The sequence below is a fragment of the Anopheles coustani genome, chromosome 3, assembly GCF_943734705.1.
Source record: "Anopheles coustani chromosome 3, idAnoCousDA_361_x.2, whole genome shotgun sequence".
Lineage (NCBI taxonomy): Eukaryota > Metazoa > Arthropoda > Insecta > Diptera > Culicidae > Anopheles > Anopheles coustani.
The window spans coordinates 31523423-31667601 of NC_071288.1; the positions used below are offsets into that span (position 1 = coordinate 31523423).

Below are 144179 nucleotides of genomic sequence, written 5' to 3' on the forward strand. Positions count from 1 at the left end.
CCGACGCTCATTTCGGCCTTGTTAGGACAACTTTCATTTGAGTATTGTCTTGTGTCAGTTGGGTTCGCAACTCTTACTTTGGAATCATTTTCATTTTGTGTTTCTTTTTCGAGAAAATAACAAGGCATCCAGCTAACCATCGCCAGTTCATATACGGATGTGACGTGTTCTGTCTTGTTCACAATGAGTATTTAGTCGAGCCCCCGGACCCATCTCAAAGGAAAAGTCGAAAAGTTGCCAAATGACGAGGGATTTTCCTGACCTCTTTAGGGACCATCCAAGCGAGTTTGCCGCTTCTGTTGGATCTTGAGTATGTTCAATCATTCATTCTTTCTCCACCGTTGTCACGGTGGACTAAGTGGATTCCTTTGAAGGTGAGCTACATTGCGAAGCAGGTCCTGTTGAACATCAGCTGCAAACAGCAAGGTAAAGAACGGTCGAATCAGCTACACACTCTTGTTGATGACATAACATTCACATGGAGATGTCAGTTTTTGTTTGTCGTATTAAATTGTTCAATGTAGTCAGCCTTTTGGTTCCGTCGGCGTCTGTTCGTAAAACCTCTATTGAAATTTAATTTGTTTCAAACCCTCCAAAGTGGTACAGTGCTAGGGACAGATGTGATTAAATAGAATAGATAGAAATAATCTCATTCTTATTTTTTTACCATGGGTGTTCTTATAAATTTCAAAAACACGAGTCTCGTTTCAACAAAATAGACTCGCATATTCCAAGGCTATTGCTGGGGAATATAGTAGACTTTAACAACAATCAAACAATTGTTTAACAAAATAAACAATGATTTTCCGTTTGAAAAATGGGCATCATCCACTCAAGTGGAAAATAAATTTGTCTTCCGTTTGACGTTCATCAAACACCTTGCGCTATGCTTGTTTTAAACTTAATCTTATTAGATGTCTGCCCGGGTGAACTATAAGAATAGCTATAAAAATACACATCTAGCCTTGTCATAGGAAAATGTACTCGATCCATATTTATAATATTTGGCACTTGGAGAACCAATTGAGATGGAACACTTTTGAACACTTCGTTCATGCAGAAAACGAGATCGGTTTTGGGAATAATTTTGCTTAGCAAAAAATGAAGGAAAGTCTGTAAATAATCTGTGACAAATAACCGTTTTTCATGGTAGTATGATACTTTTGCTCATTATTGCCTCCCATGTTACTTTATTTCTCATGATTTTTCTTTAAATTTGTAAATTATTTAACAACAAATAACGATAAGACTAATTAATTTAAATGACTATTTTATTCTAAATTTCAAACAGTCATTTGTTCATAGAAGTACCGGTGCCCCATTGGTTCTACCAATCATGGCGAGGAAGGTTGTCATTTGTGAATTAGTTTTGCATCGTTGTAAATACAACAGCAATTGCCGGCCAACCGTGTCATTAACGATTCATTGTGTTTACCATTAACGAAGTGCCCAAGACACAACAACCATTGCGATGCGATGAGTTGAGTCGAAACAATCATTAGCATTGATTAGTTTATTTGAAATCCAGTTTGCCGTGGGGAAAAGGTTTAAGTCTCATCGGTTGGCTTGTTGATTACAGCTGTTTGAGATTGGATCAGTTTTTGGAAACTGACTTCACTGGCATTTGTATTGTGGATGCATATAGGTAAAACTATCAAACAAGTGATCATTACCGAGTTTAAATGGTAGTTAGAAAAAAAAATCATGCAAGAAATATATAGTCATTTTGATATAGTCCTTTTGATTGAATAGAATTTGAATAGTGTATAATGATTCATAAGACTTACCACATTTTAAAGCAAAATACCCTTATACCTTAAATACCTTAAGTTATTATAAGTTTTATTTTTCTTTCGCGTTGAATGTTGTTTTGAAGCATAAGCTTAATTCATTTATAAAGTACTGAATTTGATAAAAAAAATGACATTTGATTTTCACTCAAGTTTATTGTTTCCATTTGTTGACATTTGTATCGGTTTATCGATAATTTGGATTTCGAGTTGTTTTTGTTACGAAAACCTTTCGTTGAATTTATTTCAGGTTGCAATTTAAAGGTATTGAATTTTTCCATAATTTTAATTTTCTTTTTAAGAACAATTACTGCCAGTGAATCCATGACTCACATTTGACGATTCCATCGAATTTGTACATTTAGTAGTTATGTATTGAAAAATATTCGTTTAAATATTCATAATGTAAATATATGCATTTTATTCGCATTTTCTGTCCTTTCAGTGTACTTTATTCCGGTTGTGGCATGGGAACTTGATGTACTGTTTTCAATTGTTTTGTATCTACTTTTTCACTCATCACATTACAGTTCTCACAAATTACCATTTTATTCAACCAATTCGTTAAAAAACTTGTTTTCATTTGTTTTTGTTTGATTAAAATCCATCACCCATTTCGTACTAGTTTTCTTCTGTCGAAACCGATACGGTAACACGTCTTTTTCACTACCGGATATTGCCTTGCTGCGTTTTGCTGCATTCCTCGCAACCTGCCATCAGGTGCAGTAGTTGAAAGTGTCTTTGAAGAAGCATAAAATAGACGATTACCCTGCGACGGCGGCGTCCACATCTGCGTGCGTTCAACGCTTGCTTGTGTACTCCACGTGTCCCGCAGTGCGATCGATCCATCCGTCATCTGGATGGTGAAGCAGGTGGTTCCGATCAGCACAAGCAGAAGAAGTGACTAGTACGGGAAACGGACGACCATCGTCGAAGCATGCACTACCGTGGAGGTCATCATCGCCAGCCGCCCGTGTCGAGGCTTCGTGTTAACCCGCACTCCATCGAGGAGTCGAGCTCGTGCGGGGTCGGGTCGGAGTAGAACGAGGGTCGCGATAGCATCAGCGAGTGTTCGTCAGCCAGCATAGCGAACTCGCTGTAGCTGGGTTGGCAAACACCCTTCCCGCTACCTCCTCCCGGCCAGTAGCTCGTTCGAGAGTGGTGCTGAAAAAAGGGGGATATCTGTTAGGACCGTGGGAGGCTTCAAATCGGTTTGCTAATTTGAGTGAGCTCATTCCAGCACAGTGGCAATAAAGTGAAATCGAAGGCTGAGGCAAAGCCGCAAGCAAACAGAGGATTTGATAATATTTTCCCTAGCATTTCGAGTATTTCGGAAGGCCACAAAATCACATGAACTCATATACATAAACGTTACGGACGTGTATGCGCGGATGGAAATTCAGACTGTTTTTGGTAAATCCGGCTATGACCGCAAACACTTCACGCGTGACCTGCAATCGGAATTCAGGTTTGAAAAATTATCCCCAACCAAATGTGAGAGAGTTTTTAAGCGGTACTGTGCTCTGTTGCAAAAAGTTATGAACATTTCAACTAATTCATGTGAAACAGTCACGACGAGTCACATATTTGTGTTTCTCGATAGTATATGACAATAACATGACATGTTTTTAGACGTTTTTTCATATTCACCAACTTGAATTATTAATTATTTTCTTCATAGCGTAATGTATATTCATATTTAGTACACTTCAACTGGGATTTTAAAAAGATTTATCAGAATGCTTTAACTATTAACTAATGTAGTTGTCCGCATCTCAAGAAATATTATTACCATATGCACCTGAGAGAGAATGTTTTGCCTGTTTCACAATATTTTTTTCCTCCGAATGATAGTACAAACAAATAGTTCTATAGCTCCAAAAGCACAGTCATCCCAGAAACGAAAAACCCGCAAAAAGGATATCAGCTCAGGCACTTTTGGAGCATAATTAGTTTTCCTCAAAAAAGGGTTTGAGGGTTGTGAACGCGCGCTTGGGTTGGTCAAAATTTCATCCGCTATGTCGGAACAGCCATTTTGATTACCATGTGATTATCTACGTGATATGTATTCGTTGGGACGAGTGGTGGAAAAAAAAATCGGCAACTCTGTTATTCACGTACGAGCCTATGGCGGTCACCCGAAAATTGGCAATCAAATAACTTTCATCCGAACTATTTGGACGTTACGGTTGTAGATGGAACGGCAACCGTACTTATCCTACGGGTTCATGCTGAATCCCACGCCCCCGTCTGCTGACGGCAGAATACATAAAAGTGCGGTAAATTGCGAATGCGAATCAGCACGAAGTACGTATTAGCCCAATCAATTAATGTCAGCGGAAGAAGTTCACGCTGATACTCTGAAACGTTAGTGCAGGTTTTCGGTTACCTTCTCACCCCCGCCCTTCCGGTGGGCGCCAGATGTCGCTGGTTTGGTGCCTCCGCAGATGAGCCGGGCCGTATTGGTGTGATAATTACTGCCGTTGGTGATGCCGTTGCTGAAGCGGTTGCAGAATCGAGTCGTCGCTGTGGTCGTCCCTACTATAGTGCCACTCGCACCCGCTCCGGTAGTCAATCCTACGCCACCAGTCGATCGCAACTGGGAAGCTATGGTAGAACAGAAGCGTGAAGCGTCAACTACACAATATTTAACATATTTTTAAAATTATGGTCGAAACACCATTCTTCTGAAAGCCTCTATTGTCACCGTACAACATAAAAAATACACGAAAAAAAAACGTTTATTTCTTGGCAAAGACTTGATATATTTCTACTGTAATTTATTTTTGATCCATATTTCAAAAAGAACGACAAAATTAGTCATAGACTAATCTATTGTCTTGGTTATAGACCAATGCATTTAGCATTGATTGGCTAAAATCTGAATGCAATCATGACATTCATTATAAATTCTCATGAAATTCAGCATATTTGCATAGCCTATTTGAAAAACATTTGTATTGGAGCCTATATATGCCCGTATGGGAAGATATACCTTTCGATTACTCCGTAGAAGATCAAAGAACATTTCATACTATGAGAAATAACGCTATATTTCACTACAATCACTATGTTACCAACACTATAGGATCATTGAGCCTATAGGAACTCAGTAAATTTCAAACAAGAAATAAGAAACAAAAATATTGTGCAACATTGGGATAAGTATAGCCACAGGTTTTAGTGGGATTGCAGTTGGCTTGGCTTTAAAACACACAAACCTCTTTAGTCTTGATTGGTGCATTAATGTTGTCTTGTTCATTTCGAACTAATGATATTTTTCGATCAAAACTTGCGTAAACTTCTGAAAAAACTCCAGCTTGTTTCTTTACGCATTGCATAATAAAATTACGACTGATTCATTGAACAGCTAATACAAAGGAAGTGAATGTTTTAAACCTGGTGATGTAATTAACGATGGCCAAAAGGCAGAAAACTGGATAAATACAAGGGGCGCCGATTGAGCTTGTAATGTTAATTACAAAACAGGAAACCGTATACCAGTTAGTAGTATGTGCGAGTGTGTAATTTTTTATCGTTTAACTGTTAAGTCTGCAAATATCATATTATGCAGAGTGTAAAATAGGAAACCTTGCGGTTGGACAAGAGGTTTAATTAAGCCAGCAAAAAAAAACATTTTGATTGTGTAATTGCTGAAGAAATATGATAGGTTTGCCTATAATTAAAACTTATATAAATGTCTACAGGATTTCAAAAGAGAATTTCTACAGTCAATTATAGCATTTTCGCCGTTGAGGGCCAGCATTCGAACAAGCAACTAACAAGTCACAGGTTTCGGCTAACAGTTCGCATAATGGCAATAAAGCTCCATCTATGGCGTGGCAACATTCGCGCTCTACACAGTCACGTTCAATAAACAAATATGAAATATCTTGGAAGATTTTTGGAAAATTAATATATGTATACCTAGTCGAGGACAAACATAAAAATAAATGTGGAGTGCTTATGTTATGAAGAGTTTTATAATGTTAATATCATTATTCTTTAATATAGCATTGAAGTGAATTCTGTGTTCAGAAAAGTATTCTCTAAATATGATCTATTGTTTCCTGTTTTTGAGTAGCAGGAAAGAAATTTTCAATCCATACATATAAATATTTCCCTCATGGATTAAATGATACTATATGAAGTCGCCAAATCTGTTAGGGCTAGTGCAATCTCAACACGTCACTCCATAACTTGTAAGGGGTGTGTCGGTTTTAGGTAATGGTCGCGTAGCATGGGCTACCGGGCGCCTCCATCGTGTTTGCTTACGATGGAGACGCCCGGTGGTTGACATAATTCTGGATCGGCTTTCGGTTTCGCAGTACCTGCCGATTGGAGTAGTGCGATTCCCCCGTTCTGCGAGAGATGATTCATCGTAATGCTGCGTTGGTCTGCAACCAGTAGCTCGTCCTTATTATCCCGTCCGGTCAGCCGGTCTGAGTGTGGTCCAATAATGCCGGAAACCGCGTCTGGAATTAGAACGTGCGTTGCATGGGTTGGTTTGATGGTTCTGGTTCAGTGCTAGCCTATGTGAGTCAGCTCTGCGCACTATTGCTAGACGTTCCAGGTATTCAAAGCTATCATGCAGTCATGCAGAGGTTTGATGAAAACATTATTTTGAAAGCTAAATACCACTATGTACCAGAATGTATTTGGATGGAGGTATTGGATACATTTTAATGTATACCACATCGTAGCTAAATTTGTGGCTTAGTATATAAAACAAACACAACAAGAACAAAAGCAAAAATTTGATTGCAAAACTGTAAAACTTTTCTTTACATCAATATAACATATGAATATTATGGTGGGGGGTAGTGCCGGTTAGAAAATTGGCACATGATCGTCGGGGCTCACCACCTCGACGGCGTGGGTTCGATTCCCAACCGAGACCGGCCCTCCCCTGTACGACAGGACTGACTATCCACGTACAACAGGGAAACAAGTATCGTAAGCCCTTAACGGGACAGGCATGACCAAGAGGTCGTTACCCCAAGAAAAAGGGAAGAATATTATGGTATTTGATAAAATTCAAACTGTATTTAAGTTTTTATCACGTGTTTTTTAAAAAGTTAATGTAAGTAAGATTTTTCGAGTTAAAACCTAAAATTACATTATTGTAGCTGATTAATGCGTCATAGGAAGAATCCTATATGCGAAATACAGTCACTTGTCTCATTTTTGTTTATTTCGTCATATCATTTTTATTAAAGAGGTCTACAAATTGGAATGCTTGTGTTCGGTTTTTATTTCCATTACTATCATTCATGTCGATAAACATTGCTGTCCGTCACTTTTCCTCCAACTCAAACTATTACAGATGAATGGAATATTGTGTAGGTAACAGAAATCTACTTTAAAAAACTTGTTTACAGAAAACAAAATTATAGAGAGTGAGAAATGTGCTACGGAGAAGAAATAAATAAATCGGATCCAAAATCTAAGGTAAACAGTTTTCTATTACTTCGAAAACGGGCGCTAAATTGCAACTACATAATTTTCACACGAACACCTCTACTTGCGCACACATACCAGTGGATCGTCGTTGAGCCGCGTTCGGGGTTTGGACACCTCCGGGCGAGTTCCGGCGCCGGCAGGGCAATCGACATTTCATCGCGTACGAACCGTAAACGAGTGGATTCATGCAGGAGTTGGAGACGGCCATCAGGAACAGACCATCCTGCACGGCCACATCCACCTTCGAAGCACTTTCCCGGTCGAACATGTACCTAAGCAACAAGGAAGGGTTAATGATGTTTTTACAATGTTGACTGGACATGTTTCAAGTCAAGTGGAATGGTTGCGTGATGAGTTGTCGCAGCACTTGTTGTGTTCAATCTGTCGTGTTGTTCGTCGATGAAGGCAGCATCGGAAACTTCGCGCATTATTGTGTTTAGGTTTCCTGCTCCTGACAACGTTGCAGACTACCTACCAGAGTGTCATGACGACGTACGGCGTCCAGCACCAGACGAAGACTACCACGATGGTGATGGTAAGGCGCAACGTGCGCTGACGGGCTCGCTCGATGTGGGTCAGATCGTTGCATCGCAGGCGCAACGTTCCGGTGGTGTTGGAATCGCTTGTTTCTAGAAGTTAATGAAAAAGAAAAAAAAAACAACAAATTGCAAATTAGGATTCCAACGGTACCAAGACCACTGGCACATTTCCCAGATGACAGGACAGTTCTCGAACAAAATAACATGACGTTTCCGAGAATTTTGCTACATTTATTCATAGTTAAGCATTTTACAACAAGCAGCTCTCCTTTTTTTAAACTATTTTGAATTAACAAAAAATTTACTCATCAACCTAAGGATCAGCTTAGAAGCAAGACAATGATAGAAAGAAAATTAAATATTTGTTAAAGCAGTTTAACATTTCGTACAATTTGAAATGTTTTATTACATATAATTCGACTGGGATTTTTTCAAACTTCTCAATAGTTACTACTTTAGCATTTTGCTTTGACAGTAAAGATAAATTATCAGTTTATTTTCTTAACTCTTCATACTACTTAAATTAAGAGCAGCGTGTTTTCAACCGCCGTTAAATTTACGGTCACTGAAATATTGCTCATCATCTTTAGTTTTTACGAGCTCAACCCCAAATTAATTAAATTACGCGAACCAACAAATTATTTGCTTAAGTCCGGAGGAAAATGTTTTTTACTAGAGTTTTACTTTCGTCACACCCGTTTCCTCCCCCACACAGTTATTTTCCTTACTAAACAATCGTTTCGTTCGGTATTTTTGTGTTGTCTAAACAAATGCAGCATCGCTATGTAGCAGGAAAAAGAAGCTTGAAGAGCTGGTAGAGTCACGGCAATAATCAAACTCGCTAAAAGGTAAACACCTCTCCCTGCTCCTCTCGCTTCTAGTCCACAGCTTCGTTTTACCTACCTGTTCCTCGCGCAACAATGAAACAAACAAAATAAACCACGCACAATGAAATAGGCCCTCCCGGCTTACCTTTTTCTCTGGAGCGGTTGGAGATTTCGCACAGGATCACAGTGTACGCACCGCTGATGATCATCAGCGGCAGGAAGTACATCGCTATCACGCAGAACAGGTTGTACGCCGTTTCGAGGCCGGGCGTAGGGAAGAAGCCGAAGGTGACGCACTGCGTAAAGTTGGGCACCTGCGGATGCTGCTGGACGCGGAAAATGATGCTCTGGTGGAAGAATGCGAGAAAAGTAGAATAGCGGAAAGAGAGCAAACAAACATCAAATGAGAAAACGTAGGCGTCCACCGTAATACCGGACGGAAAGTAAAATTGATTTTCCTGGTCCAGTCCAGGGACTGGGTTTGGATGTCGCTGTTGCTATGGGCAAGCGGAACGGCCTGTGAGGCGAATCAAATTCAGCATAACAAGAGCACATCAGGCATGCCTTAATAAAAGAAATAATTTCTATCACGTCAAGGACCGCAGCTGGTTCCCCCCGGAGGGACGGAAAGAGACCCAGAAATAAACAGGTGCTGATGCGGAGCTTTCTGACGCGGAACGTGGAATGTTCGCTGATGGTGAATGGACCCGGCATACGGAATACAGGCGGAACATCACGTATGCACGTACACCAACCAGCTTGGAAAAAGCCGATGCTCGTTGGCGATGGAGTGCCATTTTCCGGTTTGACCGAAGGCAGAATTCCACCTCTTGCTTCTTCTTCGCATGCCAAACTCATGGAGAGGAAACGGAAAATAGACTCCTTCCGTCAGAGATGACTGATGGCAAACGGAAACCTCAGCGGACTCCATTATTTACCGGCGTGTGGAGGCAACCCAAAGCCGAAGCGAAATAACTCTGTCTACCGCAGCAGTCACCAGGGAGGAGAGGAGGCCTACAACTACCAGACACTGGGTGCTGAAAGGCGATGCGTAAAATCCGAATATGAAAATGGAAACAGTTTCGCCAGTCGTGGTCTGACAGCGTCGTTTTCCACCAATGTCACCGGCATAACAAGGATAAAATACGACTACAGAAAGGTCTAAGGAAATTGAACGAGGGAGCGTAAGGCGTAAACAGAATCTTTCGCTGCAGATACTCGTCCGTCACATAGCAACTTTCTTTGATTAAACATGCGGCATCTTCTTTGATGAATCCAAAACGCTCATGCTTTTATATCACCTCACGTTCTGATAAAACAATCGTCTCGAGAGTGCAGGGCTCATCTGTAATCATTAAAAACTTTGTGATGATAAAAAATAATTGAGATAATGAGCAACGCAAATTGTTATGGTTAAAGTTTTTTAATTGGTTTTGGTGAAAATCAGTTTACTCGCTCCAATGTTTGTGGCTTTCCGTTGGGTTCCAAATATATAGTAAAAGTTAAATTAAATCCTTAGCTTGTTATCGCATGCTTCGATACTGTGTACATCATTTCAATGTGGTAAGAGAACAAGCAAACATCCCAAAAAGTGAGTTTATAAACTCCCAACTTCGTCCGTGACAAAATACGCAATCGGAGAAAAATCATCGACAATCGAGTGGGAAATTGTTTTCCTTGATTTGCTTCCTGATTGATAGGATGAAGAATTTATCTTTCACAGATATTTCACACCTCTGCCTTGTACCCCCCTTCCGTGGGCCGAAAGGTTTAAAAATAGTAACTGTCGTGTACTGGAATGACAGGTTGATTGTACACAACCGACTTGACGACTTCGCTTATAAGAACTGATAAAGAAAATCATCCGTAGTGATGGCGATGGGGTGGACATTATTTGCAAACCGCTTTCATGGTTGTTGCAGGAAATGCACCACCTGCTGCATTACTCACAAGCAGGAGAGCTTGTTTACAAATCGTGTACGCCTGAATGGACCTGTTATAAACAGGTGAGCAAATGGCGTAGAAGTGATGGCCATTAATAGAGAAATAGCAACCAAAGGTAAAAGTAGCTTTGTTGAAGCAAGGAATGCTGTCAAGCAGCTGTGGTTTATAATAAAGCTTATGGATTAAATGTGACAATCTTTAAGCGAATAATAACAATGAGTATCACGATCAGAAACCATCGATTTTATTATGAAAGTTCCATTATTTTTCTAACTGAATCAACACAGGTAAACTGAATTTAAGCGACATTCCTGTATTCTGCACGCTTCATGAAGTTGTGAAGATGAATAAGGAAAGCAAAAAAATATCCAAATCCTTCTTCAAAAACGTTTTTCTGTTAGACACATACTGACTATGTTGAGTGTTACAGTAACGGACAAGTTTTTCATTTCGATATGAAAATAACAATAGTTATCTAAGAAGATGATATTAATTAGTGAAATTCGTCTGACATCCTATCATATCTCTTTTGACAGAAGCACCAGGAACTGAGAAATGTGTTTTTGTTATGTACGAAAACGTTACGTAATGCCCAACATGACTTGGGAAGGATTTGGTAACCATGACAGACGGTCAATTCGTCACTCACCTGCGGCATGGCGTTGACGAAGGCAATGAACCAGGCTCCACCGAGCATGATCTTGCCCCGTTTGCGTGCGGCCGACACACGTAAAGGATATATCACAGCAAAGCAACGATCGAGCGATACGCACACCAGCACATTGGAGCTAAGGTAGAGGCAGAAGGCTCGCATGAATAGAAACACCTTGCAAGCCACGTTTCCGGCGTGCCACTGCACCGTGATGCGCCAGCCGACCTGAAAATAGAACAAGCGATGAAAACTTTCAGAAATGGAGAGCAAAATTGGCGAACCTTGAGTTGATTATTGAGCATAAAAAATGAAACAAAATAAAATGCTGCATTTGTTTCATGTTTCAGGATAACCTTAAATATTCATGCTTTAATTTAGTTATCTAACTATTGAACACATACAATTTTTTTCGTTTTTTTCTCTCGATTTTTCAATTATTTGTTATAGTCGCTAGTGTTCAAATACGAAACTTTTGAATTCAATTATCATTGACATCTCTTCTTCCTACGCACCATCGTGAAACGCGAGTGGAAAAGTGTCTACAAAGCCGTCAAGCACATAGGAATTGGGACGGCAAACTCATTTAAGTTCTATTGTGTCGGGCCAAATGATCATTCAATGATGTTAGGTTTTTTCCTGTCTGTTTTAAGGAAAAAAGTTTGCAACTTGTGAGAAGCTAGAAAAAGAGACGGTCCGTAAATGGATTGCAACGGCATGAACAAGTTTCCTTCATACATTATTAATTCGCTCCATTCGTCGGCGAATCAATTCAAGAGAGTCCCGAAATCGAATGAATTCCGCCGTGAAAGCTGACATATAATGGATTGATGATGGCGGTGCCGACGACAAACTGCGAGCAAATGTAGCGATATGCAAACGGCTGCAGGCTACGCGATGGCAGCCGTTCAATCGCAGCAATGGAAGGATATAATCATTCCATTTCGTCGCTCTCGATTTTGCTACTTACGATTTTGCCGACATCTCTTAGTCTTCAGGTGCATACCGTCCCACACATGAACGTTTCCTAAGGCTATTATTTTGTAAAGTGCTCCGAACAGCGCAATGCGATTTTAACATTAGCAGCAGCAGTGGATGGCTAAGGGAAGCCGATTTTAATTGGATTCAACCTATCAATCATATCAAGCTCTCAGTTATGTGATGCGAAGTGCTTTATTTCTGCGCCGTTGAGAAAGTCATGTCAAATGATCGTTAAATTTCCCTTGATACAAATTTGTTTTTCTTTATTTAAATGACGGGTTCACAACTTAAAGCACTATTTAAATCTTTAGAAACTGAATCACTTCAGAGATGAATCACAACTCCAAGGAAATATTTCAAGGGGACATGATAAGTGATTTTCGTCGAAAGCCTTTGAATCATAGATGTACACTATTTGAACAAGCTTATTGTTGAACAGATGATGCTTCTGTCGGAAACAGATAACATGCTGTTATCTCCCCCGGTACGGAACATAGCACGAATGACTGTTCTGTTTAAGGAGAGCACAATGATTCTTCAAACCATCATTTCGACATAGAGAATGGTGTTGCAAGCAGCAAGAGCTTTTGCTTCGGTAAATACATTTTGGCCTGTTGAATAAAGTATTAATCCGCTACAGCTCATGAGAAACAAATGTGTTTAGGTTGTTTGTAAGCCCGTGCTGTGGTTGTTTTCCACACGTACTACACGGAAAGTGCAACGGCTTCATCGCGTTTGCAGAATGTATGCAGGAAATATCACTTCACTTACCTCCAGCGGTATCATGATGAACGCTACCATCAGGTCGGCCACCGCCAAATGGCAGATCATGAGGCTGACGCGCGAACGACGATGTCGCCGGGAGCGGAAGAGCGTTATAACAACGGACAGGTTGCCACCGGCCGCTATCACAAACAGGACGCAGTACACGATGATGACGGCCACGGTGGAGTCGGTGTGTCCTGCCGATGCCCGTACGGTGCGATGAGAGAAAAAGGATAGAAAGAGGAAGGAAAGTGCATTTCAATACATAAGGTTGTTGCATAATGTATGTGTTCTTCCCGGTATTAGATTTCTGCTTATTCGTTGATAAAATCATGATACCAGCAAAGGATAATGGCTATGCCAACTAATACCTCATGAGATTGGTAGGATTCTGAGAAATCCAACAATGACTAGAAGTAAAACCTTACCACTTTTCTGCTACCCTCTATAGAATGTGTGGCGGCTACGTCACGCGGGAATTCAATCCATAGGTATAAACTCCCAAGCATAATTATAACATAATTAGAAGGCACCTTGTAAGTGCCAGGCAATAAAGTCGCTCTCTTCCACTCGAACCAGCAAAGGAGTAAGTTCATAGAAAACATCCGAAACTCTATCCGAACCGCGAAGCGACATCCCCACACTGGTGACCCCGACGAAGAAAATTAATACAATGCCCCTCGATAGTGAATGCGAATCGAAAGCAGAAGTAGCCGTTGGCCGCGAATCAAAGGAAGTAGAACCCGTCGTAGTGGCAAAAATTAATCTCCCTACCTTTGACGAAGACGACATCGAAACATGGTTTCTATGCCTTGAAGCATTATTCTGCGTGAATCTTGTCAACTCCGACAAACAAAGGTACAATGCGGTCGTCGTAGCACTGGGTCCACGGGCAAAACATTTTCACGAAGCGATCTCGCGGTGCAACACAACAGAATCAAGTGATCGGTACATTTACATGCGAAAAGCAGTGATCGAATATTTCCAACCATCGGAAAACGAGCGCCTGACCAGCCTCCTATCTGGCGTTTCCTTAGGGGATAGGAAACCAAGCGCCCTTTTGCGTGAGATGCGTAGGATGGGAGGCGACGGATGTTCGGAGGCAGTATTGTCCAACTTATGGCTGCGCGCATTGCCAACCACGGCGCGTTCCATCCTAGCGGCAATGCCAAGCTCAAAATTAGACGAACAGGCACGGGTTGCGGACAAAATCCTAGAAGCACCGCGAAATGAAGTTGCATCCATTGAGAAACAAGAATGCAACAACAGTCGCCTAGAACAGCGCATTGAAGAGCTGGCAGATAAAATTGAAACTATTTTATCAATCGATCGCGACTCGAGGCAGAGTCGATTTGCATCGCACCAGCAAACGCATGAGAGACCAGCACGGGACCGCAAATGGTCATCGAACCGACGCACCGCGACTCCATCGCGATCGAGCAACCACGCACCACGTTGGATATGTTGGTTTCATTACCGCTACGGTGCACAAGCACAAAAATGCGAGAAGGAGAAAATCGGCGATTCCACAACTCAATGTATTTTTTTCGAAGAACGCCTCCCGATACACAAACGAAACAAATAACAAAACTCGATGCAAATAATCACATACCACCCACCAGCGCCAAGCTGAACATTCATCCCAGCGACAAGCTGAAACACACATACATTCACCGAATACACATCCAAGACGATAAATCCGATAACCGCTACATGATCGACACTGGAGCAGACGTTTCCGTAATCCCGCCGTCCACGCGCGAACGAAACCGCCCAAAAAGCAGATCACTATATGCCGCAAACGGAAGCACCATCCGCACGTATGGAACAAAACGCCTCGTCCTGGACCTTGGCCTCCGAAGGACATTCACGTGGAATTTTATAATTGCTGACGTTAGCACTCCCATCATTGGTGCAGATTTCCTGCAAAATTTCGATCTGTTGGTCGATGTAAAGCGCGGAAAGTTAATAGACAATACAACAAGATTCGAGCTGAACAACATAAATGTATCAACTGAGCCAAGCATCACCACTTTTCACATCCAAGCCCCTTTCACTGAAATCGTCGAACAATACAAAGACATCACAACGTTAAACACCAAACACAAAACAAGCAAAACAGTTTCACATCAAATAGTCACCACAGGCCCACCGGTATTTTGTCGTCCAAGAAGGCTCACCATTGATAAATTAAACGAAGCGAAAGCCGAATTCCGCTATCTGATGGAACAAGGTATTTGCCAGCCGTCTAAAAGCTGCTGGGCAAGCCCACTGCATATGGCGAAGAAACCGAATGGAGCATGGCGCCCTTGTGGCGATTACCGAAATCTCAACGCCGTTACCATTCCCGATCGCTACCCTGTCCCACACATACAGGACGTTTGTACCATCCTTCACGGCACTACAATATTCTCGTGCATCGACCTCCAGCGTGCTTATCACCAGATTCCCGTAGCGAAAGAGGATATCCCGAAAACAGCGATAACGACACCGTTCGGGTTATTTGAGTTCAACTACATGACCTTTGGACTTCGGAACGCCGGCCAAACACTCCAGCGGCACTTACACGCAATTTTCGGAGATCTGCCATATGTTTTCGTATACATCGACGATCTATGTATTGCCTCCACGGACGTTGAACTGCACAAGCAACACCTGAAAACAGTATTTGACCGATTAAGGGAGCACGGTTTAGCAATAAATGCTGATAAATGCCAAATTGGAAAGTCGTCTGCAATTTTTCTGGGCCATCTAATTACACCTGAAGGAATTCAACCAAACCCAGAAAAAGTTAAAAAAATCTTAAATTTTCCAAGGCCTAAGGTTGCCATGCAAATAAAGAGGTTCCTCGGAACAATCAATTTCTACCGAAGATTCATACCACAAGCCGCTGAAAACCACCGAATTCTTCAGCAGATGGTAACGAAAAATGTAAAAAACGACAAGACGCCACTCATTTGGGACGAAACTACGAACGACGCGTTCGTGAAGTGCAAGGAGATGTTAGCAAAGGCCACGCTACTTGCCCATCCTTCACCAAACGCAAAACTCGCCCTGAACGTCGACGCATCGAACTTTGCCATAGGTGCAGCATTACACCAGATTGGCAAAAACGGTCCTGAGCCACTTGCCTTTTTCTCCAAAAAGCTCTGTAACTCGCTTACGAAGGCAAGCACCTACGATCGGGAGCTGTATGCAATATACGAGTCTGTAAAGCATTTCAAGGACCTTCTCGACGCACGTGAATTCTGCATTTATACCGATCACAAACCATTAGTCACCGCGTTCTTGCAACGACCAGAACGAGCAAACCCCACCCAGCAGCGCAGACTCAGTTTCATCAGCGAATATTCGACGGACATCCGACACGTGCCTGGAGAGCAGAACAAAGTCGCCGACATGCTAAGTCGTGTAGAATCAATCAGCACCGAACCCATAGATTTCGAACGCATGGCACTAGCACAAAGAACAGATAACGAAACACAACAATTCATAAAAAACCCACCAAAAGACACAACAATAGTTCTCAAAGAAATAACCTCGGCGTCAGCGAAGACTACCTTACACTGCGATGTGTCAACAAACATAATTCGACCATTTGTACCGTTAGATTTCCGCAAACCGATTATCGCAAAGTTACATAACACATCACACCCAGGGATACGAGCAACAACACACACGGTTTCACAACGATTCGTCTGGCCTTCAATCCGCAAGGATTGTAAACAGTTCGTTGCATCCTGCATGGCATGCCAACAAAATAAAGTCACCCGTCACAACAAAACACCCGTTACACGAATAGAAACACCAAACCAGCGGTTCGCTCATGTCCATATCGATCTCATCGGCCCCCTACCGCCGTCAGAGGGCAACCACTATTGTCTTACTATGATCGATAAGTTCACCCGTTGGCCAGAAGCGATCCCGCTGCCCAACATGACCGCTGAAACCGTGGCCAAAGCTTTAGTAGCGAACTGGATCGCGAGATTCGGCGTACCAGAAAAAATCACCACGGATCAAGGCAGGCAATTCGAGTCTGACCTGTTTAAAAAACTATCCGCACTACTAGGAATAAACCACCTGCGCACATCACCGTATCACCCGCAGGCTAACGGGCAGATCGAACGCGTTCATAGGCAACTAAAAACAGCACTGGTTTGCACGAACCAAAAGGCCTGGACTGAAGCACTGCCGATCGTCCTACTAGGTATCAGATCCTCTCTAAAGGAAGATATTGGTGCAACAGCAGCCGAACTCACATACGGGACTATTTTACGGTTACCCGGACAATTTTTCGATAACAATCAGCCTGCAACAATAGCTTCACCAGAGTACGTAACCAACTTAAAAACTATCATGAACCAGTTAAAACCAGCACCGACATCGAACCACGATACAAACAAACAACCGTACGTCCAGCCCAGCATGGCATCCTGCTCGCACGTGTTCGTACGCGTCGATAGCGTCAGGCCATCTCTCACGCCTCCGTACGATGGTCCATATAAAGTGTTGAAACGAAAGAACAAAACATTTGTAATAGACAAGAACGGAAAAAACTCGGAGATATCGATCGACCGCCTGAAAGCGTGTTTCTACGAAAATGTGGACAAACCACCAACACTCGCACTTACGCAGCCTGATACAGTACCTACCAAGAAAAATTACACGACGAGATTTGGTAGAGTCACAACAATACCATCCAGGTATTAAAAGAAAGGGGGGAGTGATGTGGCGGCTACGTCACGCGGGAATTCAATCCATAGGTATAAACTCCCAAGCATAATTATAACATAATTAGAAGGCACCTTGTAAGTGCCAGGCAATAAAGTCGCTCTCTTCCACTCGAACCAGCAAAGGAGTAAGTTCATAGAAAACATCCGAAACTCTATCCGAACCGCGAAGCGACATCCCCACAAATGTTTCATTTGTGGCGAAAACACCACTTCCTCTTTTCTTGTCAAACAAGAAAGCGGCACTTTGAAGGTTTAATATGTATTTTGTGTCGGGATAATGTATATCAACGAGGATGTGGTTCCCGGGAAAATTGTGCCATCGGTATGTTTTGCTGTTGCTACCATTGAAGCTTAATTTGGATCACTAGAAAAATAGATTTGGCTTATAATGGTTTACAAGCCGTTATTCTTAGGTGCACTGAGGAAAATGTATCCAGATTAAAGGAAAGCTGTAACGTAACACAGTAGCATACACGCACATTCAATTATTGCGTTCAACGTCTTTCCATTTCTTACTATCATCTACCATGGAACTTCGGTAATCCAGGTAGTTCAATAAATCCTTGTTGCTAGTGTCCCGTGGAAGAGATAATGCGAACAGATATGGCGTTCTACATCTTTGAGTTTCTTACTATTCTCTACCATGGCGCTTAGAAAATCCAGGAACTTTCATTAAATCCATTTCGCTAGTGGCCGGTAGAACAGATAATGCGAAAAATTTTCAACTACGATTATGCTAGTTTCGTTTTAAAGCTCTGAGATTGAAAATGATCAATTTTAATAATTTTTTATACTCGATAAGCAAACAGTAAAACACTAGTCAAGAAATAGTACCTAGTAATATTTATCTGCTCAATCTCGTTTTTTCCCATCTAGTTGCAAAACCAATATATATGGAGATACAAGCTAATTTTCCAACAATCAGTAAAATTTCAATGTCTTGGCTGTTGATTGAAACTCTGGATAATGCAATATCAAACTGGCACTGTTCAATCTCAACCGACAGATGTTCAATGGCCAATTCCAGTTTGGGCCTGATAAAGATACGTTTTCAGACAGGGGCTGGGCATGCAAAAAGACATAAGCACGTTTGCCTCCAGTAACCAAATTGTTCAGAAATAATTCCAAATAAATCCCTATTTGAATGGCGATTTTCGTTCTTGCACTCCAAGTACCGACGATTACGGTTACGATGCTTTGGTTCGATATCAACAAAAAGTGGTTGGTATCATCTGCCACTCACGTAGCCAGAAAACATCCAGTATTTTCCTTTCTGTACATCAAGCATGAGGGTAAGGGTTCAGAATCCATTTTACTATGTCGACGGTTATGTACCGTATTTAACGACGGAGTACGAAGGGAAATAAATGAACGTTGTTGTTGAGCCGGAAGCCATATGTGGAAAAAATGATCCCATGCACGACGTTTGAGTGAGTAGAAAATCGACGGATCGATCAAATCGAAAACGTCGCAAAATGGATACTTCGATCAATGATGCATTGATCTGACGCTGGTACGAATGTGTTTCGAAATGAATGCTGTGAAGTAAAAAGGCAGATACAATCCATGTAAGAATTCGAAAAATTGCACCAGTAGAAATGCTTGAACGCACTATATAACGCTCGGCTGTCGCGGACCCCGTTGTTTAACAACCCGGTTTGTTTAATTAGCAACTGTAATCTCATTAGTTTATGATCTTTACTTAATATTCGTTTTCAGCTCATGAATAAGCAAAGTTCATCATGAGTAAGAAACTGCCGTTGAATGTTATTACGATGTTTTAAATCAATCGCACTTCTCAATCTACAAGTGAGCAATATAAAAAAAGTTCACAAAAAACATTATGTTTTAGTCAGGAAATTATAAAATTCCAGGGGATTTAATATAGCATAGTGGGTAAGCTGGAGTATCCTTATTTAATTATTTACGATTTCCCTGCTCATTGAAACCGAAACAAGTTTCTAATCCTTAATGGACTACGTCCGGGAAAACGTAACCACAGCTTTTCCATGGAGTATTTCATAAATTGAGAAGTTTCCCATGAGAAACGCGATACACCAAGATGACCAGGCACTAGACAGAAGAAAAACGGAAGAAAATTGATGAATATCTTAACGTTCCTCGCAACACCCACGGCGTAATGGCCAAGTCATTGTGCATCAGTGTTATCGTCCTGCTACAGGGAATTACCTTTCTCCCAACCCACATGGTTTGACCTTCTCGGTCCGCCAACTTTAACCGAAGCTAAAACGAACGGATGTTTCCTTTGCGAAAAAATATACTTCTTTTAAGCGAAGAACGTCAAGAGAGTTTTCGTTCTGATGCTGTTGGGGATTTTACCAAAAATAATACGAATATTCATAAGATGTGCTTTTATATTTGTTACAAAGTAAATTGTTTTCTATGCAAAAATAAAGCTTCACTCTATGTTACGCGTATTCAAATGGAGCAAGCGTTTGAGCGCGTTCAGATGGAGTCCTGCTGGATATTAAATGTTGTTCCAGCGTGTTTTGCAAACATTGATAGTCCATACAAAAATAGGCTCATCCCCGCACTTTGCGAGCGTTCGTTGTCACGCAATAGACGCATTGACAGTTTATTTATAGCCTCAAACAACATCTGCGAGCTGGTTTGCTAGGTAATGAAAAATGTAGTTTGTGATAGGGAAAGTAGTTTTTTGCTTGCCTTCCACTGGAACATCTCGGGAAACAAGTGACGCGAAAAAAATTAAGTGGCTTCTTGACCAAGCATCTATTGACGTATCAATTCAATGTAGTTGATAGAAAAATAATTGTCCTTTTCCAAGCAGATAAAAATAGTACAAAGCAGCCTTGAGGGATAACTTTGCATTTGATGGTCTCTTTCCGAAAGGTATTACTTTCATAGCTGCGTAGGTTTTCTGATGAAACTACAGCGATTTGATGTTTTCTGACATAACACCAGCTGTTGGTAATCCTCTGGGAGAGAAACTTAATTATACTAATGTCTCTCAATTGAAGACTTCTTGCAAAACTTTCACCAAAAATAATCATCTGGAAATTGTTCACGTACTCGAACAACCAAGCTTATGTAAGAAATGTGTTAAATAAAAAAGTATAAAAGCACATCTATAAGGTTTCAACTTACTGTAAAGTTGTACATAAAAGTATTTGAAGTTTTTAAATGACTTTGTAGACTCTAACTCTTTTGAAAAAAAAAGTTGTAATTTGAACACCAGTGTTGTGAAAACAACGGTCCGATAGGTGCAAGTTCAAATTGAACCGGTTGGAGCCGTCAACAGATCGCAGTAGTTGTGGTGAAGGGCCGCGTCCGCTAGCTGGTCCAGATCCGTAGGGTCTATTGTCCGGAAGAAAGAGACGACCAGCTGACGGACGCGGCTGATAAAATGATAAAAGGGGCTCCAGCCGGGACAATTACTCGTCTTCGGTTCAGAATAGAGAAAGAAAACACGTGTAAATTTTTTAACATTGGCTCGAGATAAGAAAATAAACTAGGGACAACTGTTAAAAAACGTGTTGAATAGTGATAAATTGAAAGAAAGTAAGATTGGACCGAAAACCCGTTGCAGGACGCAACAACCAGATTAAAATCAAAGTGATGACGGCGATTGTTTAATGATATGGTTCTTTGATTTACGTGCAGAGAAATTATTCATCTGCATTATCGAATCGTAAAGCTGTTATTGGGGAAAGCAATTAGTTGCCAACTAGGCCATGCAAATGAGTCCGTGTTTGCCTCCGCAGTTGTTTCAACCGTTTCAGTGAATTGGTCAACAGTTGACTTTTCATCGCCTCTGTCCCTGAAGATATGCTGTACGCAAAGTGGAAAGCAAATGTCTACAGTTGAAAGAAAAGAGGAGATTTGAATAAATCAGGATTTCAGCAAGAGCAATCAACGAGTTCTATCAATTCTTCGCAACCATGGTAGTGTCGGGGGATAATTCAGCGTATAAATAAAGCTATCACTAAGCAAATACGATTAGTTTTCCCTCAACTACTCTCTAAGTAGCCCCTTTCCTTGTTAATCACAATTTTCACAGAAGTCTTCTTCCTTCCTTCTTCCAAGCTGCACAAGGTGAAAGTCGACAAACAAAAGCACATTCGAAGAAGCATATTAGATTAGAACAGTAAATCCGATTATTAGAAAAGCTCCACCCGAGTCAAAGAAGCAAGGTGTTCGGCTTATTAGCTAATGGCTTATTTTATTAGGATGATTTTTTATTTGGAAAACAATTTACAAAGCACAGTTCTTTCCAGAAGCTTACGGGAATGCGCTTGCAATTCTGTGATTGCCTACAAGTAATTAATTTAACAAATATTCTTCGTAAACCCACAAAAGTCTCTCGTTGTGTGGATATTATGATGTTGAGCAAGTATGAGAAAAAATTATTGAAATTTTCAGAAAAACAGAAAAGTTGTGACTTCGCAACATCGCATTTACAGACGCTTGATGGATGATGATTGTTTCAGCAACTTTCATTTCGCACACCGGTTGACGTACGGAAAGGCTAATGATTGATCTACACGAAGCGCAAAGCAACCTTTGCAAACGGTAAAATGCTGTGAGTTAGCGGTAAAATGCTGTCAGTTGGCCAGTCAACTGTCAAAGCAAGCGAAAATCTGTTTTTCGGTCGGCGAGTGAAAAATAGATTTGCGCACCTGGTATAGAGTGCCGGTGGATGGCAAATAGTTGTTTTTGATAATGTTCAGTGGTTGTTGATAAGATTGCAGTGTACACAATACTTCTGTGGTGTTTTTTTACAATAAAACAATCAAAACAACATTGAATGCGCTTACATCTGCATCGGCTCACGAATAGGAACGTCTACACGAAGCGAAAAAAAGTGACAGAAAAAATGATATTTTCGCCTGGATTTTCAGAGTTTTGCGCATCGTGTAAACTAAGCATAATAGAAAAATAAAGTGAAAACTTTACCCTACTGATCAACCGCAATATCCTTTCAGCAGAGAATCTGATACGGAATTATTGGGAAGTTTTTCAGTCAACCGAACGGATCATAATCCAATCGGTTCCCCATTTAACTTTGCTCTTGCGCGGCTGATATACGCGGGTAAACTCCGATAAAACTTTTATGTTTGCTTCCTCTTTGCGCCAAACATTAAATATCCAACGTGGGTCGCCATTTTAAACAAGGCGATAAGTGGAAAGTTTTAATTTTTGTTTAATTTACCTTTCATCGCATACGCTTTTCATGTTTTGGTGATGCTTTGCTACCAACATCAACGATCTATATTCATTTTCTCACGCCGAGCAAAACGCCGCTGTTGCAATGTTTTCTACATGCGGCCATGGGAAGGTAAGCAAGTATAGGAAAGGTTTTATAACAAAAACATTCAACCTTGCAAGAGGAAAATTCTGGACGGAAAAGTTCTGTTTGCTTGGTAACCGCCCCTACTCGTCCTTGGTGATCGATCCTAGGGCAAACTGAGGGTAACATTGCACAAGAATTATGTAAGTAGGAGTAATTAAATGCTATTCTGTCGCGTTGGTCTAATAATGCAATAGTAGTTTTTACTTGCACAAACATGTTTATTTATTTTATTTTGTTTTGAGAAATTTAAACATTCCATATTGAAAATAACCCGGGAATGTAAGACAAATACAAAAAGCTCCAATCAGAAAGGATTGCATTTTGTGAGCAAACAGCGTTTTTAATCCACTTTTAACCGATTATTTGGCATGAGTTGGAATTTATTATGGCATCAGCCAAATGCTTTCACCCATAACGGTGGAACAAATTTGTACCACAGCTTGGGCAATCCATTTTCATTCGACACTCGGTGCACCCATAAAAATGACCTGCCAAAGCCATTAAACCTACGAGTGCATAATCCATGGAGCGCTCGTTCGCATAATCGACGGTCCAACGCGCTGGAAGCTGCGCTTCTGGCAAACATGTACATGCGCTTCCTTAACTGGTGTCGCACGACTGAAGCAAATCGTTTTGCTCTGGTTAAATGTTTGGCACCTCACTAAACGCTCATTTGTCACACGCCCACGGTACGGTTTCGATAGTTTTCGCGACCTCGACGCTTTGTTCGCGTGCCAAAAGTTTCGAATTTATCGCCTTCTAGAACACACGATACACAACGGTCCACTAAATGTGTTGGATAGTTCGGACACGATGGGGTTCCACTAATTATGTATCGTAGCTAGGGGTCTCCGATCGGATCCCGTGGACGAGGACATATCTATCCTAAATGGTTCATTTTGGCGCAGGACGCACTGGTCAACCGGAATCGATTTACTCCCAGAAGAAAATTTTCCCTCTAGCGATAACAATAAGAACCGATTAACGACCAACGAGCAGGTTCTACAACGTTCGATGAGACAACAAATCGTTTAAACAAATAGACAGTTTTATAGTTATTTCTCGTAGTTTATGTCATACGCCACGTTGGTAAGTTTCTAATGATTTTAGACGAACAAAGTGTAGGAAATTACAACCGGATTGTCTTTTTGTAATCCTTACTCCTTGGATCTTGGATTCAGCCCAATCGATTGACTTGGATTCGACTGACACCGAGGTTTGCAAGGGCCAAGACATGGTTTTCTATACTAAAGTATGGAAATTATTACGCTTCAATTATTACCGCAATGTTGTTGGGAAGCAGCAGTTAATATGCGCGCTATCTCTCCTTGCCCATCAAATCTCGGAATTTCCCAACGGTTCTATGGACCGTTTCGGACCATGAAATTCTTGCGGTGCTTCGTTTCACCGGAATGGCAAGTATTTAATTAATGGCAACAACGAGTGAGCATCCGTGGTGGACATCCGGCGTACTGGCGACGAGCAGAATCAGCTCGGCCCAAAGGCACACTGTGCCACCTTTCAATGGACCCCTATAGCCTGGTTCGACTTAATTTGTTTGTCATTCAGATAATGAGACGGATGGGAGGACGATGGTGTGTGGAATAATAAAAGACGAGTCAATAGTGGTGCCTTCCAGTAGCTTTATTCTGTCGTTCGCCCTAATGTGGTGGAATTACGCGTCAGGTGCCAGATGCTATGTTGCGCCCAATTTAGTTCGTCGATTACTCAGGTCCACACGCAAAGGGGCAAGTAAAGCCACAGCCTGGAATTAAGGGGTTAATTGGAAATGGCAGGACAGATTTATCTCAGCGAGTACTAATTTCCTTCATTTTCCGTTTCATACCTCGATCGAATGGTGCAGGCAAAAACATCCAACTTCCAATTAACGCACTTCGAGACCGTTACGTGCGACGAGATTTGTGTTGGCAATGGCACTCAAATTAGTTGCTAATGGCAGCCGATGACGTTGGGTGGCTTTTTCACAAAAGCTGTCCATCTGAAAATCTGACACCGATAAAGTTTGAAGCCGTGTTGCCCTTTATCTATCCGAGTGTTTGGAACATCAGAGAGATCCTACAACCATCGTTACCGTGGCAAATCTCTTAATGGAAGTGTTCTCAATCACCAAACTTGTCGACAAAAATCTTCCTTTTAGAGATGTAGATTTTTTGTACATCCATTGAGCTCGAGTCACGTCATAGTCAATTGAAGTTTAATTAATGTTCATCGTTCTTTTAAATTAAAATTCAGCAAATAAATACATTTTTAAAAGATTCATAAACAAATCTTTTGAATAACTCTGCAAATGAATGTTTGCCTATCATCTTGCTGATGGCACTAATCGGTTGTCTCATGCTTCAGGCCCACTCTTGCGAGTATATAATTCAAATGCAGCGAGTGAAATGTGGCTCTCGAGACACACGCTGTTGGTTAATATTAAACGACAATAAATATGAATATACAATATAGCACACCGCCCCCTGTCAGGTATCAGCTCTTTGCATATTCAACATGGTTTTGATCAATTTCTAACGCGTTCCATCATCAATAAACATCCTACGCACAGTCGAGAAGGTTTATGCTCTTTCGCAATAACCTTTGGATGAACTATTCTCGAGTGCGTGTCTGCGAGTATTGATCATCTCTGAATTACGGCAATCGATTGAAAAAAGGATGGATTTGTAATTTAGCTCCAAGCTATTATCGTACAGTTTATTTCGCCTCTTGCTTTTGATCAAATCTCGTTCGTGTTTGCATGAGGCATAAATCTTTGATTTATGTGTATTTTTGCACAATTTCCAGGTACACTATGAACGTCATGTATGGTTGGCCGGTATATGTTTGTAAAAGAATTGCTCCGGTTTTTTTCCACACACAATCCTTGCCGACAAGAGCATTCGAAACTAGATTCAGTACTGATTCAATTGCAAACTAAGCTTCTGAGGAATCTGGTTGGCTTTGGAGAAACTAACACTTTAACGTGCCGGTGATCATGACCCTAGGGAATGGTGTATTCCGCTGAAACGTACCAGATAATTGCGGCCCTAGTAACTGTATTGTTGAAAGCAATTTTACCACTAGCATGCCAGAGTGCTTCTGTTTTGAGCGATTTCACAGATAGTTTCCCGCATCGTTGTTCTGCTGTAGCGTGCAGAACCGGCATGCTGGCCTCATCATACACAAAAAAAGTTGCCTAGAATCCATACATGCCTATGGTACGACGATCTGATTTCTCACCAGGCGCATATAGCTGGGTCATCTGAATCACGATGCCATTTACCCTTTTGATGCATAAAGGATAACTTTAAATTCGTTCCGCACCAGGAAGCAGTAGTGCGAAACGAGGTGAAGAGAATTCCTTAAACTTTTCCACGGGCGGCTCCTCTGCCACAACGATCCCGTTTACCGTTTGCTGGCATTTTTCTACCAAACGCTCGCCTAACTTTTCCACGAAATGGGTTTCTAAAACATATTTTCGTCCCTTTTAGCTCCTAAGAGGAGCCTTTTTGTACGTGTTTCCTTCTGTTTCCGTTGTTGTATGAAACGGCTTTTAGAAAGGTTCCATGGGAGGGAAAATTTCCTTTTTTTTTAATGTTGGCGAATTTAACATGGGCAGGTAGCGGCGCGCGAAAGAGGTGGGAGAGGGGGGGAGGGGAAGGGTTTGGTGTTTGTAAAAGTGTGGTTTTACCATGGAATCTGTTTCAGCATTTTACCGATGTATTCGCATATCACACGTGCTTTAAATCCTCAAACGATCGTGAACGATATCTCTGGCTTACGCTTTCAGCATTTCACATTTGAATTTCATGGATGTGCTTTCATGCCTTTACTAAAATAAAAAGATACCTTCTCTGTGGAAATTCAACTAGAACAGTCTAGCTTTGAAAAATGCAAAGAGCTACAACAATTACGTTACTAATAGCGATCGATATAGTTACCTGTTTGCCATTTATTGTGCCGATATGAAAAAGGTAGAATGCTTTGTTATGTCATGTATAAGATTATAACACGTATAGAGCACATCTTTCAAGGAAATGTCATTCCATGGTTCATTTTAACTTTTTCATTTCCAGTGAATGGTCTTATCATTCATCTTGATTTGTCTCATGCTCTAAAGGTTTGTGAAGCAATTCGTTTTCATAAAACTTTATCAACCTTATGCCATTTTAAAAATGACGGTGGGTTGTGGTACTTGGTTATGTTTTTCATACTGCCATTAATTTGAAACAATCTGTTTTCTACACCGCTTGACAATAAACCGGTTGTTTCTTTTCTTCCCCTGCAGCGGGGTCTCATTGCACTTAATCACAAGCGACAGTAAAAGATAATGTGACAACGGTTCCTCACAGCATAAAGTGAAGCAACTGCTTTTTTAATACCATTATAAATTTACACTTTTCCCGTTTGCTAGCTGGAAAGGTTGCGTGAATCGTGAAGGCAAGAGCACCGGTACGATGTCGGATTTTTCTTCTTGGTGTTTAGTTTTCCTTAAATTTCATTGTATGCTCGAGTGTCCTGCGCGAATGCGCGAAGTTGTTAATTGAACTTTCAATCAAAAAAGCCTTGTAATCAGTGAGTTTAATTCTAATGAATTACGCATTGCTATTGAATTAGTGTATAGAAACGGTTTAACGCGCTCGAGAGGAGAAAATATTTAAAACCGCTATTAAAACAAAACCACCAATCGTTAAATAATGATAAGTATTGGATAACTAAACAGCACTTTACTTGGCCGTATTTTCGCTCGATACCTCATTAGTGAAGCGGCATAAATAATTCATAATTATAATTAGGACCACTTCAATATTAAAACGGAGTATTGTTGATCGAGCCATACTGAAAAGAGTTACCGTTGCATAATGAGGCCAATGAGGGAGTGGAACATCATTTTGTTTATGATGGAAACCTTTTCTAACCGTTCGAGCACGCCTTATTGCACCGAGCATTAAACGGTCGGAATTATTAAGTAAAAAAGGAAAAAGGATACAGAAATAAGCAATAATGACGCACAGTACACGAAACTAAGATGCTGGTGGTGGGATGGCTAAGAAGAGCTATTGCATTTATAATTGCAATATCTTGAGAAAAGGGCGATAAGTATCAAGCTTGCTATCGATGCTCGCAAACTTCAGCTTCAGCTGAAGGAATGTTTGCGTAAACGATGTTTATCAGAGTCCTCAGTTGCCTATAGAGAACAATCTGGCATCGCGGGTGTTTTATGAGGTGTGATAGAAAATAGAAAAGCGAAATAGCTCTCTTCATTTTAATGCAGTCTATAAACATTTGGGACCCTTCGGTAGCGATAAGTAGCTGAAATTAATGGCAACGCATGACCAGGAAGACGAGGATAAAAGATTACTCTTGATAGCATTCCCGTTCCATGGAGGCCGTAAAAGATGTGATGCCAACAGAGAGCAACGATGGTCTCGTGAAACGTGTGGACCTCGGGTTCAGGGGTTAGATCGTAAAATATGTTCATTACATCCAATGTAAACCTCGTGGATATTATCTGTAGCTTTTCTTTATCCACCTAAAGCACAGTATAACTGCTTTAAGCTATACTTTGAGGTTTGTTAAACGGAGAAGACGTACCAGTACTTTACCTCTTGTCTGGATTGCCGGTGGAAAACATGGCGTCAAAATAGACAAAATAGTATACTTGCTTGAGATTCTACGCTCGTCCAAATAGCGCTATGATTTTATTGCCACGTGTCAGTGAAACTCTAATGCTAAAAACTATCATTTTACACACGCGGGAGTTCGTTTATTCAAAGTTTGAAGACATCTGATGATAATACAATAATGCCAATAATGTAATTTTCAGCTTAGCAATCAAACCTCCTTTTAATGTACCGATCACCAAATATTCAGGATAATTAATATTAATGACAAATATTACACCGAAATCCAATGCTTTGCTATGGATTGATGCCAAATTGAGGAAATGCTGGCATAAAGTTGACCGTTTTCGATGTGTGCCGGAGGTCGCTCAATTTTTTACTACTTCCGCATCCCGCAACAAGTTCCTATTTCCTACTTCGTGCCATACCAGTTCTACGAAATTATTGAGCTAAGATTATTACGCTTGTCGTTAATTTCCGACCAGCACTAAATTGCAAATGTCTGGCGGGGAAGAATTAATATTATCATGATTCATGACGCCGTCGATCACAATCGTTCGCGAAACGACCTTTTCAGATGGAACCACTTTGCTTGGTCTAGCCATCTTTAATGTTTGTGACACTTTGTATTCTTTGGGAGCTGGTGTTAAATCAAGACTTCCGAGAAAAGTTATGCTCTTTTGATTACATCCACCCACGCGCATTTCTCCACCCGTCATCCAAGTTGTCGGCAATCACGTTTTAATAACGCAATTGAGTTAATTCGTATCAGAATAAGATGTGGAAATATAACACCGCATGAACAGTAATCCTAATTAAAGCCATGCTTATTCGTAGATATTTACAGAAATCAGAGTTTGATACATTTAGTCATGGTTTATTAGAACCACAAAGTTTCAAAAAGATTAAGAATCATTATTCATACAGATCAGGAAGGTAATTGAAAATGAGCTGTTCGTAGAATTTGTCCATGAAATCTGTTACATTTTAATAAGGTTAATGAATGAAGCTAATCATTAACGTTATAGGTTTCGTATACAATGGATATTAAATTGCCTATCAATAGCTTATCAACACTAGAAGAAAAGAGGAAAAAGATTATTTTGTGAAACACTTTGTTTTACTTAAATCAATTACTAAATTGACACCTAAACAGCGATCCTACGTTAGTTCCATCCATTAAATTTACCACAATGGCTAAATATGCTGTATTCAATTAGTTTCGCTCTCGCTTTTGGACGGCTCACCCACATAGGCCAGCTTTAGAAACATAAATCTCCATCTCCCCTCCCCCCCTCCCCTCTCTCGAATGGGTGGTTATCCTATACAACGCATTGCAAATTGAATCTGGCGTGAGTGGGAAACGGGAAAGTTTACTATATTCACGTCGGGCGTGTGACAGCTTCTATTGCTTATATCTGATGGTACGTCGCAAGCAGAGCAGAATCAAGACCGAAGCAAAAAAGATAGCATAGAAAAGCATTTGCATTATGCTTACGTTATCAATAGCTCTAGATGGTTTGAACAATATTGAATACAAAGAGCATATCTGATGGGAAGGTTGGTTGATTTTTTTTAAATCTGTTGCTTATGAGAAACTCTAAGCAACTTATGGTCTAAATAAAATATACATTTGTAGCGTAGATGAGTGTGTTTTTTAATATTCTATTTAAAAAAAACACTTACAAATGAACATCTATGATGATAGACTCATAAGGCCTTCGTCCATAAGTTTCTTGCATTGCGGATATTATAGATAACATAACAGATAACTGTCAACTTTAAACTGAAAGTCTTCTTATAGGCCGGTATATGAATATCATATCATATAGATTGGTTATTCAAATAGAAATGATTACATACTAGATAGCAAACACTCAGTATGCTATTGATTATCATGCTGGATTCTTGTTATCGATAATGCATTGTGCATCGTTCACGTGTAACGCATGCATGCATCATTCACTCGAGCGGGAGCCATTATTCCAAGTATTTGTAAAAGTTAATCTGTACAAATAAAGAGCCTTATTAGTATGCGCAAGAGGTGTTGAAATAATGTTAGAATTTCAAACTTAATCACTTATCACTCATCAACGAACTGAGTTAATTTTTTTGTAGATTATCTCGTTTTCACGATTGCCTACTCAAACGCGTATAAGTATAAGGTATACTTGATTCAAATAATAATTAATTTTCATATCATGAGTATCAGATTTAATCTTGACAATCTTTGGTCTAATGAGTTATTTTCACCATTTGCGAAGAAAGAGCTACGCTTACATAGAATACACTGAAATCAAAATCCACATTAACAATATTAGTGCGGTGGGTAGTACTACTGCTCCACTAGTAGTTTTATGTTATGAGAATATGTATACATAGCACATAGTCATAAATCTGCGAATTTTTATTTCCAACTGGATACTAGCTTCATATCTTTTGTACAATACAACAATGCATGTAACATAGAATGACACCGAAAATTGAATCTGACATTAAAAGTAAATGACAAAGCTCCCACGTTGATGCACACATTGAATTCATTATGCGCCTGTGCCTGCGATACATGTTCCCACAGTGCCAAGCCGTTCCATGCAATGGCGTCCATCGTTTTTAGACACATGTTTCAAATTCGTTACGAAGCAAATTGACATCGGCTTGTAATTGACTCATGCATTGTATTGGATATAGGAACACAAAAGATGACTGAATACATGTTTGATACCGTAACAAATGATTTAAAATGAAGATTGACGTTCTAATGGAACAACAAAGAGGATTCACAACTAACTTCCGAACTACTGAACATAATCAATGGAAATTATATTGTGTGTTCTCTAGTAATAATACTTCCCATTTTATGTGTTTGAACATCGCTTTAAGCAGGACCAGAATAGAACTGCATTTAACTAGAACTGATTTATGCACAAAGTGTCCTGGTCGAACGCTTTATCGTGGCATAAAATTAACTGTTAACCACTTTTTACCACCATCGCTAATACGAGATACTGACACGAGCTGCTACAACGGGTTGCCACTAAAACATCCGATCTAGCCGCTCCAAAGGGCCATCAACTGCGGCCTGTGGAACGTCCGGAAACCGACGAGCCTATCTGAGCCGGTAATCCGTTCGCGAAGTTTATTTTTACTTCTTTGCCGCTGCCTGGCCGGAAGGAAACAATTTATGTACCGACTAGGAGCGACGATTTATACCACCGACCGGGGACGTCTTCCGAAGGTCCTAGTGAGCGTCCTTTGGTTGGTGAAATGGGCTGCAAACGATCACCATTGGGACCGGGGTGACCTTTGCCATGAAGACTATCATGGCTTTGAGAAAGCCGCAAACCGGAGACCTCGGGTAGGAAGCTCCCATGAAAGTCGGCTCGTATTGCGTTACATCAGTAGCAATCGACTTTGCCATCGGGCGGATTGAGTTACGGGGTTGAATTTAATGGTTCCCTGCAGTGGAACCTCAACTCCGCGACGACCATCCTAAATAGCCTAACTTTGCCGTAAGTGAAAAGCAACCATCAAAACTCCGGCCCAAATGAATGTCATTAATGACTTGTGACTCCCGCTTTCGGGGATCGTGAACAGTACCTGGGGCGGCTATGGTAACCTCCGAGCCGTTCGTGTCCGCCGCACCCTGCAACCCGCTCCCATTCGGTGGCAGGCCACCGAGCCCGTACGGAAGTGTGCCGGAGAAGTTGCCCAAACCGGCCGCACTCTGGTAGTACTCCTGCAGGTATTCATGCTGGAGCGTGATATCCATGATGTTGAGTAATCCGGCCGCCAGGTACATCCGCCAGGGGGTGGCTGCCTTCACTTAGGCAGCAGCTTTAGTCGCTCGAAACACGACCACACAGGTCATACGCACCGATCTTCTCCGAGAACTATCTGTTGGAAGCATCAAAATCACAATGCACTTCACTGGAGCAGTTTGAAGCTTACTTCAAGACGTACTCTTCCTGCGACCGTTATGAGGGATTATTTAGCCTACTTTACTTTGATAATTTTGCTCACAGAGCATTATAGCTAATCACCGTTGTACACGATTTGCACAAATGCACCGCCACGCGTATGCAAACTACTACTTTAGACGTTACGCCTCAAATGGTTTTGGTGGCATACAATGGAAGGTTTTCCAACTCAACCTTCGTAGCCCACTGTAATTGACTAACACTGCCAATGGCTGAACGGCAGAGCACTCAAGCACTGACGATAAGCTGATAAGCACAGACACCACTCTTTGATCCAAGCTCTTATAACCAAGCAAAGATAGCTCCACATTGAAAGGAATCACTCGCCGACTTCATTTTACATTACACATTCGATTGCATTCGATAGTGCTACGTAATGCCAACGACGACTGGCAAATCGCGGAAAGTCGGTCTGCATAGGGATATCGAGGAAACTCTTTTGTAAGAATCTTCGAGAATATTTCCAAATTTGCAAGATATCGAGCACTTCATATGGGGCTTAATCCCATCGGATTTACCGGAAAATGTAATGTAGCACGGCACATTTCAGTGACAGCTCGGTTGAAACTTCACACCATTACGCAAACCGTTACACGAGCGTTATGGCTGTGGCCTCGGCTCTTTCCGGAACACATAACCACGTTCCGGCCACGTTGTTCGGTCGTTGTCGAGTTTATGACTGCGCTTCGGTGGCGTTTCGTACCGCTGTGGCACACTGCAGACGAACTGAGATCCACCGTGGTCAGAAGGATAACTCAAAACCCAGACTGGAGAAATCCAAAACACGACTCCCCGACTGCAGGCACTCTTCTGCTGGAGCATGCGTGTTGATGCACCGATTCCCTTTAAAAATTCCCCAATGTTCAGGGAAAGATTCTAATGAGCACCGATGGGGAAAATAGGTTTATCGGTTTACATCTCCCCGTGGGGCTCACCCAAACATTGGGGATGTGTAACAGGCAGTGGATACAACCTGTTGCTGCCGGCAAAGCAAACCGCCAAGGGAGGCAGCTATCAGTTATGGGCTGTTCCCATCGTTATCGTTGGTTTATTGCGTACTCGGTTATGCTGTGGCCCGCCGTTCCGACCTGAAACATCGTTGAAACGAAAGTAGAAGCGGAAGACACACTCACTCGCTGAGGCGGATATTGATTGATGCTGACAGAAGCGTTTTATCCTGGCTTTCGGAAGTCTTTTCAAGCACCGCAGCAGGTGACGGCTTTTCAAATACGTATACACAAGTAAGAAGGCAAAACAGCAACATAAATCATAAGTCCCTTTCCCACGCGGATGTGGGAAGAGAATGGTCGAACATTTATTATACTTTCATGGGCAACTGCGAGCAAATCAAAACGCCAAGTCCTAATCCAGGCTTTTATTCCTCGTTCAACAGGGACGGATTGAGGAATGTAAAAAAGAATAGCCCGCATCAAACCATGGCAAAAGCATCCTCCCTGTGTGTGGCAATTTCACTCAGTTTTGTGTGCTCTTCATTGAAAGGATCGGGAAAGTAGTCCTTGCGCTTGTCCTTCCGCCGGAACCAGAGGGGGTATTGCTTATCGGATCGAAAGCACCCACGCAGCAAATGGGCAATAAATGGGGCCATCGAAGCCGGACAAGCTTGAAAATAAACTTCAAGTACTGATTGCGAGTGTGCGGTTGAATTCAATTGGACGCCACCTACTGTAACGACCGTCGATTCCTATTTATGTTACGGTCATCGTAGGATGGTCAGATTGACCTGCCAATCGCAATCCCCAATGAAAGGGACAGGGTGTTTTGTATCATGACACAAGCACATGCTCTGTCCTTTTTTAGATGATGCCGTTTGAGGTGAATGACCAATTGTGCTGGGATTAATGCAGTCTCATGAGGCCCGGATGCTGCTCATTAATCAGAATTAAATTTAAATTTACATATTCTACGAAACAATTAAAAAGACACGTCTTGGTAACATGATTGGTAGTGATTAGCAAATTAAAACTGTGCTACAAAAAGTGATATCGTCTTTTAGTCTCCATTTTAGGAGCTTGTTTAAACTGCTTTGAATAGTATTTCGGTTCGTAACAAATTGCCTCAATCATCACGCCACGGCAGCTGGAATGCCACGCATACAAAAGAGATGTAATTATCCCTAGCAAATGGATGGTATATGATACACCTACAATCTCTTAGGTGTGATTTAGAGCCGATTAAGTGGGAGTTTATAAAACATTGATCATGGAACAGGAAAATGGAATAACGAATAATAACTGTGACGAAGTTATCGTACAACTGGGGCTCCGATTCACATTCTTACCAATCGGTGGCTTCATGCGAAATCGATACCGAAAAGAGCTTTAATTTGGATTTATTTTTTATTTACACATTGTGTAGCAGTTTATGGGTTTTGCACATCGTTTAAGATCCACAAGATGTTTTATTGCATTCCGGTTGATTGGAAAATAGGAAACAGAGATCAAGCGCCACACTTCGTCTCTATTTTTCTCAGAGCACAGTTTCCGTACCACGCTTCAAGCTGAGATCTATGAAATTCAACATTCGCGGAGGGTGTTTGCGGTATGTTAATCTTTTTATTGTAGTTTGGTAAAATTATGATCCATACAAAAAATGAGCAAATTTTTCAGTTTGTTAACATAACTGCTGCATCCTTTTATCTGACTTTAGTATTAAAAATGTGCATAATACATCTATTCACGGCTAAAAATATGTTAATACCCGAAAAACTACAAATTTGTATAAGAAAAATCATGTAATAAAATGAATAAAAGATCTTACAACTTCAAAAGTAAAATAAAATGTGTGTCAAGATTAACCAGAGTCGGCGCCGCATGATTGTAAATCGGTGATAAAACAAAGAACACTTAGTAAGTGTTGGGCCAGTATGCCGTTCGTTGTTAAATTATAAAACAAAACCTTACATTCGCCTTTTTTTCCTACAACTGTGTGTCTACAGGTTGTGGTTTTGTATTACATAACTTGGTTCAAATCGAATAGGGCTCTTCACCAAAACGATACCTACTTTAGCAAATGATAAGCTATACATGAATGCACTTGAAGCACACAAACTTAATATGAAGTATTATGCCCATGTGGTTACTTACAAATCTGGCACTAGAAACACTCGACACTATAGGCACAGAATTATGGTTGGTGGTTTTTTAAGCAGGATTATGATTACGTTTAACGGTCACGTATTTTCACGTCCTAGTTGTTTAAACGGAAAAAAAATTTGGCAAGAGGGACTGGTTGACTGTTAGTTTTGCTTAAGAGTCTGTTGGATCTTTTCTACTATATATAATTATTTGCATTATTGTTATCGTCATTGACATTAAACTTTCTGCACTGAAACCATTGAAAACTTAGTTCTCATAGTTCTTACTGAGATAGTTTAAATCTTCAATACTATGCCTTTACTCTTGGGCTATGATACAAATTGTGGTTGAGAGAGGCAATACAAATTGAATTCATGCAAGTTCGTTGCATCCGCATTTCCTTCAGGCCAAGCCCTATACCACAGTCACAAGCTTCCTTCCAATGTTCACCACTACTGTCTCTGCTAGCTTTTATACGGGTGAATCACGTCAAGCGTTGGCGGAGCATCGAAGGGACGAAACCTAAGATTGAGATTGCTGTAGGTATTCCGAAGCAAAGATGACTCGCAAATATCGGAACCAAACGAACGTTGGCCGTTGAATCGAATCCAGAATGTCATTCTGGAATCATTTTCAATCGCTATCCGGCTTATACCCGTTCCATTTTGTCGATGGGTGGTGAGATAGTAGTTATGCTAATTTTAAAATGTGCATCCATCAGCCCAGTCTAGCTTTACCCGTTGGAGGAATAGTGATACCCGACAGCTTTCGAACGGTTCCTCGAATCGTTCCCAGCACGGCAACAAAGCGTGGCTCCATCGGCAACCTCCTGACCGTCTTGTCGGCTCCCAGGGACTGAGGGTTCGTCGAACGACAAGGGTTTTAATGAACAGTAATTAATGATTGCTACCTCCGAAGCAAACGCCTTGAGCCCAGCATCCGAGATTTGCTTCCCCATCTGTGGTCTTTATTTGAGGCTAAATACAGCTCTTAGTGCAGGTTTGCAATTCATTTCAAATTTGTTCGAACCGATACAATGAATCCTCTTACGAAATACCGATATTTTGGAAGAAGTTTGAACAATAAAATCTAGAAAGATAAATAGATTCAAGATTTAAGAGATTTATTTGTATTTCTTTGTATTTGATGTGTAGAAGAGGAAATCAATATATGCTTAGAAACGGACGAACAAACACCAACTCTACCGAACAGCACAAACTTTTCTTTAATTACCACCCTAGACACAGCATGGGGCATGCTCTAGTAAAATTAGGCTTTGGAATTGAAAGGAAAATAAATTCTCGATTCAGGGTTCCATGAATATATTCGCCGTTTCGGATGCGACGCAACCAACCAGAAATATATGGATCGCATTGTTCGTTGGTCCTTGCAGACGTCCAAGCTGAGCGTTTGCTGTCTGGGAGTGGATCGGCCTCCACTGCTTTGCATTGTTACCCGAGGTAGCATAGCGTACAGGGTTATAATAAATCTTTATGTGACCAAGTTCCACAAAAACCGATTCAATTAACACTACTCGCTGAAATCTTTCGACCAAACCTGTTGCTCTGTTACCTGCATCATGAAAACCGAAATAGATGGATATTGCTGAAACTTTGTCCATATCAAAACGGTCCAAAAAGGGAAGAATACTTTTCCGCAACCCTGCAAAAAAAACGCTAGTAACTAATGAACGGCTGAAAGTGTTACGTTATATCGAAACACAGAAAGCAGTTGAATTGAAGCTAAATTGATGTTGCTGCTAAATGGTAACGTATATTTTTTTCTGGATAATCTGTATAATCTGTAGAATAACAGTGCTTCACTCAAACTCAAACCATTATTGTGGTCAATGGGATTTAAAACAGTTTTCAATATTTTCGTTGAAAAACTTCAAGCATTCAATTGAGAGATTCGGTAAAATTAATTTTCGCAATTATCGGGATCGCATCGGCGGGATATTTTACCGAAGCAACTGGCTTTACGGCTTTAAGAACCAAACCAAGCATCGTGGGTGTCCGGAGGTTTCTGATTCGACAATTTCCAGAGCTTACATAAAGCCAATCGCTTGCAACAGCGTTATTTAACAGCGTGCTTATGACGGTGGTCAGCATCGTGTATTATATGCTACTTTTCCTGAAAACTTTCCGTCTTTTCGTGATTCGCTGTATTGTGTGTTTGTTACTGTGTTCATTCAACTGCGACCCACGCAGGAAGTTCCGTGCTACTCAGTGATGGTACTGGCATTCAAAAAAGAAAACTTTTGTACAATTTTCTGTCATTCATACCTTAAACCATGACTGCTATTATCCGAAGCTTGATATTTCTTCCTCCGACCTCCGCGTTTTTACTCTTTGTGGTGCAGCTCTCGTTTCGAATTGCACTAGAAATGTTATGAAACGCCGAGTCAGTTTTTGACTGCAACGGTTGACGGTGAAATATTCTTTATGATTAATTTATTGCGCTATATTTGCATCGAGTCATACAAAGGATTTATAACGCTATTACAGTTTCCATCAATTAATTGAAACTACGTGCTAGAAATATACAAAATAAACTAGCGCACCCAATATTTTATAGCCAATGGGCGGAAATTATTTTCTCTAACGCAAAAGTGAGTCAACAACAAAGCAAACCATTATCACCTAAAGTGTCTGGGGGCATTTAAGTTTATACCATTTAAGGCTTTTGAATTTGTAGTTCGTTTTTGTAGTTTTGGTTGACTGTGTACAGGGGGGAAATGATGCCATAGCGTTTTTATCTACACTTTGCGTCCTTCCGGTTTGCTTCACAAATGTACTTGATTCGTACAAACGGTTAAAAAGAAAACAAAATCGTGAAAGAAACGATAGAAATGCTACAAAAAGAAATATGTTTTTTTTGGAAACTCTGATGCAGCATTGTAATTTTTCCAATATCAATTAATTTGAAAAGATGATTTATTTTTTTCACTGGCTGGAATATTCATTCATAATTGCTTAATTCATTTGAGTCACATTAAATACTTTGAAACATTTTTTACCTATAATATTATACTTTTTTATTACAAGTTCTATTTTATCCCCATCAACTCTTTCCTTGTGACAGACAAACAAAAAAAATAGAGGTTGGGGTACTGGAGCACCAAAATAAGAAGCAGTTGTACAATAGTCCTTATTTAATATTGTGCCAAACAATCCAATGTTCGTAACTCTCTACGAGCTACCAGAAAAGGTTATAAAACTTAAATTTAATGAACCTAAACTTTTGCAAGGCACAATAGTTACCAAGAAGGATATTTCAATTTCGGTAGTCACGAGACCCAACGGCTGTTTTTCTTCCGGAAACACGGAAGTATGTACCTACTGCCATTTGCCGGTACGATAGCAACAAAGGCTGCATAGTTTATAAATAGTTAAAGGAAGAAATGTCCCCACAGATCTCTAAATTGCATGTTGCTGACATTCGAAAGCTGTTGATTTCTCTTGTGGGTGTTAGGAAATCTTTTGGACATTCGAATTATCGAAACCTTTTAATTTATTGCAAGCGAAGTATTTTAATCGTATTTCGCAAGGGAACATGATACTCCAGTTATGGAAATGTAACATTATTTTTGTGAATTTTAGCCTGTACCTTATGATGTGGAAATGAACAATTTATTGTCGCTCTATGAAAGATGGTTTTCTTTGATAAAATATTATTAGAGTATTAATTCAGAGTTTAACAATTCTTGGTAATCCTGATTACCGAATTGATTTTCCAACTAACTGGGGACAGTGAAGGTTTTAGATCCTTGATGTGTATACAGAAACCTTTCTGTTCTTTGACATTGAGGCTATGAATGGAATTAAATGGAAATTGTGAACATGTTTAAAAGAACAACAGAATGGTAAAATTCTGTTGATCATCAGTTTTTGAACCGCTTAACGGTCGGTTTAATCTGAAAGAAGAAAATTTACGTTAACTGTCCTACTGTATAAAAGTTGAAAACTGTTCTACGTAGAAGCCATTTGACATTCAAATCCCGCGCGAATCTGACACCAGAAGAGTTTATATCCGACATCTGCCTGCTATTATTTACCAGCTTTATCTGTTTTATATAGTTTTTCTCTTGTTGTAATCAAGTCAATTTAATTTGTTTCGGCTGTTCCGTTGTTCCGGCCGGAGTAGAATGCAAGCTTTTCTCAAAACTGGTCGTACAACCGGCGAAAGTTCGTCTGCCGGCAGCAGTAGTGAAGGCGGTCCATCATCCGCCAAGCGAGCTAAACATTCCGTACCATGGGTTGAGAAATAGTATGTATATCTATTTCCGTATTACTGTGAAGAGTTATTCATCCACTTGTTTAATCCGTTCTTACAGTCGCCCACGAAGCGTAGATGATGTAGTCGAACAGGCGGAAGTAGTTGCCGTGTTGCGTGAATCACTGTCCACCACCGATTTGCCAAATCTGCTGTTGTACGGACCTCCGGGTACGGGTAAAACGAGTACAATTCTGGCCGCAGCCAGACAGCTGTTTGGTGACATGTTTAAAGAACGAATTCTTGAGCTGAACGCTTCCGACGACCGAGGCATCGCTGTGATTCGCAACAAAGTGAAGACTTTCGCACAACTCACGGCGAGCGGAACGCGCACGGATGGTAAACCATGCCCGCCGTTCAAGATAGTGATTTTGGACGAGGCAGATGCAATGACTCATGCCGCCCAGGCCGCTCTGCGCAGGACGATGGAAAAGGAAACGAAAACCACTCGATTTTGTTTGGTTTGCAACTACGTTTCACGCATCATCGAACCGATCACGTCTCGGTGTACCAAGTTTCGGTTCAAGCCGTTGGGTGAGGAAAAGATCATCGAGCGTTTACGGTACATCTGTGGTCAGGAGAATGTCAACGTTGACGAGGGTGTTTATAAGGACATCGTGGACATATCCGGAGGCGATTTGCGTCGTGCAATCACCACCCTCCAGTCGTGCTATCGACTCAAGGGAGCACAAGCACGCATTGAACGACAGGATATTCTGGAAATGTCTGGCGTTGTGCCAGAGCGATACCTAACGGAATTTATAGCAGTCTGCAAGAGCTTTAATTACAGTAAGCTGGAGGAGTATGTTCAAAGTCTCTCATATGATGCATACAGCGTTGGTCAGCTGTTCGAACAGCTTACAGAATATATCGTATTCAACGATGGTCTCACGGAAAAGCAAAAAGCGATTATTTGCGAGAAACTTGGTGTACGTATTCAGTATAAATGATTGCGAAAGGCATTTTTTTTATTTCCTTTGTTTTCTCTTCTAGGAGTGTTGTTTCCGGTTGCATGGAGGAGGATCAGAATACATTCAAATCATGGATCTGGGATGCACCATTATTCAAGCCTTGAAAGATCAATAACCCTTAATAAAGGTCGGGTAATTTCGAAATTGTTTATGCTACCAATCAGTAAGTTAAGACAATCATATTATTTTTTATTATAAATTTAAATTTGAACACAATCGAGCGCAAGAAGCTTATTCTGTTGTTACTGTACGATTTCGAAATCATCTTCCTCGCGCTTTCGTTTGTTGCTTGACGTATCTCCGAACTGATCATCTTGTTCCATTTTTACTTCCACTCCGCCGGCCGTCGCGCCATTTCCACCGGATGTTCCATTAGTGCTTCCGAGTGCGTTGGACGTGACCGACGTTTTTACCGTTTTCGTTGCGGCCGGTGTTGTTTTCGCTGCGGTGCTAAACTTAAACGTGGGCTTCGGAATACTAACCACTTGCGTCTTGGGAGTGGACTGAACGGAAGGCCGCTTGACGCTTCCACCGGTACCCGAGCTGTCTGAGCCTCCGCCTGACGAAGCTTTACCCGTCTTCAGCGCTGAACGACCCTCAAGAGCGGATTTGTTCATGCGCTTTGGTTGCTGGGCGGCACGGAGCTTGTAATTGCAAGCCGATAGGCAGTAACGATCCGGTGGCAACCGCAAACCGCAATGTGTTTTTATCAGTGGCAACGGTGTGACATTACGGTTCCGGGCAATTTCCAGCAAAACGTCCCTCGGTGGAGGAGTGGTGAACGCTTTATCGAGAATCATTTGCGTTGCCAGCTTCACATCGTCCAGCTCGATCACTTTCTTGCGGGCATGATTGGCGTATATCTTGGCATCGTCGAGGATGCATGTTACGTATCCTGTTGACAAAGGGAATTCTTTCATTAGTAAAACGCGTTCCTGTTACTCGTTCACCGTGCCGTACGATAAGTAAACTCAAGCAGTTGATTTATAACTCTGGGCTCGTAGTCGTTCACTCCCAGCTCCTTCAGGATGGACATCACAACTTGTGCATCTTTCGGGATGTGCTTCACCTGGTTAGATATCTTCACTTTTTCACTCTTTTCACGCTCGGTATTCTGTAGCTGATGGGGCTGAATAGAAAGAAGCATGTAAGCAATCGTAAATAAGTTAATTTGGAAGAAAATGCTTACTTCCATCGCGTTGTTTTCCGCAAGATACAAGCGCCGCAGAAACTATCAACAAAACATTCCAAACACATCTCGGCTGTCATAATATAATAGAGTCGGGAGCACCATCCTGCACCCAGTAGGTTCATATTGGTGGAATAGTGAGCGGAGTTACGGCAACCGTGATGTAAAAATCTGTGAAATATTTTAATTTGGTTTCATTGACTTCGATTTGATTGATCAAAATATCTAGTACCAATATTTGATTCATATATATTCGCATAACGGTACTTGCTTTGTTAACATTCAATCAGCCCAGTGGATTGTTGTTGTTATTCGTGTGCGCCATGCTGGGCTTTTTGTTGTGGCAGTACACGAATGTCCTCGTGATTCGCGGGTCGACCGAAGCCGACGACTGCAGCAGCAGTCGTGAGCGTGACACGTTTCCGATAGGACGTGCGTAGAGCAGGAAAACGCGTAGCAGTTCCGTGTGGAAAAACAACACCACCTGCCCCCCTGGAGGGTTTAGCATCGACCGATGTAGATGTTTCTCAGAACCCGACCTGAACGCAGTAGAGCCCGGGCAAAAGTGTCCTTCCATAGGATTTAGGTTTGTTTTGGATACACGCAAAAACAAAAAAAAAATACTCAGACATCAAAGAAACGTGACGGAATGTTAGGCCACCGAACCGCAAAACGGTTGTAAATCTAAGCCCAAATTAGGCCGAGCAGTGTTGTGTAAAAGATTACGCCATTCGTACCAGTGCTCTTTTCGTGAACCCTACGTCTGCCTTGGAGGTCACAAAGAAGATTCGAAGTTCGTTTCGGCGGTGACGTTGAAGTGCGTGAGAACGTGGAGTGTTGTTGGTGCGTAGAACCTCTGTGGCAAACTGGAGGTGTTGGCACAGTGTGAATACAAGTGCTGTTGATTATTAATGCACCACAACTGCATCGTTTGAGCTGTGCAAGTGTTTTCGTGTGAAAAAGTGTGGGTAAGGGGGCAAGAGGGAGAGTGCATTTGTTACACCTGACCGACATTGGTGGAGCGCCCTTGGACCAGACTTGAACCATTAATTGACCAGCAACAACAGACCGTAATTGGGCGTCCTTGAAGGGCGCGGCTAAAGGAACCGGAAAGGAATAGGGGACCAAGTCCGACAACACCTACTGGTGACAGTTATTGCTTGAGGTGGGTCATTCTTCATTGCTTCATACACACGGGTTGCTTATCGCGTTCGCATCTTCCACATGGGTGATAACAAATTCACTGTAAATAAACGGTTTCAAGAGACTCCGGAGGCGGAATAATCAATTTGCATAGTTGGATTCTCCATTACCTTTTAGGGTAACTGTACCAATAGTGGTGCACTTAGTACTGTAAATACCAATTAGGTGTAATTTATGAGTGTTAAGAACACAATATTCTACATATTTGAATCAATTATGATCGAAACATGACTTTTCTTCTGAAAAACATCTATTTTCACCGTAAACTATACAAAATACACGAAAAAAAGCGTATTTTTCTTCCTAGTCGGTTGCTCCTATTATGGTGGTATGGTTCCTATAGTTGTGGTATCGTGTTCCTATAGTGGTGGTAGTACGAAAAACTTGAATATATTTTGCCTATAACTTATTTTTGAAGCATATTTCAAACAGAACGGTACAATACTCCTTGACCAATGCATTGTCATTGAAAAGACTGTATTGTTTTACCGAAATATGTCCAATTTTAATTCATAAAAAATGCTTTGAATATTACAGCTAATACCACAGTATATGCTTTATAGTGTATCCTTCGCCTGCTTTGTCTTTTCTTTCCTCTGCTCTTTCTGCTGAGCCTGTTTTCGCCGTCTAAGTCTTGCTTTTTCGATTCCCTCCAGTTCCGCTTTGTTTATTTTGTAGAAACGGAATAAAATCACTACATTTACCTGATTATATTGACCAAAAACGGAATAAAACTAAAATATACTCGTTCCTTTCTTTTGTGTGTTACTTGTGAAAAAATCTATGGCTACTATAGGAACAACTCTGGTTTTTGTGCCTATAGTGGCTCTATGGTGAAAACTATAAAAATATAATAAAATTATGCTAAAATGCACTAAGTTCATGTAAATCAATTATATTGGAGTATGTAAGTAGCGAAATCATATGGTTTTAATGATTTTGTAGTGATTTATAGCCTTAAGAAAACCATGATATTCGTTATAGATTCTTAAGGAATGTAGCATGTTGTGACAACCTGTTTAAAAAATATGAATTTTGGCGCTTCTGTATTACGGAATGGGATGGTTCATCTTTTGAACACTCCGCAGAAGATCAAAGAACATTTCATAGAAGAACAAATAACTTCATTGTATATATATCGGCGTAGAGCTAGGATTTTATTCCACTACAACCACTATTGGTACTAGCTCCACTATGGGTGCACTTACCCTAGAAGGATTGAATTTGTAAAGAAAAGTTTTATCTTCACGCATCAAGAAAGGGTCGAAAACCATTTTACGCTTATTAAATGATTTATTTTTTGTGAATTCCCGCTAACACGGTTTTAGGTACGGCTGCAAAAAAAAAATGAGAAAGCGTATACGTGAGCCCCCAAAACTATTAAACACGTCCACATGATGCAGTTGAATTATTCCACAACCCGAAAACCATTAGTTTGAATATTGATGGCGATCGAATTCAATTCACGCCCCTTCAAGTGGTTCGATCATATTTATGAAGTGGAATGCTATCACGAATAACAAACCTTCTATCCGTATATTTATTTAAACTATCAGCAACTTAAACGGTATAGCTTTTAAAATAGACCGTAGTTTACGTATGGATGGTTGGAGATAAGTTATCAAACTTCTTAGTACGATAAAAGGTGAAAGGCTTTAGTAAACTCCCGCTGCTCGATATGCCCGGCAGCTCAAGTGTCGGGAATGATTAGATAAGTTTTCTTCATGCGGGAAAGCACTGGAGCATTCCCTCAAAAAAGTTTGATTTTCGAACTGAAATAGAAATCGAATTCAAGGCAATAAAGAGAAATAAAAATTTCGCAAACACACCATATGACCTCTGCAATTGGAAGGACCGGTAGCATTCGCCTACTTTTCATTCTTTTTTGTGTAATCCATTGGCAAAGTCTTGAGTACTTCCGTGCAACCGGGTCGTTAGTCACTGTAACCTCCGAAAATGTTGTCAAAGAGCCGTTTTTCATCCCACTCACTTTACCGTCCTTCAAAGGATATATCCTGAGTGTGACCTCGCTTCATAGCAGCCAACCATTTGGCGAATAATTTCTGCTGGTGCTGCCGAATGATTTTTGTTTTAAGTGACCACCATGCAATATATTTCCGTTGTAGATAATTAATTGGCGGCTTAGGTAGAAGAATAGAGAACCTGAAGTGTAATTTTGCTAAATAATTTTCGATTTATTGATTTGATCTATACTCAATCTACTTATCGACGTAACTGTATTTGTGGTTCATCTAGTGAGCGACTAATTGAAGCAATTGAATATTGCAACCCAAACCAGGGCGAGCATAGGGCTATTCAATCATCGATAAAATCAAACATGTTCTAGGTTTTCTCTTGGGGCAACACGTTTTCACTTAAATTCCAAATCCCAAACTGGTCGTACGTGCACGGTATCGGATAGTATCTGTCCGGTACAAATTAATTAGCACTGACCAGAAGTTTCGTAATTGGGACCGGGGCAGCCAACCCACGCCAAGCTTTCGACCTTTCGTATAGCATCCGTGCCCCGTGGGGGCACAATGTGAATATTATGGGTCACAGATGTACGGCATCGCTCTTGCAGGTATCATCAAAATCGACGCCATCCCCTCGGTGGCCAATGATGTCGCATTTAGGAAGCAGGTTGTTCGACACTGGTGGACAGTTTGTTTGCCGAAGCAACTCAACCTACACCTGTCTGACTATTAAAGGGTTTTTAGGCGTGGGGCCGAAAGAAGGACGAGCCTTTGCCGCCGTAAGTATTGTGGTTAATGTGTCGGGAAATACTGGCGCCCCGGCATCAACAGCTTACCAGAACGATTATTCAAGTAGATTACTATCACAACCCGGCTACAAGGATGTAGCTAACATCCTTGACCTTTGTTAGCTCTGGGGATGTCGATGTCACTGTGCGAATCTGCTTGCGCTGCGTAGGTGGAGTAACATTTGACAAATAACCAACCGAAGCCGATGGCGTTTTGTTACGCGAATGCTTGTGCTTCTCCACACGCACGGTATAGGCTCAACCTGCTGCACGATCCATCATGGTATTTTGGGTTGTCCCATCAGCATCCCTTTCACCTGAGCTTCCGTGGCTCGGCCTTGTCCCGAAGGACTAATATACCATGATGCGGAGGGATAACTGGCCGCCCATTTTTCACCTGCCTGGTTTTACGGTGATGAAAGTTGCCCATCATCGTGTAGTACTTCACGCAACGGAACACCAACGTCACCGTGGCCAAAAGCACCATGCTATGTTTTCAAAGCGAAACAAAAATAAACAAAAACATGGGTAGCATAATTTGTTGAAAAGTTTTTTCGAATCGAGAAAAATATGTTATATCATGTTCTACTTTGCGTGCCATATCGCTTACCGTTTCAAGTGTGATTTAAATCATCACTCAGTCAATTGCAAATAGAAATCTCTTGCGGGCAAAGTATGGTCATGTTATTCATTCTTTATCCTTCAATACAATGATATGTTTCCCTAAGCAACTACCCCCTTTGGGGGCCAATTAGTCTTTCCCACCGGATCGAGACAGTTCGCGGAATAATTTTGCACACATTTTGACAGTCAACTCATGCCATGTTTCGTGTTCGTAATCCCTGGTTTTTGTTCGCAGCATCTTTTTTTTCAAAAGCCATTTTTATTTTTCCCCGAACCAATGGAATTTTCCATTGTTGGTGAGATGAAGCAATATGCTCCTCCTAAGCAAAAACATTGTATAAACAGTGGTCAATTCGAGAAATATATACCCCAACGCACTTGGTTTGCGCTTACAACGGTTTGTGAACTTGCAACGGAGGCAATTAATGAACTATCGCTTGTGATAGAGCTTTGATATTTTTCAAGTATGTATCTAAAATTGACACTCTAAACATATTTAATTAAATTTACCGCCAACTCCAAATGCACTTCTGTTTCATTATGAAATATTTGAAATTAATCATTTTTGAGTTACGGATACGCATTAGTACCCCGATGCGGGTCCCCCCACCTTAAATTAAAGGATTTAGGAAAGTGCCATATTGGATAAATTTGCAAACCTTGAGTGTTTAGTTTGCAAACCCTGAGTTTTTATCACCACAACGGGAGTGCAAAAAATATGAATCCAATTCTTTTCATTCTTCTAAATGACGTATTTGCAGGTGTGCTCGATGACGATATATCATTTTAACACCTGGTCAAACATAAAATATTATCAGTATTTCAAAGATTTTAGAGGACTTTAGTCAACACGCATAAATTGCCTGAATGGAACATTTTGATAAAAGCTAGTGCTGCAGAGACGCGAGACTTTTCTCGAGACGATGTTATCCAATCGCCGGAACACATGTCTTCGGGGACGTGGTTTTTCCTTAACGCATTTCGCGCAAGGCAGACATGATGACGATGTTGACATTGATTCGCTTCCCTTGCGACGACAGATCATCGCGAATTCATAGCACGGTGAAATTTAAATCCGGAAATTGCATTGTCTTACCCACCCGGCCGAAATTCTTAATCCTACATTTCAACCACCAGTCGTGAATTCTCGTACGAGTGTGGCATAACGTGAGCAATCCGAGGACGAGCAGTGAGGGAGACAATTCCATCGTTCCATCGTTTGAAATTCAACCCCCAAAAAAGAACAACCGACTCCAATTCCATCATCCGGCCAAGACTGGTTTTGATAATGGCCATTTATTTTCCTCGCTTTACCGTCATTTCTTTTCCGTTCGCTTCACCACGGTTAGATGCTTTAATTAAAACATAAAGGAAACGTTACAATATTAGATGTCCTTGGGCTTTGGGAAGAACAATTTTTCCAACGGCAGCTTAACGTGGTGTGTTTTATTTTCCGGTGGAAATGTCTTTCTCATTTTGTCCTGATGGAAGGAAAATCCTGACGGCCTGCCCGACCGGAACGAGCGGAATCATTGGCGAGTAAAGTGCCAGTGAAAATCGAAAGTGAACGAAGAGAGATGATGAAAAATTTCTTATACCTTCTTCAAATCGACCTTCCGAACGAAGCTGCTGTAGAAAAGCGCGGCTACCGCAATCAAGATGTTTTCCTTTTTTCTTCAGGATTTAGACCGTTTATTTATTCATTTATTTATTCTCCGCGCTTCGGGCCGAATTCCAAGGAGGAATTACATTTTTTCGTTAGTGCAGGCCACACCGGCAATCGTCATGATCATCGAAAGGTTGATTGGATCGTGTTTTATGCGTTCTGGACGCTGTGGATTCCGTCCCGCACAACGACACAGGTGCAGCCACGGTCACGACGATGACATCATCCGCTCGCCGGTGGTCATAAAAAAGAGCAGAAAAGACCAGTGTCTGACCTCATCGGCGACGTGTGTTTGTTTGATGCATTTTTCCCTTCCATCCATGGTATCGGCCGGTGGAAATAAGCGCCATTGATGATCGTACACAAACACACCGATGCGGGTAAAGGGAGGATGCACATTACAACATTCTTCTCCCACCCTTGTTCGGTGGGGTTGCTTGTTGATGCGACGCATTTTACCCCCCGTCGTTTACCAATACTTGGCCGGGCTGAAAGAAGGTCTGCTGCCAAACCCGGGCCAGATAGGGAACCGGCATAGACAAAGTTGGTCCAATCGATTCCCAATCGCGGAAACCAACTTCCAAGTCCTTGGAGCTTCATGGAGAGGCCGTACAAAATCAGAACCCAGGGTGTGTGTTTGTGTGTGAACGTTGACTGTTTTTGCGTGCGTGTTTTTACGACCCAGTCTATTTGGAACCGCGACCAACATAAAACGTGCTGACAACATTTGGGTGCGATTTTTTCGCGTCCCACAGTTAACGTTCACCGCTCCAGTTGGGTAAAGGTGTACACCGTCGTGGGTCTTCCGTCGGAGTTCAAGTTAGCAAGCAAGTTCCAAGGAAGTGGTTGACTGGTGGAAAAGTGTCCAGTGGTAGCGTTAAAATACGTGTTCGAACAGCTGCGAAAGAGGCCGCGAAACAATTCGTCGGAATTTGTCATGTTCGCAAAGTTTTGTGGAGATTGTCGCAGTTTCTGCCACATCTGGGTTCCGTAGCAGCTGATATGTATCTTCACACCGAGAAACCGCTACTCATAAAGTTCCTCCCCAAAAATTTTACCCGGACATCATACGCCTTTCGTTGGGTTGTATGAATTAGCATCTCGCCGAAGAACAGCGTTGTGTAATAATATTCCACGCCAGAGTCAGATCAAGAATAACAGCAGTAAGAGACACCACAAGGATGCGCCCGAGATGAGTAAATTTTGGGGCCACTAATGTATGCCATTTATGGCCGTTGTTGCACGTTGTTCGAAAAAACGAGATGGTCGACCGAAACGATCGTTCTACAGAATGGGGAGCTCGTTAAATTTGGATGTGATGGGGTGTGGTGAGGGATCAAAGATCGAAGGCCCACCAGCATTAATATCGACGTTTCGACAAGACAATTCCAATGTCAGTTAATGAAATTCGGAGAATGCCTTCGTGCTTCAGTGAGACGAAGGGGAGAACAACAATAACTTGTATAAGACACCAGTAACTGATTGATTTTTTTTTGTCCCAGTGGATAAGCGGCACCATTTATCAATGTTTACGACCAGCGGGGGTGGATTTTGCCAGTGGCCTCCTTGTCGGTAATGAACTTTTGATCTTCTTCCAAAGAGAAGTGTAATTGATGTTCGCGCCCGCCCTCCGTTGGTGTGACTAAGCGATCAATTTTTGTTTGAAAAATGCGTCAATTGTGATAAATTGGTAATGTTCCCCCAGAGGCAAAGTTATCGTTGCCATTTTATGATGTAATAAAATCAAATCTGGCACCAATTAAAAATGATCGAGCATTTTATATTGCACTTTTTATCGCTAGCTTTCCTTTGAAGGACAAGCGAAAAGTGCAATTGTTTATACCTGTTGTCTTTAAAATGTCTTTCAAAGTAAGAGTCAAGTTAGCCTCTTTTTGTGTAGAAACCCAGAGATTTATGTAAAAGTGGCCACTACACTGCGTTTGCCAACAACAATCGATCAATAGTAAATGTCTCCATCATGCTGGTATGGAACGAGCTCCACGCTCCACGTACGAAAACATCGGTTTTCCTCCCGGCCGTGGAAAATCGATTCCAAACCAGTCCTCGGCTAGACGGACGGCGCCAACGTGCCAGACAGAGGCAAAAAAAGACGGCAAAACAACAGATCAATCCGGAAGCAATAAAAGGAATGAGCCGGTGGAACTTTCAGCCCGAGAAAATCCTTTTGCCTCCCCACGAAAGTCTAAGTGTCCTCGTGATGATGCGCGGCGTTGGGTGTAAAGAAGGCTGGTTAAATATTATCAGGACAGACAGAAGTACACTTTACTACTTGCCATAACAGGATTAATTTACTAACCCGAATCATTTAGTGTTTCTTCTTTGCTTGTACGGGACGACGTTAAGCATCACAAATTATACTAACTGGATTGGTTATTGGTGTTCGTGCTAGTTCATGAGATACTAGTTTTCTCGAAGTTGTTTTTAGTTGTTTGTTATCTGAAGTAGAAAAATCATAAATGTTTGTTCAACCTCGACAGGTTACAACCACTTGGCACTTTTTCTAATTTTATTGTTGCATGTTAAGCATAAGACTATATTGAAGGAACAATATTGACATCAACGGAAATATTTCGTACGAGCAGATCTTGAAGCCAAGATTAAGTAAGTAAACAAGTGATTTCGCCCACGCACAGCCAAAGTCTTCCTACATCCTTTTCGACACGTACGTTATCCTCGAGAGAACGAACGTATTTTCCTTCAATTTTCCTTTGCTTCTTGCGGTTGCCAAATTCTCGGTACTTTATGCCTTCCTCAACATCTCGAGCAGATTGGAACACATACTCAGCGCTGACTGTACAGCGCCAGAGGCCGACAATAACGGGAGAAAAATGACACACCGGTGGAGCAGTGCCGACAATGCGATGAAGATGTTTCGACTTGCACGAAGCCTAACACGCCTATCGCTCCGAAGTTATGGGTTAAAACGGCAAGCAATGTAAAACACACAGGAAGCAGAGGGATGTAGAGTGGGTAGTAAACGTTCTTGTGTCATCATTTATTTTTAGCGAACGCACTCAATGCGAACGCCAATCGCAACGTGGTTGTGGATCGCGAAAATTGTGCACCATCGTTCTGCCGTTGGTTTCCTTCGCCCGAACTATAGATTGCAATAGAACGTGATCTATTCACTCTTACTAACGATAGTGCAATGAGTATAGGCTGTAATGTAAACAGGAGTGATAAGAACAAAATTAGTTAAACATTTCCGATGGAAACAAACATACGCCGGTAATAGTTCGACATTGCATTACCCTCTCTAAACCCTTGAAGGGCTTTAGGTAAAATTTTAAATTATTTTGCACAGGTTACGTATTCAAAATATTCCGAAGCAGTAATGAAACATTTTTTCGTAAAATAAATTTCCGTTATGTCCATTTAGAACCTGCTGACCAAATACCATTTTCAAGGTATTTGTATTTATTTGTGAGGAAACCAAGTTGCTCTGAGAGACATATGGATGGAACATAACCTAGAACGTAAAGAAGAACTAGTTTTTGATGAAATAATGTTAACGTTTACAAGTTTTCTACAAGTTGCAATAATAGACTTTAATCCATGTTAGCATCAAATTTCTTTGACGTAGCCAATGACGAAGCCAGATATTGAACATACACATTTGATTAGGACGAATGCAATGCTGGAGCTAATTCTATGAGTCTAAGCTCAAGTTTTCATGTTTGCAACATTGGCTTTTTCAAAACAACTAGACTGTTTATTTTTGAACAATTTATTTTACTTTTTACAATTTTATGATTAAATAAAACTACATTTTCCAAGCAATGTATTTAGATTTTAAATTATTTAACACTATTAAAAGACAGGTTATAGACGGGTTAACCTTGAATGGTTCTTCCCTACTTCTCAAATTAACAACACCGTTTCCACGAAGGGTTAAGATAGTTTCGGCGTAACCAGATGTGATAGTGTTATTCTGTTGTTTTCAAACTTTGGGTATCAATTTATCTGTCCCGGATGGGAACCGCTCGGTCAACCGTGTCGTGGGGTGGTGTTCGGGCCTCCATCTCCTCTTGGTGTGTTTGTGTGACGGTTTCATGGTTTGCTGCACACACGATCGTGTGTTTGTTTTCATTTATGAACCAACGACTAAGAACGCGCGGATCGCGAACGCGAGACCGAAACGCGATCATCATCTTCGCGAGAGACATTGTGTGCAGGTGTGCGTCAGATCCGCGCATCCATTGGCGGTGCTTCATCCCCAGTGGCCCCGCCAGAAACCCCCACATGAGGACTGGGGGCCAATATTATGGTGCCACTCCGTGGCAGGCCGAACAGTTTCGTGACCGCGTGTCAACGGTGAAGAACGCTCCTCTGCTCGACGGAGCGTTTTGTAGGTCTCGCGAAAGGTTATCGACGGAACGACGCATCTCGCAGGGTGGAATTTAATTTCGGAACACGATCAGCGCTTGGTTGGTGGTGGCAAAACAGATCGCCCTCCGAAATTCAGCACAGCATGAACAATTTTGGAACGATAAACATTCGACCTAACGATTTAACTCTCGATTTGGCTGTGTGCGTGTGAAGCTAATTTTTGCCCCGATTCCGGTTTTAGCAAGTTTAAGAATTGGAAACAAATTTTACCCCATCGCGAACGCTGATAAAAAGTTAAATAAATAAACGAATCGTGTGTAAAAACCATCGACTGGGAAAAAGAAGAGCTGACCAGACGTTCGTAGATAGTGCTTTCCGAGCTGCAGTTCCAACATGAGGTTTGTGTGATGGAAAGCGAGTAGTAAGATGCCAAGAAAATAAGTGTCAATTTGGGAAAAATAGGTTACCGTTCTGTGAGCCTGCGCCGTCGTCTTAGCAAGATGTTGAATTTCCAACGTATATCAACCCTTGATAGTTCAATCCGTGGTAAATCCTTGCTTCGTATGCAAGGATTCCTTAAAAATTCCCAAAAGTATCAGTACTTTCGAAACTTTATTGCTAACATATTGTTTAGTTTTTAGTGAAATCCTTTTTTCAAGAAATCATTCAAAATACGAATACTTAAGCGAAAATTTATTCAGAGTGCACCTATGTTTAATTTTTTAATAAACAATGATAATTGTGGCATTTTTGTAGAAATACTTTGAATTACAGAATCTTTCTGCAGATTTTTAGAAGTTTCTCAAAGATGCAACGAAATTTCAAGATATTTTGAAATAATATAATTGATTTCACATATAAGGCTCTTTGTTTTAAGAAAAAATAATAAATTACCTGCTTCCTGCCTTTGTAAATTAGTGTAGTAGAAGTGTAATTTTGATAAGAAGTGCATAAAAAGATTTCAACAGATGTAAATTTTCCTATGTACTTTGTGCATAGAAGGGTTATCATGGGCATCCTATTTTCATCTCATTTTACATGTGTAAATTTGTCATTGCCCAATCTATCATTCAGAAGTGACTCAGTATGGTGCAGGATTTTGGTTTTCGTAGTCCACGTAGTATCACTCGGTTTGGTTGCCGGTTGTGAAGTGATTCAATTATCGCTACCTTCAGGTGATGACAGCAGTGCGATGAGATCAGCGTGCAGCCAGTTCTCCAGCATCCAGCACCATCGGCTAATATCGGTTTCTTTCGTTCGTTCTCTTCCCCTAATTCCCGAGCAGTGACTCAACGGCCGGACAGGCACCACCCGTCGACTCAGCCTCCGAGGTCGACAGTCTGCTGTCGGCAGAATCGGCAGACGGTAACCGGGGCCCGGAAGCCGGCAGTCCCGAAACGATGGCCGGTGCCAGCAAGGAGCTGAGCCCCGAGCAGTCGCCCCCGGAGGCGTCGGAGGTGGCACGGACGAAGGACGACAGCGTGATGTCGCTGCTGTACTCGTTTGCCAAGAAGGTGGTCACCGTCGGCATCATCTACTTCGTCGGCTACATGGGCTGGTCGGTGGCGTGGCTCATCACGCCCGTGATCCTGTCGGTGGCGCGCGAGTCCTGGCGCAAGACGAACGACACGCGGCGCAGCGTGGCGAAGGCGTCGGCCGTGGCGAACGACAAGGACGTCATCCTGGCACGACTGCACGATTTGCCAGCCTGGGTAAGTGGATACACCGGTCGAAAATCGGTCGCTTGCGTAATGCGAGCTTCACGCAACGCTGCTTCCAAACCAGGTGGAACTCTTTTCTCCTCGTTGTGGTATTTCTATGCTTTTTACGTACTTCCATTTTAGCAACGAAATGGTTTCAGTGATAATTTAAATTTTGTATAGTTTGTTTTCACCTTGCTAGAAACAACTACCAGGAAATATCAGGAAAACAGCTTTAAAAGTTTATGGGGAAATGACAGGTAGACAATATACTGAGTTATCAAAACTTTGAGAAGTGATTTGTAATGTTACACATATTTTACAGCAGAAATAAGATACCTATTTGATCACAGAAATTTCTCATAGAATTCAAGTCATGTTCAGCTCTAATTGAAAAAATATTCCTCCTGTAAACATGACATATGAGTATGTTCTAGTACCACAGAAATAATCGAGATGAATCACATTTCCTGCCAACGTTAGAGATGTTAGGTCGGTCATTAAATTTTAATCTCTGATTAACTCTGTACAGTAAATTGTCGGTTTTATGTGAGCAAAACAAATGTACATCTTGCCATTTCATTCGTGAATCAAGTTGGCTCTCCGGTTACCTAGCGATTGCTTTATTCTTTCACAATTGTTTTACCACCCCCTTGACGTGTGTATTTACTTTTAAAAGCTAAACCTCAATGTAAACGGTTTGCGTTATTGTGGGAATCAGAAAACGGGTTTCCATTAATGGCACTCTTCTGGACTGGTGGAAAGCGGTTTGCATTATTGATGTCTGAGCTGTGCACAATTCCAAAGGTGCAGTTTGCGAGTGGAAAATTGCCACAGGTTTTCCCAGCCCTTTCGGTGGTTGTATCCCGTGTGCCGGCAGGACATCAAACATTCATGAACAGGTCGGAGGGAGGGAAAATCGTGAAAAACTATTATTTCGTGGTATTTTTTTACTCTTTAAACAGTGTGAACGACAGAAAGAAAAAGATTGTCGGCATTTATTTTCAAAACCATAAATGAGTAAAGCATTTTAATAGGAAACACGTATGATTAATATATATATCGACGCTGGTGCGCTCGGGATTGTCCTCGGTAATGCAGGGTTTATTTTTAACAAGACAATTAGGTCTTTCGGTTTGATAATACTGTCTTGGTGAAATGTCGCTCGCGCACTTGAACCCCGGCGTGTAACGACCATGCCGGTGTACGACCCGACCGGGACTCGAAGCAGATAACGAAACTAGCAAAACCGAAATGCGAAGGCGTTCACCGGGTGCAGGCACATCTTTACATTTTTAATGCTCGTAAACCACCTTCATTTGCGTCGCAAGATGCTGCATGGGGCGGTGGGATACTGCGAGGGTCGTCTGTACCTGCCTGTTTGGGAGGTGTCTTAATTATCGCAACCTAAAATATGTAAACAAATTTTACCTCCTCGACTGGTCCGCTTTTGCTGTTCCCGTATGCAAATACGTGCCGCTGTATGGGGTTTCCCTTTGGCCCGTTTTTGGAAGGACTTTGCGTAGGAAAAGGGGTCTCGTTGTTCAACCGGAGACACGTTATTCTGTTGTTGGCTTATGATTCATTTCATAATTAAGCAAGTTTACGAGACAAAAATTTAGATTTGAACTACAAAGCTCTCGTTGGTTGGAGATCGTTGTAGCGTAAAATGTTGAATACCTGGTTCAGAAGTTTCTTTCACTTTCCAAATAGACGAAAACATTTATTGTTGGCCGTCCTTTTGAGTAATTCTATTTCCCTTAGCTCGTTAAATGTAAAATGGCTTCCACCAGTTACGAGTTCCATTTTTTTTGTATCATAATTTCGTGAACCAAATTACGCTTGTTAACCTTAAGCGTTTCTCGAGGTGAGGTTTTAGTGTTTTGCGGAAAACGCTTCCAGAGGGTGTCACCCAAGGTAACGCCTTCAAATTAGGATCCCCAACAGCATACGAAGAACATGAGCTAAAGGTTTTCCTCGAACCTATAGGCGGATACCTATGCGGTGGATCGATCAGTGAACGATACGAAATGGAAAATGTGTAAAATGATTTCTACTTGCAAATGTAAACGATTCACCGCCCAGTCTTTCGGAAAGGGAAAACCGACCGACGGAGTACTTTGCGGGTTGGCAGGTACCAGTTTATCGCCATGCCTCGGGCAGATGGTGGACGGTGGGGCAGTTAAAAGCTGCAGTACAATTCTCTACAAGGAGCCCAGTTTTTCGTACGTACTTAAAAAAACGAAGAAAGAACCCCGCGTTGAACGACGGCAAAACGCGGGAAAAGCATGTAAAGTAAGGTAGCCAGTAATCGTTTTTCACTTCACTGGCGCCGGTAAGTGGTGTTATCCTGCCTTTGTGCAGGTCGTCGCCAGGCACCGCGTGTTCGTTGTTCCATTTTTTTTCATATACAAACTGTACTCTAGATCTGATCACCGTCGTTTATCGTTCGCGCTGTATTTTTCATATCTGGCGCCGAGGTCGAGGAAATGCTCTTCTCTACTGTAACACGAAGCTTCGGATGGTTTTGGATAAATAGTGAACCCCTAGAGTACGTGTGACCGCAAAAAAGGCTAGCGTGTAGCATGCGGCACTTCAGGGTGGTTCAAAGGATGTGTTACTTGAGCCGTGGTCTAATTGAGGCCGCCAGGTTATGCAAAGGATTTTCTTTCGCAAAGATATTGTACTTTTTTGCACCAGGAAGCAATAGGACAAAGTTAACCATTACTACATGTGGCGAATGGAAGAAAATTTTTTAAATTTTAGATGTAATCATTAAATTCATCGTTATAAAATGTGCAACTACATGTACACTTAACTTAAAATTTTGTAGGCACTTATTTCGTTTATATTCAAGTTAATTGAAATTGAAATTGATTTAAATTGTATGCTACTTTCATTACAGGTCTTCTTCCCAGATGTCGAGCGTTGCGAATGGCTGAACAGAGTAAGCAAAAAACGATCTATTTCCGTCTATTTAGTAACGCTCGTCTCATTTCTAAACGAGCTTGTTTTGCCTACAGAGTGAGGGAAAAATATCCAGACACTAACGTAATTCACTTTCGTTTCCAATCAATTTTTCAACCCGAAATTGCACACCAGATCCTGAAGCAAGTTTGGCCAAATGCCAATTTTTACGCGAAGAATCTCATCAAAGAATCGATCGAACCGAACATCCAGCAGGCAATGGCCGGCTACAAGCTGAATGGGTTCAAATTCGATCGAATGATCCTCGGAACGATCGTAAGTATCTTCATTTTTTACCTAATCTTTACTACTAACCTACCGGGTTGGGAAGTATTAATCACTTATCATTAAAATAAATGCAATGAAATCGCCGTATCCAGTAAAAAAGTTTATTGAACCTTCTTACATCGCATTTATTACGGGATGATGTTAATCTGAATAGTTGATTACATAAATCTTACATTTTACTTCATTCGGTTTTCCCTGTCTCCGTGAAAAAGCAACGTGTTCTGCAGGTCACGAGGACATGGGTTTATAAGTTCATTTTGTACAGAAATCCATTTTCGATTGGTGATAAAATATGAGAGAATAATAAAATGCACGGTGTAACCTAGAACGATCTCGAGATGAACACGAGATCTCTATTGTACTGTAGATCCGGCCGCCTGCCGAAGCAATACGTAGATTTTTTCCTTAATCCATTCCTTATTGTACGGTGCGTATGTATTCGTCGACTTTTGATATACGAGGCAACTGAGGTCGATCAGCTGAAAGAGAATTTGTTTGTGTAAAAATAAAGTCAAGGAACAGTCTTCGAAGGAATGCGAATAATTAGTAAATTCATACCTGATCCACAAAGTCAAAAAGCTGGCTGATGTCGTAGGTTATCGTCGGTGTATTCGGATTACGTCGCTTCAGTTGCTCCTCGTAGATTTTACATACTCCTTCCATACACTCGTTCACACTTTCGTAGTCACTGTAGGTTCGAGTTTCCGGATGTTCTCCCGGCTGCACCAGCAGTATTGTGTGGGACATTTTAATATCAAATTCCTGCCTGTGTTGTTTGCAATGGAAAATAAGAGCAATGAGCAATTTTGGAACTGCAGTAAATAACAACAAACACAACCGAAGCCAACACCATTTCTGCCTGACCAAATCGTTATAAAATGGTATTATAAGGAGTAGTTTTATCCCCAACACCACGAAGTGTATGTTGACAGCAGACTACACTGAGTTTAACAGCCAAAAATGATAATATTTGACTGTCCGTAGCATCTTTTCTGAAAAGGCCGGAAGATTCTCGAAAATGGAAGCGTAAACATAACCACACTTGTGCGTTCAAACTCAAGAACCACTTACCCTTCAGGTTACGACACCGAAGCAACTATTTAACAGTTTCTAGTTACGGTGGAATATTGATTGTATGATTTGAGGTAAACGATTTGATGAATACAAAACAATTCGCGAGTTTTTCCGAGCGCAATCGAAATAACGTCCTTACTTGGGAACTGCTGCTTTGACTCTGATGACAGCCGGGGTTTTGTGAGTAGTGTGGTGCACTTGGATTGGGAGTCACGAATCTGATCCGATCCGACAAAATCGTTGCATGGGTTCATAACATTAACCCTTCGATGCAGTTAGTTGACAGTAAATTAAATTTATCGTTACATTTTTATTTATTGTAGTTAATAAATATATTTTTAATCAAATGTTCTATCAATAATTATTGGTTTGGATTTTTCAATATCTGTTTCGCAGTCATAAGTCCTATTGATAGAGCGTTGGGGATTCGGGCCGTTTATTCTAAATTATCCGGCAATAATAAATTTATCGTAGTTTTAAACAAAATTCTACATTCAAACAGCCTTTGATACTAAATTATGTTATATTTACAATTTTCTTGGATAGCCTCCCCGCATCGGTGGTGTCAAGGTGTATGATAAAAATGTGTCCCGCAACGAAATCATTATGGATTTGGACCTTTTCTACGCCGGTGATTGCGATATCAGCTTCGCACTCAGCGGCCTTCGGGGTGGTATCAAAGATTTTCAGATTCATGGCACGGTTCGCGTGATTATGAAGCCACTGATTTCGCAGATGCCGCTGATCGGTGGACTGCAAATTTTCTTCCTCAACAATCCAAACATCGACTTCAATCTGGTCGGCGTCGTCGATCTTCTCGATATGCCCGGTCTGAGTGATATCCTGCGCAAGATTATCGTCGAGCAGGTTGCGGCCATTATGGTACTACCGAACAAGTTGCCCATCGTGCTGAGCGATGGAGTGCCGGCACTTTCCCTGAAAATGCCAGAACCAGAGGTAAGTGCAAAAGTGATGAAAATTTAAAATGGACAACTTTACACATTCATTCTAGTAAATTTGTGTTTCACTCAAGTTTATCATTCTCTCAAAGTAATCAAGAGGTAAATTGAATTTATGATTTCGTAAAGGCTAACCGAATTGCCATTTGGCTTCCACAGGGCGTACTCCGTATTCACGTGGTCGAGGCTAAGGACCTCATGAAGAAGGACATCAGCGTGCTCGGCAAGGGCAAGTCCGACCCGTACGCCATCATTTCCGTCGGCGCACAGCAGTTCCGCACGCAAACCATCGACAACACGGTCAACCCGAAGTGGGACTACTGGTGCGAGGTAAGAGCCCATTAAGCGCCCCCTGATTGATGGTACACAACCCGGCGTTGAGCAGGCAAATCCATGCAAGTCTGTCGGGAATTTCGTTCATAGCCCGAACGCTTGTTCATGTTTTTAAGATGAAACGTTTACGATGAAACGTGGGCGAAAAGCCTGGATTCGGCTCGTTAGAGCTCGGTGGATTTTCACGGTCATCAAAATGGCGTAGTAGAGACAACGTAGGTGGGCGTTATTTTTTTTGGGACCGTGCTTGGAAAATTTAGTTTTATTGAAGACTGATAGATGCTTGACGTAACCAAATGATTCCATTAGTTTGGTTCTGGTATACTTCTTCTATACGGGTATTATGGTAGGTTCGATTTTAATACGATTACGGCTGTTGGATTAAAGCAACAAAGGACTTCTGAGGACAACAGCCTCTGTGCCACGTCCTTAACTAACCTCCGACAACGAGAATAATGTTTACCCAGGTGTACAGTGCATGTGTTTTGTGAATTTCTATGTTCGTCCACATTCTGACGTTGATGGAATAGTTGTTTCTATGGCCAAACTGTCTACTACTTGTGTACACTAGAGGGATCATAGGTGTCAATTTTCTCTGGCGTAAGTGTGTTTGATGTGTGCATGATGATCCGCGTGTTCCTTTGTCTTTTCTTGTTATTGTGGTGTCATGGAATACACTTACTGTAATCAGGCAGAGGAACAATTAAATGAACTACATAAAAACACACATATCAGCCTTTATTTTACAGGAACCTATAAAAATGTTTAAGTTTCTCTGTTCCTGTTCAAGGGTTCTCGATACTTTAACGATCAACATATAACAAACATACAACAATACACTGAATTGCACAGAGTGCATCCTTTTCTATGCAATACAAGCACCAGTAGATAGAAGTAAACTTGCTAGGTAGGCGTTGAAAGCAATAAGATAATGATAAACAAATCATTCGCAAGTTGTAAATTTTCCTCACTTCATTTCACCAACCGCTCCGAGGCGCACGCTGTCAATACAGTGTATAATAAACTAACTGCAGCTACAGGATGTGGCCAAATGGAGAATGGAATGGCTTCCATTTGAGCTTTGCATTTTTTCACCTGCATAATATAGTACCGGCCGTGGCCATCATTAAGCAAACGAATTTGTTTGAACCTTCTTTGTCACTGCAGATTTCGGAGATTCAACAGAGATGTTTGTGCTTTTGCCTCCATTTTTCATGCTTGGCATCGGTTGCCCATTGCGCCAAGTGGCACGTCAAGCAAAAGCTTATCGCATGGACCGCAACTGCTCAACATACCGACAGGACAGGTGTTTTGTTTTTTTTTGCTATTTGTTTGACAAGTTCGCGTTTGTTTCGTTCGTTGCAAAAAGAGCAAAGGTGAAAAAACTATTTGGTCGTGCTAAAATATTCAAACCACGGTATGGTGGATCCCAACGAGGAGATTCTGCGATCCCTGGAGCATCGTTAGGTTGGCTCGGCCCGAATCATTGTTCTCTCTAGTCCTCAGGCAGGTGTTTGCTTAGGAGTAGGTGTATCTGGTTGAACTTTGTGGGAGCGAGCATTTTAATGGTCAGTTTTTTATGTGTTTATTAAAATTCATTACTGATTTGCTGTGCTCGGGTCCCACCCATAGTGCGGACGAGGCCATAAAACTTATCGCGTTATTTTAAGGAGTTTCATAACGGTTTGGTTCAGTTGTAATATTTACAACTTTGGCCAATACTTCTTTCCTTGTATTTTATTTAAAACCTTTTTGTTGATATAGTTTATTTAACTATTTAGAATGTATCCTGCTTTTTTATTGTCATATTTTCGAATACGAAATGAATTGGCTTCGAAAATGAATTGTTTTGCCACTATCTGAGGTAGTTTTTATTTCAAATTTTCGGAATTGGCTGTCTATACGGCTAGTAGTAGGGAGATTTGCATACCCCGTTCGCGTAGAAATTTTCCAAAGGGCAAATCGAATAATTCTGACCGCGACCGCAAACTTCGAATCAATTACTCGTTTTCACTGTGGACAAAAATCCACGCCCAACTGGTGCCAACAAAAAGCGAAATACCCAACCACGACCAACACCTTCCCCCTCCCCCTACTACCTGCAGGCTCTTATCCACGCGGAAAGTGGCCAAGCACTTCAGGCCGTAATCAACGATGAGGACGCCGGCGAGGACGAACTGTTGGGAAGGTGAGCTAATTCGTTATTTGTGTTCCGTTTTCTTCCCCTTTGAAATCCGGTGGTTTTGGTTAACTTTGAACTTAGTTAGACTCCTAGAATCTTTTTTTTGTTTTGTTTTTAATGGACCATTCGGTAACTACCTTTGCTGGGTTTTTCGTGTATTATTTATTGTTTTCCAATATCCCACTAACCGTACATTATTAATTATCGTTAGTTCAATCTTTATTGTTCAACCATTTTGGCTAACGTTGAGATGTGATCTGTATGAGTTTGATAAGTTTGTTTGCTAATTGTGTTTAACTTTATGTTATTCAACTTTCTAATCCCCGCTTATTTCTACTAATTTCTATTCCTTTCTTGTGTGTTGCATTTTGTGTTTGTTCGGTTTCATTTCAGAAAATTGCTAACTTTTGCTTTGCCATTTTTATTTATGTAACACCTATATTTTTGAGGCGTAAATCTGTCAAACAAAGTTTTTCATGTTACTATTGCGGAATGCTTTTCGGTAGTGTCCCGCCTCATTACTGTTCGCGTTCCTGGTGTTGTTCAATGTTCAGTTATTCGTTGGTTCGTTCAATGCTTTTCGGTACCATTGCAGCGTTCTGGCTGTCGTACACCGTTCTTTGTTCGTATCTGGCTGTCGTACACTTGTTCCATACATACATTTCCGGTCGTTCGTGCATTGCTGATTCTCCGTTGCTGTATTGCTTCACATTTTGCATTTTGCAATCATTGTATCGTCGACGAAGGATATCAAATGCAGTGGCATCTTGAGTAGGGTTGAACTTGCAGCATATAGGGATGGTAAAAGTTGCTCTCCATCGAATTTCTCTTGATTACGAGTTGTATCTATAATTCAAGTGCAGTTTCACCACTAAAAGGCACCATTGCGTGTGCTCAAAGTCTGCGGGATTAAAGGGAAGCGTGCATCAGCATAGGATATGGTTGATACTAATCGAAGTGTAATTTTCTCTAGGCCGAAGTCAATGCCATACTCGGGCAAGAGATTGAGCTCAACCTGTGGGATTGGGACCCGGGCTTCCCCGGGGTACAGAACGACGATTTTCTCGGCAGGTGGTGATGATGTTTCTCTCTGTAGTTTGCTTCTGTTTGATCATTATTTGTTTGTTTGTTTCCGTTTGTTTCGTTTGAAAATGTTTTAGTATTTGTTCATTACGTTTCCATTCATATTAGTGTGTTGAGTCATTCAAAATATCATTATTATTTATTTTTCCTTCTATTTACTCTCTACTTTTACATTTCCGGATCCGCTGCACTGGGTTCGAGTTTTGTTAACCTGTTCTGTAAAGAGTTTGTTGAAAGCTTGTGTTGAAAATCTGCCCGCGCCGATTCTGCAGCAAACCTAACGGTTGGGAAAGTGTGGACGTTAATTTTAAAATCAAACTTCAACGCCTCCTCTGTACAATCCATTGCTCAAAAGCATAGACAATGTTAGCAACCAGCTTATACCAACACCAGCGGGATCGTTTCCTGTCTTTTCACTGTTTTTTTTTATTTCTTTCAACTGTACACTTTGAAACCCATGTAAATAATTGCACAACCAGAAATGGTTCGGCACTCCTCGGAAAGCTTGCTTCAAACATTTTGGAAGGCGCACCTCAGACAAATGAAGCACAGTATATACTTTGGTATTTATGTTTCGTACACTGACACACAGTTCTTGTGAACGAAGTGTGCAAAACTGTGAACATAATTTTTTTAACTCATCTTGGGTGGAACACGCAAAAATCTCTGTACAGAAACCTGCACTATTGGCCTATACCGCTGCAAAGCAGTAGCTTGACAGACCCGCGTGTTATTGCATATTGCCTGTGATAACAATGAGCGGGGCTAGTGATAGACGCCATTTTCTTTCCTACTAACAAAACTAATAATAATAATATTCTTCTTTCTCTTCTCGTCCTTCTCTGTCTGTTTTTCCTCTGCTTCTCGTGCGTTTGTTGTGCTACGTTGCGTAAACTGTGCGTGACTTTCATACGTCCCAATTTCACATTGTGGTTCATTTTATCCACACGCTATCCCCATGATAACCCCCTGGTATTACCATGACCCTCCTGGTGTGTACTGACGTTTCAAAACGTTGGTTCTATTTATGCATTCCGGATGTTCCATTTCCGGTATATCCATTTATCCGATTTTTTCGTCCTTTCCTATACTCCTTTCTCGAACTCCTACGCTAACCTCTACCATCTTCGTATCATCATCGCAAACAACAACAAACCGTTAACAGGCCTGTGTTGACGTTACGCATCAAACGTTGATTGGCATAAAGTTATTCGACTGGGATCGAACCGGTGACCACGACCCACTAGGAAGGTTCGCAAGCAATCAAGCAAGCAAGCTTATATAATTTCTTATAACCCTATATAACTCTCTAACACCACCAATATGGGCCAATCTGTCGCTCCGTCTCTATCTCTATCTCTTAATACCTCTTTCTCTGACTGAATCTTTTGCTCACTAACCTGGTCCACATAACTTTGTCACTGTTTCTTTTGCTCCTACTTCGCTTCACTGCTTGAGCTTTAAGCGCTCTATCGTTTGTCCGTTCGTTTTTCGAATCGTTGTTTTTGGTGTTGCATCTTTTCATCGTTTAATTTACTTCCTTCTTACACTATTTATTACCTGTTTCTCATCGTTTTATTTTGCAAATTGAAGTTGCATATTTTGATGATTGTTTTTCGTTTCATTCGGTTACTTCTTTTTACAATGTTCTTTTTATTGGCATGCAATCTATTACATAGAAGATTTATTACATTGACATCAAGAATTATACTAGTATTTTTTGTTATTATTATTTATTGTATACACTAAATCCTCTATTGTCACTTTAAACTGTCTTATTCCACTAGTATTGTGCACTTCATTGGGGGTTCTATTCGATATTTCATATTACCATTTCTGTAAGAGGATATGTTTTTCATGCTCGGTTTTAACTGTTGGTTTACCTAATTTCATGTCCATCTTAATTTTTCAAAATAAAAACTCAACATTCGTTTGAGAATATACTTAATATTCATATTGAGAAAGCAGTCTTAAGTTATTGAAGTAGTTTCTATCTACATGTTTCTAATCTCTCTTGTACTTTGGCTGCGATGTTGAGGCCAATAGAGCTTGCTACGTTAACACTACTTTATATTTGCATTTTGTTACCCCACAGTAACTTAGACAATCTCGTATACTAAATCATTTATGTTACACTCTGCATGAAACTTGCGCCTCCATATGTAATGGTATATTTTCATACATAACATGGGTAAATACTAACGTATTCCTTTCGTCCAATCCCTTTGATGTCGTGCAATATGGTTGTTTTGAAATATTATTTCAAACCAACCCCAAATAGAGCGACTGTGGAAATCAGCAGCGTTACCAAGAATGGTGAAATCGATACGGTAAGTTTTGCTGGAAAATAAAATGAAAAAACGTTGCTTAATTTTGTAACTGTTTGCAAAATTGTAGTGGCTAACACTGGAGCAAGCGAAGCATGGTTTGGTGCACCTGCGGATGACCTGGTTTAGGCTGAGCTCCGAAAAGTCCGACCTGAAGGCAGCGCTGGAAGAAACGCAGCATCTCCGGGTGACCTCCATGAGTACCGCTCTGCTGACAGTCTTTATAGACTCGGCTAAGAACCTTCCGGTAAGACAGCATGAAGGAAACGGCTAGTCAAGAGTACCTTGAATAACTAGTGTGTCACTCTACGGAATTACAGCAAGCTCGCCAGCAGTCTCAGCCAGATCCGTATCTAGTACTGTCCGTTGGCAAGAAGAACGAGCAAACCTCGGTTCAGATGCGCACTGATGCCCCAGTCTGGGAGCAGGGCTTTACCTTCCTCGTTGGCAATCCGGATAACGACACGTTGCAGCTGAAGGTGATCGATCAGAAGACGGGTAACACGATCGGCTCGCTCACCTACATCCTTAGTGCGCTGATGGAGAAGAAAAATCTCGAGATCATGTCGCAGCCGTTCCAGCTGCAAAAGTCTGGCCCCGAGACAAAGCTTATCATGTCATTATCGCTGCGTATTTTGAAGCGCCATCGCGAGCAGGAAGTCTCGGTGGGATCACCGGACCGTGCGTCGGTTTCTGAGGCGGACAGTGTCCTATCACGTACCAGCTCTATCCGCACGTCGACCTCGTTGTCACAGTCGCAAGCCGGGCAGCAGCCTTCGGCAGACGCACACCCGACGCAGGGTGAATCGGGCACTGGGCTGGCCCATCAAGGAAGCGTCCGCAAGCAGGAGTCGCGTAAGTCGACCAATTCGGCCATTCTGGAGCAGATGTCAATCCAGGAGGAACCATTTGTAGTGTCCACGCTAAACACGGCCATGATGGGTACCCCGCCACGCAGCCCGAATCTCAGCGAGGGTGGCACGGAGCTGCTACGCCGAAGCCCCAGCACCACGTCTTCGGCCGGATCGGCTGGACTCGGACGTATCCAGCTTACGGTTGCATTTAGCGTGCAGCGACAGCGTCTGCTGGTGATCGTACACAAGATCAGCAATATTCCGCTGAAGGACCCGAGCAACATTCCCGATCCGTACGTGAAACTGTACCTGCTGCCGGGTCGGTCGAAGGAATCGAAGCGCAAGACGGCCGTGGTGAAAGATAACTGCGATCCAGTGTTTGATACGACGTTCGAGTACATCATCTCTAACGCGGAGCTGGTCAACTCGGAGCTCGAGGTGACCGTATGCACCCAGAAGGGTTTCTTCGGCAGCCCAGTCATTGGCATGGTAGGCAGCATACCACAACATTAGGCGCGGAAGTGTATGATCCTATTCATATTTCACTACTTTTCGTTTTAGCAAAAACTTATGCTCAACGATCCGGACATTTCCAGCGGGCAGGGCATCAAAGCGTGGTACGATCTGCTGCCGGAGTCAAAGTTTGAATAAATCCGGCCATTGTGAAGCAAAGTCCAACCGTGAACTGCAGTTTGAATCGTTTGAATGTGTTGCTTTCGTCGTTTATTGTTGCCGAACGCAGAGTCCAGTGAAAGCATCAAACAAATTGTGTTGAAAACACCAGCATTTTAAGTTGAAGGCGTATTTTTGAACGTTTATTGTGTGAAGCATTTGGCAAAGCTGCTCACTGCGCTACATAGCTGATTATGTTCGTTAAAATTTATAGTTATGTAAATGTTCTAAACTTATGTTCATGTTAGAAAAGCTAAGCGTAAAAGTTAACAACGTATTGCATATTTTTATCTCCAGGAAACACTCAAGGATAATGTGACATTCAGATGGTAGGACAACAGAAGTGTATTATTATAATATACATATATATAAAACGTCTCCGAATTGTGCCGTGAGACTTTAAACGTTTAACCAATCATGACTATAATTCAGTACACTCATTCATCCAACATAAAGCAGCTGAAAAGGGGTTTTACCAAATAACAAACATGTCTACATGTACATACGCTGATAGATGAATGATGATACGCATTTCAAAAAACCAAAACCATGTGGAGAGTTATTGTGTCACCTACCTTCGTAGTTGGTAGAATTATTCCAGTCTATTTTTTCCTCTAGTAAACTTGGATGAAGATGATCATCCAATCGGTAGCTCTTGAAGTAGACGATGCTTCTTTTATGCAACATTCTTCCTAGTACGGAAAGAGGTCAAACAAAGAAATCTTTGATCGGTATTCTGGTCGATTCCGCGCATCGCTTCGTGGGGATCGTACCGAGCACCGTACGAAAGTTGTCTCCAAAATGTGTCAATTATGAATTCCCTCTTCTCTGCCGCGGACCGGAGGGTTTCTTAGCAGAATGTAGTTAGCTGTTTGCCGAACGCCACGGAGTGAAGTGTCGATCGTGCACTGTATGCTGCTCGTTTAGTGATCGCGCTTTGCAAATATGATGTAGTCAGAGGGAAGGGCTTTCAGGGAAGGTGTTTAATCACCTGGATGGAACTCAATGGTTCGTTTTTACGTTAGCGAGCAGTTACAACTGGAAGAAAACGAATCTACGAACTGCCGTTTGTTTACCTACGCGTCAACGCGAAGGAAAATCGTGTTCAGTGTGTACATACTACTTTGCCTTGAGAACGTACAGCACGCCACATGCACATGCACGAGGGATTTCTTCGTTTTTTTTGCTATTACCTTAGCTGCACCCATGTTTTTCACCACAAGAGCATCAATTGAATAAGCATTGCGGACGAAATGGCTACGGCAAATAAATATTGTTACATTAAGCTATAGATAAAAAAGAGCAAAGAATCTACAGAGCTTACTTATACTTATAAATTTTCAGCCTAGCATAGCATAGCAGAGCTTAAGAATCACACAACAATCTATCGCGCTGGTACAAAACATGTAGGCCGCTTTTAAAATGTAGAACATCACAATCGTTTTCATACATAAATATTCAAAAACAACAATCAAATATAGATGAAACAAATGTTGATGCCAGGAAAAATGTGGAAATAACAATCCTCACTGGGGAACATGATTGGAAAGAGTGAGAATGTACGCCTTCGGTAAATTTTGCATAAAAGATCTTTAAAATTGAAACAGAAGCATAATAATGTAACATCCGCACATATAGATAAACAAAAATCAATAATACATCGTGATGCACGTGCTTGTATTTTCAAGAATATTCAAAAACAAAATGTTCACAAAACATTTACGGTGCACAAAAGCCTAAAATTCGTTGTGCTTCAAGTGATATATGACACTTTGTAGTTATTAAGTTGTAAAGGGTCGTCGTTTCGTAAATGATAATAAATCTATTTAATAGGGCATACCATGTTTTTTTGGCTATTTTGTTTTCAGTTTAACCGTTTTGCAGTAGATAATATGCATCGAACTCTAAAGTGTCACAGATCTCATGAAAAACGTTAACATCGGTTTTGAGCCCGTATGCTTCCCTTTCGATAAACCGTCCCTATTGGTTCGTCGAACGAAAAGTGCTCTGCTAAAATGCTCGAGTGCGGGAGAAGTTGTTCGTAACGTCTCAGGCAAATATTCAAATGGACTAATTTGTATGCATGTCACCGACTCCCATGAAACAACGAACCGTTACCATGGTAGTGTTGGAAGGGCTCATAGCGGTGATGTTCGTTTTAAGCAGTCACGAAATTATCGTCTTCATGCACTAAACACATTGTGCAAATTATAATCTTGCTCGCGTGGCAATGGTGGGCAAGAGACAGTGCTCCTTGATCTTCTTCTTCGGCTCCTTCTGATAGATTTCCAAATGCCGGAAAGAAAAAAAAACATGATCTTGTACGATATCGATTTTTTTACTACCCGGCCCTTTTGTTAGTAAACATACTGCAGCCAGATGTTGTACGGTCGCTTCGGAATGCCACGTGTTCCATCCGATTCGCGCTGCTGGGACACTTTTTTTCGACATGTCCATTCGATGTCAGAGAATTGGGAAAACCTCGGGAACAATGGATTGTACAATGACCTATTTTTTTTGCTAGAATTTGAAAATTTATTAACAGCGCGACCCACGCCCGACGGCATGCTTTGTTTTTGTTTACAAAGTAGGTTGTTCGCGCGCCGGCGTTTGGAATGCTTCAATCGTCTTCCCCGGGGCTGGCACGACGTGAAGCGCGCATGCGTTTGTTTTATGTAAAAGCCAGCGAGGTTTTTGAGCTTGGCGTTTTAGAATGGAAAGTTTCGGTGGGCGAGGGGAAACGCTTCGGTAACATTCCTTCCAGCAATTTCTGTCTTTTTCGTTCAGACGTGCGTTCTTTTTGCTCCGCCGTGGTCCGGCGAGATGGTGATTCAAAACACGCCAGGCGATTAAACAAGATGGTGGACCGCGGGTCGATATATCGATATAACCATGGTTACCCGCGTGTTTTCCTGTTTGATGTAGCACAATCATTTTTTTATTCGTAATGTTTTGATGCCGCGAACGCGATCGTTTGATAGTGTTGGAGAATTGCGCAAAGAGAAGGGGGATTTTACTTTCGATGTGTGTGGCGCGTGGACTAATGTTGTATGTATACAGGCGCTTGGAAGGTCCGCGATGCAGGCAGTTCGATCGAATCAGTCAAGCTGTGCGGACGCACCGCAAAGCGGTCGCATCCGAAAGTGATAACAAAAAAAAAAAAACAAACAAAACTCAAATTGAAAAGCAAAAACCAATTATTAATAAACGCTACGTTTATCACATATGCTTCGAAAGCATTGCCATTTAAAAACAGAAAAACCACTGTGACTTGAAAACTTTGTTACTTTGTGTAAGTTGTGAGCGTTGTCAAGTGTTGTTTGCTTGCTGCTTTCGAACCGCAGTGTTTTTGTTTTGTCTATCGATCCACGACCCGCCATCATCGACGCAAACGTCAAAATTGATACCGTGGCTCCTTTCTGCCTCGGGGGAATCGGCATTTCGCTGGTAGCGTTGTGAAATTCTTATCACTAGAGTGTAATCAAAAGTGCACCGACCGGCGAGGTGGTGTCGAGAGGTGTAAGAGTCCTTGTGTGCGGCCGCACATGCTTGGGACCGAGCAATAAACCGCCCAATCGATATAGTTCGTGTGCTGTTATGGGGTGTTGAGGCGCTGTGTAAAGGTCATTATGTAAGACAAAGAAAACGAAAACGGTAAAGGCAAAGGGAAACCCCAAAACAGTCACGCATGAAAAGAGCCTCAAAAAGAGTAGTAGGTGAAAATTAGAAAAGAACTTCTATTCGCAGAACGAAGAAACACTTCTTCCATCAAAACAAACCAGACTCCGTACGAGCGCTTTGTTTTGCTTCCGCGAAGGGTGTGCGTTTAGTTGCGTCAGCAAAGTGCGTGCAGGTGAGATAGGACTCGTTTTTTTGGCGTTAGAGAATTTGTCTTTGTTTTTCGACAATCGAACGATTCAAAACAAAACAAGAAACGCAAAGGGAAAGTGCCAAGTGGTGGAAACGCATGCTCGCGCGCACACACACATACAAACTTTGAAACATAAACCCAGCGCAACAAGGTGCCTGCGCAAACGGAGAGGAAAAGTGTTCCCTTTCTCGCTTGCCCCGCGTTTTGTGTATGTCAGTAGGTAGCGAGGCAGTCGCCATATTGGTTGTTTGGTCAGAATCAAAACAAAGGAAATCATCTGATTCCGCGGGACGCAGCGAAACGCCAGCTTACACACATCCAAGTACACTTTGCTGCAAAAGGCAGTGTTTGAGCGTTTCGAACGCGCGCGCCTACGTCATCGCAAAAGGTTTGTTTTGCTGTGTCGTGTTGTTTGCGCGGCTGCGGAAAGAACGTTAGGCAGGCGAAGAAACATTCGCCCGGAGGTATTTATTGCTGGCCGTACACTCCAGTAACTTCTGGGAGACAAGCACGTTCCGGTTCGTTCCTGTGCTGAATGCTGCACTTCCTTGCTTCCCTGGAGGAACAAGACAAGCAGAAGGGAAACTAGCGAACGAACGAGAATGATGATATAATTCAGCTGACGATTTTCATCATCAGCCCAGTTGGTGTTAGTGACCGTGGGAGCAGTTAATTTCGATAACTTTGGCGAGAAGTTTGAGGTGGAAGGTAAGTGAAACGTTTCCATATGTTATTTTCCTGGCTTTGGTATGTTAACGGTTCTGCCTTGTAATATTATGATGTAGTAATGAACTTAAATGCAAAACAATTAACAAATCGTCTGTCTTTCAGTGGGCTTAATTGACAATTTTTCATGTTCTTAATAGACACACTGTCTGAAAGCATCCCTCCCTTTTGAATGCAAAATAGGGAAACGGAATGGTCTTTGTGTCCAAAAATATAACTTGCACTTTTCGGAATTAACCGCAGGAAGTCATTTGTAGCTGAGGGGTGAGTTGAGAAAGCTTGGCAACGGGATGCATGAACAAAATGCAGCTAAGTGCTTTTTATTTGCAAAACGACAAACGCATCCCGAAGGAATTTGTGGTCAATATTTGTTCGTACAGCAGAAAGGTGACTCATTCTGACACAAATTTACGAATGGAAGATTGCTTCGTTTGGTCGAAAGAGGCTCACAAATCAAATGGTTTGATTTGAAAAACCAAAAGGTTTTTAATATGTTTCCCGGTGGATGTTTCATATGAGTGTGCCTTGTTACTTTGTTACGAAAACCACCCACCCTTCCTACGCCAAAACATTGATTGTAACATTCGTACACAAACACAAGCATCGCATGCAACTTTGTTGTTTGTTGACACTCGGCAAAACGAACAATACTAGTACGAATCCTATCGATCGCAGTTGCGCAATGCCGAGAAGCCACCACCCCTTCCTTGTCGTGTCCTTTCCAGGTGATGTATCCTTGAGCATTTTCCTTTTCTTGGCGGGGATTTCCTACGCGATGTTTCTATCTTTCATAACACCCCTCGCATCAGTGAATGCAAAACTACAGCAAAGGTTTTCTTGTGGCTAACACAGGAAGCAAGGGAAGCGTAATGGTTTGGCAAAGATTCAAGAGGGTTTGTTGCGTAGCTGTGTGCGTACGCTTCCTTCACATAAGACTATTGCAGATGTTGAGCATTGGTGCAAAAAATGTCAGAGGGTTTGTTTGGTCCCCCATCTAGGGGAACTGAAAGAACGCACCATATCCGAATACCAAACCCTTCGCATGAAGTTTCCAGATGTAAAATGTGTGGCAGTAGGTTGCGCGCGTGCCAGGGACTGTCTTGTTGCCAATAGGCCGGAAGCAGGTGCTCCCCTATTCCATCATTTCTCCCCTTTCGTTGCTCCATATGTACACCAGAATTGCTAGGGAGAATGATTCACCGATACCAATTTCGGTACAGGGTTTGGGTGGAGGGAGGGCGTCAGCAAATAAGTTTAGCATAGAAATGATCCAACTAAAAAAGTCAAAGGAAGATGGGGCGAAACTAAGAACCGACCCCTCTAATGCATCTTTATTTCGTAAACAGCAATCGTCCTTGTCGCGCATTAATGGATCGATAAATTATGTTTCATGTTGTACAACAATCTTCGGGGGTTAGTATTGTTGTAAGATATTCTAATTATAAATTGATTTTTGTTCTACTTGGAATATAGATGTACATATTGTTTCCTGAGTGAAAAAATACTTAAGCATAGACATAATCTTACACTTGCTAGCCATGTATTATTTGGAAGAAAAACAATACGTCAGGAGCTGTCGCAGAAAAAGCCACGATGTAACTTACGCACTGCCAGTGTTTACAAGGCACAATGTTTGGTCGTCCCTTCCCGTAGCCTCTCTTGAAATTCGCTCCACCTTTCTACATCCCTCACATTTTACCGATCCTTCCAGTCAATGGTGCAGGATCCAAAACATGGCGTCTGCGCAGACTCGGGCAAAAGGTTTGGAGTTTGTTTGCGTTTTCTACCGGCAGTATTTACGCTCCATTCTTTTAAACCCTTGGGTGTTATAGACGCCTTTTTGTTTCTGAACTGTGAAAGAAGTATAAAATATATAAGTATGTATTGACAATTTTTATTTATCTCAATTATGATATTTATTGGATATTTATAAACCTTAATCGTAATGTTTACAATCATATGCCACGTGGATCTCTTCGACCATAGAGACGATTTTGCGAATCCAGCTTTATATTTAAATTGTTCAGTTTTGCCTACCCTCCACGGCCACATTGAGCGGCAAATTTATGATAAGATTTAGCAACGGGGACCATCATGCCCGAGTAGTGACACTGCAAAACTGGACTAAGGTAGTGGGATGAATGAAATGATTAAGTAAAGGCACATAGAGAGGGCTGGAAAGTGAAGTAATTTTACTATCAGCTCCCAGACGACGCCACCAGCGTTTGATAATTGGCAAAGGCATGTCATCTTTACCAACGAGTCATCGGTGGAGGGGAGTGATGGGAGGGTGGGTGGATGTTGTGTGTGTATGTGAAGGAGTTCGAGACGGTCCGTGGGTAAACAGATACGGCAGAGACAGAAAAGTAGGTAATCGTTGATAAGTTTGTCCGCGATGGGTCGACTTTTGGACCGCATGAGAACGAATGTTGCTGAAGTGCGATGAGAAAGTGTGATTTCGAAGAATTTCTGCTGTGATTGCCATAAATAAGAGGGAAGCTTTACATTATGTCTGCTTAATGATAGTAACTCAAAATGGTACTATCAAGTACACGATCGCTTGCTTATCATGTGAAGTCAAAAGCTAGCGATGCAGAATGTTAAATCGGTGAACCACATCGATAGTGCAATTCAGGAAGTAGCTCAGAACTTAAATATATATTTATTAAACCTTGATCGCATCAGCCTGTTCTCTTTTTATTTCCTTTCTCTATGCAGATTGAATCATTACTCCACAATTTAGCAGAAACGCAGCGTTTTCTAACTTGAAGTTAAAAATAAATTGGATATTATAACAAATAAATAATTGACAAAAGAGTTAATATTCTTATAGTATTTTCGAAAAAAAACCAAACCTTGCTTCAAGTGAAAGTATGAAGATTATTTTCCATCCCCTTTTTTGTGGTGTTTCCCCTGCGGAGATTTCCCCTAAGTAGGAATTTTCCAGGTGAAAGTCCTTGCTGCCAGATGAGTGCAATTGATTTTTTATTTCAATAAAAGTTGCAATAACAGAACCACCCATTCCGCAGTCGGCCACTTCAAGACAGCATGGAACGGTTGCGTGTGGTAAATTTATGCTCATAAACCGGCGAGTGAAAGTGTTGTTTCCATCGCATCAGTAGAAGACAATAGGTTCTGCATTTTCCTGGATACCCAGGATGCCTGCGGGAAAGAAGGAATTGGCCCGGTTTAACCTGCGGAGGCCAGAGGGACAGGCTAGAAGAAAGCCTTTCGCGAGGTCATATGAAATAAAAGGGGGAAGAAAATGAGAAAGGGTAGAATAAAAGCGTAAACAAATTCGGTTCCGTAAGAAACGAGGTTAATATCTAATCGCATTGTTCCACGGCAAGTTTCGTAAGCTTTCTTTCGTTCCTATGCCCGCTGGGAGGTGGAAATCTTTTGTTCGTTTTCGCTGGGGTTGCAAGAACTAGAAGTAGGAAGAAGTCCCTGCGGGCAAACACCGTCCTCGGAGCAGAAGCCGCAACAGAGAGGAAACCCAATTTGAAAGGGGGCCAGAACAAAACATCACCAAACCATCCATCTGCGGAGTTTCGCGGTTTCCCCTAAAATACGAGCGAAGTTTGAAAGTAGGGTAAATTCTTGCACATCCAGAACTACGGTCCCTAGGATCTGGCTTGAACATTACATAATATAATGCACGCGGTGTTTTATAATCCAACAGGTTTTTTGAACATCGCGCGATGTGGAAGAAGAGTAAGAATCGGGAAAGCATTTTTCCATCCCCGGTTTAAGAAACGTCCTTTTTTGTTGGTCCTTCTATCGCTGGTTTGAGGATGATTTGCACTTGAAGCCACTGTGATAGAATCTTGTCGCTCTTGCAAGAGGGGGAAACATTGCTTTGCAGCGCGGTGCATTCTTACCCCAGGACGCCATGCGAAATCTCCTCACCGAAAGGTGCAAGGGTGTCTTACCCCCTAATGAAGAGTTTTCCTGGAAGGATCATACCTTTTTATGACGAAAGGATATTTTGCCCCAAAGCAACTTAAAAATGTTTCAGTGTTTGAGTTACGTTACGGGCTTGTTTAAATATACTTTACTCATATTTGTATCGATTTTCAAGAAAAGTTGCAAAATGCAAATTGTAAATTGTCTACTTCATGAAATGTACCGTGTGCAAAAGTTCTAGGACATTTTTATGAATTATATGAAATGTTCTTTCAAGTAATTGAATGGTAGGAATTATATTTATTTTTTATCCAAAATTCTCTTTCATCACATCCCTCGCGACATGCAAGAAGTCCCCATTTTGCTCATCAAACCCCTCGTTGTCAATTCCGTGACTCGGTTTAGTTCAGGGTTCCATCTCGAAAGGGGATGGCGTGTCGTAAATCTTGTCTTGTTTCTGCAACAGGACGTCGACCCCTGCAGTTGTCTGGTTCAACACGGGTTTTCCTTGACGTGGGGTTCATAAGAAGCAAAGTTTTCCACACGTGTTCTGCTTTTATTTCTTCTACGAAGTTGCAGTATTTGGGTGAACTTAGTGAAAATTCTGTTTCTGAGTCGCGGGTTTCCAAAGCGCGTAGGGGAAAATTGTACGTAATGGAAATTTATATGCTATTCATTTTTGTTTATCAAAGTTAGTTAAACTTTTCTTTCCTTTTTCCTTTCCGTCGAATTTGAATCGCCCTTTTATTTATATGTTTTCAAATACATAAAAGCAATCAAAAAGAAAATCGTTCCATCGACAAACTTTATCCATTCGCCGGACGAGAGGTTTCGAATTTCCCTCGGTTCTTCGTTTTCCACCGATGTTTTACCGCCGGTCCATGCCGCTCCAGCTAGCTCAATGGGACCATGGTGATTGTGTCTGTGTGTTTGTGAGTGCGGTGGCCGGATCGTATATCGCCAACCTACCTAATGAGGTTTATTTATAAATTAGCGTGAGTCGACAAGACAATTTCGCCCGTCGTCAATCATTCGCTGACCGTAAATGGCTCAATTTTTGCAGACAGTATGAGGCCAACCGTGGGTAGTTTTTTTTTATTTTTCCTTATTTCCGTTCTCATCATTTTTTTCCACCAAGTTAATATTTGTGGTTCAATAATAATGATAAGGTAAGTTATCTTTGATAGGATAAAAAACAATATTATACCATAACCATTTCCAAACGTTGCTCATGGTTTTAAATTGCACGTGTCCTCATGTTTGCTGAGGTATGGCGATATGTTTGGCACGTTTTTCCTACCTTCTGAAGCTAAAAACAAGGAAAATACAAACCTTTGCTTTACTACTCACGTTATTCGAGTGGCCGGATCTAGGTCCTACCGATCGTGTGGCAAAAATGTGTCAAATCGACACTTTCCCACCGGATCCCCGGGTCAATGCCAACTGGCGTGTTGCGAGTTCACAACGGTACTTAGGTGTGCAGTATGCTTGGTTAGCTCGAATTGCGAGGAAAAACACTCATCCGGGTCACTGGACGAACGTCTTACGATTGACCGGCAATTAAAATGCGACGCAAAACTGTGTCGAGGAGGATGTCGACAAATCACGATATGTTTCGCAAGTTTCGTTTTTTATTTTAATTTGTCAGTTTTTTTTCCAGTTGCAAAAGTGGATTCTTTTCCCATCGGTTTCGTAATAAATTGCTCCAACTTTTGAAGTTGATGGTGCGTTACTGATAACCTTTACGAAATATCCTCGAGAAAGAAGCCTCTGCGAGATGCGTCCTTACTTTAGTTGAGTAGCGAAAAGGTGACCGTTTCAACGGCATCAACATCATACCCTCGCTCGTTCCTATCGTCCATGATTTTCTCCTTACTCCAGCCAGCGATGTTATCGAATACGTCCGTTCATTCATAAATTGCGTACACCCACGGATAGCGCAAGGATGGAATCAAAACAGCAAGGATACAAGGTCTCACCCACGGAGCGTGCGTCACAACCGTCTGCCGTCATAACAGAGTTTTCCCTTAGTTGGTGAGGAAAGCTGGTGGGGCCTTTATGTGGTGTTACGCGTGGGATGTGATGGTTCGTACGTCCTTACGGCTGTTTTCGCCGGAGTTTCCCGTTTATTTGCGTGGGCGCCCTACCACCCATTGGTCGACAACACACAAAAATCGATCGGCATCCAATATGAGAAAACAGAACAGCTCCACTTGAGCTTTTTCGCGGGCGGAAAATTCCATCACACACCTTCGAAGCTTGTCGGTGTAATCCTATCCAGTCACTTAATTGTGCTAGACGTTGTTTCTCAAATTAATGCGTCTTATATGCCACGGTCGGGTATTAGCTTAATTTAGCTTAAACAGTGAAATATGACCCGAATCATACGAGTTTTGTTTTTTTAACAAGATTGAAGCTTTGGTACGATTAAATGGATACCAATAAGGTAAGGAAATAATATGATAAACTAATTTACCATCCCCATTTCCCTCAGGGTTAGACAATTGAGCATGGTTCAACTTCTGAACAAAACAGAAATGATAATCGATGGAGAAATTGGATGGAACACAAAATCAAGTCCTGCCAACAACAAGGGGCGTCCGACTCCTTTTGACAAAATTGTTATGTATTTTTCATCGGGGAGCTTTTTATGCTGCGCGTGGTTTCTGTCGATGGCGTTGTGGTCTAATTGAATTTTATTTTTAACTGTGATCGGGTCCAACCTTTCCATATTGCCATTGATCGTACCTTTGCTTGAGACCTGATGCGTAATATTTTTTTTTTCTTCTCGGCAAACCGGAGTGGGCGTCCGTGGTCCAACGTTCTAATCATATTTTGATACCTAAGGTGTTGTCACGTTTGCCGTTTTTTGGTTCGTTCCCGCTTTTCCTTTCCCTGTTTTCTCGTTTGGTCGTTTCTTAATGCTGGTTTTCTTTGCGCTGCGTAGGGTGTGTTTCGTTTCGAGCTCGGCTGTCGACTTAGAAACGAATCCTTTTCGGTGACGATTACGCATTATGATTATGTGCTTCCTAGCTCGAAGGTCAGACGGTGTTATTTTTAAATCTGCATTCTACTTTTGTACGTGTTTTTGAATTTATTACTCGGAAGAAGTTGTTTGCGAGCGTTTTGCTTTGAACTCGAAAAGTGGTAAACAATGTTACTTACAAAACATTCCCTTTTTCGCGACGGGTGAGATTTTTCACATCGATTTGTTGTACTATCGGTCGACTTTTGTTGTTGTTATTCCGGTCGCAAACATTTTTGATTTCGTCAATGGCTTTTGATTTCGTCTATTGGTGGTTTCGATCGTCAGGCCAGATGGAGAGAAAGCAGGACGAATAGAAGAATAAGAGGTTAGGTTAGGGCTCATGTAATTGAAAACAAATACTGCAATCCTTATTACGAATAACAACATGGGTTTTGGTGTCTCCAGCGATGGGATATTTTTTAAGGCTGCCGTTTGATTTTTACAACTATAACCAAGGAATAAAGACTGTATTGATTATGCGAGAAATTTGTTCTACGAAGTGACAATAGTTTCAATCGATAGATATATGCTAATTTATATCATCAGGATAATAAAATCCTGCGGCATTCTCCTTTCGATGTCGTTAACTGAAAGCTCAGGTCAAAGAAACAAGCAAACAGCCCGCAAAGCCGTTTCCACCGATGTTTTGTGGCTTTGTTCTGCTCACAACTTTTCTCGATGCCAGTATCGAAACTAGTACGTGTTTTCCCACTTTACGTCCCTTCGATCAAGCCAACAACCGCCCACGAACGACGACCGCCGATAAAACGTGTTCGACGTGAAGGCACGTGTACGTTTCGTGTGTTCCTGTTCCGGGTCATAAAATCGGGTGCCTGAATGCATCCATTCCTCCTAATAACAATATCCAGGCGTGTTTTAGGGACGTGCGATCGATAGGAATTTATTTCCCTCCGGAGTTTTCCACCGGACCAGATTTAATTTGCTTTAAATATTGACGAAAATCGTTCGTGTGTAACACTTTCGGCAAGGTGTGTCCATTGGTTTTCCATAACGATTTCACTTACCATAAATACAGCGTAAAAGCGCTCGTACGTCCGATAAAGAGTCATTTGCTCAATCGATCGATTAGGTACGTAAGCTTGAAGTGTACTCGTAAAAGTGTTTGTTGCGGGAAGACAAACGAGGCAAAGCACCACTTAAAAGGCATCGATTTCCTAGCTACAAGCAATTTATCACTTTTAAAATGGCTTTTCAAAGGGCTTTACTTTAACATTATTGACGTATCAAACGTATGTGTGTTTGCTGTTATTCGAAAACATATTAAAAAGTGCAAAATGTATAATATTACATAAAAAGTTTAAATTGAATCTTTCCTTGCTGAATTGGTCTGGTAAAGCCCTGTATTGTTTACCAACGTCGAAGGCAGAGGGCAACTTTGCGGCTTTTTTTTTCTCGTCTATTTTGTTTTCATCCAACGTCACGCCACGTTCTCTACCAAGCCCCCAAGAAGAATGTATGTATTTTTTCTCCCCTCCCTATTGCGAGCCACCCCCTTCCGATCGCGGACCATAATGCTCTCCACCAGTTGATCACCGATGTTGTTGTCGTCTGGCTACTCGCGGATCGCCCTGCGGGAGATTGCTCTCAAATCTCTCGTCATCTCGCGGGGGGTGTTTTGCGGTGGGGCGTACGGTGTGGCGTTTGTTTGCACTTTGTCCAACCCTTCGCGCCTCATATCTTCCACCCCAACCACTTATCTCGACGCGCTATCGGTGTGATAAAACATTTCACTCACACACGCACACGGTTCGTGTTTCACGAATCGCCTATCGGAACCAGATCAAAATAACAAATTGAGGCAACTGAAAAACAACATCAAGTTCCATCGAGAGGTCCGTCCGAGGCGATGCGAACGAGGGTACGTACCCGAGAACTTTACCCGCCGCCGGTTGCGGGAGGGGGAAAGGGTTGAAGAAAAACAAGTTGTTTTCGATTTACAAAAGGGGGTTTATTTCCGTTGGACAGTGACAAACCCCCCTCGATGACGTCACACTATTATTGTGCCGTCTCAGACTAGTCTCCCTCTTAAAAGACAGCCTCACTACGAAGCCATTAGTTTGGTTTGCTGTGAACCGAGCGTCTCATTTTGGGATTTTCCCACTGCATGCAGTTTACGAACGGCGATCGCTGGGATGGAGTTGTTGTTTGTTTGCGAAAGGGATGAACAAGAGAAAAAAACGATAATTCCTTCCTAAGAACACTCTTCTAATGATCTGTTCCGGATGTTTTTTGAGTTTCAGACTCCATTTCTGTGGGTATAATTAATTTTCGCTAGTATGGAGTAGGGTTGGAAATAATCTATCAACAGTATTACTCATCATGCTGCTGTATTACAGGAGATCGTTCTGTTCAAATCTCCGTTTGCGGAAGGAATGTATACACTGTCATAACCTATGTTTATTTGTTCAGTCCTAACAGCATGTAATGTTTCTAACTTTTAGCTAAAACCCAGCTGATTTCAGATGAGATAAGGCAAATTATTTGTAACTGTTTATAATAAAAGATCATCATTTTAAACACGTTTCACTAGTATGCATGTTTTCGATGATAATTTCATTGTATTATAAATTCAGTTCAACAAGGGTTTCATAATGGTTGATTGGGTTCAAATCTAAGTAAAATTACGACTTTTAAAATATGGAAGCCGAAGAATACTCTACAATTAAAAATATGTCATGTATTTTACACCCGGTTTATTGTCGGTTTTATTATACCCACCGAACCGGTTTTTGCGGAGTGATCAAAATTACCCTCGCACTGCCACCTTCCCATATCTCATACCTATTTCGCAAAGATGGAGGTAGAAAGGTTTCCGATAAAAATAAACAACGATCAAATCTGCCAAGATCCTTTCACCGTCTTTGCTGCTTACGTGAGGAATGTTGAATACAAAAAAAGGGAAACAGAATAAAGTGAATGCGAAGTGGTGAAACGCATAGAACGTGAAACAGGTCTCGGGCTGCTTGCGGTAAGAATTTCGGTGAAAGGAACCAAAACTGCCCCTTTTTTCTTCCGATCGTGCGAGATCACAATTTTGGCGATGAAGTGAAAGTAGAAACATGTTTATTCCATTCGGCTGGAAATTGTGTTACTGTTTTTATTCTTTCGCATAAAGATCAACTTGGGGGTTACAAAAAAAAAAAAAAAAAAAAATTATCGTTCCCATAGTACTTTCTGGGTTGTAAAATATGATGAAATCGGAAGTTGATATTGCACTATCTCGTGGCGGGGCGCTCGTTCGTGGGAAATAGGAACATCAACAAACAAGTGGAAAACAAAAATCGTAAAAAAATGGTCACATGTAGACCGAGGGGGGAGGGAGAGGGTAGTCGAGCAAGAAAAATGGCAAACCTATGACGAACTTAATGGATTTGTTTACGGCGGGCAGGACTGTTCGAGCGGTTTGTTTCGCTTGCGCCTGAGCCTTGTTTCAAAACAAGTTCTCGACGCGTGCGCGTGTGCTCTCAGGAGGGATGTTTGTGTGTGTTTCAGTTTCGGGATATGTTGGAGGGAATGATAAGGTTAATAACGTTGGAAAAGAATCGGCAGCGAGTTGTTGTGTTGTATCATCAACAATATCGGCCATTTGTTGATTTCTTTTCCAAACGTTCAACTGGTGTGTGTTGGTGTGATCCTTGTCGATTTCATCCGGTACGCAACGCCAGTTTACGATCAGCGTGACAGCAAAGAGAGGGAGAGTCGGTGTCGAAGTCAAAAGTTGAATGAATAAATAATGACGCCAAGCGATCGCAAATCTTGAAACTTGATCCACGGAGCAGAAACACTCGAGAATGACCAAACATTTTTGTTTTTTGCATACCTAACGTTTGCCCTAATATGTGTGTGTATGGGTTTGGCAAGTCACCCGCTGTAGAAAAATCGTTGACGGATTGTTGAGGCTTTTAGATGTTGATTGGATGCCAGAAAACGACACGCACAAGTCATCCAATCACCATCATCATCTCCCGTTGAGCACTCACGAGTCGGCGAAGTATCGCGTCGCCGATCGCGCTTTGCATGTGTTGCGATCGTACAGGATGAAGGATGCAGCGTGGCACGTGGGACGGTGGAGGCGCACGGTGGTCGACGAAGGAGAGTGCTTCGCTTCGCGGGCCGGGAGATCGCGAAAGGGACTCATCTCGATATGCCGATTTGTGTGCGTGTGTGTGTTTGTATGATTGCATGCGTAAACAATGGCCGCGTAAACCCGCGGCGGTAAACACGGCGGATAACCTGTTCGCCGTGGCAGGTTGCGGTTCGATGTGTATGTGGGACACATCTTACTCAGTCATTCGGTCGGTCGTTCGGGTCGGTTGGTTGATCGGGCCACCCGCGAGAGTCAGTCGGTTACGGACAGTGATAAACAAAAGTCGCACGCTTTTCGCGGTACGCAATCGCGCCTGTTGGTGTGTTGGTTGGCTAAAAATAAATAAATAAATAGCATAGAAAAGTAAACAGTTTCTCTTTCGAAGCGAATCGTGTCGCTTGGGTGTGCAAGGAAGCGTTCGAAAGGAGCTTTTGGGTGGACGAGTTTCAAGGCTATAATATGGAATGTTTCGAATTGTTTACGATTCTTTGCAAGATGTGCAATTTGTGTGATCAATGAAACTGTTGACTAGTCATTCATTTTCTGTGATCGTGCAAGTGTGTTCGTGTCACAACAACTTGGGAGTCGTGATAGAAAAAAAATCCTAAACGTGGCCCAACACGTGCACGTCTAATGCCTGCCGTTCTGGTCCCCGCTCTGATACAACGGGCGCCAGCGATAATTTGCTGCTTACGTACATATATACATCCCACAATATCGAGTCGCGATTGGAGGAACCATATACCGTGAACACGCGCGTGACACAAGGGTGTGTTTGTTGTGTTTGCTTTAAATTTATTACTCTCGCCGTTTACCACTCCGCCAGAAAAGAGTGAAACCGACTCGATCATTTCCTGGACCCGCGAATCGGAATCCATCTAATGTAGCACATCGCGTTTATCAGCCGTTTTTGCTGACGTTCCTTCGCGCTCTCGCGACGGTTTATCGCTCCCGTGGGAACAGTTTTCGTTTCAGTTCAGTGTTCAGTTTCTAACGAACGCTGACTTATTATACATCCATTTTCTGCGTTCGCTTAGATGCATACTGTTTTCTTAGTTTGGCTTATGTTTATTTCAATGTTTATCAGACATCTTTGCTTTTATAATCAATGTTTCTTGTTTCTTTTCAACTTAGCAAGCAGATAACATTTTAAAAAAGGGTTAAAATAAACGAGTTCAACCAAAATCTAAAAGAAATAAAAAACACGAGATTGATAACTCATACAACTGCAAGTGAAATATCAAAAAACAAAACCAAAAAAACACAGCAATTAAAACCCAGAAGTGCCGAAAGTGAACGAATACCATTCGACGGCGCCCCCGGTTCGAGGTTTTATCTTATCAGCAGTTTCACGGCCGTTTCGGCCAAAACTCGCGGTACTATCTGTATTTTCGAGAGTGTGTGTGTGTGTGTGTGTTTGTTAGTGCACGAGTGAAATTTTCGAAAATCGAGAGATATCAGCATCGTTATCTTCGTCGGTGAAGTGATCTTGTACAATTTTGGGAAAAAAGAGGAAGAAAAAGCTCACTATCAACCGCATTTCCGCTTGCCCCGGGGTGGTGTTGGTGGTGTCATCATGTGAAGCATCTCAACACGCTTCACACGGAGCTCCTGTGCGAATGTTTTGAAATACGCCGAAAGGCATTAAGCTTGTCGGAGGACGAACAGAAAAAGAAGCGAAAAAGGACACACAAAACAGTCGGATGTAAGTGCTGCATTATGTATACTGAAAGGGGATGAAGTTAATTAATGAATTTAACAATTTATCTCATATAAGGAAAAACATTCAAACTAACTAACTATCGGTCATTAAAGTTCCACATGAAACAGAACGGTGACATCAGCACAGTGTATGTTTTTTTGATTTCCCAATAGAATTGGCCACTTTTACTATGTAAAAAGAATGCTTACACCAGCGAAAATACTTTCGGGGCCAAATTTAGCGATGGGCGTTCTAGCGCGGAACGGGTATAGTCACCCACCTGGGAGGCAGACAACAGTCGTCGCGACCATTTACGTCAACCTACGGGAAGAAATGTGATACATAAGATACTTTGCGGTGACATTCTTTCTTTTGAAGCGTCATCCCCCCGTCAGATGGCGCTTAGCGAATGATCGCGAACGGGTGATCATTCACATTTTCCTTTATTCGCTTTTTCCTCTAATACTTGTTACTAATACTAATTGTTACTAATAACCACATGTGAGATGAAATCGTATAGAAGACCATCACAGAATTGCTTGATCATCGGCATTCGTCCGAACGATTAACGCCAAGCCGTTGCCGCGTGTATGAGTTATTCGCTCGGGCCCCGTGAGTTTGTTTTGGTCCCCGAGCCAAAGCAGTGGCAAGATGGCGTTTCGATGTGTCCGTTATGGGCGAATTCTGCGAGATGATGGGACTAGTTCGTCTGTTTCTAATTTCGTAAACAAACGTCTATTTTCTACCGTCATTTAACAACTTACCGAGCAGTTCACAAGGGAGCGGTACGTTTGGAATACGGTTGGTGGTGCAAAAATAAATACACACGATTGAATGCAGCACAAACACCACGCGCTCATGATTTTGATGGGATTCGTACAGGAAGGCGGAGGGGGAGGGGGGGGGGGGGGGATGAGAAAACCGCGACGGGGTTTTGGGGTGTGCGATAACATCGTGGCCAGCAACGTGTGGTCGTCATTCGGCGCCTCCGTGTGTGCGTTTGTTGATGGTCGTGGTCCGCGGCCATCGGTTCGCCAGCAGCTCCGGTCTTGTGCGGCCCACTGTGCGGTGTGTTAATAAACTTTGACAAGGTCGATTTGATTTTACTACACGATAGAGTGGTGTGATGCCCCCGCCATCTTCGCTGCTTTGGCCCGATTCACGTTATGACCTGCTCCGAAAGTAGTATGCCCATCTGATCGTAATCCAGCTTCAACACACCAAAATGTTGGTTGTTGGTTTCGGTGATCCAGTTCGCGAATACTTCTATTTTATTTGGCTGCCAGGTTTTTTTTTTTTAACTTTTGTGATCCCGCCGATCTAATAAAGTGTTGATCTGCTAAGGTGTTTGTGTCCGAGCAAAAGCAACAGTGGGGTGGGCACGAAATGTTAAGATTTTTTCGGCACACAGCATCGAACGATCTTTGGCTGGCGAGAGGATCATGGTGGTATTCGTTTCGTTTGCCCCACAGGTTAAGCTGAGAAGATTGTAGACTGAACGTTGTAGAACAACCTGTTTCGCGGCCGACGGAATGCCGAGGTCGGTAGCACAGCCTTCTGAATGGAATGGGAAACGTAAAATTAGATAAAAAGTTCCATCGGACCGAAAATAAAATATTGCTAACGAAAAATCTCGCACAAAACCGTCCGATGAAGAATAGTTATAGGCGCTGAAAACAATGTTTAGAACCTCATAAAAAGCTCAATCGAATGGGAAGGTATCCGGAAGCGAATTGTTTATGGCTGAAATTTCAATTCTCAGGGTCAGTCGGGGGGATACAGGATGTTCTCGGTTTGGGGTTCATTTTTTGGATGGGGCGCGTGAAGTAGAACTTGTTCTCAACGTTTGAATCACTGGTGAATGGCCGATGGTGAACTTTTCCAAACGATCACTTAAAGGCGTTAATTTGACAACGGAAGGGAGCCGCTTTTGTAAACGGTTGTCGGTCTAGTCTCCAGTCTTTTTCTAGAACGTACACATCATAAAACATATTCGAGGACTTTCCCATACTCATCAGTTGCTTTGGCGGTGGTCCGATAAGGAATTCTTTAATTTCTGCGATAGTGAAGTAATCTGTGTGGTGGATTTTCCTAATAACTTTTACTACCACGGGATCTTCCAAACGCGTTGGTTCAAGTGGCGGTTGTATCTGGAAGGAGGACCGGGAGTCACGTCGATAAGATTACGGGCGCTACAAAATTGCAACTCAGCCACTGGCAGGAGTGGGTGGAAGATTATTGCTCGCACAATCATCAGATCACGACAGTGGATGACTGTACCAACACAGTTGGTCCGAGCAGGGAGTATACACACGCTCAAGGGCACTATGAAAATGATCGCGCATGTGATGTAAACATACCCATGCCTTTATTTAGAGAATCAGCTGTTGGATTACCCTACCGCATCTTCCAGACAATCTTCTAGTTGATTCATTTTTGCTACTCGTGTTTTCGCTATTTCTACCAAGCTTTTTTGTACAGATTTGTTGGCAATTTATTCACCTAACATCGCAACACATCCCTATCGAGTGAAGCATTGAGGAAGGATCAATAAAAATGAAAAAGAAAACAAACAAACAATCGTAGTAATCGGCGAATCTTATCATCAGGCATTGTTTTCGATCGTACGGTAGATTACTGATCGCTCGTAATCTATCCATATCCCTCTTGCAATCAAAAACAAGCCCCTTGCAAGATACGGTAGGTTGACCCAGTTCTCCACGAAAGGTTTGTTTTGGTTGTGTCTTTCTGTAGCGGAGACCTTGTGCTACGTAAAACATTATCGATGTTGTACTTTGTGCATTACAGTTGGAAATGAAACATTTGAATGTGCCTCAAATTTGAACAATCCACTTTTAATTGGACCACCAATAATGAGCGGGGCATCTGCTGATCTTTCTGCATTGTAACTTGCTTTTTCAAACTAACACTCTTCGCTTGGGACTTCTTCCGGGTTTTCGAGAACGATTCATGTCGAATTTAGCCACCGGAGATGGTTGTTGATTGCTTTTTTTGAGCTCCAAGCATACCGACACACACCACCACACGCTACGCGTCGATCCAGCATTCATTTCAACGTTTTTAGCGTCCGAAAAGCCGGTTTGTTTTCGACTCAAACTCACGGGTGGTTCGTGGTTCGAAGTGTAGCATCAAGTGGGGGTAGAAGGTGGAAAGCACATAATGCTGCGCTTCGTGTGCCACACTAACACCATTGTGTAGCAGCTGGTCGAAAGGCCAGAATACGGCCCCGTGGCCTACACACGTGCCGCCTCCCTCCAGTTCTTGCGAGAGAGGTTAGTGCGGCCGAAGGAGAAACCTTGAACTTAACCGGCCATGGCTTGACGGATGTGTGAGGGCAAGGGTGGTGGGTGGTAGAGGGGAGAAGAGGAAGGGGAAGAAGAGCATGGGAAAAATGGCAAGCCAAGCGGAACCCACCAACCAACGAGCCATTACTCAACCCTTGGGTGCAAGAGGTGTGCAGTTCTCATTATTGCCCTAAAAGGCTTGCTAATCTACCCGGAAAAAAGATATTCATGAGTATTCTTTCTTTGAAATAATCTATTGTCTTCACAATCAAAGCCAATAAGACCAAGGACTTTCGAATGAATTTAGTGTTTTTGTAAACATAAAAAATCAGAAACACTTTTTTTAAAATCACTGATTTCATCAACCTATACATAGATCGCTGTTTGTTTATACAAAGCCGAAAAATACCGTGAATTGGAACTCCGGATGTACGAGAAGATCCGCAAAATAATTTCCCAATTTTGTATATGCAATTCACGCGGCTCCGAGGTGGAATTTTGCTGATGGCTATTACTTCTCTTCCCGGTAGACAGCTTTGTGTTTTACTCTGCCCTCTCCCGCGGGAAGTCGACTGCTATTTTGGGTGCGAATAAATGTACTTTTTTGTTTCGTTTTCCAACATCCGCCTTTGGGCCGTCGATTGTGGTTCACGCTCGGCTTACGGAAGGGGTTGAAAATATAAGGCAAAAAAAAATATATTAAAAAAAAACAAGAACCGCCGGATCGACCCGAGATCGGAGTTCTTCCCGATGGTGTTACCATATGGTTAATGTTTTGGCTGCAGTCGATTGAATAATTTACCCCCGAATGCGCCAAAGCGGGATGCCACAAAGATGTTTTCAGTTTGTTCCTTCGATGGCGGTTGCCCTTTTTGGCCTCCGTCAGCTTGGGATGCAAATCATCGGCTTGGCAACTTTGTGCAGGTTGAACCGTTTTACACATTTCTTGCATGATTTAGCAATACTTATTTGTTACTTGTTTGGCGGTAGAAATGGTTCGCAAATGACCGCACCCCGTAGGTGTTCAAAATCACGCAAGGTGTAAAATGTTTCAGCAAAAACGGTCGATGATATCTGGTTTCCTAGAATCCCAGCAATCCCCGGCGAGGAAAGTCTTTGTGCCTTCATCGCGCATAAAGTAGTGCAGCTTATTTATATCGCTTTTGCACACATTAAAGCAAATGTGTAGAACTCATTTTAGACCTCATAAAAATACGACCGACTGAAAATGGTCGGTCGTAAGTTGAAAGCCTCAGCTTTACAGTGACGCTTGGCCAACGAGAGGGGATAAACAGGGTTTGTTTGGGTGTCTAACGCCGCTGATCCTCGTCGGCGATAATTTCCTCTCGCCAAATCTACGTGGCTTCCCGGTGATAGTAATACAATTGCACCGAGGAGAGAATACTAAACCGCGGATGATGCGAAAGAGTCGCGATGTTTGTAAACATCTCGTTCCGCGAAGCGAACGATCGTAAACCTCACGGAACAAATCAAAAGCAACCACTCTGACGTAAAGGCGGCGAAGGAGGATCCTTTCTTCTTTTCCCTTTTAGGGCCCACTTGCACCGCTCTTTATAGTGGCTTGGTCGTCGGTGTAGCGACGAGATTAGCTTGCGCGGAAACTATTTTTAGCAACTCGTATGTAGGACACGTTTGGAAGGCATTTGTTTTCGAACCTGTCAAGTGAAGAGGAAGAATGTGTTCAACGGCCGGCGATGCCCTGATCGATGATCGCGACAGCCAAAGCAAAAGAAGAAGAAAAATGACCAACCGATCTTGAATTTCGCTCGCCGCGGCTTTCATCGGTTTTCGTGTGTGCCACAAGAAATGGAAATTAATTACATCCTAGCGCAAACATTCATGTGGGTTAAAAGGTATAATTTTCCATTTCATCAACACCTGGTATTTCAAAAACTGTTTTTTCTTATTGCATATCTCACCTCGTAGGATCGAAATTTGCGGAAGTGCCAAAAATATTCCAAAGTTTCCTTGTGGCTTTCTTAACAGGGAAAGAACCATGGCTTACAACCACCACCACCACCATCAGCAGCTTCCAACATGCCCCTGTTATGTCAGCTGGTTGGCGTGTTTCTACTTTCGATTTCGGAAAATGTATTTTTAGAAACCGAAGGTGTGTTGTTTTTAGTTTTGCATTTCTTTCTTTTTTCAATCAACAATTCCTCCACACTTGATACACATCGATCGGTATGCGTATGTGTGTGTGGGTGTGGAAATGTATCAAATTCGATTTGCCGAGTAAATAGTCCAATGCCAGCGAAAGAAGACCCGATCGTAATGTGGCCACATTCGTTTGTCGAGCAGTGTCGAGAGTTAAATTAATGCTCGATGCTAACACGTGGCAAGTCCGTTGAACTCGATATCAAAAGTTGTAATTGGGTTTGCCCTGCAATGGGGTGAAAAGATGGGGTGGGTTATTTTGGTTACACTCGCTGTTTGTTTCTAAAACTTTGTCGCATATGAATGTTAAAAAAAAGTCAAAAATAGCATTTTCCAATCTATCTTGAGCGTAGTTTTGAAATGTAAAAAGCATACTTAGGTTCGCATTATTGTGGTGTGGAAATTTGAATATTCAATTGAAACAAAAATGAACCTACAAAAGATGTACCCATTAAGGCTTAATTTGGCTTTTCTCTCTTATTTGTAGATTATCGTAACAAAAGGTCGTCTAGAGAAAAAGTCTCTGGGTGAAGGGGAGCATCCAACAAGCAGGCGGTGCAGCGTTGTTGGCCAGTGTGCAGCTCGCGGCCTTAGACCATGAGCAGCTTTGGCGGCTCGCAGAACGGAGGCGGCCAACATCAGCAGTACATCATCACGACGATCGAGTTTGACGAGGGAACCGTACCGGAAGTTAAGGAGGAACCGTTAACGAGTTTGGGGGACGGGCTCGGCCCGAACCAGCAGCAACAGGACCAGTACCAGCAGACCTCCATGATGGACGCACTGAGCAGCAACCCGATGTTGACGACGGCCTCGATGCCGATTCCATCGCGCAACGCCGGTAACCACCAGCGAGCGATGGCGGGTGTCGTGTCCGATCTGGACTTTGCCAGCGAAATGATGGACCATCAGTTCCGGTCGAGCCAGCTGCACGATGTGGGAACGTTCGAGAATGGTGGCGTTGTTGTCGGTGGTGGAGTAGGAAGCTACCCAACGCACGGAGCAGGTGGAGGCGCTGGTGGTGGAATGTTGACACAGAACGATGGACTCTTTTCCCTGCCGAGTGGTTGGGACTGCATGGTGCTGACGAGCGATGGCATTGACGTGGGAGCGATGAACGTTCCCAGCCTGCAGATGATGGACACTTGGGCTTACGTTTCGCCGTCGTCCACCGCGTCGTCGGTGACACCGAACGATGGTTTGCCGCTGCAGGACACCACCACGCTCACCATGGTGACCACGCAGTCCGGTGCGATGCCGGGTGGTGTTGGACAGCAGGCGATTGGCCAGCAGATGATGGATGAGTTCTACCCACTGGACGATTTTGGCGATGGGCTTCTGTGCAATGATCTGAACACGATCGAGGGGCTCTTCCATGACGACATCACACTTCTGAACCAACCGCTCAGTCAGCAGTCACCGAATTTGAGCGGTGACAGTGGCATTATGCCGTCCAGTCTACCACAGCAGCTTCTAGGTCGTTCCGGTGGGCACCTGCTGGCCGGCGGGATGACGCTAGCCAACGAAAACACAGTCGGCAGCGTCGGAAGCAACAGTGTGTCATCCGGATTCGGTGCTAACGATGGTGGCATTCAGCTGCTGCTGTCTAGCGATCCGATGGTGGCGGCCACCTATGTCAACATAAACAGCAACAGCAACAGCAACAGCAACATTCTGTTGTACGACGAGCAAACGCGCATCTCCACGTCACCGTTCGAGGTTTACACGAAACAGGAGCCAGGTAGTGCGGTTCAGTCGCCGCTGGCATTTTCTCCAAGCAGTCACGGCTCGAGCCCGTCTACTAGCGAGGGTCACTTGATGGTGCCACAACAACAAGGCGGCCCAAAGACGCTTCTTCAGCAGCAACTGCTACAGAACTCGTTCAACAACAACATCAATAATCTCTATAATAACGGTGGTTCGCCAAGCACAACACCGACCCCGTCAGCGACGACACCGACACCATCTACGACGCCCGGCATCAGTGCCGGAAAGCTGATCAAAAGCTCGGTCTCGCCGAGCAGCAACAGCAACAGTAGCACCAGCACCAATAACAACAACAATATCGAGTCGATCAAGAACCAAAACATCATACGAAGCAACGGTGATGGAATGGACACCAATCAGTCGCAGCAGATGCCACAGCGTGCGGTCCGCCGTGGGCTCAACTTCAGCCGGAACAGTGGCAACGTTGGTCAGGTGCAGCACAATCCGCGCTACTCCACGCTGCAGCAGCTGCTGATGAACAACACGAACGATCGGCTGATGGCGGGCAATCAACTGCTCGGTCAGTCGGTCCCATCCGGCTCGGGACTGCTTAGCCCCGGCGGAGGACCGTACTCCGGTCGCCGGATGCTAGCGGGACACCACTCGGCGGCGGCGGCCGCAGCAGCAGCAGCCGGTGCCGTTTCGGTTGGTTCCAGTGCCGGCACGTCTGGAACATCCTCCATGTCGCGCCTTTCATCGTCCGCCCCGACGCATATTTCCGGCTTCGAGCAGATCTGGCAGCGGCGTGAACCTCGGCCGCATCTCCTCTCCACCGGCAGTCTGGCCGAGGCTACCGGTTCGACCTCCTCGCTCAGCACCGGAAGCGTTCTCAGCCCGGAGGGACCAGACTACTCGCACGACGAAGGATACTCCGACGATAGCGAACACTATGAAGACTACTCCAGTGGGGAAGGTGGGTAGTACAACGAAGAGACAGCATAGGGGCGTCCCTTCACCTCTTCTTATCTTTGATTATCGGTTTTTGTAGATTCCGACAGCGAGGACACTGGCAAGGTTTCAACAAGCGCCGGCAGCAGCAAGGCAAAGCGCTACTTCTGGCAGTACAATGTGCAGGCGAAGGGTCCGAAGGGGCAGCGGCTGGTCATCAAAACGCAGGCCGAGGATCCGCACGTTCTGAACGCGGTCACCGATCCAGTGTTTAGCCCACACTGCTCTGTGCGCGGCATCAAGGTTGGTTGACGGTGACTCGTGACTTCCTTTTGTCGCACTTTCCAAGTAGTCGGAGGAAGTTGTTGAGTATTTGGTTTTTTATACTAATAGTGTGTGGATTGCGAGTTGGATTTTATAAACAAGAAAACATATCTCTTTTTACCGAAAAGAAGAACAAGTCAGACGAAAAATGTTTCAAAACCAAACAAAACTGTGAAATGAAAACTAACCTTTTGGATTCCTCTTCTTCTTCTTCTTCTTCTCTTTTCTTATTTCTCTTTCTCTCCATCGCAAACACCACCACGTAAAATGCATCCTTAAAATCGCAACCGATCGATCGTATACTATTCATATACACTCATACCCACGGACATAATACAAATATAAAATACGTACATCTACGGGAAAATAACGTGGATCGTATAACGGTTTGGTTAATTCTCTTAAGAATCTTCGTTTGCAGCACAGTGGCAAGGCGCGGAAGGGTGACGGTAACGACCTGACGCCAAACCCCCGGAAGCTGCACAATATCGGCAAGGAGCTGGACAAGTTGGGCCGTGTGATCAACGACATGAAGCCAGTCAGCGAGCTGCCCTTCAATGCGCGCCCGAAGACGCGCAAGGAGAAGAACAAGCTCGCATCCCGGGCCTGCCGACTGAAGAAGAAGGCACAGCACGAGGCGAACAAGATCAAACTGTACGGGCTGGAAACGGAGCACAGTGCGTAGCGTTTTTATATATTACTTACCCAATCGTGAGACGTTTAGTTCGAACACCAACCTATGTTTACCCATGCTCCTTTCAGGACGTCTCATGAATGGCATTTATCAGTTGAAGCAAATTTTGGTTGCGAAATGCAACAACGCCGGTACACCTACCGAACACCCGGAAGAGTACAAACAGCAGTTGGAAACGTTGGTTCAGACGTCATCCAGTAAGTATTTCAGTATATCTACTACGAACTCAGCATTATTCTAATCATCGCTTATCTTTTTCTTATTTCGCGCAATTAAAGAAATAAAGATTGCTGGCAATTCGACCGAGTTCGTGAACAAAATGCTCGAAAACGTACGAACGGGGAATAACACTAGTATAGATACGGTACTGGAGCACTTTTAATTTGTTTAGTGCAAATCAAGAAGGCTTTGAAAGCTGAGTACGAGATGAAGAAGAAAAGCGAAAGAGCAAAGGTGACGACGCTACCGGTCAAAGGCATCCATGAGACTGTAAGATAAACACGGAAATCAACCATTTACCTTCGTTTGTTGAAATTCATATTTTTTAAAGCCATTTTTATATATTTCTAAAACGAAAAACTACGGTTTGCAAAAGAAGCACACAGTGTGGCACACAAGTTACACTGAAAACGCTCTGGAAAGCGGGGCACATTTGTGAAATTAATACCACCTAAGGCATATTTCAAACATATGTATTGCATACATTTTTCACTACCTTATAAGAGAACAACAACCTGAGTGAGCAAACCTTGAAGGGAACGTGAGGCGAAGCAAAGATACAATCCAATCGAAGGTGGACAAATTCGGAATCGTGACGGAGATGAACGGAAAGTAAGAAAGTATGCAAATGATGCGAAAAATAATACGTATATCCTGTAGCGTTAAGTGAATTTTCACTTCTCTTTTTCAAAATTTCTAACTATCACTTTCTTCGAAAATTGAGCGAAGTACAGCATTTGAAGTTAATTTTTACCAGTTCTGTTCAGGGGAAGCTTTTCCGAATATTTTGTTTTTTCTTTCTCTTAATCTATCCTATGCATAAAGTCTTCGTTAGAAGCACACCGACAGAACACACATAATCTTAAAATCTATCTACACAACGCAAACAATATGCTGCACCTTTTTTCTCAAAGCTGATGAAATCAACTTCACGAAATTAAAACATAAATCTGTGTAAAAACTTGGTGATCGGTATAACCAGTAACAATTAACTGAACAACACGGACTGAACTGTAAGCGCTGCGTTAAACGCGATTGAAATGATTATAATTCGTGCCACACATCCATCCAATGACCAAATGAACGAAGAGTGGAATGAGGTATGCCACTTGAAGCATACGCAAATAAAACAAACAAATTATCATCTAAACTATCCATACCAATAAACAGACACACAAATTTACAAAGAAAAAATAGAATGAAACGTGATGCTCAGGTACAACAACAAACAAGTACATTTGAAATGAAACGATGTAATGGTTTAACAACTATTGTTTTATTTTTACTAAACAATTGTTCTCAACCTACATATGATGTATCTTGGAAACAAACTTAACTCAGTGATGGAGAAGAAAAAGCAGTGGGGAAAAATGTCGCAAAGTCTGTTGAAACCATTCGAAACATTTTAATTGGGAATTCAAACAAGTATGGTAAATTCCATGGTGGAAGAAATGAAGGGTTAAATAGAAAGTGACACAAAAAAAACAAACTCTTAATATTGTGTTTGCATACGAATAATATAAACATACATGAATCAATGCCCGATGGATAAAGATAACATATGTACCTAAATACGCTGACAAAAACAGACAAAAATGATATACTATACGCTAAATGCTATATTTTATTCTTTTCCTTAAGATTGTGTGAGTATGATGTACATCCTTGTAGGATTCAGCAGGAAGGATTAGTAACGTAGGGATCAAGTGTATCCGGAAGATAAAATACATGCATAAGAAAGGAAAAGAAAGGCAGAAAAAAAAAATCAAATATGTCACCTAGATGAGTAAGAGCAACACCGTAATGTACTATTTTTATATCTTTTATATTCCTTGTAATATTCACATTTCTCAAGTCATGTGTTAAGTGCGTGAAGCGATAGGAGAATCGACGATTCACTATATTTTCCATTTACCCCAATTTTCATAATAATAGTAGTTGTTTAAGGAATTTTAGGCACCTGTTTGATCCAGGAAGTATGGTTTGCGTGGCAAGTTAAGGTAATTGAAACCAGAGGGTTGGCAAGTGAGAAAAAATCAAAGCAAACTGCGGCGTTCGCGGACGGTGATATTGATTGCTAATACCATGTACCGTTTCCAATTTTCTTTCGCATCGATAGGTGTTGGTGTAGGTGATCTTGTCGGTCCGGTCTACTGCTTTAGAGTTTAGAGAGCCTTTTACCAGTTGAGTGTAATGCTGTTTGTTCTGTTTATCCTAGGCACTAGTTCCGGAACGGGTAGTTGCAGCATTGCACAAGGGAATTGTTCGATATGGCGAACAGAAAATCTCCGGGACTAGGGATATCGAAAAGAGTAGACGAAAGAAAGTAATTTGAAAACAGCGCAAACAAAACCAAACAAAGAAGAATTTGAAAAGAATTGGGCAAACATTTATGTTTGGCCCACGCAATGAGATTGCAAAATACAAGTTTTGTTTCGATTATTATTTGAACACACAAATGTTTGTTTCGCTTATTTCTTTTTAGTCAACTTTCCACAGCATACTTAATAGATTTTGTTTTGCACTATTTTTCTTTCCCTAATCGTCAGTCGCGACGGAAAGTGTGCGAAAAGTGAATGCCATAGTTCTGTAAATTACAGAGTCAATACGTAAGACAAGTGTAACATTTTTTTTGTCTTTTCGAAGCAAGACAAGAAAATAGAAACCTCAACCTCGGCTGAAGAAAACAAAAATACATTTATCGGAGATGTGGTGGTTTCAACTGCAATTAATTAAAAAGTGATATTTTTTCTCTTCTTTGTACCTACTTGCGACCAGCCAAACTGCATTTACCTGAAAATTTTCCCTGGAAACCCCTTGTTTGGTGTATGGTGTGTAAGGACACAGAACTAACGAAACTATGCAGACCATTTATCGCTGATGGAGTTGTTTTTGGAAAATACTTGATTGTGAAATTTCAATTTTACGACCTTCAATTCGCCATCAGATCTACTGTGAGCTCGGTTCGAACGCAGCAGTAAGCAGTAAACCTACAAAACTACAAACAATCTGTGATTTTCGTTAATATTATAATGAAGATTAGTATCTTCTGTTTCGCTACATTAGGGACAGTTTTGTGGGGCTATTGTTTATTTATGTTATGTTTCTTTTTTTTTTTGTACTTTGTACTTTGCTCTTCCATTCTGCAATTTTTATTAGTTCGTTTTAACAATATCTTTAAACCTACGTTTCAACTGCAGTTTCTTGTTTTGTTTTATGTTTTGGTTACCCACGAAATAATTGCCACCATTTGCAAGCTGGAGAACGGGAAAATCGAATGGATACACAGTGTGCTTCTAGTTACTACGTTGAAGGGTTTATTAGTAGTGTAGGGATAAGATTGTATGCCCAAAAGCAGTGGTGTTACGTTTCCCAGTTTGATTATTTTTTCTCCTTTTAATAAGTCCCACATGTTCTGATATTAATTATGAATGGATCAGTAGTTCGTTAAGTTCTCCTGAGGTCATGTGGACTTCCATAACAGGCGAACAAGTGTGTAGGTTAGGCACAGTAGATTGTTAAGCGTTTGGTAGGGTGTCGCAAGAGAAAAGGAAACTTGTAGAAACAGATAAGCGTTTCAATTATCTTTTCTTCTATTAGAAGTTAACTCAAAATCAGCCTGACCTGTGAACAGAAGTCAACGGAGCTTTGGAAATTGGTGAGGTCAAAAAATTTACTCTTAACATTTAGAATTGAAAATGATAAACATTTATCAACTATACAAACCATATGAATCAGCTTGTTTTGAAATATGAACTAATGTGTAAGCGGATCTGTTTCAATTTTATTTAGTGGCTTAGTCTTAAGGGCAAGCAAAAATGTTTATATTCTATCTATTCGAGTAGGTTTGTTTTCTTGTTTAAAAATTTTCATCTACTGATACCGTTTGGCTACTCGTTGAAAAATTTCGTAATACAAGAAATTACCGTGGTTTGTTTAGCTTACGGAAAAGATTTTGAATTGAAACAAGCTTAAATAAAACGTTCCTAATCAATAACACTATTCATGGACAGCGTACATCGAAATCATAATGTTTTTTCTACCAATTTTCTTTCGAAACGACACAAAAGTGAACATAACCAGCTGAAATTTGTAACATTTTCCACAATCGGTGAAAGCAGAATAATAAAGTAAAATCTAAGACACAGGAACACGAGAAAACTGAATAGCAACGAAATGTACAAACAAGGGGAGCGGGTAACCGTCAATCTGCCAGCTCCGGCAGGAGGAAACCATTATAGGACGCATCATTCGCATTTTCAGCGAAGGCTTGTGTAGAACGATATGACATTTGGTGTTCTATCAATTTCTTTACGGAGGCACCTTGATGCGAGTCCGTGAAAGAGTGACCAAGGAATTGTGGATGTCTTTGTCTTTTTCACACGGTAACGGATAGGCACAATCTTACTACACAAAAGAAGGCAGTCGGAGGAGTGACGAGTGTTTGCATCGGCATGGACGGAAAGTAATAATCTGGTTGATTCTTCTACCTCAGCACAAAGTAAAATGTGAACCAGGCCAAGACGGTACAACGGGAACAACGGAAAAATATATTGCGTTTCTTTCATGGTCATTCAAAGGAACTGTTAATTTGATATCGTCCAAGCAGAACGAGCATGAGAATAAAAATCATACCAAATGAGAAACGAATAGAAGACACACAACAAATCAGCGTAATGACCATAATGACATAATGAACATTAAACAGGCTTGTGGCAAATTCCCACTCAATAAATTGGTATAAGTACATGCTGGATAATGCGAGTAAAGTTTTTCAAAAGCTGGCGAAATTTAAACCAAACAATGATACAAAAAGATAAATAGCCCAACCAACATGCAACAAGAAAAACGTATGTACCAAATTCATGTAATACAGCGCGATGAAATATATTTTTATAGATTAACCTTTTCCCAAAGAGGTGTAAAGACAGATGCTTTGATTGAAAGGAAAATAAATGCCCTATAATGTTAACTTCATCCAACAAAGATCATCAGTTACACTATCCTCTATGCGCTATCTCTACATGTATACTTTCAACGTATCTTATTGGGGAACTAACTGTACACTGATAATGCACACAGTTGATGTAGGGATGACGGTCTGCTCTGGAGCTGCGGGCAGAACGAAGTCGAATGGCTAAAGGCAAGTTTTTTTTCTATTGGTCGAAATCGAAAGCGGTTTGTGGGGGAGCAGCTGTTTGCGTATGATATTGAAAAAGTTCGATCCTCCAGCAATGCAACAGAGAGGAATTTTTTTTCCAGAGAGTGTACCGACAAGGAAAACAAGCGAAAAAAGAATGTACCACTGTAATAGCTGTGCTTATGTTGAATTAAACACAATAAAACTTTTATCTGAGATACTGTATTGGATAATAAAGGAACAAAACCCAAATGCAAACCCTTGGACCATTATATGTACACATTCAACAGAATCCTGTTTCTCGAAAGAACTGTGAATCTATTTTGTATTATTGTGATAAAGGATTGTTCTTTTCAAATATAATTTTCAGCGAAATTGACCTCAGCCGCTATAAGAAAAATAACCTTCAATAAACATCCATTTTATGTGACGATAGTTTAAACCTTTTTCTTAAGTGCTATAATAACCTTTAAATTGATCTATAAAAAATCGAAAAATATGCTTGTGGTGTCCTTCGGTTTTATTCCGTATTTTGCTATAAATTCCCATAAGGATTAAGGGTTTTTCCTTTTCAAATATAATTTTCGTAGAAATTGACCTCAACTGCTATAAGAAAAATAACGTTCAATGAATATCCTTTTCATATGACGATAGTTAATATCCTTTTTATTAAGTGCTATAATAATCTTTAAATTGATCTATAAAGGATTGAAAAATATCCTTTGAATGTCCTTTCGCTCTAATTTATTATGTTGCTATAATGTTCCATAAAGATAAAGGCTTATTCTCTTCAAATATAATTTTCGCCGAAATTGACCTCAACTGCTATAATAAAGATGACGTTTAATGAATATCCTTATCATGTGACTGCAGTCAATATCCTTTTTTTTTTAGTCCTTTTGGTGTCCTTCTACTTTACTTTCATAACTTGCTATAGTTTCTGATTAGGATATAGGATTTTTCTCTGAAAATATCATTTTCACCGAAATTGAGCTCAGCTGCTATAAGAAAAATAACCTTCAATGAATATCCATTTCATGTGACGATAGTTAATATCCTTTTTATTAAGTGCTATAATAATCTTTAAAGTGATCTATAAAGGTTCGAGAAATATCCTTTGGATGTCCTTTAGTTCTAATCTCAAATTTTGCTATAATGTGTCATAAGGATAAAGGATTTTCCGCATCAAATATAATTTTCGTGGAAACTGACCTCAGCTGCTATAAGAAAAATACCGTTCTATGAATATCTTTTTCATGTGACGATAGTTAATATCCTTTTTATTGAGTGCTATAATAACCTTTCAATGGATCTATAAAGGATAAAAAATATCCTTTTGGTGTCCTTTTGCTCTTATCCCATAATGCTATAATGTATCATAAGGATAAAGGATTAACCTTTTCAAATGTAATTTTCGCCTAAATTGACCTCAGCTGCTATAAAAAAGATAACGTTCAACGAATATCCTTTTCATGTGACGATAGTTAATATCCTTTTTATTAAGTGCTATAATAACCTAAAATTGATCTATAAAAAATCGAAAAATATGCTTTTGGTGTCCTTCGGTTTTATTCCGTTTTTTGCTATAAATTCCCATAAGGACTAAGGGTTTTTCCTTTTCAAATATAATTTTCGTAGAAATTGACCTCAACTGCTATAAGAAAAATAACGTTCAATGAATATCCTTTTCATATGACGATAGTTAATATCCTTTTTATTAAGTGCTATAATAATCTTTAAATTGATCTATAAAGGATCGAAAAATATTCTTTTGGTGTCCTTTTGCTTTATTCCTTTGCTATATTTTCTTATATGGATAAAGGATTTTCCTTTTGAAATATAATTTTCGTAGAAATTCACCTCAACTGCTATAAGAAAAATAACGTTCAATGAATATCCTTTTCATGTGACGATAGTTAATATCCTTTTAATTAAGTGCTATAATAATCGTAAATTAATCAATAAAGGATTGAAAAATATCCTTTGAATGTCCTTTCGCTCTAATTTATTATGTTGCTATAATGTTCCATAAGGATAAAGGCTTATCCTCTTCAAATATAATTTTCGCCGAAATTTACCTCAACTGCTATAATAAAGATGACGTTTAATGAATATCCTTATCATGTGACTGCAGTCAATATCCGTTTTTTTAGTCCTTTTGGTGTCCTTCTACTTTACTTTCATAACTTGCTATAGTTTCTGATAAGGATATAGGATTTTTCCCTGAAAATATCATTTTCACCGAAATTGACCTCAGCTGCTATAAGAAAAATACCGTTCTATGAATATCCTTTTCATGTGACGATAGTTAATATCCTTTTTATTGATTGCTATAATAACCTTTCAATAGATCTATAAAGGATAAAAAATATCCTTTTGATGTCCTTTTGCTCTTATCCCATAATGCTATAATGTGTCATAAGGATAAAGGATTAACCTCTTCAAATATAATTTTCGCCTAAATTGACCTCAGCTGCTATAAAAAAGATAACGTTCAATGAATATCCTTTTCATGTGACGATAGTTAATATCCTTTTTATTAAGTGCTATAATAACCTAAAATTGATCTATAAAAAATCGAAAAATATGCTTTTGGTGTCCTTCGGTTTTATTCCGTATTTTGCTATAAATTCCCATAAGGATTAAGGGTTTTTCCTTTTCAAATATAATTTTCGTAATAATTGACCTCAATTGCTATAGGAAAAATAACGTTCAATGAATATCCTTTTCATGTGACGATAGTTAATATCCTTTTAATTAAGTGCTATAATAATCATAAATTGATCTATAACGGATTGAAAAATACCCTTTGAATGTCCTTTCGCTCTAATTTCTTATATTGCTATAATGTTCCATAAGGATAAAGACTTATCCTCTTCAAATATAATTTTCGCCGAAATTGACCTCAACTGCTATAATAAAGATAACGTTTAATGAAGATCCTTATCATGTGACTGCAGTCAATATCCTTCTTTTTAGTCCTTTTGGTGTCCTTCTGATTTATTTTCATAATTTGCTATAGTTTCTGATAAGGATAAAGGATTTTTTCTGAAAATATAATTTTCACCGAAACTGAGCTCAGCTGCTATAAGAAAAATAACCTTCAATAAATATCCTTTTCATGTAACGGTATTGAATATCATTTGTCTGTTGAATACTATAATTTCCTAAAGTTAGTCTATAAAGGATCGAAACATATCCTTTTCATATCCTTTAGAAGATAAACATCCCTGTTAAAATGATCCCTAAAATAATCACGTTTTGCTTTTCCAGGGTTATGGCAAACTTTAGCTATGAAATATTTCACTTTTAAGTACTGGAAAGATAAGATTGGAAAGTAGCTGCGTGTTAAACTGCAGCGCATAATCTTCATTGGTTCATTTCTACGAACTTGAGTATAACGAATTTTTAAAAATCTTATTGCTTATTGTGTTGATTTGATTTCTTCTGTAAAGCCAACTATCGTTATAAAATTGATTGAAATTGAATTGAAATTAATTAATGGAGACGTCTTTATAGCTGTTTTCAGCTGCTATAGGACACGACAAACTTTACACTGGCGTAACCAATTACTAAGGGAAGAAGTTGGATAAAAAGGGTGCCTCGCCAAGTCGAGCACGGAAACTTACAATCGAACTCATCGAACTTTGTCTTGAGCTTACTGACCCCTCGGCCCTTCGTGGGCAACTCGTGGCTGTAGTGTACTTCATGCCGATGACCCGTTGCCAATTAATTAGTTTTATGGAGCCCGTGTCCGCAATGAGCCGCCACATTACGACCGAGATGATGAACTGGCGACGGATGCGCTTAGTGACTGCCAATCAACCAGCCAGTTTCAGGGCCGGGTATCGCGCGCCACTGAGTAAGGCCGGAGCGGACATTAATCAATTATCCGTTTCACGAGAGATGGCTTAGTGGCGAGAAAGGAAAAATAAAGCCAGATACCCATTGGAAGCCGACGGACAGTTGTCACATCTTTGGACCTGGTTACTGTGGATGAAAAGAGTAAAAAGAAAAATGCTTTCATCGTCGGTTATAGATAAAAAAAATCCCAAACAGGCCACAAGAGAAGCATAAAGCACTGGGACGGACAAAACAAAGCATAACAAAAAAGGGAAAAATATCCGTTACGAACAAATGGTGCTATTTATTTGATCGTCCTCGTTTACGTCCATCGAATTCAGAGCTTCCCCCGGGAAGGGAAATCGGACGTGTTACCCGTACGGTGTAATTAAAGGATCCAGCTGAGACGACGGGGGGTTCGCATCAGGTGGGTAAGATAATCGACCGGACAGCGACCTAATTCGGTCGGAAAGTTTATGCTTTAATCTCCCCTCCCGTAAACCGGATGGTGCACACATAATCATAAGCTTCAAATGGACGATTTAATGGCGAGTAGCAATCGATCATCGGAAAATGGTGGTGCAGACCCGGGGAACAAAAGCTCTAAGTACCGGCCCTAAACGGTTTCATTTGGTTCAATAGCAGATCATTTATCTTAACATTTCAAACACTTCCTTTATTATTCGTAGTCCATTTTGTTGATCACTAACTTATCAATGGCGCGGGTCGGTTTAAAAACGTTTTCCAGCAGCCATGGTTATCAATAGCACGTTTTGCAATAAAAACATTGAGAGCAGAGTTTAACGGGAAATAAAATAAAAGAAAACCCAATTCTGCTCCCATGTTTGATGGTATTTAATATTTTAATGTTTTGAACATTGCTTTTACAATGTTTATGCTTTTACAATGACTTACTTATACAAAATTAGTATAATAGTTTCTTTTAGTAATTATAACACTAGAAGATGGTGTACTTAAACTCCTATTTTAAATTCTGTCTACTATGCCTCATCCAAATAATATTGAAAAGCTCTCCCTGTTCTGTATTTAAGTGAACAACTCTGGCCATCGTTAATATTAAGCAAAGATATTCAATATGTTTCAGTTTTTGAAGATTTAAACATCGATATTATTTAAAATTATTTTATTTTAACGATAATTTAAATGTATAATTATCGTTGTCATATGAACATTATTTTATAAACTGTTATTTTATAACTATATTTAAACGAGTGTTTTTTTTTTGCTTTTACCTAGTCTGTGTACAGTTCTTAAACATTAGATTTATACTTTATATGAGCACGATCTCATATCATTTAAAAGCTATCAAATTGTACGAAAATTCTATAACCAATTTAACTTTTATAACCCTGTAATAGCTAAAATTTGTTTTACCTAACATCACACATCCGAATCCCAACCGAGACCGGACCCTCCCCTGTACGAGAGGACTGACTATCCACGTGCTACAACAGGGAAACAAGTCTCGTAAGCCCTTAACGGGCAGGCATGACCAAGAGGTCGTTACGCCAAGAAGAAGAACATCACAAATTAAAGCCACTGTTCTCTCGAATCTATTTATGATCTAAGTATTATTTTTCGTAAAGGCCACCTAGTTTCGTTTTTATAAAATTGACAATTTTCGAGCGTTCGTCGTATTTGGTTGCAAAAATATGATCGTTTTTCAGGTTTGAACTTTACTCGGGCGCAACACGCTCGCATACTTTTCACGGAAACCCATCTTGGGTAAAGTGAACTTTTCGGCGAATTTATGAAAGCTACTTACTTACTTTCCGACCACCAGCCGCGTGGAGAGATGGTCCGATCCCGGACAGCTTTGCCGCCTTTTATATGCTTCCATGTTTCCTTCCTTTGGCTGTGCGAGTACATCCTAGTGTGTGTTTGAGCATTTTCCTTTAAAATTGTCCTTCAACTTTCAAGTTCCAATGTGCATGTGTGTGTGTGCAGAAGTCACAACGGGTGTTGCCGGGCTGAGTAGGGCATACCGGCAGGTTGTGACATTTTGCGGGTGCAGAACCCGTTTCCAAACGACTCGATATCCCACCGCTTTTTGGGATGTCCATCCCAAGCAGCTGGCCATTCTGGCCGAGGTCGAGATCGTGATGGTGAAAAAAGAACGGGGATTTAATGCAGTTCTGCTGCACTTTTTTTTCTATCCTCCGAGCTTTTGCTTTCACGAAACATAAGTTCAGTTTAAACTCTAGCTTCACCTTGCTTCCGGTGCGACGTAAAGTTTACCCCCGAATCGAAACGTTTGAAGCCCATTTTTCGGGGAGAAAATGGCACTCGCCGTAACTGGACCATCTTTCGGCTAAACTACCTCGCCTTCTCACTCTCTCTCCCTCCTCCCAAACTTCCTAAGCCCGAAGGTGGATGGGTTGAAAGAGCAGCGAAAATCCGTTCCCGGCCATGCAAAATATGGTGTCGGATTTTAATGGATTTGTTTGTTCGGAAAAGTGGGCGGACGCTAAGGACGGAAATGAAAATTGCTATCCCAACTGGCGTACGGCCGTGTCTGAGGGGGTGTTGAAGAGGTGGCAAGGTGTGCATTAGCACCGGTATTAGTGCTGCAGCAGTGCACGACGTGCCGATGAATAAGCGTCGGCCAGGGGGTGCGGGTGGAGAAAAAAAAATAGAAGTCCAATCTCATGCACTAAAAGGCTCACCTGGTACGAAACAGTTGGAAGAAACTACAATACTTACTTATTAGAAGTCCCGACGTCCGGAGCGGCTCGGGGGAAACAAAGAAACAGACAGTAAAACCGATCTCTGATACCACATCCAACCGTTTGGTGTGGGAAACTTTACAAGGGGGTGGCAAAGAAACACAAACTGGAGCGGCTTGGAGTGTCCAGCTTCGGTGACGCGAATGGAAACAAAATGAAAAGCAAAGGATATTTAATTAACCAAATGGGCCGCAAGGTGCAATGGACGGGATTCAAGGATTGGAAGGATGTTTTAGACACAACGAAGGGCGTTTATTTATTACCCAGTATTTGCTCGGTACTTTCATATCACTCGCGATAATCAACTGGAAGTGAACGAAGTGAACCGGTTGTTGTACTTGGCGGGAAAAATGGGCTTGCTTGGAATTGTTGATCTGATTTGATGGAAATGATTTACGATTCGTAAAACATTTTTCATCACATAATAGGCACGAGGCAAGTAGGAAAAATCTAAATGGCTTCTTTACTCCAGTTTGTGCTGATAGAGTATCGTGATAGCTTATTGTCAGGTAGGAATGATTCCTGCTATCAGGGTTTCCATCTACGTTATCGGTAAGCTTATAACAGTTTCTCGAAAGTAAAAACCTGTCGGACAGTTTATTTCAGCAGATATCATAATGTACTTTAAAACAACATGTTCGCTACAACATTTTCTATACTCTTACTGAGTGAAGTTCAAATTTCTACGAATTTATGAGTTGCTTCGTTAACGTTTTTAATTTTCATGGCAAAATATCTATATTTTTGAAAGATTTTCAAAAAAATAAAAATTGTAAATCAAAACGAACAAACAATATTTCAGTTGCCCAACACGTAATTTTACCTTGACAACTACAGTAGACGATGCGTATAGTAGCACTTTAAACATGGGACAATAGTTCCATGAAAACGGTAACCAAATGACTTTCTTGTTGAAACTTCGAATGCGCACATGGCCTGGTGGGCCAGGTGATTATTGCTCAAAAACCCAGCTAAAAGTTTTTCCTTCTTTTTTCCCAACGGATGCTCTTTTGATTTGTTGCAGAATGGACACTGCTTGTTACTGGTTGGATTCGAAATCGGCCTAAGGGATACCAACAAAAAAAAAAAAAAAAACGAAACGCAAAAGTCCGCACGAGAAGGTGGAAAATCCGCTTTGTGCGTTTTGCTTTTCCGTTTAGTTTCTCTTTTTCCATTCGGTCTATCATCGGGTAACTGGAGGGTTTCCCTACACCTAGCAAGGGCAACACAGTCCGTGGGGAGGGAAAATGGTAAACATTTTGCTTCCGTAACCGATTCGGCGTCGAGGCAGAATCAATCAAACGTGCGCCAACTCGGGAGTGTGAGCCTTTCGGGCGGACTTTATTGGCACTTGCAATTGCCCGACCGTTGTCCCCGTGCCGCTGTCCATCCTCCTTCTGGGGGCCAATAAAGCAAACCCGAAGGAAGAGAATATTTATAGTTCGTTCGACACTGCACAGCTCCGTGTTTATTGCCCCCGAGGCCACCCGCCTCTTGGTGGGGGACTCATTTTGCATCCTTGGAAAAACAAATGCGCTCGTCGTCTTATTCTTGGAGTGGGGGAGCGTACTGTTGAAGACATAAGCCGGTTTGAGCGCTGGTGGAGCAGCCTTCTGTAATGGCGCCGACGACTATTTTCGACAATCACTGGGGCGTTCCGACTGTGCCAGGGTCATTTTCCACCAGGCGCCTGGCAAATGTGTCCGGCGGGAGAAATAATGCGTTTGTTTATGTGCTGCCAATGGGGGAGGCAAATAGGTGCGCCACATGGCTAAAACTGAAACGGTGTGCTAAGAAAAGTGAAGCGGTATGTGGGTGGATGGACGCCAGCTCAGCACTCAAAACTATGTAAGGTTTGAACATTCTGATCGTTTGAGCAAATTGAACCTGAGAAGAAGAATTACTTTTCACATGATTCTAGAGTTTCTGATTGTATGAGAAATGTTGATGATTGACAATTTCTGTTCAAAAAAGCATGATCAGTCCAGAACAGGGGTCGGCATATATTTCCTAAAAAGGGCCAGATGATTAAAAGGTAACCAAAAGCGCGGGCCGGATACCTTAAACGACGATGTTTTCTAAGTAGTATACTTTTGAATGAACTTGAATTTTTAATAGTAAAGTAACATAAAATAGTGGTAAAAGATAAAATATTTTAAATTTCATCGTTAAACTTTTGGGGGTGCCCATGGCGCAGTGGTAGCGCGAGGAAACACCACACCACAGGTGTGGGATCGAATCTCGAGTCTGGCACCCTCCGGTATTACGAACGGCTGACCACCGATCTATAATATACCGTCTTTCGGACACACAAACTCTCTTCGGAGAGAGGCCTTGTCTTACTAAGGGATGTCGTGCCACATATAAAAAAAAAAAAAAACTTTTTAAAATATATCCGTACTTATTATCATTGAATTTATATTATTTAAAACATATAACAGGAACAAGAATTTTTAATGATTTCAATCTTCATTTAGGAAGAAAACAAACCTTACATCGTGAACATATCCGATAAAAATTGAGATAGGTTTTTTGTTCGCAGCATTAAAATTTTCTTACGGGTCGGATAAAACCAGTAGGCGGGCCGAACTTTGCCGACCCCTGCTCTAGAACATTCTCGAATCGTTTTTATTCTTCCTCATCACTCTTTTCTAGTATTATTTAAGAAAATTTTACAGTGTGAATAAACAATAAATTTATTGAAATTCTTTCTTTCCCTAATAACTTACAAGGGACAATTGTGAAAAATTTAACCGTGACCAGATGTATGTCCATATTTTTTCGAGTACCTAACATCCTTTTTGAAGTACATTACGTTACATCTATTTTTAAAATCATTTTAATTATTCATGTCTTTATAAACACACCTTTCGTTTTACTCTAAGTCTTGTTAGTCTTAACCTTTGTTATACTTAAATAGTCAGCCGTAAATTGTTGGGGAGGGCCATTTATAGACTACTATATTCACCAAAAATTTTTGCTGCAAAACTATCTTACAAGTGTGCATCAACATAACGCAATACCAAATAAGGTAGCAAACCAATCCCAAACAATAGACGAAATGGAGTAAAAATAAATTATTGGACACATAAAGATACAGAAATGAAAAATATACAGGAAAACTATCTTTTACTTATTGAAACTCTTGACTGGATGATTAATAAAAAGCGAAATGTATAAACGTACATTAAAAATAGACACATTTATACAACCATACTTCAGGGTAAAAATACACCAAAAAGGAACTGTTCCTTCACCCTAATTACCACTGGGGATTTGGCGAAACGTAATTAATGCCTGCGTTAACACATTAATTGTAACGCATTTATATTCGGCATGCGTTGAAGCAATGATAAAACCTACCAAGGATAACACGAAAAATACCCGCATGTCCCACATCCATTCCTTTCCTTTAAATTTCCTCCCTTAATCGCCAACCCAATCCTGGTAATTTGCTAATGTATTACCAATATCATCCCATTCCGGAATCGAATACGATGGGAAATAATACGCACGCCTTAATCCATCGCCCGATGGGGGCACAGAGTGTAGTTAAACATTTTACTTTTTTCCCTCTTGGGATGGGATTAAAGAGGGAAAAAATTAAATGAAATTGCAAACTGGTGAGGTGTATTTGTACGGCTTGTTTCCATTTTCCAAACGGGGCCCAACGGTACGTTACGGCGCGGAAAAACGTTCGCCATAATTGCATCGTTGCTGGACGCACGTGTTGTGCAGTTTTTCAATCAGTTCCGCTGCGTTTTTTTTTCGGTTAGCGATGTTTGTGTTTGGGTTTTCGCGGAAAAAACACCCCAAAAGCTCCCGAACAGTCGAAGAGCTGTTCTGTAATTGAGTTGGCAGCTGTCTTCGTTGGCCGTTGGCTACGTTACCGGTGGACTTTCGATGGACGGGTGTGTCCATGTTGAATAGCTTGCGGTTAAAACAACTGGGTTCTACCCATAGACCTCCATCAGATGGCGGAAATTTGATCCTCAATTGTAAAGCAAACACCGCACGCTTTTTTCGCTAGATAACACAACACAAGACCATGGACAGCGGGCTATGGCTGATCGTATGGGTAAGGTTTTGCTAGCTCTTTCTAATGGACGCGCGGAGCATGATGGACAACCTAATAGTTTGTGTTTGCCCGAAAGGCCAATCAAGAAGCAGCCCATGAGCAAAATTGGTCAGGTTTGGAAATGACAATCGTGCATGGGTAATACTCGGGTGATACCAAGTGCTTCCATCTGTTTGGATCATGTCTCGCTGACGTTAACCGTTGCTGAGAAACGTGTAGCTTTAATCTAAACAACGTGAAATTGAGCGGTTTGAAGCTTACTTAGTTGAATGGTTTGATATTGAGTGGTTTGATGCTTAGCTTAAGCTACTAAATTGATATTAAACATTTTTCGTTAAACATATATCAATTATAAACTTCTTACCTTATAAGCTCATAACGGAGGAAAAATGGGTTTGAAAAAGTAGTACAAATCAATTTTTTAATGCAAATTATAAATCCACGCAGATTTGATAAACAGAGGTTGTGAAAACGATTACACATTTTTTACTAGCCCTTACGAGCATGTTTCATTGTTCATTTTAAATTAATTTTGATATTTTATTTTTATCATTCTACAGAATTAATTGCTTTATTTTTCTTGAGTTTTTTCGAATATTTTATTTCAGTAGAACATTCAAATCTAAAACTCTGAAATGAGGCACTGCAAACTAACTTGAAATGATAATTCATAGTCAATTAATAAAAGGGATAAAAATTGAAACTTTGATAGTTAAGCCTATTATTCAGGATAACTTTAGTATTGTTCAAAAAATACTTAAAAGATTCTTCTTCTTCTTGGCGTAACGGCCTTGTTGGTCTTGTCTGCCCAATGAAGGGCTTACAAGACTTTTTACCCTATGTGTACGTGGATAGTCAGTCCTCTCGTACAGGGGAGGGTCCGTTCTCGGATGAGATTCGAACTCACGCCGTCGAGGTGGTGGGAAATGAAATCATGAACCTGACTAGCAACAACTGCATCCAAAAAACAGAAAACTTTATGGTAACGACCACACCATCGATGTACTTATGAGCAGCTTAAAGCCTTTCCAGAATGAATGGGGTAATATTATTTATTCATATTCACTAAGAAAGTATCCGGTGGGTGTATTTCATGCCTGAGCTAATCTTTTTCCTTGTTTCAAGTTTCCGCTGCAAGGACAATCCTTCGAAAAAGGGAGATCCTGCGGGTTTGTGCTAATGAAAGTAAGTGAACGTCGCTCGGTGATGATGCACCAATGAAATAGCGTGTTTTCTACATTTGTGTTCCCGACAACTTTCAACTCCTATTTCACTCAGTGTACCGTTTCTCGGTTTTGATGAAGTAATTTTCCAGACAAAAGAGAGAGAGAGAGAGGGAGAAGGAGAAAGTTTTCCCTGTTTGTGGTTGGTATGAGAAGGCAGGTGGGCATCCTTTCTTCCGTCGGATAAACAAGTTTCACTTGAACCTGTGTGTGTGAGTTGACAAGAAACTGGCTGGATTAATGTTTTCTTTCCTTGCAGTGGTAAGTGAAAAACGTGTTGTCCAACTGTTGATGCTGTAGCCTGATGCAAAGCCCGATATTGTTTTACTCAGAAACGCGTTCTCATGGTAAGCATAATCCTGAATGAAGCGTTGATATAAGAAACAAGAAGGCAAATATTGGCGATATAAAGAGTTAAACAAATAAATTCAAGAAGAGGATCTTTGTTCTTATCGAACACCATCTTTTGAGACCCTTTCCGAATTGTCGCTCGCTTTAAATATTTTAAAACAGTTTCTCGATTACTTCGGTTTCCTCGTCCAACTGTGCCTTTTAAAAAAGTCGACCATTCCGGCCAGTTCCAGTTCGCAGCTGCGGGCAAACTAGTTCTCCGGGAAACATTTCCCACGTACGTTCGCAAACTACCGCGGGACATGACACATTTCGCACCACGCGGTCTCGCTTTACGAATGAAAATGGAAGTAATTTACCCCGAGCGGCACACGGCAGCCTCACCTTGGGTGCAGCAAGTTGGGAAAGGCCGAGCGAGGAGGGGGAAATAAAAATCGTCTCGCGCATAACTTCCCGGGGACTGTCACAGAAACACTAGTAAGCGCCGCTAGGACTTGTGCAATTTAATCACGTACCATCGTTGTAAGTGCTAGTGTTTAAATGGTAGTTTTTTCAAAAGTTCTCCCACCCGCCGACGACGATGGAAGTTCCCGGTGGCCGCCGGGAATGTTTTCGACGTTACAGGAATAGAACAGGAGGTATGAAGCTGGAAATAAAAAAGGAACTAGCCTGAAGCATCCGACCGGGTAGAACGAAACTTCGTGTTTGCCCTCGCCTCCCCCCCGAATGGTTAGCACTCGCAAGTGCGGCAACTTTACTGCTGCTTCCTTATTTAAAAGACAACAGTCGTTTCGGCAGGCGGGTTGGGTCGGAAAACTTCCCGGTTTCAAACGGATGCATCGGCCAGCGGGAGAACCCTGGGTTGGACCGGCTCTCCAGGCCACCGGCCGAAAGGTGCGAATGAGTTTTTCGTGCCAAATTTTTATGCCCCGTACGTGAACACGCCAGCAAACGCTGGGGTTTTGAAGTGGAATACGAAATGGCCCACCATCGTCCCTCGGATGCTGCCCGCCGCCACGCCCTCGGTGACGATGATGGGAAATGGTACAATGTTTCGGAATTGTTTGCGGCTTCCAGAGCCCGACAAAATGGGCAGATTCATCTACACCAGACAAGGATCAGAACACGGCATCACACAGGAACTGCTGCGGCCTAGAACAAACCGGATCAAAGTGAGCCTTTCAGTAATTATTTATAACCAGGGCAGACCAGGGCCGGGGCAGACTCCCTGCATGTTTAATGGCCATGCACGTTGACCTCACTCGGACACGCGCCCGTCATGTGATGTGTGCTTCACACTGGCCTCCGGAGAGGTGGACAGTTGGGTTTTCCGATATAGCATACAATAAATATGTCATTGACAGATGGCCGGAAAAGCTGGGTAAAATGGCTTGGCCGGAGGGGAGAACAAAATAAAAGAGTAGGAAAGCCAGACGCAAAGCCGGGATCCTGATTGATCCCATTTTCATGCGGGCAATCCCGGGGAAAGTCAATCTAATGGATAATGAATTTGATGCCATGCTTTGAACGAACGTGCTACTTAAAATTAGATTTATGGTAAAGTCGAGTTGATGGACGCAACTGGAAGACCTTTCCAACGTATCGTCGAGTGCATCAAAGTGAATGGAAGTTGTTATGCTGGAGTGGTTGGAATTTCAAAGCGAAAACATAGATAAACATTTGTAACTCGTTGAGATAGCATTCGCCTTAATTCTATCGAATGCAATCGATATCTGTATCTGATGAATGCAACGAGCTCACTTCTATAGACGCACAAGTTCAAGTTTATTGATTAACGTACCTTCTGAAAATGAATAAATAAATCATATAAAATTAGAAATTTTCCGCCATATCTTATATTGTCGCTATAAAAGTAGGACGGAACAAAATAAACTCCTTTGCAGTACAAAGACAAAATTATTAACACACAGATACAAACGCATGCCACTTTGTTTTAGTAATTTTCTTATTGCACTTTCGTATGAATTTCAACCCAACAGGAAACATTTGAATTCATTTACCCTTGGAGCTAGACATTTGTCTGTCAAAATCAGGGCAAAGTTGAATCGTTCTTTGTTACTTCGTGCTACTAAATGTGTACATTTTCCGTGGAAAACCTCTGTTTGAAATCCCGTTGTATTCCATGCAACATTGACGCTCACCGCAAACGGCAACGGTGCCAAATGTTTTGTCGTTTTATGACATAAATTAGGGACGGAAAATTGTGCGGACAAAATTTGCCCCACCCCGAACCGGATCGTGACCCGAGAAGCGGGAAAGTGCATCGTGATGCGCCTGCAGCACGCGGGCGGGAAATTATTGCGCTGGCAAAATTGATCACCATCGTACGTGTCGTTTCACCGCAAATGATTTGTGTCGGACGATCTGCAAGCTGGAAAACTTTAACGGTCCTGTGCCCTGGTGGAAAGCCTTTAAGTTAAGGTTTGTGAGGCGGTGCGCTTGTGTATGTGTGGGGAGGTTTTTAAATGGGCTGTAATATTTCTCCAAAAAACGTGACTCTGCTGCGTGTGTACCCAAACTCCGAAGGGGAAAAACACGTGAAAAACAAATAAACACTCCCGCACAGACCGGGCCGGTGCGGTCATCTATCAGCGGAAAACAATAACCACTGCATTAGTGGCCATTAGCTGCATCCTGGCCAGTGCGGCCACGGGGTTTTTGCACCGGCCTGGATACGACCACGTTCCAGAAGGGATCGCAGAGTGGCCGGCGTTGGTGCAGTCGAGCGTGCCGAATGCTGTTGATCCCGGTCAACCGAGTCGGGCGGGTTTTGTTGGTTTTTCCCGGCAAACGGGAAACCCCAGGCCAGCAACTGTTGCTTGTTTGGCGTTCTGGGGCAACGTGTTGGTAGCGTGACTGGCTGAGAGTACTAGAGGATGCTCGTACGGTTAACCGGAAGCGTTGGTCGAGCGCAGTGGAAAGCAGGCGCCTCACAAACAGTGATTGATGCTGGAATAAGCGCATAAGTAGCTTAATAAAGGAGATTTTTATAATAAAGTGAGTTCATTTTGTAAATTGTTTTCGGATAAATTCAAAAAAACGCAACAAAATGGTTTAGTATAGAATTCCAGGTCTTTGTTATGTTTGATCCTAGTTTTAACTATCTCTAAACAAAAACAATTAAAATGACAAATATTTCAGTAGTAAACGTGTAACAATTTTCAGATTGCAGCTATATTTGTTGCGTTTGAATTTTTCTGAACATAATATCCATCATTTTTTATATTATTTTATAAATGTAGGTCCATCTTGTGTGAATCAATTAATGTTTTGTTTAAATTGAGTAACATTTTTATGTTTTTTTTTATACGGAATAAAACCATTTCTATTTTCAGATAAAAGGGAAATTGTTTAGGATCGTCTCTCTCATTTATAACATTAAACTCTAGTTGTTCTTTGGTGAAGTATAAATTAGTTTTAAAGGTTAAAATATATAAAATGAAATTTCTTTTCAGTAAAATAAATTGATGAAAGTGTTATTTTTAGGCATTTTATGTGTATTGTGTTTATGTGCGCAATTATTGTGTATTCAAGTAAGACAAATGGTCGCCCAAACATTTCAAAGACCAAACAGGATAACTCACCAAATAACACGGAAAATTTGTAAAAATTTTACAGCAAAACTTATTTTAATGAATTGTAACTCATAGCCGGACGATGGTGAACAAATGAAAACGCTATGCACTGTATCAACTGACCGGCACAATCACGGTCAATAAGCCATACGCTCATAAGCAGCAGTTTCGCAGCATTTCCCCAGCTTTACCGGCGTGCAGGTGTGGTGGTTTGTTTTTTGTGTACCGGTACGTATGCATTCACCCTCCAACTCTCCGATCATCCTCGAACCCCATCGAGCAACGTCCGTTTTCTGACTTGCATTACCGAAACGCGCCTCAGAAGCTACAAAACTCCCTGGCTTTTCCGAGACTCCGAGTTTGCTTCAAATTGTATTGCTACCTTCGTGTGCATGCGTCGATGTGACGATTGGGGATGATGGAAAACCGATGCAAGAGGAAACCTTTACCCATTTTCACTGACCTTTTCACGTGCAGCGTCGGGTTCGGGTACAGTAAATCAGGCTTAGCCAGCGTGATGTGAAACATTCGACAAAACAATAATCGACCCCGCGAGCTAAATGCGGCGAATGTTAGAGAAATCCCGAGCTGACAGTGGGAAAACGGTAGTGGAGTGAGGTAAATATGTTTTACCCGCTTCTCTGACTGGACCGGATGGCGCTTAAACGCTGGCAACGGGCAGAAACGAACGTTGGCCAACCGTACGGTCAGTGGAAAGCGTGGAAAACTGTGTGTAGTGTGTGGTTTTAGGAATGGTCACCTGGAAAAGCTTCGCTTCACAAACGTTGGCGAATGCCGGCGCATAGAGAGTCATAATCCGACTAAGACCAGCGTGCACTTTTGTTTGGATTCGTTTCGACGAAAACCCCCGACTCCCGGGAGCCGTAGGGTGGCGTAAAATATTATCGAATAAAATGAATGGCTTCAGCTCGGTCTGGCAAAACGTCCTCACCTTTGGGGTAGGTTTTCCGAAATGGATAAAATAATTGAAAAAAGTACGGAAAATACGGGTGAAAATGGGGGCAAACACGGAAGCCAAACTGTTACCGGCTGGGAAAGCGTGTTTCCCGTTTCTGCTTAGTGCGATACTATAGTGTACAGCATCCGGTTTAGAGCGATTTTCACCCGTCGGTCGTTCCCTTGTGTGCATGTGCGTGTATGTGTGAATGTTTGGAAAAGGACACGGCAATACGGATACTAGCGATAACGATCAAAGGCACCGCTGCGAGGTGAGATTCAAGGCCCGGTAAGGAAAACAAAACGAGCCAACACACGAGCATTGCCCTGGAAAATGGCAAATGACACCATTGCCATGCCGTGGAAAGCCTGTGTGAAAAACGCCGCAAGGAACTTTTGGGCCGACCGGGTTTCCCGAAACCGATAGCATGGGGCGAAGGCGTGCGTGAGGAAATATTCTGCTGAGTTGGTCCATTTTTCGGTCACTTACCCGTCGATCTACGCCGAGGAAAGTTTCTCCTTCCTTTTTTTCTCTCCCAACCAAGGCCTTTTGGGAGACGAAACACGGTCGTTGGAGAAAAGGTAACGGGCGGCGCAAATTAGGTGCTAAACTGATGAAGGTCCATTAATGGTTGTGGTTGTCGTTTCCTCTCTTCACTGCGAAGCCGATTTGGTTCAGGGACGAAACATTCGTAGCCATAATATGGCGGAGGAGGGGTAAGTGTGTGTGTGTGGATGTGTGGGAAAGTGCTGACTCAATTAAACCTCAATTGCGGAGAGGATCCCCATCAGGTGTCATTGGACCGAATGGGCCACAAATGGAGTCCCATATTGTGTGAAATAGAAAATAAATGGTAAACTGTGCTGAAAACGATCGCTGTCAATCTTTTGCGGTACAACATGCTAGACTCTTTATCTTCAGAAATGACCTGAAGTTAAGCGTTTGAATATTGCGGGTTGTTCTGAAAAGATTTCTATACATGTCATGGGAAAAATAAGAACAGCTTGAAACGATTCACGTTATGTCTTTTATCGTGGAGTTATCAGAGAAACTAATTTATCATTTACAAGAATACCATTAAATAAGACATAAACACACACACTCACACAAACACACCCAGTGTGTATCACCTACTAACATGGTGGAGACTTTTCCAACCTCAATAATTTCCCGATGCTCATCCGGTGTCCACCAAATCTCTGCCCTTCCATAATCGATTCGACCCACTCGTAAGTCATAAAGTTTCATTCGCATATCTTTTGGTGCTCCGGTTCGATTACTAGGACGATATTTTGGGCGTCGGTCTCGTGTGTCGAATGGCGGAAAGGGCACACTGGAAGAAAATCGTTTATTGATCAAAGTCCATCAGATCCTTGTGACGAAATCTTCGGGGTGGTTCGTGTCTGCAGAGTTACGTCTCGAAAAACTAATTCGATTACACCATCGCTGCGGGGATTGATTTGGGTTATAGGCAATTAATTAGGTCCTTACAACAGTTGGCTCGCGGTAACGGATGGGCATGGCATCCAAAAGGTACCGGTGTGGACATATTTATAATTATTATTGAACAATTATAATTGAATTAGTTTGAACTTATTCAATTTATATTTGTTTGCGGTAAACTTATTTGCAATATAAGTTGTGGAAATTTGGGCTACATTTTCCTCCCAAATGAACCCTCCAGGCATTCATTTACACCTACATCTACACTATTAAACATCCCTGTACTACCGATACAGGCACATTAAACCGAATCGAGCCACTCCGATAGCTCTTGGAAAGCAACTTTCGACACGTTCTCCTTGCTTTTGGCGATGGTGTAGAAAGCGAAGAAAAGAATTCCGCCTCATTGCCTACAAGTAAAAGAGATCAGAACGGAAGGGAGGAGCATCGGGACGATGATAAATTATCCTTTCTGCCGGAGGTACAGAACTATCATCAATTTATTTATTGATTATATCTTCCTCTTGGGGAAAATTGATTGAGTGCCATCCGGTACGGGTTTTCGTCGAGGATAGGGTGAACGAAATGGAGGGAGAAGAGGGGTGGTATGTGTAACGATCGTCACAAGTGTTGGGCTGATAAGCGCCCGAGTGCATTGAAAATGGCATTACCGGAAATCCCGAACCGATGAGCCAATCCCATTCCGTCGACGGCGTCGAGGGAGAGGGAAGTGGAAAAGAAGGAAATTTGGGAATTTATGATGGAACCATTTCACAGCTGGCATCGAATCGAATCGTTTCATTGGCTCATGTCCTTTTCGCTGCACTCCGATGAAAAGATCATCCTCCACCGATGCCGGTTTGAGCACAGCACGATGCACATTTTAGCGTGCATTAATGTTGGAGCAAGCGGCATCGCAATTTTTGCCTCCCCTGACGACACGAACGCCGCCATGGGAAATGGGCCAGAAGGTTTGCCTGCTTATTTCGAGGCAATGATAATCGATTTGGGAAGTTGAGTTCTGGAGCAAATGGAAGGGGACGTTTGAGTTGGATCATATAGTAAGGAGAGTTATTTATATTGAAACCATAAATACCTGATCAAGATCTGGGAGTGAGGTATAACATATTACCGTTTTTTCTGTCCACTTATTTAATGGAAATCCACCGAGAGTATATGCTCACAACACAAGCTGTTTGTATATTTCCACAAAAATATTAGATTTTGATATTTTAATATTATTTTTTCATAAGGATTCTGCAAAATATGAAAAAGAGTCAAACATACATTTTAAATTGTTGAAAATATCTGAAAATAATCGAATTAATGAACCGTTCAAAACATTACACGGCATGATTGTTCATTGTTGTTGCAAAATTGCTCCAACCAAAAGTGTGTTGAACAGGAAGGGGAATGAAGCGAATGCAAACGGTCGAATAATTTGAACAGAAACGAAGAGGAAGAGGAACACCACGAAAAAACAAACCAGAGACGCAATAACTGTTTGTACAGTTTATCACGGATCAGTTGACTTTTGCCTTTTAAGCGGTCGGTTTTTATTACGCGCCGCTCGCCACGGAGATGGACGCAAAATCAATAACCTACATAAGTATCACAAATATCAACCGAACCGTATTTATGCCCAACACATGCGACGCGCGCCTCATTTGACATTCCACACACGCGCGCGCGCGCGCCGAAAATCGGTGCAAAAAATCACATTCCGTCAACCGGTGCCCAGGCCACGAACTTGCGGTAGGAAAGTCAAATGCAAAACTCGAATTCTGCCATTTCGAGGCTACATTCCTGGAAGATTCCGAGGGTGGAGGTGTGCGGCGTGCCCTCGGTAACGGGCCGTGGCTTCAAAAACAAGCGTGAAACTGTGGGCCGAAACATAAAACAAACGTAAAGCACACACGTGACGCGTTCGATGGAAATGGGTGCGAACAGATCGAAGTGTGCGGCGCTCCATTGGCAGTGCATCAAAAAGGCAAAACGGAGCGAAAAGGATGCACCAATAATACGCATCCCGTGTGTGTGCCGTTCATAACGCTTGGCAGTGCGTAACGACGGGTCAAGTGGCAGAGCCAGGAGCTTGACAGTTCGCAAGTTCGCAATAAATTTGCGTTCGCTTGCGCCCGAACGCGTCTGCTCAATCGTGTGCGAATCCATTCAATTATATGTAGCATACTTTATTGGTCGAGGCGAGAAATGGAAAGCCGTTATTGGAGTCACGTGACCGGTTGAAGTACCCGCGAACCAAGTATGGTTGATGGTAATCGGTTGTCTCTTCACATCACACGAGTTCTCAAAATGGTCACAGGCATTTTTCATAACGTGTTGAACTTTTTTTTTTAACACTTTGACGTCCGCAGAATTCACGGGGTCGCAAAGCTTTACAACCGGCGCGTTTTCACCAGTTCTTTCGTATCTTACCGCCCTGTTTAATAATTCTTTTTCAAACTTTATTAAAATTTACGTAAATTTGTTTACTTTCCATTTGTTGTTTGTTTAGATCTAGCAGTCTGTGGTGCGTGTCAGGTGCCAGCGTTGACAGCATACCAAAATGATGTGAGCGGATGAAAACCGATACAGATCCATTACACCTATACGTGTATCCGGACAGCAAAGTGTTAAGATAAAATAAAGGTAACCATGGTGAAATATTCTGGGTTTAGGAAATTTACTCCTTTATATAAAGCTTAACCAATTACTTTTATTGTTTTGGTCTTGCAAAGAAGTAGAAAATTGATATTTGTGTGAGTCATCTATTCAGGCGAGCCATTTTCGCTTTCTTTGAAATCATAATCCTATTAATTTAGGAAGCTTTATCCAGGTTGTTGTGGAAACCTTATGACACAATGTAACAGCATTGATTCCCTTAGGAGGAAACGTTACGCAATAGTTGCTAATACATTTTCCACGATGCATAATTAAAATGGTGTTGTGAATGGAACATAATATTTGTTGTTTTAACAAAGCTATATTGTCATGTTTTCCTAGAATCCTATAAACTCATTAGTTCAATTTTAACATTCAAAGGATATTTCCATGACACAAGCATATCGGCTAGCCCAAAGCGTTAGCGAAAGTAGAAACATTGTGGATTATCCATTTCCCGAAGCGCTGCACTTCTAAGAACCGCTATAAATCTATCGTACGTGAAGCGCCCGGTTCATCAAACTCTAGCGCATCAGCCGCGGATCAACCGGTCGGTATTAAGACCACGGCCATACCGATGCCGTGCAGCATGTCAATGGCGGCTTTGGCTGCACGGTCAGCGTTTAATTAATGAACAACATACAGCAGAACAAATAACCCCTCCGCCCTTCGGCACACCAGGATTTCATTGCAGCTCGTGTCATGGTGGTGGCTTACGGATGCCTGGATTCGGTTCATTTCCGTTTCACTAAACTTTCCATTTAATCTCGCTCGCTCTTTCTCTCCAGGCTGGAACCCCAGGGCGAGTGGAAGATGCATCGTTTTCGACGCGTTCTCCTACCGTCCATCCGATAGATGTCGATAAATTTACAGACCAACAGGATACATCTCGGTCCTGAACACATACACACACACCCATGCACATCTACACTTCAAACGGCACACGGACACAGGCTATCGCTCTCTTTCGAGGTCGGTTTTCAATTATTTCCAATAAAAGATTTAACATGTCGCTGCGAGCGGCCACGTGCCGATGTTTGGACCATCCGGTCCACGCTTTGCGGTGATCAGATTGATTAAGGATTACGGAATCGGGAGCACCACAGTGCGCTTTGGGGCGCCAATGTGTGCCGTACGTGCCGGATAGAATGGGCGGATTTGAAGCGATTAGGGTAAATAGAACTGCATTACCGGGTTTGCGCTGATGTTTGCACCGGGAACTAACTGGGCAGTCCGGTGTGCCGATGCATAATAAAACAAACGAGTTTGTTTTTGATGATTTATGCTTATTGCACTGGTGTTAAGTTTTTCTTTTGACATTAATTGAATTAAAATGTGAACTACTGGGCGCCTCCATTCAAGAATCAATGAAATTCAAATTAAATTTTAAGTCCAAATATGTAAGGGTTCTCCAAATCCAGAGTAGTTTTTAACCTAGAGTGAATTTAAAACATTTCGCAGCATAACATGAACCTCAAGCAACATCTTAACCTGGTTTGCATGCGTCAATCATACGGGATAAAACACCATGCGCCTCCATTATCGGGTTGTCCATCGCGTTCTCATCCGCCCTCCCCAGGTTGGACACACTAATTTCGCCCTCCAATTCACCCGGATTGTCATGGTAAGCTCGTGGCCACAGGCTCAAGAGGCCTTCACATTTGCGAGACGTCTGCTTGACATTAATGAGCATCACCATGTCCAAAGGGTACGCTCGTTCGGTACCAACGAAGCCTTGTCAAACTCTTTCCGCTCGACAGCTTTCCCACCTTCCCTACCTTTCCTGAGATGGACGCAGCCGCAAGACAAAAGCATTCGAGCAAGGCAGGTCACGTTGCTTCTTGCAGCGATCCCCTTGGCGGACGTCGGTTTAAGGTCCCAAGGACCAGGATCATGCCCTTGCACCTAGAATGTCCGTTGTGCTACCGAACGTTCGCTCGCAGCGCTCGAATTTCCTCCACGGGTTGGTAGAACTTTTCAAATTGAATTTATGGCCCATGATCAAATTGTGCCATCCGTCGGCCACCGATGCGCCGGTGTCCACATTCGGCTGGCTTGCACTACGCGTCCCAGCGCCCTGCACGAAACAAGTGAGACAAATTAACACTTTGCCCGGACCAAGTTGGGCTATGCGATGCACCACAGGGGGCTCGGAATGATTTGGGCTTTCGCAAACGTTCAGAATCGATGTTGAACATTTGGGAAAACGGGTCTCGGACCATGCATTCATTGCTCCGACAGCACCCACCTCCAACGACCCGTTTTATTGAACTATGAATTGGTGAGATTAATAAAATAGAACGGTTGTAATACCCGGACCGAATGACCGGTCCTTCCGGGTTTGGCCACAAGCGGGCAACGAATCGCCTACGGTTGTGGTTGGCTTACGCAAAATCCTACCGCTTATCCTCAGCCCATTTCCCTCCCAAAAATGCCAAAATGGATCTACCGTACGATAATGAGTGCCGGCGCAAAACCTCCCCGTCCACCGGTGATCGTTACAAATTTGGAACACTAATTGAAAAGTTGTCACACCTCCTGTCGCTTGGCTCTCGATTTTAAGCCCGGCGGTTGGACATATGTGTCAGATTGTGGGCCGATGTTCAGCTGCCTCTAGCGGGTTTTCTTGTTTGTTACAGCTGCACACAAACTTCATCCCGATGGGAGGGGAACGCATCGCGCTGGGAGGATGATTTACACCGTCGTAAACCCGATGGCCTAAAAATGGGTTCGCACTTGGACAACGTGACAGTTGCGAAACTATTTCCGTCCATTTGCGACAATCGAAGCTTATTTGCGTTGTGTGCATGTTTGCGACAGCCAGATGGTGTCAACCGGGAAAAGACCGCAATCGGGGACGGAATGCCCAGGAAAAAAGGAGTTTGTGAAATCCTAGCGTAAATCTGTCCTGGAGCCTCACGAAAAGTTCCGGCAACCGTACAAACTACTCTGACAGCGAGAAAAGGGGAATCGAAGAGAAAAAATAAAATAAAAACCAAGCACCAGACACTCCAATCAAACCATCTTTACCGGGGCACGATCAAATCGGGTTCGAAAACGCTTCGAAAACGGTGACATTTATTACCTTCCGATCGCCCTGTGTGCTCGCCATCATTTCGGACGGACGGAGCGAGCTCGATTTTTCCTCTCTCTATTTTCCTCTCCTTCCTATTTTTTTGTCACTTGTACAATCTACTCGGGCATGGATTTTCGAGTGCTTTTACCATTGCGAGGCAGAAACGCGCCCCGAATCGAATTCTGATTACAGACTGTAACGTGATTGTAGCTATTTTGCAAATGTCCGTTTTACCTCCCTTCTCAATCTCCCACAGCCAGTGCCTCCTTCCTTGGGGTCGTTTACGTGCCGCGTGAAAATGGACGGGAGGAAATTTCGCAGGCGAATGGTTTGGACTCGGTGCTTCCACGGGACACAAATCGATGCAAATGATGTTTGCGTGGCACACCAATCCGGCAGCAAAAGTGGACAAGCATCGAGCAACGGCTCGATGTGTTGACAAGTTGTCCAATTTTTTAAGGGAAATAGTTGACAATGGACACCAAATGGGAAAGTTGTACGTTTTAGAGAAGTGGACTCAGTTAATTTAAAATGGAGTTTATACTTATTTGTTTTTGCTTGCGATCAAGGTTTGGGAAATAGTTTCTCCAGTTGCACCTCAGATTACAGTCTAACGCACAACATCTATAAATATCGAACCCTTCCGAGAGGGGTTTCCTGGCGCTCGAACGAGCATCTGCCACCGGAACACGGCATAATCCGGTACAAATCGAAACCCTCACCGGCGTCTAATCCGGTGGCCATATATTACCATTCGCCATGTCAGCTGAGAGCAATTAACTCGCAACGTCGAAGGCCCATCTCTCTCCATCGTCATCGGTGAACGCCGTACGGCGTGGCTTTTATTGCACCGGGCAAGGATTACTACCACTTCGACACCTTCTCAACGCTCGGCTTTCCAGTTCTTCTGGGCTACGAAAGAGTGAGAGATCGAGAGGTTGGTGTGCGGGGTTGGATGAAGAGGGAGCGAAAAAGATTTATTGCCCGTGTTACGGAGAACTGGTTGGTGAGCAAATTAATCACGATCGCATTCGGCCGAGCGCCGCAATAAACGTCATTGAGGTCCTTTCACCGTTTGTTCCGCTTTCCAGAGATATCTCCTAGGGGATGGTGAAAATGTCTGTCGATGGATGCAATTGTTTGAGGCACCACAATCATGTTGAGGTGGTGGTGGGAAGTTTACCACCCACCCCGTATGCAACTGTGGGGATGCAACCGCCTGAGGGCTGCTCCACCATAACCTCGCCTCCATCGCACGGGACAGCGACGGGAAATTACAATAAATTAATCATCATCCGTCAGATGTCAGTCGGCCGGGCTTGGACGGCCCTTCGTGGTCGTTCGAATGAGATTATGATTTACCAAACAATGCTCGGGCGGGTGAAGTGTGAATCGTGTTCACCGGAAGTCGGCGGCCAGACCGGAAAACCGCCTAGAAGCTAGGTGGGGCAATAGTTTTGCGTGTAGTTGACTGCAAATGGATGTCGATGGGGATAGGCGCGCTCCTGTTGCTTCGGGAAGGCAGCAGGAGGCAACACGTTGAACCTTCTGCTAACTGGACCAGTTTTTCCCAAACATCCCGGGAACGAAACACAAAGGAAAGGTGCTTGCATTGAACATACAGGACCGTGTGTGTATGTATTGCTGTCAAATGATAATTACGAGTTCTGAGTACGAGCTTGTTTGACGAGGGTCATCTTAATCCAACCGATGAATGGCGGCCTGTCAAAGAAAGGCATCGGTCGCTCGGACCGAACAGCAGGAGACATGATTGTTTTGGATTTTGGGGATGAGTTTCAAAACACAAATTAGTTTAGCAGGTGTTGTGTGAGTATGAAACCAAGAAGAAAATTAGGCCTATCGTTTCGGTGCTATCGTAATTTTTAGTTGATAGATGCACATAGATGATATGTGCTTTTACCCCCGACCGGAATAAAATATGTAGTAAAAACTACGAATAATGAACAATTTGTTTTCGCAGTAGTAATTCAATAATATAACTGTTTTCAGTAATACGAGAACGTTACGGCAGGTTGATAATAAGGCAAATAATGTAATGTAATGTAGTGTATCATGTAACAAAGAGTATTTTACATCTAACGGAATTTTGGAAATCATTTCCCCATAGTTGATATACAACAATAAAACTTATTATATAAGCAAACTTATGCTGCCAACAGATGGCAGCTGCGTTGGCGGGCGGTTTTTTTAAATACTTTTGAGAGGCCTGACCAGGGTTTATAAAAATTTTTAAGATAAACGTTAGTAATTCGTAACGCAGCTGATTTGAGCAAGGTTGAAAAATAAAATAAGTACACTTTAGAATTGTTTATAAATATTTTCAAAATTAAAATTGACATTTTTTACTTAATCTATTTACAATTTACCTTCGACAAATTCATTAAATTGGGTTTTGTTTAAAAAAAAAAAGAATTAGTCTTTAAATGCATCAATGTTTTGATTATCTTTTAAGATTTCCAACGGTGAATGACGTAAACTTTCCTCTAGAAATATTAACCCACAAAAGCGTTTGACATTGTGTCACATTTCATTACGCACAGTTCTGGTGAGGGATAAGGGTGCCTTTTCTACGTCCCTGGCAAGTCGTGCACAATCCGTGCTTGTGAAAAGTTGTAGTTGTGTGTTTGTGTGTCGGAAATAGTTTGAGGCTGTGTAAACCGATCTCGCGGGTCGTCGTTCTCGGTCGCAGCTGGCGCTCACACACACACACACACACACACACACACACATGCCCGACGTGCCCCATCTGGGCGTGCTGTCAAACACGTGTTAATTTGGAGGATTACCCGAAACATTTACCCACCCCCTGTTGTCGCCAGCCGCTCCCGGTGTAATGATTATCCGGTGAATTTCGCTTCCCTCTATTTGCGAGTTCCTGACGCCACGTTGCAAACTTGCGCCATCACGTGCGACACCAATGTTCGGCAGTTTGTGTGTGTGTGTGTGTGTTGTGGACTCGCGCCATAGCCGTTATGTGGAGTGTGTAGAGACTTCCAGTGCCACCGGTTGGTAAGCGAGGCGGACGTGGTGGTTCCTACAAATAAATTCAATTTGACACACGAATTATGATGCCCCCGGCGTCGGCCGAAGGATGGATACTTCGTTACCTATTCCGCCGACTAATCCGGTTCCGGATGTAGCGCTGGAGGGAACGGAGGAGGAGGAGAAAGGAGAAGCAAATGGCCTCGATCTAATAGTGCCAAGGGTAATCGCACTAACGACGCCGCCCGGTGATCATTAAGATGGTGACTGGCGAACGACGACAAAATCGACGGCGTCAACGACGATGATGTTGATGATGATGATGATGATGTTGCTGCCGCCGGTGCAGATGACGCTTCCGGTCCGCGCACTTCAAGCCAAGCCCCTCCCGGCAAACTATCAATCAAAACGGTGAAAAGGGAATTAGCACGTGCTAATACTCGCCCGTACACACTCACAGTTGCACATGAAAGAGATGCGCATGTGGTAAGCGGATTGCGATAATAATAAATCTCGTACCAGCTTTTCCCGGCGGGCAAACGTCCGGACCTGGGCAGTCGGAAGCAACCCGCGAGCTTCCATTTCCTGGACGGTGAACAAAGCACCCGGGAAGGGCTTAAGGGGGGCGCAACAAAATCATTGTGAAACAGCGCCACCAACCGACATTGGATTCGCATACATCAATTATAAACCTATCATCGTCAGGATAAGAGGGTTCTATGTCGTGCTTCCTTGTCGGTGTGGCCGAAAGTGCGTGGCTTTATCGGATTTTGAACTGGGCGTCGGGAAAATTATGACAGCTTGCGAGAAAATCTACTTTGCTTTCTGACACAATCTTTAGCCGAGCAAGATTATAGCGAGTGGCCTCAATTGAGAGCAGTTCAAAATGGCATCAATGCCAACCGGTTCTAAAATGAAGGAATTGCGAACCATTAGTTTTAGAAAGTTTTGAACGATTGTTCACATAGTATCTCATAACAAACTGTAGTAACACTTTCAAAGCATAGAAATACAAAAAATCGTCATTCAGTCATGCTTTAAAAACATTTCATTCTTTGTGGTCACCTAATTTAAAACATTCACTTTGCTTAAAGATGTTTTTAACTAGCTGGTATTGTTTTTATATATATTTCCAAACTGATATTAAACAATTTACAAATATGATTGATCAGCTGGGCGGCTTAAACTGTGCCAAAAAGGAACAAGTACGATGAATTAGAATAGGAACTGACTTTGGTTTGATTCAATTTCCCTCACAAGACCTAAGCACAAGAAAACTCTAACCTTTGAGCACTCTGTTTCATAGTGTGTGGAAGAGTGAAACAGAGCACGCTTCTTAATGGATGCAACTAGTAGAAAGCCAAGGTAAAAAATGATTGATGGCCGCATTTTCTCCCCGAACTCAGTCCGCGGAGCTGCAATGTAATTGTAATTTCGTGCCCTTCGACGACAAACTTAAACTAAAACGAATGTTCGTAGCTTGGGACGCCGAGGTGAGTGGACACAAATGGAGCTTTCGTAAAACTTTCCGGAAACGCATTTATCTTCTGCAATGTGGGTCTGTTTCAAAGGATATCGAGTAGAAGGATTTTTGCATGAGCTTTATGAAAGTTTTCCTTTCATTTCCTCTTCTCAACGCTGCAGCTAAGCCGGAGCAGTTTATTTTATTATAAACTCTAGCTAGTGCAGGACTTTCTAAATGGCTGACTACTTAAACATGAATAAACCATTTTGAAAAGAAACCTGAGCTTTCTTTTGAAAAGAGACTAAGCATAGGTTCAATTATTTTGCATCATTACGTAAAAGTTTTATACTGAAAATTAAAAGTCAATTTAAAAAGTGGATTCACTATAACGAAGCAATTTCTTTGGGTTGCATAAATTTGATGTTATAAACCAACTGGTTTTCACAAGAATTGCTGTGACAAAACGAGTAAATGTATTTGAACATTTCTTCTTGACTTAATATTTAAATTGAAGTGTAAGAAAAAGGTTAAATTATGCAAATGGTCGAGACATTACAAAGAAACTGCGATCGGGAACACGATGGACGATTGGCCGCAGGGTGGATATAAATATTCACCTCTTTGGATACATTGCTGCGATGCAACGATTTATGTGCGGTCGCATTTTGTCGTTTTTAAGCCATTGCATCCGTGTAATACTTGCTCGTCTAGAGTGTGAATATAAAGGTAAGGAAATTTTAGATCCACGAAGACAGAAGCAAACGTATTGTTTGGTTCACCCTTTTCAATGTCACTGTGCTGTAAATTCATCAAACATAGCCACTGCCAATTTATTTTGTTTTAAAGTTTGTTTTTGTTAAAATCCTTTCTTTACTAAAGTTACACCAATAGCAAATGTGTGTGAGAAGAGAACACTATAAGCATTTTTAATATTTATATGAGTTTGCACCAAAAGCATGCACACCTTCTGAGATACAGCTCGTGTTGTGGTTTGTACTAAAGCATTAAAGTGTCTTTTGTTCTCTTTACAGGAACGTTCGAGGAAGTAGATTGTGTTACCAACAAAAAGACTAAGGTAGAAGAAATTCCTAACCACCCTAAAGTCAACCCATGGAACACGAACGATACTACAGTGGGCGTTCGTCCGCTGCATGGTGAGAATTTATGAGCACACGTGCGAACAACCGTCGCGTGGTCGAAGGATGCACGTTTCGTGCGCTTCCAGCACTTCATATCGCAGGTTAATGAGCGAACCTTCCGGGCCTGCAGGTTAACGGATACTCGAGCCCCGTTAAGCGACAATGGTGCTTTTAAATCTTGAGCCCTTTTTGCTTCTACTTATTTGGATGGTTCCCGTTAACCCCTCATGCGCGGGTTCTTATCTTAAGTTTTTACTTAGGGTTTTCTCATGGTCTTATTGTAAGTGTGTAGTATGACGTTTTATCTATCTCCTCCAATTGTTACATGTTACATATTTGCCTGACTTTGTGAGTTTAAAATCGTCCTGAACAATCGTCAAGCCCTTGTATTTCCAATTTGCTTTACTACATGTTCACTTTGTTATTAATCTTTGTAGACACTCAATATTTATTTAAAGGTTAATTAATGTTGAATCGTTTTTGTTCACCCCAACCAGTATCTAGTATCGTAGCCACTGTGGTTGATAAGGCACCTGTTGTTTATTTTCTACGGTGCTGTTTAATGTTCTCTGTTGCGCTGCCATGTTTGTTTTGCTTCTCAGTAGATGCATCCTCCGGAACGCACTTCGTAAGAAGGACCGTGCAAGGGGGTGAACCACTCCAACCACACAACCCGGAAGTCGATTCGAAGTCTAAGGTGCGGTTTCTTATTTCGCTCATAAGCCTTTAATGGCCGATGCGGTTTGCTTGCACGCCAGCGATGACTTTCTCCCGGCTGGCGTTGCACTTGTGGACCGGCACAGTGTGGTGAATGCAATTTTATGATGATGAAAATTACCGTTTAGCCCTCCATCCCACTCGGCAGCCTAGAGGCGTAAAGCTATGACTCTCACGACCCTTCGAGTGCACTCGACGGGTTACTAACAGCTACCTCAAGGCATCCAGGTGATGCCAGTCGGTAGCAAACCCCGTTGAAAAGCATCATTTTCTTTTTAATTAAGCAGAGACACCAGGGGCTGTTTAGGATTTTAATTTTCCACCGGCTGGAAGTGCTGTTTGTGTTTGGAAATTAAAGTAAATGAAAAATTAAACGTGGCATGTTGTTGTTGAGAATAAGAACTGCTGCAGTGCGGGCGTTAATAGGAAGGATTTTATCACTGTTGGTAAGTCCAGCAACTGTTGAGTCGCTAATAAAACCGAATATGTACAACTCTACCTGGAGATTTTATGTACGAAAGTTTCATTAAGCGATAATTAGATAAAATGTATCGACGAAAAGTATTTTTAACTGCCGTTTTCAAGCATTTTGAGCAAAAGGTGGCATTCGAACCCCGTCTTATTGAATCCAGCATTTTCTGACAGTGTTTAGAAAGTGAATTTTGTGAAAACAAAAATAAATAAAATATACACAGCAACATGCTCACTGTTGAAAATGTGATAGACTCTTTATAACATAAATATAATTTTTCTTTTATATTATTTGATTATGGGGCAGTAGTTTACGTACAAACAAGCAGCCTAAACTGCTAAACTCATTCTCACCGAGGTACCTTTTTCAGATTCAGTTTATAAAAACACTTTTATGCCCCTTATGTTTGCCAGTGCGCTCCAAGCCCAATTGAGACCTCCACAAAATGATTTTCACGTTATGGTGTATGCTTTTCCTGTAACGAAACTCGCCCACGGCACAGAGTGGAATAAAGCATCTCGAAACTAGTGAGGTTTAAAACACGCCATCCATATGCACCAAGCATGGCGAATATGGCTCGCTGGATATAAAACCTAAATCCTGCCAGGTGCAAGTATGATGATGACCGTCTGGCGAACAGTCCAGCGCATGAAGGTCCATACAGTTCATAGTGAAGGAAGTATCTGGAAAAAAAAGTACACTGACACCGGATCTACGCACGCGGTAGTCGTTTGTGGAGTACACTGTGGGCAGGAGTGGATCTCTAATAAAGACCACCAGGCAACTGGGCGGGTCCACGCGAAAACGATGCATATTTCACGCTGCACGAGGAAAAAGACATGATAAAACAACGTGGTGACAATTTAAAACAACGCTTCCACTTTTGAGCTCTTGCGGATTCAATTCATTCGCCTCCCTTTCGTCCACGTCACTTGCGTTTTACACCATTCCGTTACTTCACACCCTTCGAATGTGGGGCACGGACGTTGTCCACTCACGGACCCATCGGCATGATCCGACGTACCAGCTGTGCATATTGCACACACATACCCACCTACAAACAATCACAGTTTATGCAAACTCATGCCCCGAGCGGAGAAGGACTAGCAGAAAAATGCAAGGAACTAAAAACACCACCGGAATGCATTTGTTGCACACGCTGCCACAGGATGCAGCCTTTCCAGCGGGTGTTTTCTTTTTTGGTTCCACCTTGTACTCGATCCTGCAAATATTTGGCCCAGATTCGTACCCTCCCTTACGCTGCGTTGCATATTTCACATTTTTACTCCGGTCTAATCGATGTCTGTCGGTTCTATTTGTTCGTTTTTCCCCATAAATCACACCGCATCAGCCGGAATGGATGCATGTGCAACGTAGGAAAACTCACTTTTGTTTCTTCGATGCAGCATAGTTGGATTGTTTTAGAGTCGACGGTCGACGAAAGTTTCAAATTTTTCTTCTGCTATATTTCTGCATGGTTTGAAAAATGGATTGCAGAAATAATCCGAAGAGGTTTTAAGAAAAATTAAATATTTCAATCTGTAAAAGTTAGAGTAGTTTATCAAAACAAAACAATGGAATTGATAGATTATACCACTGTCACATAGAATGCGTGTGCCATTAATATCCTAATGCTTTAACAACACTGTAGCTTTGTGCTACAATTGAGCCAGATGCTTTCGCAGTTTCCCATTTGACAACAAATTGGAACTAAGATTGAATCCGTACCGTCAGGCTGAACTGGGAAACACGGTTTTTCCGAATGATTCTTGACGAGCGTCTTCCGGCTTCCGGATCATCCACGACGCGATACAAGCTGCACTTTTTGACGCACCGACTCGCAAGTTACCTGCGGCATTTCTTCCGTAAAACCTACGAAACCCATTAATGTCGTCATCAACATAGTCATCATGTTGCACCAGGGTATCATCGTCATCTTCGAACGAAACGTCAGCCATTGATCTATGCTGAAGCGTGCCCGGTGCCACGGGCGTGGGAAAGAAATGGGAAATAGGGAAGGAAAACCTCACCCGTAACCCGAACACAATTCAACGACGCACGCGAAATCCCTCCGGATCATGAATGTGCTCGTGCAGCGTCATCATTCGCCAGCCATGGCAACGAAACGAAACCGGCACGCAACACCCGGAGCCGGATGCTGGAGTGCTACAGAGTTTCAGAGTGTGATCCACTTTCCCGCAAATCCCAGCGCACTCGCTTTCTGTTCTTTCACTGCACTCTGCCGAAGTGCACTTGAAGGAGATTTATCTGTCCCGGCACAATGCCGGCGCACGACTCACCGGCAACCGTTGATGACGACGGCGCGTTTCCGTTCGTTTTCCGGATGCTGCAGGTACCAAGGTACCGGTACGGAACGCGAACTTCATCGCCTGCAGCTCCCTGGGGGTGATAGGACCGTATCGATTGAGGCCTTTTTACGTCCACGCGAGAACGTCACGGGTTTATGTTTGATGTTCGTCGAACGCTTCGGCAGAGATATTCCTCGACTTTGCACTAATTCATTGTGCCTTTTCGCTGGCGACCGCACTTCGACAAAAGGGTTTGACCAACGACAGTTTAGGTTGTGGTCTAGCAGTCGGACCAGCGTTCTCGTCCTGGTGAGGCTTAATTGGAGTGAGCATAGTTGTTGGGGCCAACGAAGTCGATGGATGAAGGTTGTATCTTTGATTGGTATTTGTTACCGAAACGGTGCATCCTTAAAGTCATTATGGATCCTTTTGAACATTTCTTGCTTTTGGAAATGTTAAAAGTGACCGAAACAGTGTGAAGATTGATTTGATTCTTCGACCCAACTTTAACAACTTTTTTCATACGAAAGTGAAGTCCTTTTTACCATCGACTGGCGACTCCGGAACGGATGATAAATTATTATTTAAACTAACGCATTAGCCTACAAAACCAAAGCTCATTATCGGTAATGCATCAGCGAAACGCAACAGGTTCGTCAATCCACCATCGCTCGTTGTTAGTAAGCTGTCATCGGACGGACGCCAAAGGACGGTATTTTTTCGTATGGAACAGCCAGAGTTTGATGGATGAATATGGCGAATGATTGAACGATCGTACGCTAGGAAACATTGCTCTTCGTTTGAGCAAATATGAATCCTAGGTAATAACGTGTATTTTAAACGAACATTTAGAATTGGTAATCTGCTGTTTCGGGAGACACCATTTCCAACAGATCGAAATCATTACAAGTGAAATCACCCACCCACTGGAGTGGAGTTGGAAAAGTTTTGTGATAAAAAACATAAAATTACCAAAGTGACAAGAGTAAACAACGAGAAGCAAAACAAGAACAACGCTGCAATACTAAAGCCACAAATCGAACTCGTGAGTCGTGCATGATGAAATGGAAAATGGCAAAGCGAGAAGTAAACATCGACCGACCACCGAAATTGCACACTGCATTACCGGTCGGGCGGAAAGTGTTAAAAGTTGTGGACGTTCCGGGCGGCAGGGTTGACAAAAAACTTAAATCACTAGAATTGCGAGCGAAAGCCGGAGAGGTAGCGGGAAAAGATTAAGCGGAACCGCGCTAAAGGAAAAACATGCCATCGTCGTGACAAACACAGGAAAAGGACAGTACTTGCCAAACTTGGCCGGGAATGGTGTGTCTAAATGGTCGGATCTTCTTGCCGGGCAACCGAACGTCGGCGATGGAAACGGTTTGATAGATGGAAAAGTCATGCTTTGGTAAGGTACTTTTTTCTTTGGACGTCCAAATGACAACGACGAACGGGAGAATCGCGGAGCAGAAGAGAAAAGGAGTATCAAATCTTTGCCCGCACATTCGGTTCGGCAGGCAAAAGCTCGACATCGGAAAGAGAAGCTGGACCCGGAAACCGACCCAGCAACTCGTGTTCGTGCGAGTAAAACCCGCAGCCACAGAAACTACCTCTGGATGTCTTTTGCACGAGGGCATCGATTCCGCCAGCATCCAAAACAAAACAATCGCAAACGACCGTTGCGAGGCGGATGACAACTAAGAGAGCTATGAAACAAAACCAAAAATCCTTACCATTGTCCCGATCCTCTTCTATACCGCGTCCTCGATGGAAGCGATACGAGCAGCAACTTTGCTCAACTTACAACTTTCGCTTTTGTGTCGGTCTGTTTGCGCTACGGATTACTTTGAAAGTGATTTTTCGCCAGTTTCGTTGTTGTTGTTATCTCTTTCCGTATCTTTCATACTTTCCTGGCTGTAACCCTGGCGTATGTGGTAAAGATGAATAGCTTGGTATTGATTTTGCTGTTTTTTTTGGGTTTTTTATGTTCACTTCTCGTTTTATTTTTATTCACTTTTGCAAGTGAGCTCCCATTGTTCGGTTTTCTTGCACCGTCGTAGTGATTATCCTGGCGGGTTTTCAAACCGGAATAGGATTAGAGGTTGACCTCAGAAGATGGTCGTTCATTTGCAATGGAGCGAATGTTTTGCAATGTTGGATGGGTTGGGCTTACGTTGTATTGATGCATTCGATCGCAAGAACAACCATTCCTTCAATAGTGTCTTATAAGAAACAAATAATTTATGAATTACTTTCTTAAATGCATCAATGAAATTGTACTATGTCTGAGGGATTAAACTACACAACCGTCTGAAATATGCCGTGTTGAATGTCCTTGATAGACTGCCCTGTAATTTTTTTATATATTGTAAAATATTAAGCAATACTAGAAAAGCAATTGTTTGAAACAATTACATAATCCAGAAAACCATTGCACATTGCGATAGTCCTTGTAATGCTTCCGCTTGCATCAAAGCTTCAAAACAAAAACCCACCCATTGCAAACTGCAAATTGTTAGTCACCGCACATTCGTTCGGAAGAAATAGAGACTATCTTTCAAATCCATGGCCGTCCAAACTTGCTCCCATTTTCCTCGGAACACAACAAAGAAAATTTTCAAAGGCGCACCCAAAACACCCACCCCCAAACCCACGGAGCGCAAAACGGGAAAATAAGTTAAAAGTTTTTAATTGAAATTTGTAAATCTTACGCCCCGAGGGAGAAACGGAATGAATACCCGCACGGACCCGTTCTGCACGGGAAACGTCCGGAATTCGGCATCCGATCGGGGTTGTTTTGAAACTGGGTTTCGTGCCCTCTCTGCGCGCCCCAAACCCTCTCTTCCACAAGTCCGTCCTGGGGTTTCCATCAATAAAATGCAGCGCAATGGAATGTGCATTTCGAGTTGTCGCCCGCGGTGCAGACGGTGGAACAGATAACATAAAACGAAAGAAAAGAGAAATAAAAATTCAAGGCGAAAAGAATGAACTAAACGGCTGGGAGTGGAAAATCCAGCCGGTTTGGGTTTGTTGACAGTTTCACTTTGGGCGGGTGAAAGGCATCGCGAGAGGGAGGCCGGCTGGTGAAATTGTTTCTCGCGCACTCGCTGCTGATAGTTGGTGATCTAATTTAAATCGAGTTTATTGGTGCAAACTACATTAAAAGTTTAGCTAGCTGTTAGTGGAATAAGGAGTTCTCTTTCGGTTACGTAAAATTTCGCACACAAAAAGTGTGAACTGCGTTTTTGCTCAATGTTATCGAAATCGTTAAGCATTTCGCTACAAATTTTTTTAGAAACTATTTCAAGAAATTATGTTCTTAAATATGTTCTTTGAAAATTTCTACAAAAATGTCAATTAACTTGGTTTCTTGTGCTTTAAAGCTATCTTCACATTTGCGTTCCTTGAAACTTACTTCAACCGGAAAAGAAACGCCTTTCTGTGCCCTGATTTGCCAAGTGAACAGCGTGAAAGAGCATACAGCCGCTATGAGCCATAAAAGACGAATCGCTTTCGATGCGGGCATCAATATCCGGTCAGGGCAGCCAATGGGGGCGCATAACGAAGCATGAATAAGTGCACCCTTAAGCTAGCTTATCACGAGCTCGACGGTTAGGTCCTCCGACGGGACGCCAAATCGTTTGTGTAACGGAGACGGGCAAGCTATCAAGGCACCGGACTTTGACCGGATCGCCATGGTAAACGGACCACTTCCGGTTGACCACCATGCCGTGGCCGTGGCACGCTGACCCTCTGACCAGACTCACTTGGACGGACACGATACGTTGATGCGCTTTCGCTCCTTTACCTAACCGTGCAGGAATTGATGGAGATTTTCTCGGGCAGTGCATCGTTTGACATTATCGAAAAGACAGCTTACTGTACATTTACACATCAAATTAGTGCTAATGGAGTGAATTTGCATGCTAAAGCTGGAGCATTGGAGGAAGTTGTTAGATAAAAGCCGTATCGTGAAAGAGATATCTGTTGGCAAAGAAGATTCACCAGAGGACGGTAATTAAATTAAACTAGTAGAACATTAACAAATTTGTAGCCTAAGTATGTGTGCATACTATTTGTCATACGCGGTATGCAATCTCCCCAACTGAATGCTTTATGTATACTTTACGAAACCAATTTGAGTGTCTTTCCATTCCAACGAATTTCATTACTTGTAAAAGAAAGCCCAACCCTGTAACCCTGAGAAAGTATTTACGTCACAAAGACCACTCCATTTCGCAAAACGAAGCAAATATTCGATACGAAGAAATGATAATTAATTAACACAAAATTTGTTGCAGTGCACGGTGCAGTTTGCGGAAAACTCAATTTGCACATGAAACACATCGCAAACGGAACGCTGCATAGCAAACGCGCAATACGTCGTCGTCTTGCCGTTGGTCAACTTTGGCAAAGTATTTCCGGTCGCTCCGAATCAAAGTTATTGGCGCTTCCAGGCGGTGGTTCCATCCCGGGAAGCTGACATATGTACGGCTCTCTTTCGGTGCACGACCGAGCCAACAAACGTTGGGCCAGTTATCATCGCTTTCCATTTGAAGTGAAGCAGATTTTCCCTTGGCCGAACTTTCAGTTTCTCAATCATCATTTTCCAGCAACTTTAGACTTCACTCATCATATTCCATGGTGGAGGAAAAGTTGGGGCGATAGGAAAAGTTGCATGTCCCGACTGGGTTGTGAGAAAAATGGGAGAAAGAAACACCCGCATGAAAACGGCGATCGGTTGAAATGGATGGGAAGTGGACGAATTCAACTGGGAGATAATATTTATGGCATTTCTTCGGAAAATGACCCAACCGTTGCAGGGTTTCCAAGGGTGGATAAGAAAAGGGTTTGGCTGGGCGGCAGGGCTTCACAGGATGCACTCGTGTGCCTTGGAAAAGCAGCTCGGGTGAATGTGCATTCTTCCATTTCCGCACGGTCCTTTAACACGATCTCGAACTATAAACTTTTCCTCGGTGCAAACCCCGTGCGTCCCACAGGGCCCGGCCCGGAAGGCACTTCGGTTGATGTGTTTCTACATATGGTTTCTTTTATGCTTCCCTTCACGTTTTTGCCTCCTCTCATACGAAACGTGCACAGAAACGTTGTCAACATACGGTTTCCCACTCGAGAAAAGAGAAATGCTAGAAGCGATTTGCGCCGTGCACTTCCGGGTCGGGGAAGCGTTGGGAGAGGGTGGGATGGAAAACACATTCTCAGGGACGCCGTTTGGTTCATTTTTCACTCAACAATTTTCCAATCTTGCCCCTTATACTTTGGTTCGTATAGCATTGCAAAAAAAAAATACAGAAGCGTAATTTGTCGTTCCCCTGCCGAAGCCGATCGAGCGTAGGTTTGTTTATTTCCTCAAAACGTTCAACTTTGTGCGTTTGGCTTTATGTTTGCCTTTCAGTAAGCCACAAATTCTCACTAAACGGGTAATATAAACGAGATTGGAATTCAATACCAATAGAACCAATGGAATACAGTTTTCATGAGCTTTTAAACAGTCCAGCACGTTAAAAGCCGGAGAAATAAATTACAAAAATAATCAACCTTTTCTTTTTCGATGTCTTCAATTAATGATGAAAGTATTCAGAAATTAGTTTGAAAAACTCTGAACTCCTTTTCATTTTAATCGTTCACAGAAAAATGCAGACTCTTTCATGATTGAAAATTTATTTTGTTTGCAACCAGTTACCTTTTACCAAAAACTTGAGTTCAAGGCATTGAATAAAGTTTTCAACCGAAATGAATTCATTTCGCCAACTCGGAAAACTTCGAGTCTGGGGTAATTTTGTCTCATCTTTTAAAGGAAATTTTATCCACCTTTCTGTTGTTATTAAGTATTGTTAAGTTCAATAGTTTTGCACGAGAAAATTAACATCCATCAGCAGCTTTGCGAAACGATTTGCATTGGACGAAACCGATTTAATTGCTGCACAACACTCCAATGCAATCAAATAAACCATGCTGCAGGAAAAAGAAACCAGTGCCATAGATCGGTTGCATTTTGTGTGTATTCCATCGGTCACTTATCCTACCACATGTGAGTGGAACGTGTTCCGTTTTATGCCTGGTTGTGATATTCGAACCCGGGCACACTTTAATTAGCTACTCCACATTTACCGCTTCATATGATGATTGGTTTTCCACCATTTTGCTTCTCTCCGCTTCCATAATGCAAGTCCAGAGTGCACGTGGTTGCACATGAATTATAATAAACGTACCGATTGCGATGCAACGGGATCAAAATGTTGAAAAATGCTCATGCTGGAACACACCTAAAAACCCACCAAACAATGACAAAATTGGTTAAATTCTCCTGCCGAGCGGGATGACGGACAAATTAGCAAATTATTGCAAATTACTCCAAACCATAGTCGGTGGTCGAATGGTGGTGGTCTTCTAGATTCCCTAGGTGTGTGAATGATTTATTTTTTATTCGTCCTGACCTTAGTTTCTGATGCGTATGCATCGTGTGTAATAAACTCGGATTAAAGTGGTGACCAATGAAGAATTTATGAAAGTTCTGAAACCACCTCAATGTAAGGTAACTACTAATGTGGCTGTGAACATTATGTACGAAAAGTCAATTTTATGTGAACTTTTTCCATTAGACGTACAATATTGAAGTATAATTTCGCACATTCCCTGGTTTATATGTAAAAGTATGTGCGTGTTAATTGAGCTGATATTAAAATTATCGTAAACATGGGAACAGTGGGAAATAATCGTAAACTTTCTGGTCCTGATTAGCAGCTTTGGGTCATTATTCGCTTCCTCCGATCAAGCAAATCTTGCAAACTTTCTTCCCGTTCGTTTTCCAAAGAAACAAAAGTCAACAAGCAGAAAACGGTTTCGATTTGCCGGAAAACGATGGAGGAGTGCAACCATCGGGTGGCGATATTCATAAATAAATATGACGCTGGCCGTTTAGTGAGCCACCAGTTTGGGCCATATGAGCCCACTTACACCAGGGCAAACAGGGCTTCCCCCTGACTACGAGCTCCATGCCGATGGCCACTACCGTAATGGGCTTTCCAGGGTCGGTGCAATGGAGCGCAAAAATAAATTCGATTCGAACACGTGCTGGTGGCGGGGACGACGCCTCGCATCAGAGCCACCGCAGTCATGTTTGCCTTCGGGCCAGAAGAGGTAAACCAGCAACGAAAACAAAAGAAACCCCGAACCCGGCCAGGAAGTGCCCTGGATCGCTTGAAAAGCTTGCTCGACATCTTGCCGCCAACAGTTCCAATAGTTCGGGCACCTATTCGGTGGTTGGGTTTGGGAGGCCACAGTTGGCTCAAGCCCCGCTTGGCCTTATCTCTGACATTTGAGCTTTTCTTGCCCTGTCGGCGTCTTTTCTTTCCCGGTGCTAGGAGCGTGCGGTTTTTCTTTTCCGTTCTGGCCACCCGGAGCGGGAGGGAAAGTTTCGAGTGAGTTGACCGGGATATAAAAGGATATTGAAAGATATTGCTAACGGAAATGCGCTATTACACCGATATATTTTCTCGCTCGTCGGAAACCTAGGTCGGGCTAGTTTTCCCGGCCCTGTCCAGAACGGGCAGAGCGACGAGCCCGAAGCCCATCATGGTCATGATACGGCATGACGACCAAGCTGTAATCTTTCGATTCGCTTTCCTCTCCTATTTTCCCCCTCTCTGTGCTCCACCCGAATTTCCGGCTTCCAGCTGGCCGGGAGGTTGGGACAACCGACATCATGCGGGATACCGGGTTGACGGTCGTTCAAAGCCATGCCAGGAATGTGTCGGGCAGCAAAAGGAAATGGTGCAGCGGTTCGCCGGGAACGGGAAAAAGGTATCGGGAAAAGTCACTTACCGGCGGAGAACAAACTTGTGCCGGGAGCTAGAACAGTTTCGTTGCGTGGAAAGTGACCTCGATTGAAGTGAGAGTGAGTTCTGAAGTTGTTGGTAAAATATTAGAAACACCGATTGGAAAGTTTTCCCACTAGCAAGCGTAGTGCTGTCTGCTGAGCTGGTCGATTGAAAACTGAAGCAAACTGATTAGCTGAAGATGATTGAATAACAGTTGGGAAACATGGCCAGCCAGGTTGGGAAAACTAGCCAAACATGTATAGCACCCTTGGGAAAACCTTAAACGAGCGTCAACAAAGCGACAGTATGGAATGCTTTTCAATCGATGCTGAGGTTCGTAATTGAAAACCAACCGACCACTCAACTCGGACATGGTTTTACGTGCACGAGAATAGAAAAACGATTCAACTTAATTAGATTAATTATCGCGAAAGGCTGTTGAGTGCGATTTCAATCAAATTTGAAAAGGCCCATTTGGGAAAATAAAAATATCATATGATCACAAATAGAAAACGGATCATTTGGTAATTGTTTGCCTAATCTATAGGTTTTAACCTTTGAATGAATTGAAGAAACAAACCACAATTTAATTATCGAACCAAATAAATAAACTCCATCAACGAGCATATCAAAAATCAACGCTACGTTCAAGCAACGATTCAACGATGAAAATGACCTCAACAGCAAATGCACGTGAAAAGCACGTAAAGGTCATGTTTTTACTCTTACGCAAATGTAAAACCGGTGGCTTACATGCAAGTATGAATCATACCTATGGACGCGAGCATATGTAAAAAAAAGGGAACCGAACAACTGACGATTATAATTCCCTTCTGGGTAGGACCGTTTGAAATGCAACGTTAAAAAATCCGCAAAAACGAGACGAAGATAAATAAACGAAAATTACACTTTTGGCATGTACAATACAGAAAGGCAGTACAAAGGGTCGCCGGTTAAAATAATCTTTCAGATATCCTGTGTTTGGCGGACGCACCGAATCGCATCCCGCGTGAAAATGTCCGATGGAGGCGGGAAGACAAATTGAATGACAACTCCCGGGGGAGAGCGACGGAGGAGGTGAAACAACAAAAAGGAACGAGGATGTATGCGAGAGCATCCAGATCGAAACGCGTGCATTCCCACGAGGATGTGGCACGATAACACGTATGTATTTAGCGCACCGGAGCAGAATAATTTCCGGTTGACGAGGACATTACGTGTCCACACACACACACACCCACACACACGTTGCACGCACAACACATGTAGGAACTTTCCCAGCGCACAAACTGGCAATCCATCAGCTGTGATGAAAATTTGTTTATTACGTGACCTCAGTGTCCCTTTTTTTCCCCACGCCACCGCCTTCTCCAATGCACTTTTCCAGTTGAATCCCCCACGGGCATGACTGGTTGACTTTTTTGCTGGACAATCCTCCTTCCTTTCTGACCAACAACGCCCCCCGCCCTCCCTCCTCCTCCTCCCACAAGAGGGACAAAAAATCATGAGCAAAAGCATTTACCCACAATGATCAACCATCACTCACAGTTATTCGTTCCAATCCATCTCGAAGCTCGTCCGCAAAGGGGAAGGGGAACGATGGTGGCGACATGTTAAGGGTCATTTTCCGGTTGGCCCTGTCTGACGCAAGGAATATGTTATGTTAAATAAATAAGTCTCTACCGACCCGGGAGGGAATTTTCATCGCGAAACGAGACTGATAGGATGAAGGACAATGCGAAATGTTTAACGAGTGGCTGGGAATGCAACGTTTGTGATTGCATTTGCACTCGTTAACCAGATGGGTGTTTTTTTTTTGCGGGGTCATAGTGCACAACAATGAATTCGATTGTTTAAAAGTCCCTTATTAATGGAATTAATATTACTATTTTCTCCTGCTCAACTTAATTAATGCATAAAGGGGGAATATGTAGCATCTTTCATTCATTTTTGTGTCTATTATGAAACATTTATATTAAATAGACTTTGAATGATCTGTTTATATGATTTTTCAGGAGAATCCCATTCTGAAAATGTGCTATAATTGTTGGAAAAATAGATTTTCCTCATCAGAACCATATATCAGGTATATTTCATAAGTTTCCTTTTCAACAGCGTGTGGACGGTCCATAAAAGGTCCCTGTTTACAACATCATTCAACAGGGACGTTGTCAACGTCAGCAGCAACAAAATCCGAGCCATTTTTAACGCACCATCGAAGCATGTTGAACAAAGATTGAAGAGACTCCAGCCATTATCCGATCGTGCCCTACACCATGTCAGCAGTAGCTGAATGCCTCCCCCTCCGGTTCACCGATAATACACATACACACACCTATTTACATATAATTTACACCAAGTAATGCTATGTTAATCAAACACCTAAGTCATTAAAGTAATGTAGACATGCGATCAAAAGTCAACAAACCAAAGCGTACGTCGTACTTCCGGGCTCATCCTCGGGCCTTTGTTGAACATCGAACAAGAGGGGCTCTTGCACCGTACCACCCGTACCAGTGTCCCTCCGGCGTCCCAGTTTGCTGGCGGCCTGAATCGGCCGAACCTGAGCCCCAAAATCAACACTCACTGGCTGCGTTTAATCGGTACCGACCGGAGTGTGCATCAAGTTGGGCCCTGGTAGAGGGGCACGGGATGGGTGGATGAGCAGGGGGCGGTAAAATTGCGTTTCTAGTCATGCTCGTGACTCGGTGTTGTGTGTTGATCAATAATGTTTATCATCTCGATAGGTTTATTAAGTGCTGCCGGGAACATTCGAGCTGGAGCGAGGCTGGAGCTGGAAGCTAATCGACGAGGAGGGGGTGAAAGGGGTGGGATACCAAATGTGTTGGAATTAGAAACCATATTACAGTCGCTGCGCATCCAACAAGTTGCATCAGTGCGGTTTTGCTTCCTGGGAAGTGGTAAGTAATGGATTAGGTTCTTTTGCAATATTAATCCCCTTTTCCGGTGGCGTGTGTTTTTCCTATCCTTTCATCGTAAAAAGAGTATTTATGGAATCTTGAATTTTTAATTTGTTTAATATCTCGCAAAACATTTGCTCGACCGGAAGCCCACAAAATCGTTTACGAACCAACAAATGGGTGCACCAATCTGTACAATGAATACTTTGCCCAACGAAGCGCTCGCTAATACGCAAACAACGAATGCAAATTCGAAACATAGTTTGCCCATAATTACGGCAAACATAACTACATCCCTTCCGGTCGCTTGCTCATTTTGACCGATTGGCCAAGCAAATCAGCGACGACCGGTCGTCCGGAGGCCACGCTTGCATTGTTGAACCTGTTGCTCGAGAACCGAGCCGAATTTTCCCGGCGTCGGAAAAACCCCAGTTAGCCGGTTGCAACTTGCCGCCGCGGGGCGTGAGGCGCCGGCAAAGTTTTGCACCATTTAATTTGTAATCAAATTATGAAATTACTGCCTTTTCGCAATGTGCATCCTGCAAGCCGTGGACGTCGGGGCTCGCAAAGCAAGCAAAGGGTTAATTTAAAGTACTTTTTCAACGAAGGAAAATTGCGAGCACAGGATTTGACTAGCAAATGCTAAATTATTGGAAGGTTGAAAGAAAAAAGTTTCATTTCGTGCCCTCAAAGAGACAATTAACCTACTTTTTGGCTCAAGCCACATCATTTAGTCCTTAGCTTTTCAGCCACGAATCAGGAGATGGTCAACTGTCGACAATTTAATGGATGACCACTTAGGCTGAGCACTTTTCAGCCACAGGAAAACTTGAGATTGATTGATCTCGTTAATTAATTTGTAGTTTTTGATCCCCCGAAAACCCTACACTAGGTATTGTTGGTAGTTTTGACGAGTGGCGCTCGAAGGACTAAACGAGAGATTAATTTAATATATTAACAACACGCTCCACACTTCATGCGGAAGTAACATCGCTTCATGATAGGCTCAAGTTGGCAGCGGAAACGGGGGTCACGAAAGAGGCGGTGACATTCTTGGCCTGCCACGATTGGCTTAAGTTCGTAAGAGATGACAGATACTGTCCGTACTCTTACACCCAACATCTCGGTGCAGCTTCCAGCAAACGTCTACGGAACGCCAGGAAACGTCCGGCTCCGAATGACACTTAAATTAATTAAATTGTGCTTCGCCCGGGAAATGTGCATACGAGATGTCACAGGTTTCCCGCTGCCACTGCGTTTCCTTTGAGGGCTTAGGGAGG

The 144179-nt window shown here is 42.1% G+C and overlaps 6 protein-coding genes across 10 annotated transcripts; 3 read left to right on the forward strand and 3 right to left on the reverse strand.

Moving 5' to 3' along the window:
- Positions 1–2614: 2614 nt before the first annotated feature.
- On the reverse strand, positions 2615–32449 carry LOC131259391 (adipokinetic hormone/corazonin-related peptide receptor variant I-like). Its single transcript, XM_058260876.1, has 9 exons — positions 32248–32449; positions 12965–13155; positions 11213–11440; positions 8765–8966; positions 7729–7882; positions 7329–7525; positions 6122–6265; positions 4180–4397; positions 2615–2954 (listed from the first exon to the last, which is right to left on the reverse strand). Exons 1-9 carry the CDS (start codon positions 32447–32449, stop codon positions 2748–2750), a joined length of 1743 nt encoding a protein of 580 aa, XP_058116859.1. The 3' UTR covers positions 2615–2747.
- A 7327-nt stretch (positions 32450–39776) lies between these two features.
- On the forward strand, positions 39777–41217 carry LOC131265844 (replication factor C subunit 4). The gene is made up of 3 exons (XM_058268212.1): positions 39777–39991; positions 40059–40926; positions 40991–41217. Exons 1-3 carry the CDS (start codon positions 39870–39872, stop codon positions 41081–41083), a joined length of 1083 nt encoding a protein of 360 aa, XP_058124195.1. The 5' UTR covers positions 39777–39869; the 3' UTR covers positions 41084–41217.
- LOC131265946 (transcription initiation factor TFIID subunit 9) lies at positions 41133–42228 on the reverse strand. Its single transcript, XM_058268300.1, has 3 exons — positions 42158–42228; positions 41929–42097; positions 41133–41863 (listed from the first exon to the last, which is right to left on the reverse strand). Exons 1-3 carry the CDS (start codon positions 42161–42163, stop codon positions 41211–41213), a joined length of 828 nt encoding a protein of 275 aa, XP_058124283.1. The 5' UTR covers positions 42164–42228; the 3' UTR covers positions 41133–41210.
- A 347-nt stretch (positions 42229–42575) lies between these two features.
- Positions 42576–69033, forward strand: LOC131265134 (extended synaptotagmin-2). Of its 2 annotated transcripts, none has more exons than XM_058267505.1 (11): positions 42576–43322; positions 54050–54476; positions 57370–57411; positions 57567–57707; positions 59340–59750; positions 59912–60082; positions 62191–62273; positions 65632–65680; positions 65748–65924; positions 65998–67020; positions 67093–69033. In XM_058267505.1, the coding sequence occupies exons 2-11, from the start codon at positions 54165–54167 to the stop codon at positions 67180–67182; spliced, it is 2499 nt and encodes an 832-aa protein (XP_058123488.1). In that variant the 5' UTR covers positions 42576–43322; positions 54050–54164; the 3' UTR covers positions 67183–69033. The 2 variants fall into 2 exon arrangements, with proteins under 2 accessions (XP_058123488.1, XP_058123415.1); XM_058267432.1 differs by lacking the exon at positions 62191–62273 and adding an exon at positions 64516–64601.
- LOC131265319 (enhancer of rudimentary homolog) lies at positions 57807–58942 on the reverse strand. 2 transcript variants are annotated; one of them, XM_058267688.1, is made up of 3 exons: positions 58791–58942; positions 58278–58485; positions 57807–58198 (listed from the first exon to the last, which is right to left on the reverse strand). In XM_058267688.1, the coding sequence occupies exons 2-3, from the start codon at positions 58464–58466 to the stop codon at positions 58073–58075; spliced, it is 315 nt and encodes a 104-aa protein (XP_058123671.1). In that variant the 5' UTR covers positions 58467–58485; positions 58791–58942; the 3' UTR covers positions 57807–58072. The 2 variants fall into 2 exon arrangements, with proteins under 2 accessions (XP_058123671.1, XP_058123597.1); XM_058267614.1 differs by having other exon boundaries at positions 58278–58481; positions 58787–58942.
- Positions 69034–70304: 1271 nt separating the features above from the next.
- Positions 70305–96620, forward strand: LOC131271138 (protein CREBRF homolog). 3 transcript variants are annotated; one of them, XM_058272527.1, is made up of 7 exons: positions 70305–70495; positions 83977–84547; positions 90515–92707; positions 92783–92985; positions 93413–93683; positions 93769–93897; positions 93979–96620. In XM_058272527.1, the coding sequence occupies exons 3-7, from the start codon at positions 90625–90627 to the stop codon at positions 94080–94082; spliced, it is 2790 nt and encodes a 929-aa protein (XP_058128510.1). In that variant the 5' UTR covers positions 70305–70495; positions 83977–84547; positions 90515–90624; the 3' UTR covers positions 94083–96620. The 3 variants fall into 3 exon arrangements, with proteins under 3 accessions (XP_058128510.1, XP_058128525.1, XP_058128517.1); XM_058272542.1 differs by having other exon boundaries at positions 93428–93683; XM_058272534.1 differs by lacking the exons at positions 70305–70495; positions 83977–84547 and adding an exon at positions 71727–71782.
- Positions 96621–144179: the final 47559 nt, after the last annotated feature.

Coding starts and splice junctions, on each gene's coding strand:
- LOC131265946 (XM_058268300.1), bottom strand. Junction 41,864..41,928: donor ACTGCTTGAGTTTACTTATC/GTACGGCACGGT, acceptor CTTTGTCAACAG/GATACGTAACATGCATCCTC.
- LOC131271138 (XM_058272527.1), top strand. CDS start 90,625: ATGAGCAGCTTTGGCGGCTCGCAGAACGGAGGCGGCCAACATCAGCAG. Junction 92,986..93,412: donor GCTCTGTGCGCGGCATCAAG/GTTGGTTGACGG, acceptor AATTCTCTTAAG/AATCTTCGTTTGCAGCACAG. Junction 93,898..93,978: donor GTTGGTTCAGACGTCATCCA/GTAAGTATTTCA, acceptor GCGCAATTAAAG/AAATAAAGATTGCTGGCAAT.
- LOC131265134 (XM_058267432.1), top strand. CDS start 54,165: ATGGCCGGTGCCAGCAAGGAGCTGAGCCCCGAGCAGTCGCCCCCGGAG. Junction 57,412..57,566: donor GTTGCGAATGGCTGAACAGA/GTAAGCAAAAAA, acceptor ATTGCACACCAG/ATCCTGAAGCAAGTTTGGCC. Junction 57,708..59,339: donor GAATGATCCTCGGAACGATC/GTAAGTATCTTC, acceptor TTTCTTGGATAG/CCTCCCCGCATCGGTGGTGT.
- LOC131265319 (XM_058267688.1), bottom strand. CDS start 58,466: ATGTCCCACACAATACTGCTGGTGCAGCCGGGAGAACATCCGGAAACT. Junction 58,199..58,277: donor TTTTTGACTTTGTGGATCAG/GTATGAATTTAC, acceptor ATTCTCTTTCAG/CTGATCGACCTCAGTTGCCT.
- LOC131265844 (XM_058268212.1), top strand. CDS start 39,870: ATGCAAGCTTTTCTCAAAACTGGTCGTACAACCGGCGAAAGTTCGTCT. Junction 39,992..40,058: donor GTACCATGGGTTGAGAAATA/GTATGTATATCT, acceptor CCGTTCTTACAG/TCGCCCACGAAGCGTAGATG. Junction 40,927..40,990: donor TTATTTGCGAGAAACTTGGT/GTACGTATTCAG, acceptor TTTCTCTTCTAG/GAGTGTTGTTTCCGGTTGCA.
- LOC131259391 (XM_058260876.1), bottom strand. CDS start 32,449: ATGTACCTGGCGGCCGGATTACTCAACATCATGGATATCACGCTCCAG. Junction 13,156..32,247: donor GGTTACCATAGCCGCCCCAG/GTACTGTTCACG, acceptor GGGCATCGGCAG/GACACACCGACTCCACCGTG. Junction 11,441..12,964: donor TCATCATGATACCGCTGGAG/GTAAGTGAAGTG, acceptor TTCTATTTTCAG/GTCGGCTGGCGCATCACGGT.